The sequence below is a fragment of the Apteryx mantelli genome, chromosome 3 (assembly GCF_036417845.1).
Source record: "Apteryx mantelli isolate bAptMan1 chromosome 3, bAptMan1.hap1, whole genome shotgun sequence".
Lineage (NCBI taxonomy): Eukaryota > Metazoa > Chordata > Aves > Apterygiformes > Apterygidae > Apteryx > Apteryx mantelli.
In genome coordinates, this window is record NC_089980.1 from 123,877,767 (window position 1) to 124,017,228 (window position 139,462).

Here is a 139,462-nt window from a genome sequence, read left to right on the forward strand (position 1 = left end):
AATTGAGTTTCACTGTTTTCAGATAGACATCTAAATTTAAGTGGTTGAGCTGAATAGATAATATTAGATAGTTTGGACTGGCTTTAAAACAAGCACTCTAGATCCCATCATTTGCATTATTAATAATGAATGTTTTCATTTTTAAAATGTTATGTATGCTTTCTTTATTAGTTGTATTATCACTGATATGTCATTTACTTATAAATTAAGAGGAAAATCTGCAGTGTAGAAAAAGATTTGTATGAATGCCAGTTTGAAAAAACATTCAGAGCAAAACAGGTTACCACGTGGGCATAGATTTCGAAATTAATGTTTATTTAGAAGAGTGTAAACTGCGAAATCCATCCAATTTTGGACCAGACTTTGTCCTTATTCCCACCAATAGAACTTCATGGCAGGATGACATTTTGGGAATGTGTTATAAAGGTAGTTGTCAAAGTGCAAGAGCCAGAATGTAGACACTTCTGTGGCTGAACTCCTCCAAATTTGTACATATGTATTGATCTGCAATAATTTTGTCTTGTTAAAATTATTACTCACATATGTGATTTGATTTACATATGTAGACTGGGTTTTCAGCAGGGCTTCCCATAAAAATGAAGGAGGGGAAGGACTTTTCTCTAGGTGTTTGTCCCCCTGAGATTGTGTAGAAAATGTTATTTCAATGCTGCAGGGAATGTATTGTGTTGTTAAACATGCTAGGGAACTTCCAGTTTTTTGGCTAGACATATAGTATTTCTATTTGACCATTTTGTTCAATTTTAATCCCTCAAAAAGGAGGAAAATACAACTGTTTGATTAAAAGTACCCATGATCATGACTGATAGCTTTGTGGAAAATGTTTCCTCTAAATATTCTAGAAGACAATGGGAAAATGAACCTAATATCAATCGCACTGTATGTAGAGAGGAAAATAGTTTGAAAGTGATTAAAATTATACTTCCTGTTTACATCTACATAAACAAAAATAAGCATATACAAATTAATATTGATCCTTAAAATACAGCATGCATACCATCTAGAATTTATTGAGTGAAATTGTATTAGCAAGCTCATACATCTGTATGTTAAAACTGGAATTATATATGATACGTCTAGGTAGAAATGCTGTGGGTATGTCTGCACAGTGCAGTGCCATCCAGAAGCTTTAGTCAGGGTGGTTTGTGAAATAGAGTGGACGTTTGAGAATGCTTTCAAAAACAGAAAATTTAAGCAATTTTTTCTCATTGCCACTTTTCCTTCCCCTCTTTTTGTAAAATCTTAGCATTCCATCTGGTACATTAGGACACAAAGGAATTATGAAAAGCAAAAGAAATCCCTGGTTTATTGGCTAAATTTGGAAAGAATTTTTGACATGGGTGACCATTCTTCAAAAGAGATCTTTGTGCTGGAGTGCAGAGGTCAGGGTATAGAAGCCTTGGGATATCAAAAGGTGGTGAGAAGAAAGGCTGGGATTTCCAGCAGCCTAAGAGTGCTCTTTTGTCTCTAGTGGTCAGTTGTCGAGGATGATGCCTGTGGACATCAAAGAAATGTCTAAACAGTGTTATCTAGGCCTGTCCTTTGCCCCCTGCCATGTAATGGGCCTCTTTTCAGGAAAACATTGGGAAAACTGAGAAAGCAAGTTGGCCTATGCTAGTGCTATTAATTCTGCAAGAAAGCAGATCAATAACATTTGCACTAGCTGGTAAAACAATCTGTTAGTTTGTAAAAATGCAGATTAGTCAAGCCTATAAATTATACATTTCATGTGTGAGAATCAATTTTAATGTTTCATCATAATGGACATTTTATGAGACCATATTCTTTAAAGAATTCCACTTCTGCCTGCTCTGACATATTATGGAAATCTGTTCTGAGAAAAAAATATAACCTTTCTTTAACACTTACAAAAAAAGTTTTTTGTTTTTATTCATGGGATGTATTGAGATATTTTTGAAGTCAAAAAACAGGAGCTGATATTTGATGTAGTTCAGGCTTAAAACATTGACTTTGATGTCTGAAAGAGTTATGCCATCATTTTCAAGAAGAGCGTGCTTTCCTCATCAACAAATAAAAGTTACAGTACAAAAGCGTAGCCTATACTTAATATATTTCAACTCCGTATTGCCTATGCACCCTTCTCTTACACTGTTGAAGGAATAACCATTGTTAGTGGTTCTTTTGTGCCAAGTGCAATTAAAAAAATAATATTCTGAAAATGTTATAAGAAAAAAAAATGCCTGTTAAGAACGTTTCCTGTTTTTGCCCGTATGCGTAAGGCAAAATGTATTGTTCTCTTTGGATTTCTTTTTATAGACCAGAGTGCTTTAAAGCTTCAGTTTTGCGAAAACATACTGGTTACTGCTAGTTTTTGTGGTGAACAACCAGGGCAGTAATCCAGGGCTCCAGCCATGTGGGCGCTTACTAGACTAAGATAGGTATCAACAGAGAGGAAATCAGAATAGAAACGGACCTGTGCTTCGGTTTCTGCTTGTGCTTCCTCTGTTTCTGACTCTGGCTTTTTGCTCTTTGTTCATTCACAACAGCTGATAGTGTATCTATCATTATGCAATATCACTGTCATTTTTGAACTAAATAGATACAATGTAAAAAGCTAAGGCTTTGCAGGACTGAAGGCTAACTAAGTAGAATTTCTGGTTATGGATCAGTTTCTCAGAATATTTAATAAAAACAGCTTTTAGGAGTCAATGCTGCCCACATTTTGCTAATAGTATTTATTAAAATATACTTGAGAACTTTACTAATAAATTAGGCCAGATCAATACACATAATTGCATTATTGTCATAAGAATACTATATGAATTCAATACCAAGTACTTAAGCCAAATAGTAATATAAATATTAAAAATAAAAGCTGCAGTTGAATCAATGACACTTTCTTAAAAAGAGGAAACTGGAGTTGTGTTTTGTCAGTAAATAGTTTTTTGACATCTTTAACTATAACTAAAAATGCAAGTGCAATGTGTCTTATGTCTGAAAATCTGAACTTAAACTGTTTGGGGATGTATTTCTCTACCATATTTCGTCCCAGCGCAATTTAGGATTGAAGAAAAAACTGACATAAACATATGAGTTAACTTTAACTAAAATGTGTAATAGTATGACTGTTGCAGTTTGAATACTAAACTTAAAATAATAGCAAGTAACGTGCTGGGACAATTGTTATTTATTTGGATGGATATTGCACTTGAAAACTGATATTTTGGACTGCTAGATGACTCACCATTACTTACCTTCCTATATCCTCATCTACTAAAGAAGAAGAAGAGCTAGAGATTTGCTAACGTGCTTCAGTGATCCCAGAGAAGCTAGATGGTTGTATTTGTCTTCATTGCTACAGTAAGAGTCCAAATAATATACTTATTTTTAGAAAACTAGGGAGAACAAAGCATTGCACCTTATAATGCTATTTTATTTTGTCTTTTTCTTATGACACCTGCACTATATTTCTTGTCATAATTGTATCCTGATTTTGCAAATCTTTAGCTTTACACAAGAGGACAGTTCTAATGGGTGGAGAAGGATAAACACCACACAAAAGCGGAGTGCTTGCAGAAGTGAGATCCTGATCCTGTAGTTAAATCCTGATCCTAAATAGATAAAATTAGAATTCTTATCAGAAGTATTACATATCATATTTCAGCAATGGCTTAGCTAATAGACCTAGCTAATGAATAAGGCACTGTTGTTTGTTAGCACAAGGCATATTCTGTTATGTCATGAATGCATAGTTGGTAAGTAAGGATAAGAAGACAGAAGTCAAGGAAGCAAGAGAAAAATATAATTTCTCTCATAAAGATTCCTAGGCCATCTTTAAAGTTTACAGAATTGCCTATCTCTTTATTTATTTCGACTGGACACCAATTCAGAATTTTCTGCTTATATGAATTTATGAACAGTCCTTTTCCCACCACCATTTACAAAGGTATTTGAAAAAGAAAGTGTAAATGAATGTATGGAAGAAGCAGAAATTGTTCTGTGAGGATCATCTGCTTAAAACCTTCTCCCTAAACAAGAAACTTTTTTTTATAGGTTTGGGTTTACATTTTGTTTTGCCAGTTGCTGGAGAGGGACATGAGCATTACTCTGTGTGTGCAATGACAACTCCATTCTAATGTCAGGCTTGAGATACAGAGTGGTCTTATGGACAGGACTCTAATCACAAACACTTGTGTTCAGGGAGCAGGACAGTTCCCTTCTGCAGTCTGTTAGGAAGGCTAACTGCCCCAGCTCCTTTGCTGTCATGTCAATAGGCATATATTGCCCGAGTCTAGCCTGGTTGTATAAGTTGTCCCCATTACTTACACAACCTGACTCACATATGCACTTCCATCACAGCAGTGAATGCACACTGTTCTCTGATAGGGAACAGTTTTATTTTGTTCATATGATGGTTGTATTTTCAGTATATAAAGGCTGGTGGGTAAAGGGGCATTAGGGAACTGACTGCCAGAGGAATTCATGCTGAGTATTTCAGTTCTTGGAAAGGAAAAGTAGGTGGAGTACATATACATGATATATATGCATTTTTGTGAAGGGTATTTGGAGAGAACAGATATATAAAGACAGTGAATAGAAAGAAAATCGGAGAGAGTAGGATGAAGAAGTGAAAACAGAGACCAGGATGCACATAAATTTAAAGGCAGTGCCTGCAGTGATAAATAAAATGGGATGTGCAGTGAGCTTGAGCACTGGAACTTCTTAGAATGGTTCCTGGTACAGTTTTGGCCTGTGGCAGTTAGTATTCTTTGACAACACATGCACCAGGGACTGTTCCCAACAGGCAGTAGGGACAAGGCCTGCCTGGCCTCACATACCTTCCCAGCAGGCTCTTCATACTAAAACATTTCTGAAACTCTTCAGTTTCATGTTGTGAAAGCATCACTATGATGGGTTGCAACACAGCACTGGCATTATTTCAAACTCTTATCTCAAACCACACATAATAACTATGTCTTTAGAGCCATAGGGTGCAGCATATATCCCAGAAATGTGATGTGGATATGCCACAGAATGACCTGTGCCCTGTTTTATGTAGCTGTGTAGACATAGCAAAGAAATCACTTTCCTGTTTTGGACATAGCTGATAAATCGATGGGGTTGCTGTGAAACTGATTCCCCTCACATGAAAGGGAGTATGTGCTATATTAAGTAGTGCTAATGAAAGGGGCTTCATCTGTCTTGGTCTTCCAATAAATTCATCTGTACAGAAGGTACAACTAAGGAATGTTGAATGTGACAAATAATGAACAGAGAATTCTTCGGAATAACTAAATGTTATATTACTGCATAAGGGGCATATTTTGTCTTTGCCCTTTGTGCCCATTCTTAGGAGGTCATGAAACTAGGCAATGAATGTTAATTGATAAAACAAACCATCATATAAACAAACATCATGTTATGCATTGATATTTGAGCATCAGCCCCAGGACATGTAAGAGTGTGTGTGTGTGTGTGTGTACACTGATATGTGTACGTATAGGTAGTATGTACTTACCTGATTCACTTTCTCCATCACTGGGATATAGCTGTTGCTTAAATAAAGCTGCTTAATGGTGTACTAGAACACTGTTGTGTCTGGAACACTTAAGAGGACGATAAACAGAGTTTATTCAAAGAGTCCAAAGCTAAGAAATTGCTTATAAAGTAAAAACTTATTCATTAAGCTCTAGTTTGGTAGAGAATAAGCAGCTTAATGGGAAGATGCTGTTCATACAGTAGTATATAGACTGTTATTTGAATGGAGAACATGATTAGGGAAAGATAATTATATACTATTTCTTATAACCTATGGACTTATCAGCACTGAAAGAAATTATCAGTCAGAGTGTTGAAAGAAAAGGAAGGACTTTCCCAACATATAAATACATTGTGGAACTTGTTGACAAAGTATGTCAAAGAAGTCAAAAGCATGAAGAGATTCAAAAAGGAATTAAACACATTCATGGAAGAAATATTGGTGAGTACTTATTCACCGTTAGGATGTGGCAATAACCTCCATCAGTCCTGGTGGTTGCCAAAACAGGGAGATTATGTGGGGGAAAGAGTATGCTATACAGACCTAGTTTCTTACATTCCTTCCTAAAAGCTACTTGTGGCCACAGCTGGCAGCAGGATGGTGAGCTTGGCAGACCTTTTGTTTGATACACTATGGTGTTTCTGTGTTCAAATTTTAAATGACTGGCAGGGTTCTAGTAGTGGTAGGGTCTGCAGTTATGTGAACCAGTTATTTCTCCCTTTTCTTCTTTGTAGATTTTGGTGCAGGCAACAATCCGACTTGTTTTATGAAGAAAAGTAATCTCTCTGTTAAAAAAGTGACCTGGGGCCTTTGTGGGCTTGACTCATGCTCTTCTTTTGCCAGGGACCATGCTCCTGGATCTAAGATAGCTTGTAGTCAAATAACAGTTACACTCGTTATTCCTCAGGACTTACAGAGATGTTTTCCTACAGAGAACAAATTCTCTAGAATACTTCATATATGGTTCATCCCATTTTCTATTATACAACTATAGTTTGGGTACCTTTAATATAATGTCTTTTCTTCATCCTTCAGAAGTTAAGTTTTAATCTGGTGCTGTTTCCTGGAAGACGTGTAATAGTATTTACGGAATAGACAGTACTTTGGGAATCCAAGGCATTTTCAAGCAAATTCTCCCCTCTGTTTTCAGTAACCTGTCAGTAAGTAGTATTATCCATATTTTACAGTGAGAGAGATATATAGTGTTAGAGAACAAAAGCTCAAATTGTGACATTTATGTATAAAGATAGGTTATAATGTAACAAATTAGGACAATATTAAGCCTCTCAAAAACAGACACATGGGATAAAGTGGTGCTCTAGGGTGGGCAGGTGAAGCAACCTGCTCAGAATCAAGGAGAATTGCCATTTTCAGAGTTTGAATTAGAAGTCTAAATTTCTTGCCTGCTAATCTTATGATTACATTTCTGAATGCATCTTTTTCCTGCTTTCAAATTATACCATAAAGCTAAACTACATTTTTCTGAAAGAGTCTTTATAAAAGTCTAGAAAGAAGACAGTCCTTTAAGAAATTTTTACTGCTGTTGAACAAGTGATATGTGTGTGTAAAATATACAGCATGCATAATTACAGAATATACGGTTGCTGGCAGATGTGGAATAGTCACCCCTTTAAGCAAAGTATTTTGCTGTTATATAAAAGCTTGTTCCTAAAATGTCAATCGGTACAATATGCCCAGTTGTGGTATTTCAGACATACCATTCTGTGCTGTTCATGCTGTCTGTTTAGAGTGCTATTCCATTCTTTCATCTAGTCACATGAACTGTGTTCTTTTAAATCTTTCTTGATTATGAGAGACTGTTCTCTGCTGCAGGAGCAATGTACAATGGATGATGTTAAAATGCAAGAGCAATGCCCTGCTTACAGAATCACAGAATGGTTGAGGTTCGAAGGGACCTGTGGAGATCATCTAGTCCAACCCCCCCTGCTCAAGCAGGGTCATCTAGAGCACGTTGCCCAGGATCACGTCCAAACGGCTTTTGAATATCTCCAGAGAAGGAGACTCCACAACCTCTCTGAGCAACCTGTGCCAGTGCTCTGTCACCCTCACAGTGAAGAAGTTTTTCCTCATGTTCAGATGGAACTGTCTGTGTTTCAGTTTGTGCCCGTTGCCTCACGTCCTGTCGCTGGGCACCACTGAAAAGAGTCTGGTCCCATCCTCTTGACACCCTCCCTTCAGATACTTGTACACGTTGATAAGATCTCCTCTCAGCCTTCTCCAGGCTAAACAGGCCCGTCTCTCTCAGCCTTTCCTCATAAGAGAGATGCTCCAGTCCCCTAATCATCTTTGTAGCCCTCCGCTGGACTCTCTCCAGTAGTGCCACATCCCTCTTGTACTGGGGAGCCCAGAACTGGACGCAGTATTCCAGATGTGGCCTCCCCAGGGCTGAGTAGAGGGGGAGAATCACTTCCCTCGACCTGCTGGCAACACTCTTCCTGATGCAGCCCAGGATACCATTGGCCTTCCTGGCCACAAGGGCACATTGCTGCCTCATGGTTAACTTGGTGTCCACCAGCACTCCCAGGTCCTTCTCCGCAGAGCTGCCTTCCAGCAGGTCAACCCCCAACCTGTACTGGTGCATGGGGTTATTCCTCCCTAGGTGCAGGACCCTGCACTTGTCTTTGTTGAACTTCATGAGGTTCCTCTGTGCCCACTCTCCAACCTGTTGAGGTCTCTCTGAACAGCAGCACAGCCCTCTGGTGTATCGGCCACTCCTCCCAATTTTGTATCATCAGCAAACTTGCTGAGGGTGCACTCTGTGCCTTCATCCAGGTCATTGATGAATAAGTTGAACAATACTGGACCTGGTGTTGACTCCTGGGGGACACTGCTAGTCAGCTGTGCAGTCAGTTGTTTACTTGCAGTATCCACTTCTCCTTCTCCCATCCTTCCCCCTCACTGGCAGGATCGAGGAGAAAACGACCTGGGCCCCCACACCCCTGACCACCATCCCCAGAGCTCTGTAATCCCATTTGATACTTTCCAAGTTGCCCTTGCCAATATGATTGATGCCCACATGAAATAGCAGCAGGGGGTAATAGTCAGAGGGGTGGACAAACTTTGTCAGTCTTTCCATGGCATCTTGGATCTCAGTCCCTGGCAGGCAGCAAACCTTTCTATACAAGAGGTCAGGTCGGCGGATGGGTGCCTCTGTTCCCTGCAGCAGGGAGTCACCTGCTACAATCACTCGCCACTTCTTCCGTGTGTTTCTGCAGGGCACATGTTCTTTCAGCCCAGTTGCTTCACTTGAAGCCATGCCCAGCTCCTCCTCAGCTTGGAGGGCACTGAACCTGTTTATCAACTGCAAGTCTTCAGCAGGAGCAAGAGCCTTTCTCTTCATGTGGGAAGTGACCAGTTTCCAGCCTTCGTCTTCTACAGAGTTATGATTTACTTTTTCACATGGCACAGAGCCCACCTGCATCTCCACTGCTATGGGGGGTTGAGACTCTTGAAGCTGTAGGGTCTCTGAGAATATCCTATCTATCTCATGCTCATCTTCTCAGATGCTACGCAGCCTCCTTACTTCCTCTTGTAACTCCTTTATCTGGTGACACAACTCATCAACAACAGCACACCTTCTGTGGAAAAGTTGACTGTCAGCCCCAGCCTCACTGAGAGGCCCCAGGCACTCCCTGCAGCCTGAGACTGCAGAGCTGCATCCGCAGTGAGAAGGTCTGTCTGAGCGGAAGTCTCCGACACGGCAGATGCAGCAACTCCAATGGCTACTGGGGAATGCGCTCTGCAGCATGTCATAACCATATCTGAGGAAGTGTATGCTACTATGACTGGAGACGAAGGCCACTTCTTTGCGCCCTGCTGCACAAACTGCTGCCTCTGTTGGCTGCGCTTGTTTGAAAAGTATGAGGCACTATCCACCAACTGAAATAATGGGATGAAAAATAAGCTAAATGAGACAGTGTCCTAATTTTTGTACTGGAAGATACAGTGAACTATCTGTACTTATGCACCCTTGATGTGCCACTCATGATTCTGTAGACTTCTAGCATATCCCTTTAGGTCACCTCTTTTCCATTCTGAAGAATCCCAGCCAAACTGACAGTCCTGGATCCATTCCATTCCTTTGGTCATCTTTCTTGCCTTTATATGAACTGTTTCAAGTTCAGCTATGTCCCTTTTGACGGAGTGGACCCAAACAAAGTCCGCACAGTATTTCCAGTGTGAGCAGACTATGTATTTATATAGTGGTATAATGATGTTTTCTGTTTTGTTGTTAGTTCCTTTCCTCTTAGTTCTTAAAATCTGATTTGCTTTTTTGACTCCTATTGAATACATCACTCAATTCTTTATATCAGTTAAAAAAAAATCAAGGAAGTCACTTAATACACCACTGAGGCTGCTTTTCTCAACCAAGATATTGAAGTACTAGGTCACTTTACTGCAGCAGTATCTTGAGCAAATAATTTGAGATACAAAGAAATCATTCTTAACAGCCATTTCCTTTGAACACTAAAATGCAAATTTAAATATCGTAATATTAAGTTTATACAGCACATGTACTTTATATACTTTATATGCTTTATACAGAGTATATAACTGTCATTATACAGTATATAATTGTCATTGTGCTGTCTTAATTTTTTTAGGGTCAAAAAATTACTACTTGAAATTTGTATTTTTCTTAATAGAAATCTATGGATCTGGATTGCCTATCCTACTAATACTTTCATATATATGTCATATAAATTGCAATAATCATTTCTTTTCTAACCAGAACAGGACAAAATGTCAGTCAATCAGGGCAAAAATGTCAGTGTTATTCCTCTCCAGCTCCAGCTCTTTTTCTGTATTATGAAGTGTCAAAAGATAGTAAGAATAAGATAGCAAGAATTTTAATATTGTTATTAGGATAATGTCAGAAATCACACATATTCTGTCAAATTCAGTTTGAATTTTACTGAAAAATTCAGCATCATCCCAGTGATAGCCTGACAGACTTCAGCCAAGAATTGCTTTTTGATAAATTCTGAAGATAAAAGAGCAGATATTATACTTAATCAAGTCATATTATAATAAATATGTTTGCCTTTTTAAATTTTATCTTTTTTCCAAAAGTTAGGAGTGTCATATATAGTTGTCATGGTATTTCAGCATCAAATTTTGGATGTTCAGAATGTTAAGCTAAAAGAGATTTTGTAGGACCTTTCCCTTTGCAGTCTGATGCTCAATATTCTGTTAAAAGCTAAATTTCGAGGCCTTGAAAACTGCACTAAAATTTATATGATAAAATCATAATGAAAATATTTTCACATTGTGCATATTATTTTCACAGTTGATAATTTTTATGTACTTAATTGAAAACCATGTTGATATTAATATATGAGAAAACGATGCAGAAATCATTCTTTTGTATTTTTGATTGGGCTTGATTGATAGGCTAAACTTGTTTAAATGGCTATGCTGTTTTGAATTAGGTATAATAAAACCTACAGTAATGATGAACTGATTCTCAGGAAGAGAATGTGAGAAAAATGATCTAAAGTTCACAAAACAATGTCAAACACTCCTCCAAATAAGTGCCTCTGATTTTCATTTTTATATGATGCATGAGCAGAGGCAGCTGGATTCTCAGTCTACTAATGTCATTTTGTGCTGCTTGCAAATGTCAAACCTGTTTTTAATTATTTTTAAAATGGCAGAAAAATGTCTATGTACAAGCAACTTCAGTCAGCTTTCATAAATAATGAGATAGGTTCTGTAAAACTGGTTCAACCAACATGGAATTTAAAATAAATAAGGAATACTTTGTATTTGTCTTCTGGCTCTTCTGTCTTTAGCAAATGCTTCTTTAAAATGGACCATATCTGTGTCTTCTACACTTGTTCTAATTCTAGGCAAAAGGAAGAAGATGTTTCAGCGGAGCTAGAAAAAAAGTGTGGTCAGCCGAGTTCCACTTAACCTCCAGTTTTATTATAATTAGCATCAACAGGCAGGATTCCAGCTGTCTGAATTTGCTTTGCAACCAAAAAAGCTTCAAGTAAGCCATTTTCTCAACTTTTCTGGACTAACATGTAAAGATATTTCCTTCCAGGCCTGATTCTGATGGGTGCTATTCTGCTGTGCATTTACAGGCCGTACCAAAGGCAGCTGGTATTAGGATTGTTGAGAGCAGCCCTACTGATCATGAATTGAGAGGGAGTCAGCATTTGGATAGTCTAATTTATATCCTGTTTCTTCTTTTGGAACATATTCCATAGTCTTCCAGATGCAAGTAGAAGCCAGTTTAGCTGCTTACCAACCTTCCTTTGGGTGAATACAAGGATTTGTTCTGTAATTGTTTGATACTGACATTTTTAGTAGAGTCATAGAGTAATTTTTAAAGGGGTAGTATCCAAAGGAGTCTGTTGTTACCTTGTCTGCCTACTTGCATGTCTAAATCCAGCTGTGAGCTCATGATTGTAACATTTCATCATCTCTGAATTATTGGCCTCTTCATTTTTATTCCACAATTCCCTGTTATACAAGGTATTGAGAGGCTGAGATATATGGGTGATGAGAAGTTAATATGGGTACTATAGACACCGCAATGGTGAGTAATGCAGTGTAGTATCAATTAGAATAGTTCTGTACTGACACTCAGTTCAGCAATGCCTATCTGTACTACCCCCAGCAGAGGAATAGACCTGGAAGATTATAGTGTAGTTGCGGTTATATGGCATACATTTAAGCTAATAAGTCTCATTGGACCTGAGCTGGCTTTGCTTGGACCTGCACTGAGAATCTCTGTCCCTATGGCATAGCTAACACACAAACCAGATGACACATGCATGGGTATTTGAGAGTTGCTAATTTTTTGGCACTGTGTTTTGTGTTGTTTTGGCATTACATTGTTCTAGTACTGTTAACATTTGTAGATGTGAGTAATTTTCAGCATAAAAATTTGCAGGATCCGTTCTTCTATTTGCTAGTGGAGCAATGTGGCTGAGAGAGTCTGGCAAAGCAGAGGAATAAGATACTAGCTGTGTAACTAGCTAAATAGATTATATGGGAGAAGCTTGTCTTCAGTTTCCATGACACTTATGGAAAGTCTGATATGATGATGAATTTTCACTGGAACATACAATACTTTATTTTAATGAATGAAAATCAGCAGAAATTCTGCTAACATCTAAGATCATTCATAAGACAGTCAAAAAGAATATCAGGTTTGACCCAAAGCTTGTTGATCTCACTGCGTTTTGATCTTAATTATTCTTATTGCAGATTAATTAAGAAATTGTAGAGGAAGATGACAGGAGAAGAGAAAGCTGTATAATTTTTTCTTATCTATAGCTTACTATAATTTAGAAGTATTATTTAGAAATTTAGAAGTCTGGCACCATTTACCTTAATAGTGAAGAAAGTCCACTTTTTATCAAAAAACTTCTTTCAAAGATTATTTTTAAGTGGCTCTACCTATCTTTGTTTCTCCCAAGTAGAATGAGAGAGAACTGAAAGATTAACTCCTCCCAACCTCCAAACTCCACACAACTACCAGCATTTAAACTAAATAGGTAAATATTTAATAAGATGCAAGAACATGTGGTGATCCAGTACAAGGAGGTAGCCCAGGAAAGCTGCATTCAGATCTGAACTTTGTCACGCAGTTCTTGGATGACTTTGATTGAAAGAGTTGAACTCACACTCTTAAAATATTTAGATAAAATTACCTGACATGAGTTCCAGTTGTAATTAGGGAGCCAGATGCCTATGGAAACTATACTAAGATCACTTTAGACCTTAATTCTCCAACAGTAAAATGGAGAAACAGCATATCCTTACTTGGTTCTCCAAGGATGAAGTCATTAAATGCTGAAGCATTCAGGAATTATGATACATAAAGCAGGATCTGAAGAAAGAGAAATCTGAGATTTCTGGTGCTTCTCAAAATTAAGAAAGCACAGTTTTTATTTCAGTGAGACTGAAAACCTGGTCTTTTGGTGACTTTCTCCATTTATGCATCTGAAATGCAGCAGTAAGTTCTTCAGTATCAGTTTGGAGTACAAGTGACCGGAAGAGAGAATTCTTAAGAAAAATGTATTTCAACCAAGTTAAACTAAAGAGATTAAAACTCTGATGACTCCCAGTAATTAAAATAAGTATGTGTGATAGCAAGTCATGCTAAACATTTGTTTTAATTAGAAACAAAGATATGTACTAATTCACTGAGTATGGAAAAAAAAACCATCTGTAGAAATGGACATGATACCTTCCTAAGTATATAGAGGGATTGGGAACATGAATAAATAGCAGGTTTGGAAATAGGCACAAAGCATGGAAATAGCAGTGGAAATTGCGTATCTTTAATAGATTGCAGTGGAATTGTATCATCACTGTCTTTGAAGTTGAAACTAGGTAGTGGGTTACAAAAACGTATCAAATCACAAACACTGAGCCACTGAGCACAAGATCTGCGCAATCAGTTTCACTTCACATTCGTGACAGAACGTAATGTGCCTGTTCCCCAGCTATAAGATGCTGCCTCATCTTGTCTCCTGACCCAATGTACTATACAGAGTCCTGCATCACATGGCTTGGTATATGAGGTCTTTTGCGTTGAGATTGAAGAAAGTTGAGAGTTCTTAAGAGCTGTTCCTCTAAGCCCTCAAATGGATGTTACTCAGCCTGGAGGTTCTAAGTTTTTTTGCCAGTACAACAATTACTAGAGATGAAGGAACACTCTTAAGGAAGTGTTTGGAACAATCAGAGCTGTTAATAGTTATAGAAGTATCAGTAAGGCTGTAGCTTTTAAGTTTTTAAAAAAAGGCCTTTGAACATTCATTTAAGATTTAACACAGATTTTTTTATAGCATGACTGAACAAATAACTGGTGCCTTTGTGCAGTGCACAATTAAAAAACCCACAGATGTGAAATGTGAGTGAGATATGGAAGCAACAACAGCTTCTGTTACCGTAACAGTAGTGAGGAAACAGTTGAGATACTCTGAAATGTTCCTTTTGTGCACTTACAAAAGTGAAGCTTTCTCTGGCATAAGTTGTACCAGTTGTAAAACAATGTGTCTGATTAATAATACATTCTATTGAAAAGGAATGGGAGGTTTGCTTAGGTATGATTCATCATTGTCTGGTATAGTAATTAAGTCTGTTACTTGCTTTGAGGTCAGAATGACCCTGTTTATTTTAATTTTTTCAGTCTTGAAATTCTGTGCAGTGGCCGTTTAAGGAGGAATCAGCAAGAGATAGCAATTTATTGGCTTCTGTAGTTTTTTGCAAGTATGTTTTCACTTTCATTATTTTTCTTGCTTTCTTCTCATTCATTATTGAAGCATGTGTTTATTCTATAAAACTTAATTGACCTTTTCTTACTTTTTAATAACATTTTTTCTCAGAGATTTTAACAACCATACACTATCTTGATAAAGTTATTTGTAAATTCAATGGTATGAAGAACAGAAGTACTTGTATGATTTTAAATCCAAGGCAGTATTTAAGAAGTTTCTTATGTGCCTTTAAAACAGTTCCATAGGAAAGAAAATCCTATTTCAGATATACCGTTACTTTATAAATAGCAATTCACTACACTTACTCCCTCAGTTTCCTTCACATTTTACAGAATTTCATAATAGATGCCTGCACATTTCCTTTTTTTCATTTTTTAAAACTCCTGTTTTTTTAATATCTGCAAAAATTGAAGAGTAGTCTCCTGACTTGTTTTTATTTTTTTTGCCAGCACTATCGAGATAGCTCATAATTTTCACAGAATCACAGAATGGTTGAGGTTCGAAGGGACCTCTGGAGATCGTCTAAATCCAACCCCCCTGCTCAAGCAGCGTCACCTAGAGCACGTTGCCCAGGGTCACGTCCAAACGGCTTTTGAATATCTCCAGAGAAGGAGACTCCACAACCTCTCTGAGCAACCTGTGCCAGTGCTCTGTCACCCTCACAGTGAAGAAGTTTTTCCTCATGTTCAGATGGAACTGTCTGTGTTTCAGTTTGTGCCCGTTGCCTCACGTCCTGTCGCTGGGCACCACTGAAAAGAGTCTGGTCCCATCCTCTTGACACCCTCCCTTCAGATACTTGTACACGTTAATAAGATCTCCTCTCAGCCTTCTCCAGGCTAAACAGGCCCAGCTCTCTCAGTCTTTCCTCATAAGAGAGATGCTCCAGTCCCCTAATCATCTTTGTAGCCCTCCGCTGGACTTGCTCCAGTAGTGCCACATCCCTCTTGTACTGGGGAGCCCAGAACTGGACGCAGTATTCCAGATGGGGCCTCACCAGGGCTGAGTAGAGGGGGAGAATCACCTCCCTCGACCTGCTGGCAACACTCTTCCTGATGCGGCCCAGGATACCATTGGCCTTCCTGGCCACAAGGGCACATTGCTGCCTCATGCTTAACTTGGTGTCCACCAGCACTCCCAGGTCCTTCTCCGCAGAGCTGCCTTCCAGCAGGTCAACCCCCAACCTGTACTGGTGCATGGGGTTATTCCTCCCCAGGTGCAGGACCCTGCACTTGCCTTTGAACTTCATGAGTTTCCTCTCTGCCCACCTCTCCAGCCTGTCCAGGTCTCTCTGAACAGCAGCACAGCCCTCTGGTGTATCGGCCACTCCTCCTAGTTTTGTATCATCAACAAACTTGGAGGCTGAGGGTGCACTCTGTCCCTTCATCTAGGTCATTGATGAAGAAGGTGAACAAGACTGGACCCAGTACTGACCCCTGGGGGACACTGCTAGCTACAGGCCTCCAACTAGACTCTGCGCCTCTGATCACAACTCTCTGAGCTCTGCCATTCAGCCAGTTCTCAATCCACCTCACTGTCCACTCATCTAACCCACATTTCCTGAGCTTACCTATGAGGCTGTTATGGGAGACAGTGTCAAAAGCCTTGCTGAAGTCAAGGGAGACAACATCCACTGCTTTCCTCTTGTCTACACAGCCAGTCATTCCATCAGAGAAGGCTATCAGATTGGTTAAGCATGATTTCCCCTTGGTGAAGCCATGCTGACTACTCCTGATCACTTTCTTGTCCTCCACGTGCTTGGAGATGGCCTCCAGGATGAGCTGCTGCATCACCTTTCCAGGGATGGAGGTGAGGCTGACTGGCCTGTAGTTCCCTGGTTCCTCCTTCTTGCCCTTTTTGAAGACTGCGGTGACCTTGGCTTTCTTCCAGTCTTCAGGCACCCTCCTGTTCTCCATAACCTTTCAAAGATGATGGAGAGTGGCCTAGCAATAACATCCGCCAGCTCCCTCAGCACTTGTGGGTGCATCCCATCGGGGCCCATGGATTTGTTGCTGTCAAGTTTGCTTAAATGATCTCTAACCCACTCCTCCTCCACCAAGGGAAAGTCTTCCTTTCTCCAGACTTTCTCTCTTGCCTCCAGGGTCTGGGGTTCCTGAGGGCTGGCCTGAGCAGTAAAGACTGAAGCAAAGAAGGCATTCAGTAGCTCTGCCTTCTCTGCATCCTTCGTCACCAGGGCACCCACCCCATTCAGCAGCAGCCCCACATTTTCCCTAGTCTTCCTCTTGCTACTGATGTATTTGAAGAAGCCCTTCTTGTTGTCCTTGACATCCCTTGCCAGATTCAACTCCAAATGGGCCTTAGCCTTCCTCGTTGCATCCCTGCATACTCTGACAACGTTCCTATATTCCTCCCAAGTGTCCTCTCCCCCTTTCCACTTTCTGTATACTTCCTTCTTCTGCTTGAGTTTTGCCAGGAGCTCCTTGCTCATCCATGCAGGTCTCCTGCCTCCTTTGCTTGACTTCCTACTCATAGGGATGCACTGCTCTTGAGCCTGGAGGAAGTGATGTTTGAATATTAACCAGCCCTCTTGAACACCCCTTCCTTCTAGGGCCCTAACCCATGGGATTCCTCCAAGTAGGTCCCTGAAGAGGCCAAAGTTTGCTCTCCTAAACTCCAGCGTTGCGATCCTACTTAGTGCCCTGCCTCCTCCTCGCAGGATCCTGAACTCCACAATCTCATGGTCACTGCAGCCAAGGCTGCCCCCGACCTTCACATCTTCAACCAGTCCTTCTTTGTTTGTTAGTACGAGGTCCAGCAGCACACCTCTCCTTGTTGGCTCCTGCACCACCTGTGTCAAGAAGTTGTCACCAATGCTCTGCAGGAACCTCTGGAACTGTTTGTGCCTAGCTGTGTTGTCTTTCCAGCAGATATGAGGGTGGTTGAAGTCCCCCATGAGAACCAGGGCCTGGGATTGTGAGGCTACTTCCAGCTGTCTGTAGAAGGCCTCATCGACTTCCTCTTCCTGATCAGGTGGCCTGTAGTAAACACCCACAACAGTGTCACCCATGCTAGCCTGCCCTTTGATCCTTACCCATAAGCTCTCGACTCGCTCTTCATCCACCCCTAGGCACAGCTCAATACATTCCAGTTGCTCTCTCACATAAAGAGCAACTCCACCACCTCGCTTTCCTGGCCTGTCTTTCCTAAAAAGCACGTAGCCATCCATGACAGCACTCCGGTCATGTGAGCTATCCCACCATGTCTCTGTAATGGCAATGAGATCACGGCCCTGCGACTGTACACAGATCTCTAATTCTTCCTGTTTGTTCCCCATGCTGCGTGCATTGGTGTACAGGCATTTCAGAGAGGTGATCGAGCATGCAGGTTTCCCAGGAGGGATAGAAGAGGATCCTCCATAGCCATGTCCCGTGCTCACTTCCCCGGCTGCCTGCACCTGCTGGAGGCATCCCGACTTGAGCCGTGTTTTGCCAACTACCCTGTCACTATAACTCTCCCCTTCCCCCATCTTTCCTAGTTTAAAGCCCTCCTTACCAGGTTGGCCAACCTGTTGGCAAAGACACGCATGCCCCGCTTAGTGAGGTGGATCCCATCTCTCCCCATCAGTTGTCAATCTTCAAACAGGGTCCCATGGTTGTAGAAACCAAAACCCTGTTGCCAACACCAGCGGCGCAGTCAGTTGTTAACTTGGAAAATCTGTCTCCTCCTCCTCCCATCCATCTCCCTCACTGGCAGGATTGAGGAGAGTATAACTGTTCTCTGCAACTTATAGAAGTGGTATTAATCCCCAATTTACAGCCAGACAGTGGAAGGACATTGAGGCCACAGAACAAATATGAAAGAAAAAGAAAAGATGCAGGCAATGGACTTAGCAGAATTTGCACAGAAAGTCCAAAACTGAAATCCTGAGAACCTTGATCAGCTATTGCTATCCTAGGAGAACCCAGCTCCACCTCTGTGGACATGCAGCTGCCCCAGGGAGAGATCCCTGGCCCACAAGCCATATTCTGTGGTGGTTCTTACCTACACTGTTCACAGTAACATTTTTCAGAGTGGACTAGCTGCATCTGTAGTGCACATCACCTGAGCTAGGTGCCTCTGAGACATTATTTTTGCATGGATGTGGGATGTGGATGGTGCTTCGGTTCAAATGACTAAAATACTGTGAAGTATGTGTTGCAGCTAGCCAGAATGGCTAGCTCATGACCTCATGGCACGGCATGTGTGGTGTGTGTTGGAGCCTGGAGTGAGAGCAGGTGGGTGATGCTACCAGGTCTGCTGGGAAACTGTTGGAGGACTGTGTAGAGTGGTGGGAGCATGATCTTGTCCATGCTGTATAGAGAAAGGGGAACCTTTTGTTAACTATTCGCAGAACCGAAGCTGAGTTTAGAATGCCTGGAAGTAAACTAATGTGTATGCAGTGTAGGCACTCAGGAGACAGGAGCCAGAAGCAAACTGGAAGCCAAGTTATTTGACAATGTAAATGTATCCATAGACATGCCATTTCTTGACTTCGAGGGTGGGCTTGAGAATGGGGTCTGCTTTGAGATTAAGGACTTGATTCAGTTGTAGCATGCTTTTTGTGACATTTCAGATGCACTTGGGTTTTCTGCCTGGCTTCCTGCTGCTGCTGCTTTGATCCCCCAAAGGTCTTGTATTGTATTTGTAGGACCTATACAGATACTCTAGAGCATATCAAAGACCACTAAACACCTCTGTGTAGGCAACTGAACTGAGCCCTAAGACTCCTAAATTTAGGGTTATACATGTAGACATCTACAGCTGCAACTCCTATTAGTCAATGGAAATATAGTTAATATGGCCAGTGGAGCTAAGTGAGCAATTCAGCCAGTGCTAAAGTAGATAAGCATTAGTGACTGGTCAGCTGAATCACTCTCTCAGCTGTGTTGATTTTATTGATAATAATGGAAGTTGCTGCCTAATGAACCAGCGGACACCTGCAATTTGATTCAGTTACCTAAATATAGATGCCTAGTGCCATTTGATATTCTGTGGTTTACTAGAGATGCCCATAAAGAACTGACAGATATGACAGAAAAGCTACAGCAGAGACTTCTGCTTCTTTGGAGCACCAACTAGAATCCAGATGGGATATTACAGGACATCTCAAAACTAGAAGATGCCTGTGGTTAGGCAGCTGCATTGTACTATGTATGTATAGAAGATCTAGAGAATTTTAAAGGTCTCCTTTTGTATATGTCCAAAAGTACCCTGAAAAGCTCAATCTGGTAGATATTTTCAGCGTATATATATAAGATTTCATACACATTTCAATATTTCTGCCTAAGCACAAAAGGCAGTTGTGGCTGCAGCCATTTAAAAAAAAAAATTTCTAGAAGAAAAGTAGGTATCTTATAATTAGAGCACTCAATCTGCATGGCAGAACCCAGTTTTAGTTCTTTTAGACACAGTCTGCCCGCAGAATGTTTCAAATACTAAGTTGGAGGGACAATCTGCATTTCTCCCTGCTAAAGCTTCTGTACAAATCAGTCATTTGTTCACAAATAACTTTTGCTTGTCCTTCTGGCAAAAGGAGCATTAAACTTACGATCATCTATTAGTTTTTCTTTCTGTTTGCACAGTGAACCAACTCTTGTTCCTTGTTCTTCCTTATTACCTATTATACTGGTAAAACATTTTTCTGATGCTCTTTATCATTTTTCTACTTGTATCTTGGTTTGTGCTGTGAACTTCTGAAAGTCTTATTAGCCTCAGGTTATGTCCCTTGTTTCATTTCTATCCCAGTATTCTCAAATTTTGGACAATGTGCCCTGTAAATTCCTGTAAAAAATATTTTTTTCTGTAGTTGCCTGGGGTACAAGGTATGTATTTTATATACTGTTTGTTGGGATAATTACATAGTCTGCTTTCCCCTAACAACTGTTCCATCCATTGATCACTTATATTGCTGACTTATACTACGTGGATTCAGCTACTTATTTCAGCAGGTGGACAAATGCTTTCCTGATAGGCACATCAGCAGCTACATGCTGACCAACTCCCACTGGTTCTATATACAAGATTGCATAAATATAATTTTCTTGCCCATCACCCATTCCTGGCATTCCGGGTATTAATCAAACAATTTGCCTGGCTTTGGGCACTAACATTCCTGGTCTGGGTACTAATCAAATGCAATAGGCTCTTCTATGCCTGCTTGTCCTTCCTCTTCCTCCTTCAGAACTCCTGCTGCATGCCTATATCTGAAGCAGACAGGTCCCTTTTACTTTCTTCATTCCACCACTGAACATCAGGTTAACATTTTTTTCTGTGGACCTACCCTCTACTGATCTTCTTTAAGATCGGTGTCATGCTTCCCAACCCTAAAGTAAAGTTAGAAACAGGCAGTACAGCATCCTAGATGTCATTGCAGACAGCATCCAACACAGCATCATAAAGACATTTAGTTCATGAATGTACTGCAGTTGCTGGGCAGGTATGTTTGGCACATATCAGTCAGGTTATACCTCTTTTAAATGTGAATTTTCTGGCTTGCATTGTTGACCTGGTAAATTATTAGAAGTGATTCTTTCAAAAATCGCATACATGCACACACATACACATGTATTTCTTTCAGTGTTTGTTTTTGTTTTGGGTTTCTCTAAACTTTGGATATCAACACAGACTTCTAAGTGTCATCATTTCAGCCTAATATGCTTATGGTACGCAACTGTACATTGCTAATAGCAAACCAGAGAGTGATGTCTGTGTTTCTCACCTGAATGACTTGGTACTCTGCTTGAAAATGGCATAACTGAAGTCTCACATATTTGGTGTAAGTATGGAATAATTCTCAAGCTTCCAGTTCACTTCCATAGTGGTAGAAAAACATACTCGCTGCTTTGCCAGATCATCTTATTACCTTTATACAGTTTCCTTTTCACAATCCTTCATACTTTGCTTGTGTCTAAAATCTAATTTTAGAGTATATAATTTTAAAATACCAAATAAACAATGAAAGTTTTCCATTTTTGTTTAAATTAATGTGAAATTTTTTTTAAGTGAAAATGCTAAGTCACCTAAGTTTCCAAGGGGTTCCTCACATGGGCCTTAAAATTCAAATATTTCCTTCCTCTTTATGTTACAGAAGGACAATCTGAGTGTGCAGTTTTATGTTTTAAATATTGTTATTTAAAGTATTTTTATATTGCCTCTGGAAAAAAAGTTCTCCCACCATCATCCATAGCCCATCTGGGCCTTTTCTTTTGCATGTATTAGTGTTCATGTACTATATGTGGAGCTAGATGAGGAAGCTGATATAGCTGAACATAACCCTACAGAAATGACTAGTTTTCTACCAGATTGGTCTGATCCATGCCACTGAACAACAGAGAGGAAATATATGGCCAAGAGTGAGAGACATCCCTTTTCAGCCATAACATAAGTTTAGAGCAGCTTGAGCCAGTCATGAAACCGCACTCTGAGCACAGAGCTATATTCAGGCTGAAAAGAAAACAAATGAAAATAAATAATCTGTTTTCATAGTTCAGTGCATCGTGCATACAAAGTTTATATAGAACCGTAATTCAACCAAGCCCTTAGATATTTGCTTAATTTTACTGATTTCATTGATATTTGATTAAATTTAAGAACAAGTACATATATGAATGTTTCATGACTCGAAGCCATAGGAAAAAGAAAATTCAATTTTCAAAACAGTTTCTTTCATCATCTGAAATGATATGCTGCAATCTGTGACTTAAGGAAGTGTTTGAGAAATATATATTTTCCAGAAATAAACCTTCCCTGTGCATGTACTATAGCTGTATATTTAAAAGATGCAGTGTTTCTTTATATATGGTATAATAGATTTTTGGTCTTTGTGTATCCAGCCAGCATATTGAACATAAACTCTCAGATAGTTTTGATTTCCTATTCTTTTTATACAGAAGATACATGAATAGTATGCCAGCACAATGCTAATGTTGCTGCATATCTAATTTCTGTTCTGTTAATCTTCCCTTCTGTTAGCAAAATAAAGTACTCAAAGTATACACCTTATGCTTTATTTATTTTGTTACCTGTATAATGCAAAAGAACTCTCCTATTTCTTAAAAAAAAGCCCCACTTTCAATCCTTCCAAAAACCAGCAACAAAACTGTTGACATTAATAATGCTTCAGACTGATAGATTGATATGTACCCGACCAGGAGCATCATGACCCAGCACAACACTTCTGTACTAATAAGACATAAAGTCATACCATTTATCATCTACTATAGCAGGCACACAAATTAGAGAACAGCTTGCCAGGTAATACTGTGGTCTTATTACTTTGTTTTTGCTGTAGCTGCAGAACAGATAGCTTTGAAACCTTCCTGTGTTCTACTGTGCCAGGAGAGTGTTCATGTCACGGCGACCTGACTGAGTTGTTCAGTTGCGAACAGTGCTGACTCAGGAGCCTTAAGTGTCCTAACCAATTCCGCCAGCAGCAGACCCTTCTCAATCAAAAGAAGGAAATCTCCATAAAGATATGATCACTAGCAGTTACCACAGGTGTAAGATGCCCAGCAGTACAATCAAAATGTGAAACTTTAGCTGTGACTTACTGGATGTAATTGAGGAGCATGTGCTTTCAATACGGTACAGTATATTTTTTGTTATATAAGTAGGATTCCTTGCTGAAAAATATTGTTATGTTTAATGAAAATATTAATGTATCAGGTACAGGTTCTCACACTGCCTTATATTAGTTACTGTCCAATTCTTTAACTGAGAGACATTTTTTAATAACTAATTTTCATGTTTTAAGTATGTGCATTTGTCTGCATTTTGTGTAACTTCTGTATAGTTGGTCACTTGCTCTTTTTGGGGTGAGTGATCTTCTCTCAGGGAAACTTTGAGATATTTTATAAAATACAGAAAACTTTAATTTTTAAAACCATAAAATGATAGCTCAGATCCCAGATCTCAAATTATGTTAAATTCATTTCTTTAAATGGGTGAAATTTGAGCTTTATACTGGTTCTTTAACTAAAATTGCTTGTTTCAGGCTTCATGGTTGCATATTTATGTTTATAGATTTTTTCTTATTTAATTTATTTTCAAAGTATAATACATATGGAACAGATCTCCTGACTGAGTGAATACCTTGATGCTGAGTTTTATTCTTCAATGAAATAAAAGTATCTAGAGATGTATTTGCTATCCTTTGTTATAATTCCACAGCAGTTTAGTCCAAGATAGTAAGAAAATATTTTAGACTGCTCCCACTGTATTTTTGTCTGCTCTTTGTTCGTTATATAGAAAATATGATCAAGTTTTAGCATAGTAGGCTCTGTCAGAAGAAATTAGTGAGAATCTCTCTTTGAATCAGGGCCTTCTCTGTGAATGAGCTAACGCCTCTGAACCTGTGCAGTCCATGGATATCCATGGAGAGCAACCACAGAGACCATCTGGCTATGCCTCTGCTGCTCTGAAAGAGCAGGCTCCAAAATGTCTTTAAGCTACACATCCTACTCTCCTTGTGTGCATGTGGCTGCCCCATGGACAGCTGCTGCACTGCCTCCATGAATCAGTCTAGAGGGGTAGGCTTATATTAAGGAAAGAGAAAAGTCAGGTTTTGAGGATGGCTCAAAAGCTAACCTTTACAATCAGTTTAGAATTACCTTCTGTGTAATAGCTCTTGGATTCTGAAGAGATTCCCAAAACTGGTCTCTAGCACCAGTAACCTGAAGAAACAGTAATATAATGTGGTGATTTCTTAAAAATTTCCTCTGAAAAACATGCATTTCTGGATAATCCCTTTCTTTCTGGCTTGCCAGTCTCCTTCCTACTGCTTTATTAAGATCTCAAGTTGGCTGTACACAAAGGTGCAGAGCAGATGTGTGAGAGGATTCTTGAAAAGAGAGTTGTATCTCTCTCCCAAGTAATAGAGACAAAGCCTTTGCACTTACGGAGCTGGGAAAGAGAATGACCTACACCTGTACAACTTAGGGAACATTTTTTACTAATTTTCCACTTGCCACTTTGATCATCATTTCCTCGTGTTGATTTGTGGCACCCCCTTCCCTCCCTTTCTCCTCCCTCTACTTGGCTTCTTCCTGCTGCTTAACAAGCTCAATTGGTTTTATGTATGTAATTCTTTTTTTTAAGAGAGTTTGAAGGTGGTCTCTAAAAGAATTGCTTTCATCCAAAGCCAGGAACCGATCAAAGCAACACACAAAAGCCGAATGGGAGCCAAGGCAGAGCTGCCTGACCAGCTGTAGGGTCAGGATTCTGGGCTGGAGAAATAGTAAAGTGTAGCAGTTGAACTACAGGGGAAACTGCTGATAAGGGATTTTCTCTCCAGTAACACCTGCAAAGTTTATGAGATCTTGCAGGAAAATCAAAGAAATCTACATCAGAATACATTGTTTCCTGCAGAGAGGCATGTGAAAGCATTTACAGGATGCAGTGCCATTGCCTAAATGTATTTATTGCCATATCATATATTAGGCTTAGTCTGCTGTATTATTACAATGCCGGACTATCACCCAGCTCCACATGTACTTTTCAAGAAATGGCTCCTTAGCCCAATTTGCAGGGTATTAAGGAATGACATGTATGATTGACTGTGGAAAGAAGGCACACCCTAAACCAAAAAAGCAAGTAAATGAAAATCAATGTTATCATTTAGGCTGAAAATAGATTTCCAGTGAAAAATATAATTAAGAAACAAGCTAATAATAGATTTTCAGTTACCTCTGAAAAGTCCAGTTAAGTTTTCTCCCCAATTCTTTTTGCTGATATGCATGTTTATGAGGCATCTGATCCCAACATTGATTGTGATTACGATTCTCTTGAAATTTGATTAGCAACAGGAAGTACAGCTTCAGCGAGGACTTTTTATTATGACCAATTTGAACTTTGTCTGGCATTGTTTCTTCTATATTAAGATAAGCTAAAATAGATAGACTACCATTTTTAAACAAATCATTATTTTAAAATTTTCACAAAAATTCAACTCTGATTTGATTGTAAGCATGAACATTTTAAGGCAAAGGAAGCTGAAGTTTTCTGTATTCTTAAAGACAGACTAAACTATGTCTTAAAATCAAAGCAACCTTTCATCCTTAGATAATTAAAGGAATCTGGTTGCAATTGGAGTTTTCTGTTTCCCCAGAAAACTACAATGTGGGCTGTCACAGCTTAGATTCCTTCTCACTAAATTGCCAACATACCTTAGCCCAGATCTCCAAACCTAATACATAGCTATATCTTTTAATGGGTTTATGGCAAGTTAGATTGCTTTGAACTTAGTTGAGCTTTATGTGTTGGTTCAAACTGAAGTTGAATTTGCTTGAGAAATTTAAAATACTTTTTTTTGTTCTTGTAGAGATAGTCTGGAAGTTTTTTTTTCCATTACCTGTAGAAAATAATCATTTGTTCTTTTTGCTACTATTCCTCACAGGAATTACAGGCTTTTCATTGAAAAATGAACACTTTCTCCTCAAAAGTAGTGCTAGTTGTTTTACAGTTGAAAAATTACATCAAAAAAAGAAAATATTTGGTTTTATCTGAAGTTTCACTTCCCAATGGCCAAAAATGGTTGTGAAATAATTACATGTTAAGGGTTATTCATTAAATAGTTGGAATTACTGTTTATTTGAAGAAAAAAAAACAGTAACTTTTTAATAGTGTTTTTACTGAGATTGTTGAACATTTACTTCATCAAATCTGTTTTTCATTCCTTTGATATGGATCTGTGGGAATTTTTCCAAGGGCACAGAGGGCAGTTAACAAATGGGCTTGATTTTTCAGTAGATGGGGAAAATTACATATATTTCATTTCATTGCAAAGGTGTCTGTATTAGTCTCTGCAGCAACCTCCTGATAAGAAACACATCTCATTATTTACTTATGAAGTGAGTGAGAGAACTGATTTCAGTGATTACAATAAAAGCAATTTGATTTGGAATCTAAAGTTGCCCAAAAGCATGGTGATTACTTCCCACTTCTGAGCTTGTCTTCCTAGTGCACTTGAAAGCTTGGCCTCTCTCAATCTGAACTCTCGTTCCAAGAACCTGTTGCTTGGAAACATGAGGCAGTGGAGGAAATCGTCTCGCTATTAGTGCAGGAGAAATCCTGTGACTACAGCCACGCTAATTTTCCAAATCAAAATAAGGTGTGAGATGAAAATTAAAAGCAAGAGCAAAAGGAAAAGAGAGCAGTGGTAGAGATCTGAGTAGTCTTCTTGCAGTATATGGAAACAGTAGCAGAATTGTTCTTGGCTGTATAGAGATGGTAGGATTATGTTGTCTATGACCTGTCATCAACCTTAATCAGAGTGTCTGTGTTTAATCATGAACTACTTTCCAAAATGGCATTATTAGGAAACCATTAAGTTTAATTTGATCTGGTTTGTAGATAACATTTCTAATATAATTTAACAGGAGATATATGAGTTCTAAGATCTGGTAACAGAAAAGGAGCTGGAATTCCTGGCGGAGACAGCTGTGGTTGAAGTTAAAGCTTTAATGTTGCTTTTAAAATGTAATGGCCAAATGTGGCCTAGTGAACTGCTATAACCTTATTCATATGTGAAACACAAATTGAATATAGACTTTTAAATGACTTGACAGCTTTATTCCTGTGGAACAAATTGCTTCACTAGGGAAGTGGATTTCAACCAGCAGATTTATAAATGACTACTGATACTAATTTTATTAGCGCTATAGAGCTGAGCTAAGCAGAGGGTCATCCTTTTATTTCTCAGCAACTTTTGAAGTGTCAAAATTTTTCATTCTGGGTAAGACTAACAGCAAAAAGTCAAACCCTTTTTGAAAATTTTAATGAAAATCATAAAAATAATAAAAAAATTGGTCTGGAAGTGATCTCAAATGAAAAAAGTATGTTTTAAATGTTTCCCATATTTCAGTATTATATCATACCATCTCTCTTCTTTGCCCTTTTTTCTCCCAAGGCATTTTGAATGGCATTTTGGCACCTTTTTTTGAGGCTATTAGGCTCCCATATGAGGCTATCCATTATAATATTATGGATGTGGCCTGTGGGCCTCAGGAACATAGAATGGTCTCTAGCCCATTTTATTTATTTGTGAAGATGTAAACTGTGTGTTACTTGCTCCTAAAACAGGCTGTGAGTCTTAGTAAGGAAGCATTCTGCTGTGTCTTGGATACTGCTGAGTCTTTGGGAGGGGGATGATTAGCAGTTAAAGAATCTTTTAGTTCCCCTGAATTAAGTCTCTGATATAAACCATGGGAATGGGTTTACCACACAACATCACCTTTACACTAGACAATGTTAATGTAGAAGCTACAAAGTAGTTTATTCTTACAAATACAAAGATTAAGAAAGCAGTGACGATATTCAGAGACAGCTTTACAGAAATAAAAGAATAAAACGCAAGTCATTTCCAAAATCTTCTCTGTCTATGTTGTCTAGCCAACAAGCTATGATTACATAGCCTTTTGGCTGAATTTAATCCATACAGAAGTTCTTATACTGTTTATCAAGACCATTGGAGGGGATCAGTTTTCTTTTGTCTCCATATGTACTTTTCTTTTTTATATACATTTAAATACAAGTCTCTGCCCTCGGATTTCTTGTATACCATAACTTAATCAGATTGTTATTTTAAATATATTTTTCAAAGATTATTAGGGATTTTTCCTAACTTTAGAAATATTGATGGACTTTGAATGTTGCTAGATTGATCTAACTCAGGTTCGGAGAGCACAAAGAACATACTAACAACTTGTCCAACACTGGACTGTGAAAAAAATATTAACCTGCAGTATAGAATGCCTTCTCTTCTCATTCAAATTTTAATACATAATCTTTTAGATACTTAAGCCCATAATTTATACAAACAAACTGATAACCTCATTTTATACAAGTGAAGAACTGCCTCGTGACTGAAATGGGACATAGTGGTGTCAAATTACTTTGGAATAATAGTGGGCTTGGACACCTCTTACCATTCTTCCCTAAAAAAATGATAATGGTAGAAATTATTCTATTAGTCCATTTCAAAAGTATCAAAGCTGGCTGCTCAAACTGAGAAAATGTATCCATTGCTATGCTCAGTTTTGCTGAACAGCAAAACAGCTGAACAGCTTCCGTATTGTAAATATCTAAAATAGCTAGAAATATCCCAGGAATCTAGAATTTATTCATGTTGTCTGAGAAGAGCAAATGATTACAGTTAGGATTCTGAATTTAAAATTAAACAAAATAGTAGTGCTTCAGCTATTGATAGCCCCTATCATGACATTACTTTCCATTTTCTATCACAGAATACTTCTCATCACACAAGATTAATATCTTGAAGTAATGCCAATGAAATATTACAATGCAAAAAATTTACAGATTAAGATAAAATTGTTCCTGTAATAATTTGCAAGTCCTATGTAAGACTGAATTTGCTATTTGGACATCCTCTTTAAAAGCTGGGGATATATTTCCTGCTTCTTCCTCTCAAACCCCTCAACTAAAGTAGTTAACCATGGCTTCCTAATTTCACACTTAGATCCTTTGACTACTTTTCAAGCTTTCTTTTCTTAACAGAGCCCTCATATATTCTTTGAATTTTTCTTAGTTTCTGCTGAAGACAGACTTTCTTTAGCAGTCTATTTCAATGGGAATTACCAAAATCCTTGGGTTAAGCTCCATGCTCTAAAGTCCATGGCTTTCCTGAGGATACATGATCTGTCCTAGGTGTATGGTAATTTTTGTGCAGAGTTGCTGTGCTAGGTCTTCAGTCTTCACAAAATCTTAATGCTCAGTAACGATCCTTCTTGCAGACAACTACTCTGAAGAGTCAGCAGTGCGTTACACTCTTCCGTTAACCAAAAGAGCTTTCCCCAAGCACCCCTCTCTGGGTACCAGGACTGTATGTCCTGTTGCTTCTGGCAATCCCCTTGCGTTAACATGACCATATGCCGTTGTGGCTCTTGTGGTAGGTATTCTCCTCATAGCTGAGATTGAACTCCTTTTCTAAATCACAGCAGCTGCAGTACGGGACCACAGCAGAATAGTGCAGGTAGTTTGCTTCTTCCTCAAAATCTGAGTAAGGAGAGACTAAATGCAGTTGGACTTGAATTTGAGTCTATTTCTGACAGACAGAAACGTTAACCCATAATCAGATCCCTGCTTTTCCTCATCATGTAATCACTGTTTACCAGCAGGGATCCTAACTGCTCCTTGTTGGGAAGTTGAGGGCCGTTCTCTTTAGACTAACACAGACCTTTTACTCTCATTTTTGGAGGCCTGGGCTTGGCATCTCTGTTTAGCAGCATTATCCATGAGTTTCCACTACATTGCCCTGAGCTGCTTCATTTGTATCTTTAATTGTTTCTCAGGTACTGTGTGTTTTAATTCTTCTTTTTATCATGGTTTTAAGCAGTTCTTCCAGGCCTTCCTTCTTTTCCTTTGTAGTGGATGGTATTTTCCCCTGCATGCTCTCCATGGAAACTGACTGTGTGATAAGGAGGTGCTCTTTGATTTATCTGTAGTTGAGGTCGAGGGCTATCCTGCTGTTGCACTGTTTTTTTTTTAAATAAATCTGGTCACTGTCTATGTTCATGGCTTGAAATTTCACAAGCATTTGAAACCTTACCCTGTGCCACCCACTTGTATCCAAGAGAGACATAAATCTGGGCTGGGAATGCTGAGTTCATTGAGGCAGGAAAATAGGGCTCAAAGCCTTTGCTTCTTAGTGCCAAGGAGTCAGCAATTTACAATTCAGGTAGCACAGTCTGAGCAGCTTTAAAGAAAAGAGGGAATGTCAACCATCTTAGAACTAGTGAGAAACAGCTTCTCCCTTTCTTGCTTGATAGAAGTCATCTCTTCTGCAGCTGGGAGAATTAATGGGGATCTGAATGGCAAGGGCTGACACTGGCAAAAAAGCTCCTGCAATACACATTTTCTGGTTCCAGTGGTGTCTGACAATGTAAAATGGCTCTAAAACATTCATCACATCTCCCAATGCATGTTCCTGATTTTATGACTGTGACCAGGTTGTTTTCTAAGGTATTTCAATGGTGTATGATTGTAAGATCCCACAGATATCATACATAAACAAAAGCTAACCACGGTATACAAATCCAGAAAGTATATTTTTGTTTCATTGTACAAACCCTTTCAGGTAATTAAATTAGCATTATAATGGAAAAACAAAAATGCTTATGTTGCACAGGATTCGAGGATCTGCACCTTGCACAGCTAACTCAGTCTTCACTGATTACTTATTTGTTATGTCATGTCAGACTATATGATGCTGGTTTCTGGAATACTCAGTGTTAGAAGCAGGATTTCTGTTTTGCCCACCAGTGGGCTCTAGAAATCCTGAGGTGTATGTTAGTTGCCAGTAAATGGTATGTCTATTCTATTTATTCCTCACTGCATAAAGCAGTTGTGGGTGCATATGTATGTAATAATGCTTTTGAATTGTCTCAAAATGTGGCTTGCTCTTGATTAATAGTAGCTTTATAATGAATTCAGTAAAGAAATTTCACATGAATTTAAAATCTTTACATTTTTCATGTGCTTTAATTAAGCTTTTCAAGAAGTAAATAAGTTTGAAAATCATCCATCCATCCATCCATCCATCCATCCATTCCGTGCATAATTTGTAATCAGGTATACCAGTTTCCTTGGCACGGTCCTGTTGAAAATAGGCAAAATCCAACCCTGAGTAAGGCAGGCTTTTGCCGCTTCAGTCAAAGTTTTTGGATATTCTCTGAAACCTGCGTCAGTGTTTTTTTAAAGTGCAAAAAGGCTTTTGGATGTTTTGCATTTTTTCTTGTTTTGACTCTGTGTTTGAATAAAGTAGACTCTGTAAAAAAGTTTGTGAAATGGATGATAGCTGAAAGCTGTTTCCATACCTGAAGGTGTGCCTTTGAATGTTACCATGCTGAGAGCATGTTCATGTATTTTTATTTATCTCTTTAGCGCAGAATTTCAAGACTGTGACGAACAGTCATACAGAACCATGTTGCTAAGGACAATACTGATGTCAGGCTTTCCCCATGGTCTTCAGCTGTGTTTGGTGTAAGTCAAGAAGTAGTTAAAATAGTTCAAAGCAAGAAGATCCAGAGAGTGTTCTTATCAATAAGGAAAGGTAACTGTCATCTGCTCTGAGAGTGGATTAAGATGGATCTTCGCTTCCATGTTAGCACTGGAGGTAGCTAACCTGCTTCGCAGCTTCCCATTTACCCTTCAGCAAACTGATACATTATTAATTTCATCAGTGCTACCCCTTATGATTTTGTGTTTCCTTTTGTGTACATGCTTAGATGTTTTGTCAGTATTGCCTGTTTCTTCTCTAGATAATGTTCTTAGATGCTACCTGCACTGTTTTCTGATTCTTATTTTGCTTCCATTAATACTGTATCCAATCTTAATGAGATACACAAAATTATACAAAGATATGTTATAGATGTAAAATATGCTTTGTAAAGTCATAAAAAGATATCCACATTAGGCAAGTTTGTATGTTGTTCCTTTCAAACTCCTTTTCCTGTCAAGAGTGGTATGTGGCTTAGTTTGTTCAAAGTAGCTTTTCTTTTGCTTGAGTGATTCCTACAGGATGCTTCCCAACAGGCTCATTTCCCAAGCAGTATCCAGTGCTGAGGAGGGGCTGTTCAGTGTTTAGGAATTACTGCTACAAACAGGAAGCGTTTCATGCTTTCTATTCACAGTTACTTGAGGAGGGAAAGGACATGGGGCCCAGGGCAAGAGCTACTTTGTAATAGAAAAAGAAAGCTGACATGGCTTTTGGTTATACCAGTTCATTGTATTCGCTGTGGAAAGCAGGCGGCGGTTAAGTACGTGGGAAGTAAACTATGGGGATATTCAGCTGGATCAGACTGACTCCTCAGTGACAGAATGAGTAAATTATGCAGTTTCACTAACAATGAAAGCCTCATAATTAATTGGAAAATCAAATAGATAATGGATATGTCTCATTCTGAAAAAACCGCTTGCTTACAGGAAAAAGTATTGTTTAAGGTGGGAAGGAAAAAGCCATTATCTTTCACAAGATGTGAGTTATAGCAATGCTATATTATTTATGAAACAACACCTCTAAAAGATATCTGCTTTAGCCATGAGTTTTCAGCATGATGGGCCATACAGAGATAAATACACAAAACTGTGCTATCCCCAAAATCCTTTTTTTTTTTTCCTGTTCAAGTAATGTGAAACAAAAATGCTGTTTTACAGATGAGATTTCTGGCTATTGAAAATGCCTCTCCTCAATTGCTATATAAGACAAGGAATTACTAGAAGCAGATTTCTAGCCACATCTTTAAGAAGGTGTCAAAGCTTGCTGCCTTTCTACTGAATTACAGAAAGCTGTTACTTTTAGATAACTTCCTGTAATTTACCAGCAGGATCTGCTCCGTGACTGCTGCAGTCAATGTTCTTTTCCTTTGCCTTTCTTTGTGGACAATGAAGCTTCTCCCTTTCATGAGAAATGTTGTATTCTCACATCAACATGCAGTGACCGAATTCTGAGCACTAAAATTGAAATCTGTTTTTTTTTTCCTTCTTATCTTTTTTTGAGAAGATGGGAAATTCTTACGCTGGTCAGCTCAAGACTACGAGATTTGAAGAAGTGTTGCATAATTCTATTGAGGCCTCTCTCCGCTCAAACAATTTAGTTCCCAGGCCAATCTTTTCTCAGTTGTATTTGGAAGCTGAGCAGCAACTTTCTTCACTAGAAGGTAGGACATTGTGGAATTTATGTTTCTGCTCCAAAACAATCCTGCTCTTTGCTTTCTCAAAAGTCAGCATGAATATTTCAAATTAGAATGCAGAAAAACTAAAGTATTCAAAGTTTTTCTGTGAACACTTTATGATCTACAGATATTTACTTATTCTCTTACTTATTTGTTCATTAGAATTTGATTAAATTCACAAACTATGCATTGTCTTTTATTTTGATAAAATTAAGTCATTTGCTTGTTCAGACTTATTGACATGTAAATTGAAGTACTATGAATTATTATGTGAAATGTGTGGAGATTTGGAACATAAATCTGTTGTCCTATAATTTGCCATACATTACTGAAAGTTACACCATAAATGATGGTAAAAAAAACACGAGAGATTTATAAATGAAAAATGCTAAGAGTAATTTTCATTGTGAAGAAATACAGCAGAAATATTTGTAGCCTTCTTACTGAGAAGGTTTATAATTACTTTGGGCATGTTATTTTTAATTACTTTGTGGTTGCAAAGGTAAAAATTTAGGCTGTGTTCTCCAGTAAACCCTGCTCAAGTTGGTGTTTAGCACAGAGGTTTTCTCAGTGAATTTTTGTGTGTGTTTAGAGAAGCCTGCTTTCTGAGTTTCACTTGCTCATTTTGTTTTTCTTGAAAGCAGTATAGTTTAGATGAACTGTGCAAATCTGACAAGTAAACCCATGATATAATTTGGTGTTTTGGTATGCTCTTAGATGTAGGAATCTGGAGGTAAAACATGAGGTTGTAAGTGAGTTTACTGGTGCGTGCAGAAAACTGGCCTGCTGGTGCAAGGGTATGTTTAATAATTTAACTGGTTATTTACCCATTTCTGTCATCAGGGTGGTGTTTCATTTCTTTTACCTAGGTCTACATATCCTTTCACAGCTTGCTAAAGATGGTTTAGACAAATATGTAATGAAAACTGCATAATGGGTAATAATCCATGGTAACAGAACGAAACAATCAATCAACCCAAGAAATGATAGGCGATAAAAGAATTTTGCAAAGATCAGACTCTTTACTAGTACTTCATTTTAAATGCTGAGAAATTTCCCTGAAGAAAGAGATCTGCTCACAGCTCACACATCATTAATCCTATCTTCTTTCTTTCTGCTAACATAGGACATAAAAATAAATATACATTTATTGTTTAAATATATATCTGTTTCTGCTGCTTTTTCCCTGCATGAGGTGATTATCTTCTATGAGGATTTCATAAACTTTTTCCATGGCAACCAACTGTGATGTCACAAAATGGGTTATGACATCAGCTGGGAAAGATGCTACAGGAGTAGGTGCATTGTTCGGGAACAAAAGTGCAATTTCGCACTTCTGTAACTCCTTTCACCCAAAGCTTTCAAAGAGCTTTCCATAACATTAGGGGCTGATTCTGTTTTCTTTGCAGTTAATGGAAACAGAATTGAACTGTAATTAATTAAAAGTCTCACAACAGCTTAGTGAAAAACATTCCTTTCATGAAAGTTTTAGTCTGGAGGAACTCTGAAAGAAAATTTAATGGAGTTTTTCCTAGGCTGTTCCTCAGGTGGGAGAGGTCTGCATACTGGCATCATTTTTCCACTTCTAGATACATGAATCCCTGTGACCTGAGGGTCAGGAGGCAATTGAAGCAGAGTGCTATCCTTGGGATCTTGTATAAGCTCTTGTCCTCCCCTCTCATTTTTATCTTTCCTTGACCCTGGCATTCTGACATGCGAATATATTACTTGTACTATCGTTGGTCATAGCTGCCTTGGTCCTCAGTACAGCAAGAGTCTTCCTGTAGTGGGGCAGCCATGGTATAAATGATTTAGGAAAGTAATGCAGAGGATCAGTGCAACACAAATGTTTTGACTTTCCGTTTTGTGGACTGATAACATGTTATAAATGTACAATGGGTAGATAGACACATAGACACAGAATTGTTTCTAAGATAATGGCTTTTCCTATAGAACACTAACAGCCATTAAATCTATAACCACCAATGTTGCTGTACCATATATGAGGTTTTGCAAATTATAATCTTTATTTTTAAGAGGATAAGTTTCTGCACTAACATCAATTTATCCTGTTCATCCTAATATTTGGAAAGAAAAAAACAACCACTTGTAAATGAGGCTGATATTATAGATTTTTGTTGCTGATGATGTTAAAATATCGAAATTGCTAGAGAGCCTGAAAATTGATTATATAGTCAGTTCAAGAAAAAGGTCAATTGGAAATAATTTCAGAAGCTTTATCAATCTTCAGTTGTAACTTGTCATTATTTCTAGTCTTATAATAATTCTTTGTCTAAAAATGTTTTTCTGTCTCCTTTTGAAACTAGCCTAATATAATTACATATCTGTCATACCTAAAATAATTTATTTGTGCAAAAGAGACTGTAATGTGTCTGGAGACAAGTTAAATGAACATATTGGTCCCTCCTGGCCTAGATTTTACATTTTTGCAATGAATTTATGAACACGTTTTGCAGTGAGTATGACTTTCCAATCTACACATTCTAGATTTGAAAAAAGCATACTTATTGTAAACCTATGCCTTTATATAATTACATTTGTCTATAAAATTAATTGTAACTATGTACATTAAAAATACCACCTTCATCTAAAATAGGTTAGTCATAATGTTACAGAATCACAGAATCACAGAATCACTGAGGTTGGAAGGGACCTCTGGAGATCATCTAGTCCAACCCCCCTGCTCAAGCAGGGTCACCTAGAGCACATTGCACAGGATTGCATCCAGGCGCATTTTGAATATCTCCAGAGAAGGAGACTCCACCACCTCTCGGGGCAACCTGTTCCAGTGCTCTGTCACCCTCACAGTGAAAAAGTTTTTCCTCATGTTAAGATGGAAGTGTCTGTGTTTCAGTTTGTGCCCATTGCCTCGCGTCCTGTCGCTCGTCACCACTGAAAAGAGTCTGGCCCCATCCTCTCGACACCCTCCCTTCAGATACTTGTACACATTGATAAGATCTCCTCTCAGCCTTCTCTTCTCCAAGCTAAACAGGCCCAGCTCTCTCAGCCTTTCCTCATAAGAGAGATGCTCCAGTCCCCTAATCATCTTTGTGGCCCTTCGCTGGACTTGCTCCAGTAGTGCCACATCCCTCTTGTACTGGGGAGCCCAGAACTGGACGCAGTACTCTAGATGTGGCCTCACCAGGGATGAGTAGAGGGGGAGAATCACCTCCCTCGACCTGCTGGCAACACTCTTCCTGATGCAGCCCAGGATACCATTGGCCTTCTTGGCCACAAGGGCACATTGCTGCCTCATGCTTAACTTGGTGTCCACCAGCACTCCCAGGTCCTTCTCAGCAGAGCTGCTTTCCAGCAGGTCAACCCCCAACCTGTACTGCTGCATGGGGTTATTCCTCCCCAGGTGCAGGACCCTGCACTTCCCTTTGTTGAATTTCATGAGGTTCCTCTCTGCCCACCTCTCCAGCCTGTCCAAGTCTCTTTGAATGGCAGCACAGCCCTCTGGTGTATCAGCCACTCCTCCCAGTTTGGTATCGTCAGCAAACTTGCTGAGGGTGCACTCTGTGCCTTCATCCAGGTCATTGATGAAGAAGTTGAACAAGACTGGACCCAGTACTGACCCCTGGGGGACACCGCTAGCTACAGGCCTCCAACTAGACTCTGTGCCACTGATCACAACTCTCTGAGCTCTGCCATTCAGCCAGTTCTCAATCCACCTCACTGTCCACTCATCTAACCCACACTTCCTGAGCTTGTCTATGAGGATTCTATGGGAGACAGTGTCAAAAGCCTTGCTGAAGTCTAGGTAGACAACATCCACTGCTCTCCCCTCATCTACCCAGCCAGTCATTCAATGTTGAATCTCCTTGGCTCCAAAACCAGTATTTTATTGTGTTTTTTTTCCTCTGTTTCTTTTATTGACACATTTTCTCTGTTCTCCAGCACTGGCAGATTCACATGACTCTTAAAGCAGTCCAAACCCATTATTTTAACAGTCCTCTTGCTAGATTTTTAATTTTATCAAAAAGGCTACAGTCTGCTGTGATGTCACTCTTCTTACATTTCTTATGAGGGTCTTCTAAAGCTTTTCTAATTTTTGTAGCTTTCAGAACTGAAGAGAAAATCTGCAAATGCCTATTAATTATCAGGATGTTCAGGAACCTTCTAGGCATGTATATTAAAAAACTCTTTACAATAGACAGCAAAGTTATTTGGCTGTAGCAGGTTTAGATTTTTTCCATATCTCTGTTTGCCTAGTTATTACCATATAAACTGCAAATTAAATCTGCCATCTATTAGAAGCCAGCAGCTGGAAATCAGAGAGGTTATGCAAGTGTGTAGTCACTGACCTTGCCACTCAGCCTTATTTATTTTTCTCATCTCAGTCTTCTGGGGGAAGTTGACTCATCATTATGCAGCCCATAGAAAATTGAGGATTTTCCATAGTGTCTAAATCAAGTAGCCCCACATTACAGAATGCATTTTTATTCATGTCTTCTGTACAACTAAGAAACTGACTTGACAGCTGATATAAGTTGATAAAGCTCCATTGCCCTACAATGGTTTGCCACAGCTGAACATGTGGCATTTTGAAGAGGAAACATTAAGATAAGTGCACAGTGGAACACTCCCTTAAAAACAGTTAAATTTTCAGGAGCAGCCTTAGCTCTGCCTCCCCATGTGTGCTCATTGAATTACAGGATCTAATTCTTCACTTCTGAAATGAAAATCACATTCAAATCATAATCACATTCGCAGTCTTTGATTTTCTAATCACATCTTATTTCTCAAATGCAAAAGATATTCAATTGATTTTCCTCTCATTCACCTAGGGGCAGATGGGTGCCATCTGAGAGGTGCGAATGTAAAGTTGATTTCAAAAATTAATGACAAACATTTTTGTGTATTATTTTATGTTTTAGCCTCCAAATCCTATACCACCGATATCACTGGGTCTTCAGTGTGAGTAGGATGGGAAGTGGCTTCACAAAACAATGCAGAGCAATAGTGTGGCAATTGGATCCGCTGCACTGAGATTGTTCCTTCCTTGATCTGTGTTTAGGGGAGGTTGTATGTTCATGGATGCAGTATATTTTATGGCGGTTGATTTAAGCCCGATCCTGCAATCAGTTTGGGAATAATATTAGTCCTATGAATGGTTCCAGTAAGAGAAGATTGTGTGTACATTGAAATGTTTGCAGGACTTAATTTATATTTTGCATTATACCTTAGGGAGAGAAGCATATTACATGTGAAATTTCTTAATCAAGGTACCACAATGATAATTACAATTGTATAAGTTTACAGGTCCAATAAATCCTTTATGAAAACTGAGAAGTATTTCTTTAAAGAAAGATAATGGTGTGCTATTGTATCTATGAATAGATTTAAATTCAATAAAACTACGGACAAAATCTTCACAATATGTCTGTTGGTTTAATGGCACTATATCAAGTTACATCAGCTGACTGCCTAGTTCTATAAGATAAAAAAGAAGAGCTATGATTGTGAGTTTGCTTTTATCATTGTCTTGTCTCTGATTTTCAGTGCTTGATTGTGTGCTCTTTTTGGACTGCTTAAGAAAAGAAGATGCAGAACAGAAACATGCAAATATACAGTTCTTTGAAGGGGCCTTGCTTTAAAAATAAAAGGAAAGCAGTTTCTAAAATATTCACTGAAATGTGAGTTTTGATATCTAACCAGAAACTGTAGATCTATTTTAAAACAAGCAGCAGAAGCCATAGTGATGGCCATTAAAGGTGACAGCAGCTATTTCTTTTGTATTTGCTCTTGTACTCTCTTTTCATTCTTGATCTGAAAGAGGTGTAGCTCTCCTATTCCTTAATCTCTGCTTCCAGTTCTTATCTCTGTCCCTCTTTTGATGTGAAATTAACTGTTATGGCTGAACCAACCCAACAGTTTACTACTGCTCAAAGGGGGGAAATCCCACCTCTGCTTCCTCCACTTCTAGCCATGTGTTCCCATCTTCTCCTTTTGCATCAGTTTTGGCATTTGTTGAATCTTGCACTGAACTAATTCAATAAATAAATTCAGAAAAAAACTATTCACTTTTGTTTGATGCTGGCTTTGATGCTTTTGTTTCTGCTGGGTTAGCAAGCTGAAATAGCTCAGCACCGACTCCAGAAAGTGTCAGAGCTGGCACAGACAGAAAAGAAGGAACTTCATGGCTGGAAGCATGGAGAAAGAGAGGAGACCCAAACTTGCCCCTTTTTGGTTGCACCTAGATATTAATTGTGCTTAAGTCATAACACATAACTTTTCCCTGACTTAAATAGTAAAGACTGAGAGCTTCACTTTTCCCTTTGTTCACTTTCGGCTTTTTTGTCTTTGGACTACTCCCATAAAGTAGTATTGTTTAGCATTCTGCCCTTATCTGTGTGCACCAGAGCTCAAGCTTGCTGTTGAGATACTTAAAAGTAAACATGCCCTTCAAATGTTCTTCTAGATTGGGGTGGAAGTCTTAGTAACCTTCAGAGGCAAGCTTCCAAACTCCAGATTTTCTTTCTTCAGCCTCCTTCCTTACTACTCATTTATTCTGAAGTATTTGTTTAGCTGATTCTACATTCATTTCTCAATAAAAGCTATTTTAAGAAGGATCATGGAAAAAAAAAATCCTTGATGAATATCCTATTCTGAGTGCCTGATTCAAAGTAAGTTGAAGCAATGAGAGTATGTCCAGTTGACACTGAGCTTTGGAGGATGACTACAGTGTGCTTCATTGTCTTTCTGTTCAAAGACTAAAAGCTGGAACCACAGAAGACTGTAGGAGCCTAACTGCTATTTTAGTTGCACAGATCCAGACAGTTATTCAGCTTCTGTCCTATCCTCAAGTATCTGGAGCCCCTCATCACCAAACTCTGTCAGTGAAGTCTCTCTGTTTGCTGCAGGCATGTCCCTATAGTAGTACCAAGAAGCTAGAATCCTAGGACAGAAGCCCCACTGGTATTCGCTACGTACTTTTCTCCTGTCTCTGTCATATGTGATGCTGGATCTGGTCTGAAATTTTTATAGTCCTGTCCACAGAGGTGTTCTTCCCATTTACCATTTAGCTGCACTCTTCAGCTTGCCAGAGTTTTCCCATTTGCCAGGAATGTCCTAGCCAAAGAGAGGATGGAGTCATTGCTCAGTGTGTTCTGCTGGAGCTGTTCTATTACACATGAAAAAGTAACTGTCCAATGAGTACAGAGAGAGAAAGAAGTAGTCTTTAGCTGAGAGACTGAAACATGCACTGAGAGTATGCACTACCTGAATGGTCTGCTTTGCTGTCTGTTGAGTTAGAGGAAGGATTTGAACATGGGATTCTCATATCCCAGGTGAATTCTCTAACAAGCAAGCTATCAGGTAAAAAAGTTGACTTAGGCAACCAGCACTCCAGAAAGGTGGTTACAGCAGAAGAGATATAGCTCAGGCCCTCTGAAAGATGAAGCCTTAATCATGCATTCTCCTCAGCATTCAGTACTGGTTTTCTCCTAGACTAGCACAGTCCATGCACAAGCTTCTATGAATCATGTTCCTGGGCATCTAACTTTCCTTGACATTGTACAGGGAGCTGCAGTGCCTTACTCAGAGCTCTGGGTTCTGGTAGGAGACAAACTGCCTGAGAATTAGATGTCCTTATCTTGGTGTCATTTGTGGCGAACCCAGTTTTCAAGCAGGAACCATTTCTTCAGTTTCCTGTGCAACATCAAGGACATGGTCACTTGAGTCATGTTTTTGAAGCTTTTTTGCACAAGGGCGAAAAGCTTTATTTTTTATGAAAGACAGGTTCTACTGTAAGCATAAACCTGCAAGTTGGAACTTTAAGGAAAGAGCAAATATCTTAAGAGTTGGTAAGACTGAAGTCATTGTCAAGAGGAGAGAATCCAGTTTTCTATAACACTTTCTGTAACTGGGTCACCCTGTTTATCCATTAGTTTGATTGTTGCCAGCATTATCTGTTTTCAAAGAGTCATTTATGCTATGATAATTTGCAGCAGGCAGCAGAGCAGATAATGAGGAAGAGGAAGAAGAGGAGGAGGAAGAAGGTTCAGAATCAAGTAGTCCTCCTATTTCTTACCAGATGAAGCCTCCTCCAGAAGGTTGTTGCACTACTGATGGTAAGAAACGTATTAAGCATTTTATCAGAGGGCATTTTGCCCTACCAAAAAGGGTAGGATCGGGGCCCTCTCCAGTAGAACTCATCAGAACTAAATGATTTATGTTATGTAGAGATCCTAAAAATGTCAGTGTTCATTATCTGCTAGACAAAGCTGGAAACTTTGATTGCTCTTATATTTCACAGGGTGTTTGCTGAGTGAGTCAGATAAGCATTTGTGTTAGAACACTTGGCATGAGGACAGAACTTTTGTTCGTTATGCAACCTGACCTTTAAAAAGTTGAGTATGCAGGCCTAAGATTTGCTAAAATGAATGTTGTAATTCTTATGGCTTTATCGTCACATTTTACTACTTAAAGTGTACCTCCTCCCATACTGCTGTAAAAAAAAAACCAACCCCAAACAGGAAAAGTCAGTGCAATTCACCAGATTTTGAGAACCATTATCTTTGTTTTTAAATGTATGACCTAAATTGTGATTATGTTGGTAAATATTTCCATAAATATTTAGACCGTGCAACATCATCATGGGAAACTTCATTGTAGATTTTCAGGTTTGTGTTTTTTTGTTGTATTGTTGGCATTTGTTTATAGCTGACCAAAAAGCATGGAAGAAAATTCTCTTAGTTTGCCCTTGAATTCAGAGGATATAACTTTGCATTTCATTACAAAAAATTTGGAAATCCTTTAATGAAGACAAATGCGAGTATTTAAACAAAAAATCTTCTCATCTTAAAATACATTGAATTTATTTTTTTTCTAGGTTTCTGCCAGGCTGGTAAAGATTTGAGACTGGTTTCAATTTCCAATGAGCATATTGAGGTACCGTCAGGGTTTTTACTTGTTGGTGCAAAGTCACCAAATTTACCTGATCATCTTTTAGTGTGTGCCGTGGATAAAAGATTCCTGCCAGATGACAATGGGCGCAATGCCCTGTTGGGTAAGTGTCTGTGGTTGCATTAGTGGATGCTTCTTTGGACTACCTTAATAGTTAGTCTTTTTTTGCAGGGTGAGTTCAGCAGATCTCGTTTCCATTGTGTGTATACAATAACTCCCACTGGTGATACGCAAGAAGATAAGAACTCAGAGGTGGCAATGCTAGTTGGCCAGTTCATTAAAATGCTTCATCATTTTCTATCTGTTAGCCCAACAGAAAAGTCATTGTCTGATCAGTTTATGTCCTAGTTGCTGGAACTATACATCTGGTAACTGGACTAATTGAAATACTGCCTGTCTCTTTATTTTAGCTTTCAAAATACTGACATATTTGGACAGACAATAGATGGACTTTTCTGGGTACTATATACAAATAAACAGTTTGTTGATAGTTTGGGCTACAGAATTTTATGGCTTTCTTTGAATTATGACAGGGATCATATTCTCCACTGCGCTTAAGCAGTAGGGTGGATTCTGTATCCTCACCTATGGCTTTTTGGTATTATTCTAATATAAATAGATATGAATTATTATAAGCTGAAAATTTTTCTTGATGTGTTAGCAGGTAATACTCTGTGTTTGAATTCAATCTTATGTTACACATTATTTTAAGATGAGAATTGTGGAGAATAATTAAAATTTTATTATTTTTCATCTATTTAAACATCTAGCTGCTGAAGTAAAACTAGGTTTTGCTATGTATTTTTATTATAGCCCTTCTGCTAGTCATTAGCATTATCCAAAATCTGATAATTAGGGTTGATCTGCAATCATGTGAATGAATGAACTAAATAGGAATGTTATTAAAATGGAGTAGTTTTTATATTGGAGAAAATGGCATATAATCTAAGGCAGAACTCTGTTTACAGTCAGGCATTCTCAGGTTGTTATATATCAGTTTCAAAATGCTGCATAGTCTGTCTATATACTGCTCTGAGCTTTAAACAGCAACAAAGAAACATATGTCATTGTGTTTTTTAACCATTCTCTTTCACAAACAGTAAGGGACGCTATGTGAACTCAGCTGTTATCTCAGCTGAGTAACTCTTCAAGGCATTTGGGATGACAGCGTAGTGTGAAGGTGCATAACGTAATTCTGTGTACAGTAACTTATTTCCTCATGTTATCTTGCAGAGCTGGATTGGTCACAGTACATTTTACCAGTGATTGTAAAGGAATTAAGAGGATTGTAAATCACCAACTTGTTGTCATTTTAAAGATAAAGACAGGAATGTTGTACCACTCAAGTCATTCAGTGCTGCACTATTAACAGCTTAACCTCCTTAGGCTGTTAGCAGAGAGGAAGTAGTGTATTTGTTAATTGCATGCGAAACAAGAACAGAAAAAGGCAACAGGAACATAACTGACAGGTTTTTATGCTACTTGTATCCTAAGCTTGCTTATTTAATACTATTTTAGTTTCCTGAAGCCATTTATATGCTTATTCTTGGCTGTCGTTTTACATTTGAAAACCAGTGAATCACATTCTTTTGTAAAGAATTTTAGTAATGCTGTAGGATAACTTTTACATATTCTATAACAAGCTTCAGTCTGAAAGAATTTACATACTTTAAGATCCAAAATCTTAAAAATTCCAAAATCTGGAAATAAAATAAAATTTCTGGTCTGTATAAGCTGATAAAAAAAATGATATATCTTATTGACATCAAGATAACATATTATTGGTACAATACACTGTACTGTAGGTAGAAATGATTGTTTGATTTTGGTTTTCATACACTGATGTAGGTTAGGATGAACTCAGTGGAGTTATACTTAAGGCACATTATGGTAAGTAAAATTAGAACCAGACATGCACAGTCTCACATTTTCGGACACATAGTAACATAAAAGAGAACCATTCTTGTTTTAAATTCTTTGCCTATTAGAATAACACAGTTATTTCTCTGTGGTGTGCTAAATTTAAGCTGAGAACTTTCCATAGACAGTTACTATAGAGAGGCAAAGTTCTCTTTATTATTGTGCTCTCTAAAGATGGGATAGAAGGCTTATTTTTGGTATTCTAGGCTTAGGCCATTCTTCTTCAAACATGTTGGCTTTTTGAAAGAACACAGAAAGTGGTCCCTAAAACCTTAGTGAAGGGGAAGAGATTCATTTTGAATTAAAATGAGCTGTCACTGTGAGTCAGAACTCACAGTGAGCTACACTTTTGGCAAGGCTTATTAGTAAATCACCCACATTACTTGTAACCCTTGAACCACGTTGCTTTTTCTTGATTTCATTTTTTTTTCTTTTAATTGACTGCTTTTGTAAGGCAGCTCTTAATCACTATTGTAGTTTTTTTCCAAAAGAATTTATTACACTAATGCAATACCCAGTAGTTTCCTGATTTCTCATGGTCTGCCTGTGTACGTTTGTGCAGATGCTTGTGAAGCATATAAAAATTCCAGAAGAAAACAGGAAATGTCTTGGTAGTTTCCTGACCAGCTTTTGACTTACAGGCTTGTCTCCATTAGAGGCTGTTGATATGCCTCTGGGGCTTGTGGCAATTTATTGATTATGCTAATAGCTTGTCCCACCATCAAGGCAAATGTGCTTGTGATTTGAAAGTCACTTCTGTTGAAGGGTTAGGTTGTTTTGTTTGTCTGTTTTTACAGTTGATGTATTATACCATGGGAAAATCCCATTTTCTTGAAAAGGCTATGTTTTTGTTCAGCAAAAGTTCTTCATGTTTGAGGAACCTGAGCATGTACCTTGTGTATTTATGTTATTCAAGTTAGATCACAAGTTTTACTAATCTGCAGAATAGACTCATTTTTCTGCCTTTGGGAAGCTATTTCTTGTTGCTTTGTGACCTGAAGGAATGCGTAGATGGAGGAAGCACTTCTGTCATTGTGCAGTGTTTAGTATTTCCTAATAAATGCAGCTAACTTCTAGTAGTCCCAAAGGCTTTTCTCTTTTGGGTTTTTTCCCCTCTTCTCCCTCTCAAGGAGAGTCTCTCATGGTAAACAAAGCAGCTATTCACCCATCATTTTTCTTCCCAAAAGACCAAACAGCTGCCCACTTCCCTAGCAGGGAATAAGAAATCCTTTTTTTCAGTGGGTCCCCGAGGTCGGAATGACAGAGGAAAAGACTAGTTTGCTTGCATTGTAAGCTGTGTGTAAGAAAACATTGTAATATAAAATACTGTGGCTGTTTCTGTTAAAATGTACAACATTCTATTAGGCCGTTGTAATAGCAGTGAGTTACTGCTACAATGGAGCTTTTTAGGTTGACCATATTGATTTCATTTATTTTTCAAATGCAGGACTTCAGTCTTTAAATGGAGTGGTACTGAATGGGAGGGAAAAATGTGGAACATTGTTAGTGTTTGTGTGCTTTTTGCTTGTGTGTAGAACTGAACAGAAAAAATATTTTTGTTGAAAAATGATCGTTCTTTGTCTTAAGGAGTTACATAACCTTCCATAAAAATATTAACATTAATTAAAACCCCATTATTAATTTAAAAGAGAAACAAGAAGACACCTGCCAATTCATGAAAGATTAGATTATGCCCATATTAGATGGATATTCTTCCAGTCTGAAGTCCTCTGTTTATCCGTAGCATGAGCTCAATGTTGATCCAAAGGAATCATTTCCCCAATGAGAAGGTAGGTCAGTTTTCATACCCTTTTAGTCCAAGGTGCCTCTGACCACAGGGTCCCTATTGTGGAAGTGCTTTTAAAATTGTGGGTAATTGATCACTGTGATGTGGCAAATTCAAGCAAATGCACGTGATACAATATCCGATACAATTGAATAACCTCTGATTAAACAATCTACAGAGAGTTACAGCCTTAAGTCACTACTGAACTGAGTTGGATTTGAACTGGTGACCTAAAGGTGAAAGGCTTTTAGCCTCTAAACTCCAGGCATTGATTTCTAATTCTCTTGTGAAATCAATCCCATGACATAGATATATTGAGCCACCTTATGGCTGCCCTGACTCCCCTGACCTTTGTCCTTTCTATAATGTATGGAAGAATATTTAATGCAGCTTGTTTATGAAATAAGCTGTCCTCTCTATCAGCTGTTACCTTGGCCCATGGCAAGTAAACAGGGCAGGCAGAGAAGAGGGAGTTATGAAATGTTTGGGTTCTTGGTGTTGCTCAATCCCTTCTGCTAAACATAGTGTTATGGGTAAGGTTGGCATCAGATGCTTCAGTCTGAGAGTTAGCCTTGCAATTTGGAATGACTTAACAGCACTTTTATAGCATTGAAATGATAAAATCATGCTATATTGTATCTGTGATGTCAGAGCTGAGCTGTATTAACAAAGCAATGAGTGGCTTTAGCAGGCATCAAACCAGGATGAATGGACTTGCATGAAAGGAGTCTTGGTTGAATTCACAGAAGCTAGGGCAAGCTTCAGGTGAAAGATGACAGTTTGATTTAAAAAGAAGATTAAAGAATAAACTTCTAAAATGTTCTCCATGTACTTTTCAAAGCAAGGGGGCATTCTAGATCTGTTGAATTCTTATTAGGTCTCACCTATATACTGTACTAAGTGTGTACTAATTTTCCAGTAGGCCTCAAAGAGGTCAAAGTAGATGACCAGGGCAAAAGGTTGCTTCAGGTTGAAGTTATTGTTTGTTAAACCTAGCTTAGGCTGATGGTGATTTACAAGAGTTACTGTTAGTGGCTGATCTGAAGGCCACATGAAAAGATTTTATGTCCCCTATCCAACTTTCTGCTGGACAGATATTTCTACCTGTGGCTTTGGCAGCCTGCTGATTACTCTGAGCAAAAGGATGAAACAGGATACAGGTACTTCTGTTTTGCTTTTGGGAATGGTCCCTTTGTGCTTACATTTGACAACAAACAATGGTTTGGAAGTGGCCACCGGGCAAAACTTGCACTGCTGCTGGTCATGCTCAGAATGCTGCCAAGATACACAGGAAGTCTTCATTTCCCAACAGAAGCATTTTTGTGATTTCTTAATCTGTTTAAAATGCTTTCAAACACTACAGCTTTTAACACATCCATTTTATTTTTGCTTCCTTTTGCTGTTGCCTTTATTGCAGCAACTGAAGGTGCTGTGCTGTTAGACAGATGCTTTTGTGCTGATTTAATACAGAGGATTATGCAGAGTCCTGACTTGTCCTGGTTTTAGGAGTCATAGTGACCTTTATCATCCTGCCTACCAGGATCAGAGCTATAATAGGCATCTTTCAACAGTTGTTAAATACTTGTTCCCGTAGATACCAGAGCAATTGCCACATGAACTTAGATTTTTAATAAATTCTTCTGAGACATTTGAAAACTAATGAAAGTGATCAGGTTGTAAATCAAGCTAAAACCACTTTTTTCTATATATATCTTAGCAACAGGTGTTTACAAAGTATTATATTTCAGTGGTTATGATTTCAGTTCACTTCTGTTATGGAAGAAAGAAAGTATTGAACGTTAGTTTGAAAACATAATTTCATTGAAAGTATATGACTGAATTTATCATTCTCATAAATGACTCTTAATCTATCTACCATATTATTGGCCCAGTTATATTATTTATTTCCAAAGTTGTTCTCCATATGTTATGTGAAATCCTTTATTTTATTTTTACCATCTTTCAGTTCATTGAACACACCCTAATTCTTGCATCATTAGACAAGGAGCAAAACCTCCCAATTTTCATTCTTTAAACATTCATCATTGTATATAATTTAAAAAAAATCCTCTATTATTTACTTCTTTTCTGAAGTAAGTTATTTCAGTCTTTTCTATTTCACTTTCTGTGAATTTTTCTTATCTTATTATTTCTTATCTTATCTTATTATTAGAATTCAGAAGCAGAGCTTTTTATGGGTGATAGAACATCAAATGTGCATTAGGTCTGATTAAAGTTAAAGAAACCTAAATGCTTCAGGGCATGAGTAGGGAATAGAAAGTAAGTGTCCTTGGGGCAGATTATCTTCTAATTGCACACTGTAGGGTTTCTTTGTGGTAATTAGCATTTTCAGAGAGTTTCATTGGTCTGATACAATGTGAAAATTTTGCATGAAAATACTTTGGAAAATGAAAAAATAAAGTTGTTTAAGAAAAAAAAATGCTGCTTCTGTACAGGGAAAAGTCCTGTTTGGATGTTATTAACAGTGACCCACCTATTTCATAAGATTATATGTATTGTTTATTTTATCAGGCTTCTCTGGCAATTGTGTTGGCTGTGGCAAGAAGGGTTTCTGCTACTTTACGGAATTCTCCAATCACATTAATCTTAAACTGACCACTCAGCCCAAGAAACAGAAACACTTAAAGTATTATCTGGTCAGGAATGCACAGGGAGCTCTGACCAAAGGATCTGTAATCTGCTGGAAAGGGGCAGGTAAGATAATGAAGCTGTCTTGCTCAAGCTCTGGTTTTCATCCTCCAAGCTTAGATATCACAGGGACTGGCGTCTGTGTAAAACCTAAGACAGACCAGTTGAAGAAAGAATCTTTAAAGCTAGGTGATTACTAGAACAGCTGTAGAAAGCAATTAATTGACCTAATATGAGGACAGCATGTTTGATGGCATCAGTTCCTCCCTTACAAGTGCTGTGGCCTCTAAGTAATTCATGTCTGAAATTATCAAATCAAATATGCAAAGAAAAAGCAAATGTCACTGTTGTCAGTGCATAGGAATATTCTTGTTTTCTAAAGAGTTCAGAAGCCGACAGTCTTCATCCAGCACCTGTTCGAGCACATTGTTCCAGCTGCCAGAAAGTTCAGGCCCCTCTGGAAGCCTCTCAAATGAGCCTCTCCCAGCAACAAACCCAAATGCTCCAGCTGGGACTCAACAAACAGGTACTGCTTAGAAGGAAAACACTTTGGGTTACCAAGTAGTCTCACTCACTACTTTGTGTATGCATATTTGTGTGTATTTGTATGAACGGAAAGACAAACAAGTGAACACACTATTTCATAAAAAAAGCCCAAATTGAATAATTTAGGATATATTACAAATAAAGAAAGGAATCATACTTTGGAGTCTTCTTGCTGGCATCTTTTTTCTCCAGAGTAATGTATAAAAAGTTAGGAAATAATTAAATGGTCAGGTGTTCTGGAGCTTGCTCATACCTAAGGCAAACCAAATCTTTAAGAGCCATTAATTTTAATGTTGCTGAGAATAGGTATTACCATTTGGCAGCTATTGCTTGTCTGGTCACAGATGACAAGTGTTACAGGAACCAGTGTCACCTCAGCTCGTTCCTCTGATCCAGTCTATTTTATGTTATGATGAGAATCCTCTTTTCTGTAGATTATATGGATATCAGCTTAAAAGTGTCTGAGTTTTTTCTTCTGCTAGAAAAAGTTGTTTTAATATTAAAAAATAAACTAATGATTAATATTTGTAACTTTTACACTAAAAATGGTTATTGAACCATTTGCTTTTCCATTACCCTGACATAAATAAAAGATGATGGATGATAGAGGCTAAAGTGATCTATCTGAGCTTCTTTATAATGAAAACAGCTCTCTAGTGTCCTGTAACTGTTACAGAGATTCACATATGAGAACTGAAGAACATCTGTTGGTGGTTATATTCTCTCCAGGAGATAGAAACCTGTTAAATCGTTGTGATTTGGAATGCTGGTACCCCTCCAGAACAAATACCTAATCTCTCTACAACAGCAGTATTGGCCTTCATTTGTCACAGTTTAAATAGATAAAAAGAGCTACATTAATTACAAGCATATTAGGCTTGAGAAAACCTGTCTGTTTTTTAATGCAGCACACTCAAGAAACTAAAAAATGCTTGGAAACAGGACAACAAATCTGAATCGAGGCTGAGGGGATTTTTAGTTAATTTAAGCAACCAGGATTGATTCTCTTCATTATCTTCACTGGTTCTTCAGTGAACATCATATAAGAGCTAGGGTCCACCTGCAAAGGGTCTAAAGGATCTGACACATGTATTTGATTGCAGAATGGGATTTTACCTAGTCACTTAATCAGGAGTTAGACAGCAATAATCTGGTATAAGATTTTGTATATATATATATAAAAGTGGGTTTATTTTATTCAGCATTGCATTCACTCTGAGCAGATCCTGATTGCTCTGTTTAAGCAAATGATCAAATGATCAGTTTATTTTATCAAGTGGGGATCTTGATCCTGGAACATATATTGTAAATACTTTCTTTTTTCTTACCAGCTGCAGCCACAGATCATATCCCTTCAACAGCAGCATTCAGCTCAGTGGTTTATAATGGCAAGGAATCTCCTAAACAACAGTTGGTGAAAAATAACCTGTCAGGTTTGACAAGACCTTCAGTGTTAGGTATTACATGGATTTGTTGTTTAATCACTCTAAACTCTATATTCCATGATTGTAATAGAAGAATTAAATAAATGACATAATTGTTATCATTTCCTGTATGAACAGAAGTGACTATTCCAAGTCTTTTGTGACCATAACACTTCTTTTTTCCATGTTAATTTTCAGAGAAATTTTGTTTATATGTTTTCATCCGTGATTTTATTACAGTTCAGATTATTAATTGGAAGTTTATCATTACATTTTACAGTTGATTTCATTTAAGAGAAGTACAAGCTATATACTGATATCTAGATTCTTTGAGAATGTTGATACATTCTCATCAATCTCACCCAAACGATTTTGCAGAGGGAAATAAGAAAGCTTTATAAGTAACTACTCATGGGATACTTCCTAAGCTGCAGTTCACCATGGGGCAGAGCATGAGAATTTGGTGGCTAGTTCCAAATTTAAGACATTGTGCTCACTGAACCATTATTATCCAGCAAGATTTGCGTTTTCTGTTACAAACTGTGTTCTGTGTCACTGACCTGCTTAAGCAAGAAAGTTATTGTTAGTCTTTGTTATGGCTAGAAACATGTTATAGCTCTACTTTAGAATAAGCTTTCCCAAGTTGTTCTGTGAACATCAAAGCCAAATTCTGTATTCTGCCTGTTCAATTCTTGATCTCTTTCTTCCATGCAGTAACACATTCTCAGTAGACAATAGACTGATCTTCCCAGTTCATTTCAGAAGGATTACCTTCACATGTCAGTATATTAGATAATCCTGTAGGAAGGAGTAAGGCATTTCCAAATAAAAAGTACATTATGTTGCTCTGATTATCTTGAAACTACACTTCTGCCACAACATTATGCCAAGGAACTAAATGAAAGCATGAGTAGAACAAATGACTATATACTGCCCTCACGTGGTAAAAGTTTAAAAGTCAAAGTGATTTTTGAAAAACCTATGTATCATAAGTGGTTCTACATTTGAACAATCTTATTCTAGATCTAAAGACCTCAGGTTTATTTAGAATTGTAATCTCTTTTGAAAAAAAATTCTAACTCTGTCTTGAATTTTATGTGGGACTAACTATTCTGTCAGGAGATATAGCCCTACCAGTGTGAAATTGTTATGGCTTTGCATAGTCATGTCCAGAAATAGAAAGAGAGAAGTCCTGCAAGTTGCTGAGCAGTTCCTGGAGGACCTTTGACTCTCAATAAATAGAAATACTTCATGTTAGTGGAAGTTCATCATTCTGGGAATTTGCAGGAGTGCACAAGAAGATGAAAGAAATGAATGACCTGGACCTCCCAGAAAAACTGTGAGAAAGGTAGTTACTGTTATACAAACAAGGGTGTTGGAGCTAAAAGTGGGCAGGAGGAAAGTGCAGCAGTCATTTTCTAGGAATTAATATGGAATATCATGAAAACAGAGATGATAACCAGCAGGTAGTGGCAAAAATCCTGACAAGAAAAGTGTTGAAAAGGGCTCAGATCTTTATTAATATGACCCTGAAACCCTTGAAAATTTTGTTCAGCAGTATGTCACCTGGAACACTGTGTTGTGTGTTCAGAGATAAAAGGAACAAAATGCTGATAGTGTTGACTTCAAAATAACACATGAAGTATTCTCAGTACACGTCTCTCAGAATAAACAGTGCTGTAAAATGAGTGGAGTCTACCAAGATGATTAAGAGGTATTTGCACCAGAAAGTTTCCAGATACTTAAGCAGGACATAGCAAAGTAAAATAAAAGCCACAAAAAAATATTATATATGTGAAACTGACACTGTCTACCACAGTACTTAATGTACATGTCCAATACATCCAAACATAATGAATTATCATGCACAAAACTGAATACATTATATTCTAATACTTTTCTGAAATATTACTGTTATTCAGGCACTTTAACAAATTCAGGGCCTCCAAAAAAGCGTCATAAAGGTTGGTCACCAGAATCTCCATCATCTACAGAAACTTGGAACTTGCAGCTCAACCCACATGTTCCAAATAGAATTAAAAATGGTAAGCTATACCCAAGATAGTGATGATATTGGTTTTATTATTCAGCAAATAATGGGGAAAAAGAAGCAATATTTTAAAGGTGCATGCAGATTCCTAGTAGAGTTTTGAAAGATGTTGGATACCTACTTTCTCAAAATTGTTTAGGTACATTATTTCCATTGGTTTTGCTTTGAGGCTCCGAGCCTACCTCTCATTAATATCCAGTCATCCAATCATTATTAATAAATCCCAGCAGGTGCCTGTGTCCATCTTTAGACAACTAAACACCTTTGGGACACTAAAATTAGTGTCGTAAGTCAGGTCAAGTTCACTTATTTTCCACAGTGTTCTTGGCACTTACTTGGATTTTATAGTCCAGATATAGATGAGTTGCATGCAGTGAAACAAACCAGCTTTCCCAAAAACATTTTCTTTTACTGTACTATTGTTTAAAATAAAATTTCCATAAAGAAATCAGGATTGAACAACTTTTAAAGTTTGTCAAATCTAATTTTTTCTCTGTTACTATGTATAGCAGGAAAACCTGCTTAGAATCAAAGAAACTAAATATATCATACAAATAAACACATTGTAATTATTTGTGCATTAATATCACATACATCTCTGTATTCTTGCATTCATACCAGGAATTGTTTGTTTATACCCATTTCAATATCTTTAGATGCATATGTGATGTTTATGGCCTCAGCAATACAATTAATCCTCCAGGGAATTTAACATAGTAATATGGGTTGTAGTAACAGTTCATGAAATGTATGATGTAACCGTAAAAAGTATGTAAAACTGATATTAAATGTGGATGTAAGATGATGTTTAATAACTTTTCATTGAGGAAATCAATATTGTTGGTATTAGACCTGACAGTAATATTATGCATGAAATTTTAGATGGAGGAAGCCAATCATCTTTACCACATTCTGCTTTGGTGGGACCAGCTTCATCTCCAATGGTGGGCTCAGGAGAACCTGTCTCAGTTCCTGACAACTTGCTGAAAATCTGTAAGGCAAAGCCAGTTATTTTTAAAGGTAACAAAACCTTTTACTTTTTTTGTGAGAGATATGTAAAGACCTGTCCTACTGCTAAGGACTGCTAAAGCTGTCATTTTTTAAAGGTTTGCTCTTAAAAATTTTTAATACCTACATGGGAAGTTATGAAATTGATGTGTACAAACATTGTGTATTTTATAGGTCATGGAAACTTCCCCTATCTTTGCGGAAACCTTAATGATATCATAGTGAGCCCTTTGCTGTACACCTGCTACAGAAATTCACAGTCTTTATCTAGAGCATATGAACAATACGGTGCCTCCACAATACAGCCTATTTCAGAGGAAATGCAGCTTTTATTGACAGTCTACTACCTTGTTCAACTAGGTAAGATTATTCTTCATTCAGGTAGACTACAATGGATACATTACATTCTGGCAAATGAGAGAGGGAGTATTAGGGCAGGACAGTATTGCTAGTAGATCTTAAGTATTAGTCTTAGGACCTTTTGTATTGAACAACTTTGTTCATGGTACTGAAACAAAACTAAATAATTGATTGTTCTTGAAGATCAGACACACATTGAAGTCTAATCATGCAAAGTTCAGTTTCTTTTATAATCTGGGAGCTCAGCCATTAAAAACTAAAAATAAAAACAGCTGTATTTCATTGCCCTTGCATACAGTGCCATTCTTTGAAGTAGTATTAAGCTGGCATAGACAGTACTCAACCTCTTCAGTATTCCTAATTGCTCATACTCAGGTTCCAATTAGGGCAGCTTTACCTGAGTATCATAAAGGGACTTTAAACTGTAGAATTTGGTTCCACTCCATATAAATCTGAAACATGATCATCTCTAAAAAATATTTATTTTGAAAGAAGAACTGATTTTTTTTTCAACATCTTTGTTTAATCGTTTTGTGATATGAACACTTTCCTCTTAATTTTTTAAGCCTCAGACCAGGTCCCTTTGATTGAGGATTTGGAACAAATATTCATGCGCTCATGGCGGGAATCACACCTCTCTGAAATCCGTCAGTACCAACAGGCTATTCCACAGACCTTTTCTCAGGTGCCCAGCCAGATTGCACCAGTGACTTCAGCCCAGCTTCCCTGGCTGGCAGGCCTGGCAGCTAGTTCCTGTAATGACAGTGTCCATATCATTGAGTGCAGCTACTCTCTGGCTGAAGGGCTTTCAGAAATGTTTAAGCTGCTCATTGAAGGAAAATTAATAAAGACAAACTACGTGGTGATCATATGTGCTAGTAGAAATCGAGCCATTGATTCCTGCATTGTGATAACAGGTGAGATCCCAAGGGTGTATCTCCAAACAAACCTGAATAATACCATATTCTCTGTTACAAGGAGTTAGGTTGGAGTTTCAGTAAGCTGCCTCAGATAGTAGAGCTTTGACCAAGAAATAATGAGCTTTGATGAATCCAAGGTGATACTACACAGCTGCTTGTTTGTCCCCAGCAGATCACATGCTGCCTTCATTATCTGTTTTCTTACCAAGGAATCCCATACAATACAATCACAAATAAATAATGGAGAGTTATAGCGGACACAGAATGCTGTCCTGCTCTTTGTGACTGGAATATTACTTTGAGCAGAGGACTGAACATTTCCTTAGTTTCTGAAAGATGGTCTTTTAACCTTATTCCCTTCAATAATCTGTCAAGGGCTATGCTGATAGTTAAATAAATGATGCGAATAGCCACACAAAGATTCGTTATGAGAGTAAGGTAAATGACAAGTCCTTTGACTATCTATATGCTCTTTTTATATACTGTATTAACACATATTTCCTAAAATGGGAGAGAAATACAGAGAATTATAAATCATGAATCTATCCTACAGACGTGTGTGCGTACATATACATTAGAGAGAAAAGAGGCTCATTTGTGCTATTTGTGTGTATGTGGTATTCATTTAGCTGGATGGTATTTTTATTATCATTTAGAACATTTTTACTTCAGCTTGAAATGCTTTCAAATGGACTTTTTTGTCTTTTAGGGAAATATCAGGCAAGAGTTCTGTCTGAGAGCATGCTCAGTCCTTCAGACTACCAAAAGGAAGTTAACTATCAGCTGGTCACAGGCAAAGTCGAAACTCTGGGATCCTTCTTTAGCACCCTCTGCCCAGGTACATAGTATGTTATAAATAGATGTTTCCAAGTCCCTGCCTGAACCTTTTAAATCAGTGAAAATTGCAGTGCTCATGACCTTTCAGAAGCAAGATATTATTAGAAATATATAAAAATATATGAGAAAGTTCTGTGAAAGTAGATTTGAATTGAATTTCCTCCTAAAAGTGTAAGTTTCTAAAATCTCTCTGTTTCATAAAAATCTTCAAGCAAGTCATTGAGCATACAGTTCTTCACTGTGGAAGTCAGGCATATGAATGGATAAATTCTTTTGCCCTAAGCACATAGTTCATTTTGACCATGATAGAACACAGTTCTTTTATCAAAGGAAGGATTTGTCCTTTGAACTTGGCCATACTGTCGACTTGATCATGATGCATGGCAAACAGAGGAGAATTGCAGAGATCCAGGGTTACTGAATTGTTTTTTAATTGAATAGACTGAGGATTACTGCAGGCAGGACTGTCCAGAGCTAGTTACAGCCACATGGTAAATGTAATTATATCACACAACTAGAGCAAATGCAGTGCACTTGACAGTGTTAATGGGACGTCACAGTTCCCTCTGGCATTCATACCACCCCAGTAATTAGATCACAAGAACACTTTCTGGATATGTCATGATATTTTGACTGGTCATTTTAGAGAAATCCTGTTTTCTTGGAACAGTCATGTCTGTATTGTGTTAGTGTTTCTGCTCTTAGTTTCTTCAAAGAATGGTTTTCAAAATCCCTTGCTTTTGCTATTGTTTGGGCAGAACAAGTAACTGAAAATTTTAAAAATAGCTGCTATCCACATCCACTGGACTGCTGTTTGCAGGGCAGACACTGCCATTCTAAGCTCAGTTCAGGCATGTTCAGACATCTTTCCAAATGCTGAGAAAATACTAAGTACTCGGGACAGGCACGCTGTATTCTGTGTATAGCTTTCATCTGTAAGCAGGGCCCCCACCGAATTTAATAGGGTATGTTTGCAGATGCACATAGTTCAGTAAAACGTATCTTGCTTGCTTCAGCATTGTGTGTAGCCACAAAACTCATATTTCTTTCAGCTTTATAAGCAATTTTTTTGTCTGTCTCTCAAAAATGTTAAAGATTTAAAAATATTTATGCTCTATATCAGATTTTTCAAAGCTTCTTGTAATCCTTATTAGTGAACAGTAAAGCTCAATGGTTAGGGCATATACTAACCCAGTTTCAGATCTTTGCAGTTTCTGATTTGAAGCAGGGCCTTGAAGCAGGTTTTCTACAATCCTCTATAAAAGTCCTTAGCAGTCCTATATAGAGTTGGTCTGTCATTCTCTGGCCTTTTAATTAGTGATATGGTGTAGAAACAGACACAATAGAAAATAATGAAAGAGTTCCTGTACAAAAGAACCAGTAAGCTAAGGGCAGGACAACTAGCTAGCATTCAGAAAGCTCTTTAAAATCTACTACACAAAATCAGTATGAATTGCACCTATTATTAACATGGATGTCTATACCACTATCCTTTCAATTTGATAGAGGGTGACATTGATTTTTTACTGGAGAAATTTTATCAAGAAAACCAAGGGCACATTTCTTCATCTCTTTCTGCTTCAGTAAATAAACCAACGATGCTGAATGGAACTGGAGCAGCTGTATGTACAAGTAAGTAAGGAGGATTTTCTAAAGAGGTGAGAGAGAGGGTGCTTCAGACTAGGTCTGTGAGTCTGCAGTTAGATGCATATGGACAGAGCCTTAGACTCTTGAATTCTGTCTGAGTTTAACAGAAACTCATGTTTTGGGTTATCCATATTTACAGTGGTGGATGCTCTGCTTCATTCCACTGAATATTGTAGTCTCTGACGCTCTAAGCCTTACCTCTGCAATAGCAGAACACTGTTGTGTGAGTTCAACTTCAGCCCTGTGAGGCATTTAAGAGACTAAAATGCCCAAATGCAGAAAGATTTCTTTGCATATTCCATTTAGATTTTCATGGAGCATAATTCTTACTCACAAGCAAACTACTTTGAAAAGCAGATAAATCATCCATTGCCAGACATAAGATTTTGCATGAGGTTAGGCTTTGGGCATTTTTCTAAACAAAATTTTGCCTCTTTACAGGTTATGACATTGAGCGACATCAGATTCGTCCATTCCAGCTAGCAGTGGCTCAGAAATTGCTGTCTCATATTTGCTCAATTGCTGACTCCAGCACTCAAAATCTTGATTTGGGTTCCTTTGAGAAAATTGATTTCTTGATTTGTGTTCCACCCTCCGAAGTGACTTATCAGCAGACTTTGTTTCACCTCTGGCACTCAGGTGCTTGCTAGTTATCTTTATTTTAGATATACAGAAACTTGTTAAATTTGTATGTGTAAATACTGATATTTGTTTCATTTCTTTAGGCATTTTATTAGAACTGGGATTAGAAAAGGAGCATCTCACAAAGCAGAGGGCGGAACAGTATGTTATGAAGCTAGATGTAGAGGCCCAGATTAAGTTCAAAGTCTTCTTACAAAACTCTATTCAGAATCCACACACACTGTTTGTCCTAATCCATGATCACGCACACTGGGATCTAATGAGGTAAGAGAACTGTAACTTGTTTTTAGAGAAATTATTGTTATTTGTATTAGCTCTCAGGATCAGCTTTTTGGCTTATCCCTTCCTTCATCTTGTTTACAGCTTTCTGCTGACATCATCTGCCCATGAAGTGAATAAACATTTTCTTTTAAGGTCCTTCACTTATCCCTATCCTGCTTATTATATTATGCCTCAGTGGAACATTTCAACTTTCCTTGCTCACTGTTCTTATCTTCTTTCAGCCACCACCATTGTTTTTTTGGCTACCTGTCATTTGTTCAACAGAAGACTTCCTGTGAAAGTACACAGAGCTCATTACCCTCTGTCAGCGTCCTCTGGGCTGTAAAACATGCAAAAACTCTCCACAGTGACTAGACAACTAATGAGCCAACACTGCTGCTTATTTCTTTAACTGATGGGAAGTTTTCCAGGACAATGTTTTTCTGTCTACAATCATTGATTTGTAAGAATTGAAAACTTCTGTGGAAATGTAGTGATTTCAGTTAAACTTCGGACTGAATCAGAGGTTTCTGACAGATGCTTACTGGGCTTCGTGTCAGCTTTGCATAGCTCGTTGCTCCCCCACAGTGCCATATTTCCTTGGCTTCTTGACGCTCGGCCTGCTGAGAAGTTGGGCTGCTTTTGCTTCACAGCTCCTGAGGCACTGGGGAGCTTGGGGACTTACTGAGTTCCAGAGACACCAGCATGTTCCAACTGTAGGAACATGGTAGTGTTTCTGAAACCAAACACTATGGCATTTCACTTGCAAATGAAATGACAAGGTCTTGGCTTTCACATTGGTTAAGAATGATCATTTTCCCCAAACTTTCATTTTTGCGTATATGAGGGTTTCCTCTTCAGCTCTCCTCTATCTTAGGAGCTTATATGACCTATGTTACAGCTGTCACAGCCTTTGAAGTATTTATTCATATAGCATCCATGAGTGGTAGGCAAGTACTTTTATTGGTGCTTAACACTGGTATTTTTTCCTCTTATCTAATAAAGATATGTAAGTGACAGATATTTAAGTGACTACCTTGCAGAGCAGGATTCATGGCATCTAACTGAATTCAATTAACTGAGACGCCTAAATGAGGAGTGTAATTGCCCTGGATTGCCTACACAATCACAACAGACACAGGCATCTCCAAAGGCTGACTTAGATCATGGGTGGACTCAGTTTCTAGAGTTACTTATCACTCTTCACTGATAACAGATGAAGACTGGAGTGAGTAGGCCTGTAACTTAGTCATTGCAGGTAAATACCAAAAATTAGATAGCATGAATTTGGACTGAAGATTACACTGGAGCAAGGAACTGAATATATGTGTTCCATGATACTGGCATTTGTCTAACAGTAACTACTCCCTTTCATAATACCTCTATCACAGGTAGTCTTCTTCTGTATTTCTGTCATATTGACTTACTGTCTGTCATTTTCTGCATTGATTTTTGTAGGTAAGAATTATATTTTCTTAAGGGCAACACTAACAATCTGGCCATAATTACTAGAGGACCGTGTGGCTATTGGTAACTGCCATAATGTCGACTTCTTTTCATCCTTTCTCTCTCATATTCTGGAGGCTGTTAGAGCCTGGTAATTTGCTAGCTAGGGAGTTTACCAGACTTAGAAATTTTCAGCTGCAGTGAAATAACTTGAATTTCTCTTCTCATCCTTTCTATGCAACAAAAGCAGGGCACAGAATAAAGTCCTAAATTTCTTGTACGTGTTTAACTTCAATTTCACATGCAGGTAAAGCTATTCCGCTGACACAAATGTTCCCTTGTGACAATCACTTTGGAGAGTTTTGGATTTCTTTTTTGCAGTGCTATGCATAGCCTTTATCCTCAGACAGAACTGTCTACAGGACTTGTTGATAGACTGTTGAACTGCAGGGAGGTGAAAGAGGCGCCAAATATTGTGACCCTCCATGTGACTTCTTTCCCCTATGCGCTGCAGACACAGCATACTCATATCAGCCCTTACAATGAGATCCACTGGCCTTCTTCATACAGCAATGTAAGATTTGAGGTGCTTTTGTGAGATTTTCATAAGTTATGTCACATTTACATGTTTGGCAAGACGTTGGAGGACCCATGATTTTTGTGAACAAGAATGAAGTTTGCATGGCATCTTTTTCTTGTTTAGTTTGTGGCAGACTTTTTCGCTTTGCTTATCCTTTCATTTCTTGCTGTCTTCTTCATTCCCTTCATATCTTTTATAAACTGTAGTAGCTCTGCTAAAAATCTTTGAGCTACATAACTGGAAACCATCTGAAAATCTCACTCTAGTGCATTACTGTATTAGTATATGTACATACCTGGATTTTCTTCATATGTATACATATGTGTGCATATTTATACCTATATAGGTGTTCTGTGTATATATATGCATCTATGGGGAGCGAGAAGAAGAGAGAAAGAAACAGGAAAAAATTGAGTCTTCTTCTTTCTCTCACAAAAATTAATTCTGTTTCTTTCTCTCTGTTTTGATATATGTCTGAATATATATATATTTATTAGAGAAAGGGATTGCAAATATATCAAATATCAATGATTAATCAATTATAAAGTAATAATTGAGAGAATTTACTTTTAAATTGTTGTTTCTTCATTTGTTCTAGGGTGTAGATTTATACCATGAAAACAAGAAATACTTTGGACTGTCAGAATTCATTGAGTCCACCCTCTCTGGACATAGTATTCCACTGCTTCGATATGACAGCTCTTTTGAAGCAATGGTCATGGCTTTGGGAAAAAGGTACAATACACTTTTTGGTTTAATAAGGAAGTTATTTGTCTAGTGACTTGAGTTATTGGACTGCAAGCTGGAAACCTGTTTTTTTTTTTTTATTGCTGACCTATGGACAAAATGTATATTCAAGAGCATCTCACAAGCTCTTATTTTCTCCTTTTCTCTCTTATTTTTTGTATATATTTGGTTTGTGATCTAATCAGTCTAGGCTGTCTCTTACTGTCAACATTGTTTAGCCCAATGTGATGTTAGTTGGAACAAGTAGATACTTCTAGATTATAATCATCTCAGATTGCATCATCATGTAATCTCAAATGCATTCTTACTTTTGTCCAATATTATCTCTTTCTGACCTAGGCTGATTTTGATGTATATAATTTGTGTATGCCGTAGTTGGACCACAAAGAGAAAGTGAGATATCACTATAATTTGTGCACATCAATCAGTGGTAAAAACTGCAGAGTATCATCAGAGCTTGCAAATACATCATCAGTTAGTTTTTCTTGCTCCCTGTGGAGGGAGTCAGAAAGTCTAAAATCACTGGAAGAGAATAGTGACACATTATGTGCATGCATGCAACTGTGGATGAGCTTTTGGGGGTCTTTAAGAATAGACAGAACAAATAATAGAACCTTGTATATTTGTATTGCTAACTGGGAAACTGAGCACATCCACACTTAGCTGCTGGGGCTTGCTGCAGCATGCTGAGGAGTTCTGATCCCGCATATCAGGCTCTTTTTTGAGCGAGTGATATCTCCTATTTGTACTGTGCACCTGGATTTAACTTCTGTGGAAAACAGAGGACAGGAAGCTATTGCATATCCATCTCTCTCCCTTCTATGGACTGGGGATTCAAACAGCATATATACCTGGACTTGGGAACTTGTAGCTCTCCTGGGATGGTGCCTATATTTTTGGTCCCCTTGGAAACAAAAATGAATTGGTTTAGGATTTTAGTAAGAAAACATGAGAGAAAAAGCTCAGAAAAACATATCATGAAGAGTACTGTACCCATCGACAAGTGTATTCATTTTGAACGGTGGTATTACTAAGTGCATTAGCAAATTCTGATTGCTTGGTAACTTGACATAATGTAACTTTACTGGACTTCTTGCTTATTAAATCTTTTTTGAGAAATGGAGAGACATGCTCAGTTCTGGTTATGAAATGATACTTTGCAAAGACTATCTGTCTGCAGTTTGGTGAGATTTTGTTCTGTTGAATAGTAGATATCATTTTTAACAGGCTAAAATCCTGAGTCTGCTGTATTTTGTAAAACATTAGCTTTCTCACTTTGGCACTTTAATATTTCACTATTTAATTCACCATTTATTTCAGGTTTCCCAGGTTACACAGTGCGGTGATAAGGACTTTTGTCCTCATACAACACTACTCTGCAGCTATGATGGCAGTGTGTGGTCTTTCTCAGATGAAGAATTACACCTCAGTTGAAACTCTGGAAATCACCCAAAACCTAATAAACTCGTCAAGACAATGTCCTAGTGGTCATGGCCTCATGGTAATGTTGAGAATTCCATGTACTCCGCTGGCTGCAGTGGCATATGAACGTCTGTATAATGTAAGGGAAAGACTAGCCCTTGAAGATAACTTTGAAATAATCTTGGGAAATCCTAATTCCGGAATCACAATAGGGAAGCACTTTGTGGAGCAACTAAAGGTAACTTGTAGAATGACATATGCTGGGAAGCACACACTTCATTAGATGGGTAGGTGGGAGACTTTATTGGTGAGAGTTATGAATGTAAGCTGAAGGGCAGGTCTCACCAGTAAAAATTAAAAGCTATCATAAGGAGCATGATTATTATCTTTCAGACTCATGTTCTGTGATTCCTGTACTATCCTTATGTTATGTTCTAGTTGCTCAGTTTGGTATTAACTAATATGGGTAAAACTTCACTTCCATCAGCGACCATCCCAAACAGCTGAACTGCTTTTATATATACAGACCATGAACAACAGGGAAAAAAAGCCAACTAAAAATTGTCATAATTTTGTCACAGTTTTGTCACAGAATCGTCATAGTCATAGCACAGCAAAAGATTTTTATCATGGACCAGTTGAGAGTTATGTTATTCTTGTCACCAGCAGATGGCATGAAGGCACCAAATCCCAGTATGCTAGTTAGGGGTCCTAGAACAGCCCAGTATTCACATCTCAGTATCTGATGTTGTCTGGACCAGGGGTTGATTCATAGATTCATGGATTCACTACTTTAGGTCCAGGGTCTAGGCTCGTTTATATAACAAAAGGCCTCTGACACTGCCTATCACTTGATCACCAAAATAAAAATGTATTTACATTCTAGGATGGTGTATATACAATATACATGTTGTACAATATACAGTACATTCTGCATTGTGTTTGATTTGATATACATTAGAAAAAGTTATTTGAGATCCAGGGCCTAATACTGATCTCATTCTGCTATAGATTAGGAGTGATTTATCCTGAAAAATCAGTATTAGTTCAGAATCACATCCTGGTTATTTTCTCCAACATGCACAACACAGTGTTAAATGAACAAATGTCAGAGGCTGAATCATCATACTGTTACTTCTACTGCTCATTCCTTATTTGTAGATCAATGCCACAGCACAATGTACTAATTTTGGTGTGAGTAAAGCAGTACAGCCTGATGCTAAACAGTCAAACAATAGATCTAGTTATCAAACATCTCTTGAAGTTATCAGGAAAATTAACAGCTTTGGGGAGGTGGGGGACTGCAGGAGGCTTCAGAAGATAGCAAGTGAGGACAGCGGTATGTGTATGTGTTTGACACTTTCAGGTTCCCCTAATTCCTCCAAGGTGCAAAAGTCTCACTCCTAGCTCATTTCCTTTCTTAGACTCACAGATACATACTTTAACTGCCATGAGAAGCAATCCTCTATGCTCTTCTCTCCCCAGAAGCTCCTACTCATCCTTGTTGTCTCCTTGTGTGCTGAGGAGAGAAAGAAAATGCCAGAGCAGAGCCAGGGAATGGGGAAATAAAGGAGAAATTGCAAGATATGGGTGCTCCTTCCATGGTATCCCCAGGAGAAGGAAGGAATGCAGCTCCTTGTTGCAGTATCTACTCTTGTACATTCTCACCTCTGTGCTACACACCTGGGAGGCAGGGAGGCTTTTCAGGCCAGAACACACTGTCCCAAACTCCTCAGCCTTGCAGCAGGCAAGATGGCTACCCAGTAATGTGCTAGGAAGTTGTGCAATCTACCTACTTAGAAACTGGCTCTGCTCTGTAGCTTCCCTTGGTAGAACATCCATTCACTGTACAAATGGATCCATATAAAGGACCATAAAGTATTTTTTCTGTATTTCTATTTGTGCCTTATGTATATGTCCAACACTGTCTCTTATCTTAATCAGGTCTGGCAGAAAATTGAAGATGTAGACTGGAGGCCACAGACCTATTTGGAACTGGAAGGTCTGCCTTGTATATTGATATTCAGTGGTATGGATCCACAAGGGGAGTCTTTGCCACGGTAAGAAGATCCTGACAATACTGTATTTTCTCAGTGGCAGTTTTTTATCCATTGCTTATCAGATGGCTAACTATTAACTGTGTCATTGTTTGTGGGAGCCCCAAACTGAGATTTCAGTAGCAAGGCCTTTCTTTTTCATTTTTGGCAGTTTTTGTATCATGAATCCAAAAAACATGGGAGCTGAAAATGGCAGTTGGTGTGTCTGGGGCAGTGAAAATTAATGAGGGTTAGAATTGAGACTTCTGCTACAAGTTTCAAACCTTTTGAGGTTTGTGAGATTATTTCTGTTTTACAGGTGGGTAAGGTAGATTGCTGGTGTAAGCATGTAGAATTCCCCTCAAGTTCAGCTTGGCCCTTGCCATAAACAGGATAGAACTAGCTCAAAAAATGTTGTGAGATATGTCACAGTTAAGGGGAGAGAGTAAAGGTGCCTAAAAAAAGGTATCTAGAGCTAATACCCCAGGGTATCTGAGACATCTGCAAGATGCTGGCATATGTGACACAGGACCTGTGGGGAGATCCATGCCTTCTGGAGTGGTACCTGGAAGCCAGGCCTGATACCCTAGAGCCATTAAAATGGCACCAGATGCTTTCGTATATTCAACTGATTCCTATTTTATATGTTAGGCTTAGAACCCACATGACTATTCTGCTTCTTATGCTGATGCTAATTTTCAGTGCACTAGATTAAGCTACTTAAATAGATTAAGGATAATAAAATTATATATGCCACAGTGATAAATTTATCAAGCATAAAAGGTATACTGTGTTCTATTTCATTCATAATTTAAGCGGATCATGACAAAATTCCTCTTTGGCTGCATGTGTAAAACAAATAAAGGAGTAGATTACAGTGAGTTTTCATACTACCCCTCTGTTTCTCTCCAGATCATTGAGATACTGTGATCTACGTTTAATAAATTCATCCTCCTTGGTAAGGACAACCTTGGAGCAAGAGCTTGGCTTGGCAGCGTACTTTGTGAGCTCAGAAATTCATACAGAGAAAGCAGTTGTGAATGATGTGTTAGAGAGCGACCCAGAGAAACTAAGCAGCACTGATAATGAAGATGAAGAAATAGCGACAGAAGGTATTAGTAGAAACAATAAAAGAAGCTGTAAAATGACTGAGCTGTATTAGAAAAAGCAGGATTGCATGGGCATCTAGTCAATGAGGCTTTCTGAAGTTAGCCTTACTGAGTCAGCTCTGCTCCGCTCCTCTGTTTCCCTTCATCTCACTGAATCTCTGTTTCCTCACCCTTCCCTGCTCCCTGCCCAGGGACCACTGCTGCTGCTGCCTTTTAATCTGTGGCAGTCCTGCTGCTGCATTTCTGCTCTCTTGGCTTTCTCGTCTCCCTCCTATAGTGCTATTTTTTCTTTGCCCTATACATTCTAGCAGCTATCACATGGAGCTCAAGTGAATACACCTGGTAAAGCTCACTGTTAGGAGGTCTGTGCTGTGCTGCACTCCCCCTCAGCAGGGAGGTACGCACTTTACTGTTTCGGAAGCAGTGACCCAATCCCCTTCCTCACAGCAGAGGCAACTCCACCTAAACTATCCCTGACAAATGCTGCCTAACCATATGCTTACATACTGCCAATGATGAAGACTCTTCCTGGGGGAACTGTATATAGTCAAGCTGAAAAATCTCCAGTTTTGTAAAATTAGATAGTATGGCTGGAGAATATATTGGAGTATACTAACTTTTGAGTACTGCTTGAAAATGTCCATGAATTCAAATGGAAAGTGTGAAGTTGCTGAGTTTACTATTCTTTAGTGTAAAGGAGAACATATAAAAGTGAAAATATGCAACAATAATTTACTCAGGAACTGGATTTTTGTTTTGAGTGGTAGATGATGGACATTATCAGGCATCATTAGGTTCTTAACACTTTTTCTTTACTGTCTATTGTGCCTTGCAACTGTGGAAAACAAGGAATTTTTAACCCCCTAGGTTAGTTAAATCTCATGCTGTGTGCTGTCATTTCTTTTTCTGTACTGTGAGAAGGAGGGTAATTGATTAATGTTCATCTATTAAGCTCCTACTTATTAATAATAAGGATAGCAGATCAGGGTAAGGAAATAATCAACTATTTACTTTAATAAAATATATACCTTTGATATAAGAATGAAATACCTAAGGTCATCCTCAGACTGTCAACAATAGCCAACTACTTTTTCGTGATGGCTACTTCTCTCCATTTAGTGTAAAGTAAGACAAGACTGTATGTGATTGGAGTCTAGTTAGGCATCTAAGTTATGAGACTACTCTTCTAGTCCATGAAATATGGTAAGCTCCTCCAGAGTCCAATTCAGAACACTAAGAAAGACCCATGGTCCAAGATGTCTGCTGGAGGTGCTTACATCTCTCTTTGTTATAGTAAAACTCTACAGAAACAAGCATTTTAACTTAGAAGCCTAAGCGAGGAACCGCAAGTGTATATCCTTGGTGGCTGTCTAAGTATGGCCTGTCATCACCAAATTCTGAGATATAATCTGGCCACAAAGCTGTGGTATATGGGGTAGGAGGTAATTTCATAACATACTGACAAAATAGGGCTTGTTGTCAGTTGGTTTCCCTGACAGTGGATTAGAGTGGAAAGTAAGGCATGGGTAGGAAAGAGATAACGTGACTGAGACATGGCTAGTAATTGCCAGCTCTTGGCTGCAGCATTGACTTTGTGAGGCCATTGCAGCTCAGCATAATTAGATCAGTCCATAGGCTGATCCAACATTGCATGATACAAACAAATACTCTCCACACTGAGAACAGTGTCAGAATGCAATCAGAACCCAGACAAACTCTTACCTGCTTTTCCTCACCCTTTGATTTTGACAATGTAGCTGTCACTTCTTAGAGGCTTGCTTAAAATGCATTTTGTTTTCATTTTCCCCTGTCACCATTCATGAAACAGGCTCTACTTCAGAAAAGAGAAGTCCTATGAAAAGAGAAAGATCTCGTTCCCATGACTCTGCATCTTCATCTCTCTCTTCAAAAGCTTCCAGTAAGACCTTAAGATCATTTATATTAAGTTATATTTAGGACATAAAAGAGCCCTTTTATTCAAATTGCTAGATGAAGAATAAAAGGCATAAATCATTAAGCTTTTGTCAATGCCTACTTTAATGGGGTCACTGTAAGACACCTTTAAGAATCAGTCATTTAAGAATCACACTCCTCAAATACATGAAATAGGATCTTTTCTAGCTTGAATGAAATAAGATCTTTTCTATCTTGAAAAATAATTGTAAGGTGGGTTTGTTCTATAACAGGCAATCCTCTAATATGTGACACTGAATTATGAATCCTCACTTAGTACTGTCATGCCTGAGTGTGTTCACTGAAGCTATAACAATTTACCAAAAGCTGTATGAATGTATTAATGCATTACGCAGCACCAGAGAGTTGAGAGCCAGGTTATATTGCATCAGATGAAGTGTTGCAGTAATGCAGACACATGATTGTCAGATAAGAGCTGACTCAGAGCTGAGGGCTATCTCTAGATGTCAGCCTGTGTAGACATCTCTGTAGTCTATGAAGAAATAGCCTGTGAACAGGCTAGATGAGCAGACAGTGAGGTGGATTGGAAACTGGCTGAATGGCAGAGCTCAGAGGGTTGTGACTGGTGATGCAAAGTCTAGTTGGAGGCCTGTAGCTAGCGGTGTCCCCCAGGGTCCAGTCTTGAGGCCTTCTACAGACAGCTGGAAGTAGCCTCATGATCCCAGGCCCTGGTTCTCATGGGGGACTTCAACCACCCTCATATCTGCTGGAAAGACAAGACAGCTAGGCACAAACAGTTCCAGAGGTTCTTCCTGCAGAGCGTTGGTGACAACTTCTTGACACAGGTGGTGGAGGAGCCAACAAGGAGAGGTGTGCTGCTGGACCTCGTACTAACAAACAAAGAAGCACTGGTTGGAGATGTGAAGGTCGGAGGCAGCCTTGGCTGCAGTGACCATGAGATGGTGGAGTTCAGGATCCTGCGAGGAGGAGGCAGGGCACTGAGTAGGATCACAACGCTGGGCTTGAGGAGAGCAAATTTTGGCCTCTTCAGGGACCTACTTGGAGGAATCCTATGGGTTAAGGCCCTAGAAAAAAGGGGCGTTCAAGAGAGCTGGTTAATATTCAAACATCACTTCCTCCAGGCTCAAGAGTGGTGCATCCCTATGAGTAGGAAGTCAAGCAAAGGAGGCAGGAGACCTGCATGGATGAACAAGGAGCTCCTGGCAAAACTCAAGCAGAAGAAGGAAGTATACAGAAAGTGGAAAGGGGGAGAGGACACTTGGGAGGAATACAGGAACGTTGTCAGAGTATGCAGGGATGCAACGAGGAAGGCTAAGGCCCATTTGGAATTAAATTGGGCGAGAGATGTCAAGGACAACAAGAAGGGCTTCTTCAAATACATCAGTAGCAAGAGGAAGACTAGGGAAAATGTGGGGCTGCTGCTGAATGGGGTGGGTGCCCTGGTGACGAAGGATGCAGAGAAGGCAGAGCTACTGAATGCCTTCTTTGCTTCAGTCTTTACTGCTCAGGCCAGCCCTCAGGACCCCCAGACCCTGGAGGCAAGAGAGAAAGTCTGGAGAAAGGAAGACTTTCCCTTGGTGGAGGAGGAGTGGGTTAGAGATCATTTAAGCAAACTTGACAGCAACAAATCCATGGGCCCCGATGGGATGCACCCACAAGTGCTGAGGGAGCTGGCGGACGTTATTGCTAAGCCACTCTCCATCATCTTTGAAAGGTTATGGAGAACAGGAGAGGTGCCTGAAGACTGGAAGAAAGCCAAGGTCACCGCAGTCTTCAAAAAGGGCAAGAAGGAGGACCCAGGGAACTACAGGCCAGTCAGCCTCACCTCCATCCCTGGAAAGGTGATGCAGCAGCTCATCCTGGAGGCCATCTCCAAGCATGTGGAGGACAAGAAAGTGATCAGGAGTAGTCAGCATGGCTTCACCAAGGGGAAATCATGCTTAACCAATCTGATAGCCTTCTCTGGTGGAATGACTGGCTGCGTAGACAAGAGGAAAGCAGTGGATGTTGTCTCCCTTGACTTCAGCAAGGCTTTTGACACTGTCTCCCATAACAGCCTCATAGGCAAGCTCAGGAAGTGTGGGCTGGATGAGTGGACAGTGAGGTGGATTGAGAACTGGCTGAATGGCAGAGCTCAGAGGGTTGTGATCAGCGGTGCAGAGTCTAGTTGGAGGCCTGTAGCTAGCGGTGTCCCCCAGGGGTCAGTACTGGGTCCAGTCTTGTTCACCTTCTTCATCAATGACCTGGATGAAGGGACAGAGTGCACCCTCAGCAAGTTTGCTGATGATACAAAACTGGGAGGAGTGGCGGATACACCAGAGGGCTGTGCTGCCATTCAGAGAGACCTGGACAGGCTGGAGAACTGAGTGGAGAGGAACCTCATGAAGTTCAACAAAGGCAAGTGCAGGGTCCTGCACCTGGGGAGGAATAACCCCATGCACCAGGACAGGTTGGGGGTTGACCTGCTGGAAAGCAGCTCTGCGGAGAAGGACCTGGGAGCGCTGGTGGACACCAAGTTAACCATGAGGCAGCAATGTGCCCTTGTGGCCAAGAAGGCCAATGGTATCCTGGGGTGCATCAGGAAGAGTGTTGCCAGCAGGTCGAGGGAGGTGAACCTCCCCCTCTACTCAGCCCTGGTGAGGCCCCATCTGGAGTACTGTGTCCAGTTCTGGGCTCCTCAGTACAAGAGGGATGTGGCACTACTGGAGCAAGTCCAGCGGAGGGCTACAAAGATATTTAGGGGACTGGAACATATCTCTTATGAGGAAAGGCTGAAAGAGATGGGACTCTTCAGCCTGGGAAAAAGAAGACTGTGAGGGTTATCTTATCAATGTGTATAAAGTATCTGAAGGGAGGGTGTCAAGAGGATGGGGCCAGATTCTTTTCAGTGGTGCTGAAATATTTGCAGGACAAGAGGTGATGGGTACAAACTGAAAAACAAGAAGTTCTGTCTGAACATGAGGAAAAAATTCTTCACTGTGAGGGTGACTGAGCACTGGCACAGGTTGCTCAGAGTGGTTGTGGAGTCTCCTTCCTTGGGGATATTCAAAAGCCATCTGGACATGATCCTGGGCAATGTGCTCTAGACGACCCTGCTTGAGCAGGGGGGTTGGACTGGATGATCTCCTGAGGTCCCTTCCAACCTCAACCATTCTGTGATTCTGTGATTCTGTGATTCTGTGAATGCTTATTTTCTTACACTCTTTTAAACAACAGTTTCAGTAATTTTGTATTTATTTGTCTTGAGTGATGAAAGTATCTGAAGAACACTTGATTCAGTTAAGCAAGGAATCAATAAGGGGAAGAGATGACAGGGCAATCACTGACAACTTTCCTGTGCACTTCAATACTTTGGAAGCCACTTGTCATGTTCAGCAAATACTCCCAAGTAGTCCCATTAAGACTTCCTGCATGTGTAAAATTAAAGATAGCAGGAGCTGGTGTGGGTTTGCATTATTTGATGGATACTCTATATAAATGATTTCTTTGTGTTTAACTGTGGCTGTTGACCAGCAGAGATAGTTGCACTGTGTTGAAATAGAATTTTTCTTTTAGTTACAGCATTCTGCAGTGAGTCATCTCCTCCTTTAATAACAACAGGGGATACAACAAAATCCTCCCACCAAGTCTTAAGCAGCAGTACTGAAGAAACTACAAATAACTACGAAAGGCAGAAGCAGAAAGTAGACAAGGGGGCACAAACAATGATCAGCAAACACTTGCCACCTGTATCTGAACAACTGGATACAAAACAAAATATAAAACGTGCCCAAATTTCCATCACCTCTTCATCCTCTTCACCTTTCTCCTCTTCTTCCTCCTCCGCATCTACTCATAACTCCTTCATCCTACAGACCTCTCAATGCTCCATGACCAAAACATCAAAACAGCCTCCCATAGTTTTCCTGCCCAAGCTGGTGTATGATGTTATTACCTCTACTGACAGCAGTGGGCTTCCAAAGTCATCTTCACTCTTGCCTTATCATTCTGTGATGTGGGCAAGTTCTTTCCGTCCTCTTATGAGTAAAATGATGACCTGCACGGAGCAGTCTCTATACTACCGCCAATGGACGGTTCCCAAGCCAATCCATATGGACTACAATAACAGAAATGAGGGCAGACTGGACACCTTTCACCCAAGGAGGCTGCTGCTGAGTGGGCCACCACAGGTGTGTAATAAGAACAAGGTACTCTCATTGATTTATTTTATTTAATTTTATCATCATCTCAGTAAGATTAGATTAATGATATTATTCAGACTTACCTGAAGTTTTTTTATTGGAGAATAAGTTGCGTATATTTTATTTCCTAATTCTCTTCTAATAAATAATCTTCCTTTCTTTACTGTTAAGATGAGTTCAAGGACAATGAAATTGTAGCAATGTTCTTTCTCTGTCAGTCTCTCTGTGTTAGATCAATGTTTTAAAATATAGTAGGCTCAGAAGATAATTTCATGTACCATTTCAATTTGTTAAAGGTGAATAAGCATTTACATTTTAAATAAGGATTAAAGATCTGCAAAAAGAACATTTTCTTATGATCAATCTGAAGACAGTTGGCAGTTTGTAATTAAGGCATTTCGTCTATTTCCTCCATGTGGCAGACAGAAATAGAAGCTGTTGTGAATAACACATACAAGAGGCCTGATCTGCATTTGCAGTGCCATATTCACAAGATAAGGAGCTGATTGAAGAGTTTTTAAATTATCCTGAAATGATACATAGAAATGGATATATAGCAATTATGTCTGAGCAAGGTATCTCCTAGTTCAATGCACGTTACACGCTAAAGGTCTGATGTTTTGCTGAAGTATCAAGCAGTGAGCTAGGTAGAGGAGAGATACCATGCCTATAGAGAGCATATACATAGCATATGAAACTCAGAAGTGAGAGGGGACAAATCCAAACCAAGACGAAGACTCATGTTTCCAGTTATTGTAACATCAACCCAAAGAATTCATCTAAACATGGTCACTATTTAAGTTGCCCCATGATCCCCTCTTCTATGCTCATCCATTGCAAAAGGAAACTACATTTTGTTATTAAATGATTTTATTCCTTTGTATACTCAAATTATGGTGCAATAGAGTAAGAACAGCACAAATTGGCTTTTCGTGTTGTGACTACTTGCAAATGTTGCAATCCATAAAGGATTCTGAAAAATACTTTGATGAGCAGTTCTTCACTACTGTCCCTGTCCATTCCTTTCATCTAAATTGTCCATATTTGCTGAAGATTAAGGTATTACATGAACAAGAAAATGCATGTCATATTGAGCTGTGGGGCAGAAACAAATACATTCTGGAACAGACATATTGTATATTTCTATCTCTAAGAAAAACACAGGCTGAGACAATTTTTGATAGAATTTTATATACATATCAAGAAATCCAAAGATACTATTCCCAAAGCTACTCTAAATATCAAAATTAGCCCATAAGTAAATATGGTAAATATGGTAATTAATTTTATTGTAAAGTATTTGTTTTCGGGTCCTAAATGCATATCTGTGGTTCTCAGAAGAGCCATTCAGAGACATCTTGAGAGCATACTCTACACCTGTAAGCAGGATTTGGTGTTTAACACACATGGTACTTGCCATTTACCTAGTTGTAATTAGACAGACAGCTTATTTATTCATTGGCTCCCTTCCAGAGTGTGACATTCACCACTTTTCAATATCAAGTGAAACCCTTCTTTGAAATATTGAATAGGACTCCTTTTGGCCCTTGGTATGGCAGTGAATTTTACCCTCAATTTCACTTCCTTTATTTGAAACTCCATCCTTTCTCCAGCTCTCTCCAAAATGCAGGTTATTTCCTTGTCTTGTATTGGGTCACACAGTTGGATCAATTCCTAAAAGATACCCTTCACATGTTTATTCATTTTATATTCCCCTGTTCTTTCTGATGAATATACCTGTTTCACACAAAACAGATTTTTGGATTAAATTAGGAATAACATGCCTTCTCCCTAAGTGTCCCAATTTAAGGGTATGTGTTCATTTCAATATGTGGGAAAAGATAGTAGTTTTGCTTCCTTTAGCATTTTGACCTGACAAAGTATTAAAAACTGCTGTAAAAGAAAAAAAAAGAGCTATAAAAATATGTTGGTTGTTTATTGGGTTAAGGTTTGTCAATATAATGTCTGTTCTAGGTAAAGGTCTCTTATAGGAATAGGTAAAATAAAACATAGACAAAATAGAATTCCCCTTCTCACTTTCGTAATAAATCATTTTCCTTCCAGAAATAGGTTTTTGCTCACATGTTTGTTTGATAATATCTACATTGTACCTGGAATTGTGCTGCATACTGCATGAAGAGATATAAGCAGAAGATTGTGGCATTTTCTCAATAGAAGTCAATTATTAGACAGTACCAATTTGAATGTGAATAACATGTCAGCCAGAGTATCAGACAGTGAGAGTATTGTCTTTCTCAAAAATTAGGAAGTACTTTTTTTTTTTTTTTTAATCAGGCAGTACTATACTAAACTTCAAATTAGGAAGCAATTTATTGGTTAAAATGAAAAATATGAAATCAACATTGGAGGAAAATAAGCATGCTTGTGAATCAAAATTATAATTTTCACTGTCTATGTAATTGGTAATAAAGTATGTGCACCCTTCTCTCACAGAGACATTTTACCCTCTAGACTGGTCAAAATGTTTTGCCATAAGGCTGCTTTTCATCAATCCATACACTCCAGTGCAAGTGACTCTCATCCTGTTATATGCCTCTCAACACTAACTGAACATACTAATAAAAGCATTGGGTTAAGAAATTAAGCAATGGTCTGAGTGTATCCTTTGGAATGAAAGGACAAAGTAGACTTTTCATTACATAATTCCAGTATTTTCTTTTCCTTTTTTATAGTTTCATATAGAAAGGAAGTTTGGTATATTGAACCCCTTCTGAATGTTTAGAGTTCCTTCATTATATCCAGATAAGTCCTGAGAAAGAGGATCTTCAGGTTTTGATTCCTCTAAAAACTTAACTGCATTTCAGTAAAGGCACTGGACAGTTAGTTTAACTGATCTGCGTGGTATCATTGTGGTACTTCATTCAGTTCCCCGAAAAGTTCCTCACCTCACTTTGGATTCCATACCTACAGCACCCAAAGAAACTTGCAAAAGATTTACTATCTTAATACATCCTCTTCCACCATTACTATAAAACAATTTTACAGGTGTTCTGGAAAAAATCTCTCTTGTTTTCTATAAAATAAGCCATTAAACTTGATGCATTTGTCAGTGGACAAGTATGTACATTAAAAGACAATACATTTATTATTTTTAAAGGAGGCTTTGGGAGATGCAGCTGAATAGGTATAAAGAAGACCAATATATTTATGTCTAAGTTAGCCCACATTATCTATGTTAAGACATTGGTTAGTGAGTATGAATAAACATGCACCACCATAAACAAAGTAGTATCACTTCTATGGACAGAAATATAGTCTCTAGTGCACCCAAGAAAATGCTCACCAGGATGCTTAAATTGACTGAAATATATTTTTCTTGGAAAAGAAACATTTATCTTAAAACTGCAAATCAGAGTTTTGTGCTATTGGTTTTTAACTGGGTATTAGCCCCTAGAACTAGCATTTTCCATAAGCGTGGAAGCTGCTCATGGTGTGAAGGTAGCTAACTGCTCAGTCCTATGGCATAGGAATTCTTTCACACTTCTTTCTAAGGAAGAAAACTGCTGCCCATATTATTTGGATTTCCTCTGCTTCTATTAAAATCTTATGACAATGGGCTTATTTACCATGTTGCTTATGTAAGAAAATAATATCAGGGAAATATTTAATATATCTATTGTTAGCTGTCTTTTAGCAGAACATAGGAAGTGGAAACAAGGAGAAGAGCCAGCACCATTTGACCAGCTGTCTGTGGACCATCAGCATATTTTCAATGAATCACCACTGGTTTGCAGACCACAATTTGAAAACCACTCCTGTGGTATGTTAAGAACTATCTCACCTGGAAATTAAAATAGAAAAGCCTTATGCAATTCCCCCTTTTGCCATATTTATCCAAATGTAAAGACTGAAAGCAGATGGTACTTTTTAGCAACATATAAGAATAATAAAAGACTTGTTGTGGTCCTGATGTCCAGTGTCTGGAATAAGTTAAAAAAGGAAACTCATTACTGTTAGACCTGCTACAACAGCACTTTTAGATATCACTTCTACAAATAAGCATGGAGGCATGTACATAATTTCTCTGACTGGAATATCTCTCCCTGATTCTTAGACAGACAAACAATTTGTTTTCAGTTTATCATAGATATCTATGGAAAGTACAATTCAACGGTCAAACTCTTCGGATAACTTTCACTCATGCGGGTACTGTGTGTCTTTGTCAAAGACCTTCAGACCACTTGAATTCTCTGCAGGAAAAATCTGAATGCATATTCCTTCTTCTTGCTCACATACAGCTACATTCTTTGTGAATGAAGAGCTATAGGGTAAATATAGTCTTAGTTTTTGATTGGCCAAATCATGCACTGCACCAACGATGAAAATAGAAATCAAACTGGTAAATCTTTGCAAGCCCCACATTCCTCGGTTTTCAAATGCAATCCACAAGACTGAGATTTTGCTCTCTTCTAGGATTTTCTTTTTCCGAGACTAATTGCATCAGACTTCTTTCTTCCAACTTCAGATAGACAGAAGCAAATTAGAGTAATACTTCCATATCACAAACTTTTTAAGAATGTCTGGACCCCATGTGCCAGATCTATTAAGGCACTGGGTACTACCATACATTTGAGGAACCTCTTTCTGGGAAGAAGTAGAGCTGTCTGTCGTAACAGCACCTCTCATGTACTTTTTTTTCAGGAATTGCAAGAATTCAACACAGTTCCAGGTTCCATCACTCTTTTAATTTGTTTGCAGAAGGATATTGCAGGATATTGAGAAAAATACCCTGCTCAGAGTCCTTTCTTACCAGTCCGTGTCATTATTAATAAATTATATCATGGTTATGCCCAGAGTCACTAATTAGAATCAACACTACATTGTTCTAGGCCTTTCTAAAGACATGCAGTTACAGTCCAGTCATGTATCCAGTTTAAAATTTCTTTGCAAATCTTCTATTTTGTTGCAGTTGGGAGATGGACGATGGGCAAATATGGGGTTTTACGCTTCAAAATTGTGCGTATCCTGCTTGCATGATCTCTTTGCTTCTGCCTAACAATGTCCAAACAAACTGACTCAAAAGAGGTGTGGTAGCAGTTAGGACAAGGACGCTCTGCAGAGATGTGGAAGCTCTGATTATTGACTTCTACTCAGTACTTTCAAACAAGTGAAGATACTCTCTGCAGTTCCATTTAGTCTAGAGATGTTACACACAGAAAACTATTATGAAAGTTAAAGGTGCGCTTACTTATTTGGGCATGTTACAAAATCATTTTTTCAAATTTTTTCCTTTCTGGAGTAAAAATTGTTTAGTAAATGAGAAGTCCTTCTTCTTTTTGAAAATGTTGTTCTCAAAATGAACTGAGAAAGATGTTCTAAAAGACCTGGAAATAAGAGGCTCTTTTTTCAACTTGTCTGTCTGTATTTCAGCAATTCATTCCTTCAGCAGAAAATGCAGGCAAATGTGCAAGTCAATGGAGTCAAAATATGAATATTGTCCTGTGTTCAGCGTGATCATTCTATTTGCAGAGAAACATTCTGAAAATGTGGAGACGTTCCTGCCAATTCCCACCAGAATTTTGTATACAGTATTGCTAATATCTAACAGTTCATAAAGCTCATAGTACTCTATTGGACACTTTTTTATGTGACAGATAATGAAGTTGGATAAGATATGATGCGTGAAATATCAAAAGTACATATGTTTTAGTTTAATGGTTAGGAACTATTATCCATCATCCCGTGGTTTTCAACATTTTCCATTTGATTTATGAGTGTCCAGTGGAGGTGTTTGAGTCAACAGACAAGTCATACCTTTCATGGACCACTTGGTAGTAGCCCACTGACCACCCAGATATACTATTGAAAACCATTGATAAAGACCAGTCTCCCAAGGGAAAGAAAAATATTCTTGATTTTGATAGAAGTTTTAAAAGGATACCAGAAAGAAAACCATAAAGAAAAACAGATTGTCTGTTGATGATTCTAAATATATATTTTAAACAGTTTAGGAATTACAGTGTTTCAGATAGATACCTGATATCAAGGGAACAGGATGAGTACTCTTGACAAATTCTCTCTAATTTGTTTGGAACTGTTAATCTGTCAGGCCATACAATGTTTAACAAATAGATGATCAGAGGCACTTTAAAAGAATATGTTCATAAGGGCATATAAAAGTAATCCCAGACTTGAGAGACAACATGGAAATTACATTCTTATAGAACAAAGTGTGATCAAGTTTGCCTTAAATGTGGGAAGGTATAACATTTTTGTTTAGCTTACCAATAAATGGATCTATGGAATTGCAAAGTAGCCATTTGAGCCAACTTTAGGACCTTGTTCCAAAGTCAGCAGAAAGATTTTCATCAGTCTTAATGGGTTTTACATCAGACCCTACACTGGGAGTCAAGAACATCTCATCTGTAGGCAGACTATGGCCCATGCTATAATTTCCTCTATGCACAGTCACTTTTTTTCTGTGTAATTCCTGGATAGCATAGTGTGTGCTAACACATGATCTACCATGTATATCTGAAAGGCTTATTTGACTCTGAACAGGGAAAATGGTCTCCTTTTTCACCCTTGGTAAGCAACTTTCAAATGCAATCATCTGATTTAAGAATGACAGATACTGAACTTTGACAAAAACAAATGTTTACCTACTCTTGCTTCAGCTTCAAAGCCTCCCCTTCAAAGCACAAAACTGTTGAGTCTTTAAACATGTCATTTATGCTTAGGAATATACAAATATAGGAATATACATGCACTGAATATTAATGTACAGCTTTGATCTATATTTCTATAAAGTTATATTACATTAGTTATTGCAGTTCCAGTTTCCAAATATGTGGAAAAGTAACATGTTGAGAAAAGAAAGCTTACTTTTTTATTTTCTAATTTATATATTTACAGATAGGGAAAACAGGTGCCTACCTGCAATTTCTCAGTATTTTGTCCAGAATGCTGATTAGACTGACAGAAGTGGATGTTTATGATGAGGAAGAGATCAACATTAGTAAGTTCTTGATATAAAAATATTTGCTTCTGGAGACTGTAGAAGATTGCTATGTTAATTTGAACAATAGTTTGCCTATATATTCTGTGCTTTTCACCTTTGACTGCAACTAATTTACTTTACTGAAATATTTTTAGAAAAGTTTAGTGTCATCTTTAACTGACACTTGAGAATATTTTATTATTTTACTCGTCATTTAGAGTTTAGTCTTCCTCTCAGTCAAAAAAACCACATACTTCTTTTTCTTGGAAAGTCATCATCAGCATTTATGCATATTGTGTTATTCAGCCATTATTTTTGAGTTTAGAATTGGAATAAATTTTTGTGGTAAACCGTATAAAAAAATCAGTGAAATTTTGACTGATTTAGACTATGAGGAGCAGTTTCATCATATAATCTAAGTACCCAAGATCACATAAACAGGAAAATTATTCCTGCTCTCTAATAGCTGGTTTTAATCTAAACCTCTTTTATTTACAGTGTATTACTTACTCCCCTTTGTTTCCAGATGTATTGCTGAGGCTCAGCCTGAGTAATTAAGGGCTGATTTACATTAAAAAAAAAAAAAGTCCAGAGCAATATTTTATGGGATATATGTAATTCAGCACTGGGTCATGGTCCTGGGCAACCTGCTCCAGGCAGACCTGATTGACAAGGGGGTTGGACCAGATGATCTCCAGGGCTGTGGAGAGTCCCAGGTGGATGCTACCTGCATGCTATCTGGCTCAGTCACCTTCTGGCTGGAAGCTGTTTAGCTATTTCACTGTGGTGCTGTGCCTCAGCTGCTGTCTATGAGGACTTTTTTAGGCAGTAGCCAGGAGTCTTCCTCCACACTGAGCTGTTCTTGAGAAAGAGGCAACAGTTCCCCAAGGTTTATCACAAAACCTGTGGTAAAGGTGACCAGTCTGTGAGTGGAGAGGTTTGTGTAAGCAATCATCTGTGTGCTTTGGGCAGAATTTTAGGGATAACTCACATTCAGGGCATGAGGATGAGTAGAAGGAATCAGTGACCTTGTCACTGATGTAGCTTGATTTGGAGAGGATATCTCTGTATTGCCTTCAGCCTCTTGGTAGGACTTACTTGTTTGTGCCCAATCTCCTGCTGCCTGAGTGGCTTTGGTATCAGCTATAACTTAATCTCTGTCACTTAGGTGTATGTGTGTGGAAGGATTCCTAATGCCTGGATGCAGATAGATCAGCCTTACCAGGACTGTGACACTGTTTGCATCATCATTCTACCAGCTGCTCAAGGCAGATTCTGGAGGTCCTAATTTTTTAGCAAAGGTTTAAAAGTCAGAATTGCATTGAGGTATGGGGTACATTTGTTCAAAGGTGCATTTCTTTATCCATAATAATATTGCTGCCTCAGAATTATAGAATAAAAAATGATGCAAAGCAATAGGCATGGGAAAACTATGTATAACAATGTGGACAGATTTTTAAATTGTAATTCCATGAATTTTTGTTTTTCAATAATATCATAGACATAAAAGAAGAATCTGATCAATACTACCATCAGCCTGGAGATGTGTGGCCAGATTTGGAAACACTTAAGAAGATCCCTTTTGACTACACTATCCATGATCCGAAATACGAAGATGCAAGTCTGATTTGTACAAAACTTCAGACTATAAACAGTGAAGGTTAGAATTCGAAATATCTGGAGTGATACACATATATGTATTTATTTATTTGTTTTTAATATGAGAATCCCATTGACTTGAAGGATCAGAGTGCAACTATCAGAATTACACTTGACTAAGGCATATTAAGAAAGGATTTGAAGTTTGCTAGATGACACATCAGAGTATGAGCCTTACAATTGTTTTATGGACTACTAAATAATTTGTCTTTCATTAAAAAGCTGTGATTTGACAAAAATGTGTGTATTTGAATGTTTTTATGTCGTGGCATTGTCCTGTTTTGTAGCAATGAAATGACTTAAGTGGGTAAGGGTATTTTTGTACCTAAAATTGTTTTTAGGTTTGGATTATAAGGGTGAGGTTCATCTGCACAGATTTGGATTTCAGCAGTATCAAGGTGTGATTTAGGCCTCTTGACTCCCTTAACAGTTCTTAATGAGAAATAAGCACTTCTAAAGCATAATTTATCTCTTTCTACAGTAGATGTTTAAAATAGTTCAGGTTAACTGCAGACTAGATGTGTCTGTTTCTTTCTGTGGAATATAAAAGGCATCTAGCTTATAGGCAGATTGATAAGTGAAAGTGTCTACAGTGAAATAGATCTCTGAATATGTTCCTATACATAAGCCAGCTGGACATACGCAAGTCCATGGGACTGAATAGGATGTATCCAAGCATGTTGAGGGAGCTGGCCAACATCATTGTGAGGTTGCAGTCTTTAAAATGTGATGGCAATTGGGGGAGGTTCCTGATGGCTGTAAAAAGGCAAATATCATGCCCCTTTTCAAGAGGACAAGAAGGAGGATCGATGAAGCTACAGCCTAGTCAGCCTACCCTCAGTCCCCAGAATAATTATGGAAAATATCCTCCTGTAAAACATGTCCAGGCACATGAAGGACAAGAAAGTGATTGGGAACAGCTAGCTTGGATCTATCACAGGCAAATCGTGTTCAATCAACTGGATTGCCTTTTATGATGAGGTGACTGGCACTATGGACAAAGGAAGAGCAGTGGTTTTACCTTGATTTCTGCAAGACTTTTGACCCAGTCTTTTATAATGTCCTTATAGCTTAAAATGGAGGCATATGGTTTAGACAGGTGGATTATAAGATGGGTGGGAAATCAGCTGGACCACAGAACTCAAAGTGTGATAATAAGCTGTACAAGATTCAACTGACAGCTGTTTAATCATGACACTCCTCAGGGGCTGATAGTGGGGCAAATGCTGTTTTAGACTGTCATTATTGAGAGAACAGTTGATCCACTGGAAGGTAGCACTGACATTCAGAGCCTTGACAGGCTGGAGAAATGGGCTGATGGGTTTCTCATGAAGTTCAACAAAGTCAAATGAAAAGTCCTGCACTTGGGTTGGAATAACCTTTTGCAGCTTACAGGCTGGGGCCAACCATTTAGAAAGCAGCTTTGAGGAAGATGACCTGCTGATTTTGGTGGACAATCTGAACATGACTGATCAGTTCTCCCTTGGGCTAATGGCTTACTGGACTGAGTAAAAGTGTAGCCAGCAGCTGAAGAGAAGTGATTATTCTTCTATACTTGGCACTTGCAAGAGCACATCTGGAGTACTGTGTCAAGTTTGGGTTTTGCAGTGCAAGACAGACATTGACATATGGGAGTGAGTCCAGTGGAGGGCCACCAAGATGGATAGAGGCCTGAAGCGCACGATGCGTGTAGAAAAGCGGAGAGAATTAGGTTTGTTCAGCCTGGAGAAAACTAGGGGGGGAGACATCTGATTGCACAGTGTAATGACAAGAGGCAACAGACACAGGTTGCAAAATGGGAAATTACAATTAGATAGTAGGAAAGATATTTCCAGAATAAGAGTGGTCAAACCCTGGAGCAGGTTATTCAGAGAGGCTGTGAAAACTTCATCCTTGGTGATTTTTGAAACTTGATAGGACAAGGCCATGAAAAACCTGATCTAATGCTGAAGTTGGCCTTGCTTTTGAGTGCAGCATTGACCAGATGACATACAAAAGTCCTTTCCAACTGAAATTATTCAGTTCTGATGTAAAGGCTACGTGGCATCTATGAGAATGAGTTAGCAGTCTCAGGTCACTTCTGCATAGGTGGGTGTCCTCATCAGAGGTTGCCATTAAACCTCATCTTCTTTCAGTCTGCTGCAAAGGAGAGACTTTTTTTTTTTTTTTTAATGTGGATTTCTGCTAAATAACAGCAACACTAGACTTGCCAAGTTCATTTCACATAATCTACGGTGACATCCATCACAGGATAGCAAATGTCTTGCATGGCAAAATACAGTCGGATTTAAGCCTGTGAGCTGGGGCTGAAGACTCTTTTTTATGTTTTATTGCCTTTGCAAGCATTCAACCAGTAACAGCAGCAGCGACAGTGACAGTTATACTAATCTGGCTTTGCTTACACCTCAGCTTTATCTGAAATCCCTACAGAATTATCATAACTGTGGACTTACAGATGTTTCTTTGTATTCTCCTTTGCTGTACAAAGCAATTTATAAAACATACTATGCTCAGAATGAATTCATAGTTTGTTTTGCAAGTATTTAATCCTGCCGCTGTTCCTAGAAGTTTATTACAGTGACAGAAATGGTTCATCACAAGGGAATATATTCTACTCTTGAATATATTTTACATTTATGTTGCTTCTTTTTTAATAGACAGATCAATGAGCAGGAGACAGGAGGATATGTATACACGACGTCAAACAACTAGGATGAGGTTATCCAAGTATGCAGCGTATAACACCTATCATCATTGTGAACAGTGTCATCTGTATATGGGTTTCAATCCCAGGTACCAGGTAAAGTCTTCCAAATCATTACTTTTCAGGTCAGAAACCTAAGCACACACAACCCAAACCCAGTTTGTGTGCACTCACACTATCTGAATTGGTTTACAAGTTGTATGTATGTAATCTACAGTTCCACAAAGAGCTGATTTACAGATTTTGATACTTTTTGAGATTTGCCTTCCATTATTAGACCACAGATTTGAGGACTTCAGAGGACTGTTTCTTGCCTCACTTACTTACAGTAACTTATTCAGTGCTGTAATCACCATTCTACATGTATACTACCAGTGAAAACTGATTTCCCAATAAGCTTTTCTCACTGGGACTTGCTAACATTTTGATCTGAGTAATTGCAAGAGTTGCTAATTCTGATAATGGAGCAGTGCAGCATAGGGAGTTCTATATATAGTGTATAGATTGGTACTATTCAGAGTAATCCTGCGCTTTCCTGCCTTAATAGGAATGTGAGGAAGATGCATTAGTAAGGCAAATACTGTGGCTTTTATGTGTGAAATAGTATTTCTAAAAGCAGAGTGGTCTACAAGTCTTGGTACCATCAGCAAGACAAAACTGTACTAATTGTTTCAAAAGAAAGAACAAATTTTTTTTTTCTTTAATATGTTCTAGCCCGGGGGGGCTCACTTAACACTTAGTGAACTGTGAGGTAAAATATACTGCAATACAGTGAGTGATTGTTTTAGTAATGTTATGAATGTGTTTGAACTACGCTGAGACCTTTCAGGAAGTAAGTTTGACTATAACCACTGGAATTACTTTTTTTTTTTTTTTCTGTCTTCAGCTTTATGAGTCCACTCTTCATGCATTTGCCTTTTCCTATTCCATGCTGGGAGAAGAGATTCAGCTGCATTTTATCATTCCAAAGTCAAAAGAACATCATTTTGTCTTTAGCCAACCAGGAAGACAGTTGGAAAGCATGAGGCTACCACTAGTCACAGATAAGGTGGATGGATAATTATATTTTCTGTCATACATGGGAGAGACACAAGACCTGTTTTAAAATTTATTAAAGTTTACACCTCTGAGCCTGCTGTCAGGACATCATGAGGCACTAAGTTTGTATTTTCTCACAGAAAGGGAGACATCAAGCAAAACCATCAAGCCGCCAATAATGTTTCTTTTGCTCATTATCCAGAATGGACAATTTATACATTCTTATCTGGGGTAAAACTTCTTTGGATATGGGTTTAAGATTCTAAAGTGAGAATGATTTCAGCAATGAGCCTCAGAGATATGGTTGTGCTTATCAAATAGTTTGATAGTTTGTGATAGTTTACTAAGAGGAAGCAATTTTTCACTGTAGAGGAAGGTGCCAGAGTATCCCATCTTATTCTGCACAAATGTTCAAATGCTTTCATATAAAAATAAGGCTTTCACAGAAACTTTGTCATGGATTTAAGACTGTCTGAAGAATCACATGGCACTTGTAGAAAACAGTTTGTAAGATCATTCGTCCGAGCAGGCTATGCAATCTCTGATGTTGGCCTTTACAGTGACTCCTAATATCCATGACCAAGCTGTGCCTGGTTCAGGTTACACTGCCTGAATTATTGGAGAAATCAGTGGAACAGTAGCAAGCAGTGGCAGTTCTATCCTGGAGAAAATAAGCTTACGAAAAACAAGTACTGTCAATACAACCCTCCAGTTTTATGTCCAGCTCAAGCCTGAAATGGGAGAACCTAGATAGCCACACAGCTGCAACTGTGCCATGTGACGATGGAACCTCCTGCTCATCCTCACCCAATAAACTTGTGCTCAGCTACATAATTGGAGCTGTGCCCCAGGTCCTTGTGGATTCTTTTCCTGCTTCTGCTAATGTCCTGCTATGAGGCTTTGCCAAATCCATTTTTTCTTCCTTTGCTTTGCTGTCTGTAAAAAACCAAATGTTTATCTACTATAAAAAGGTGCTTGCAATATTGCTGCAAGTTTGAAAGGTGCTATGAGATATAAACATAGAATATAAAGCTCTTATAAAATATTTTTCTCCATGCACACTAAGTTACCCTTCAAAGGACTCCACTGGAATCAAAACCACCATGTTTTTCTTTGGCAGTTTTAAATCTGCTTAACTGTGAGGGCCTTAGAGAAATTCTGTAGAGCAGCACATCTCCATCCTGGATCCTTAAAGGCCTTACTAGGAACCAGGCTGACAGCACTTGCCCAGACTGGAACAGTCCTGAACATGTGTAGAAACAGGGTTCTGAGGAGCAACTAGGAGGCACCTAGTGAGTTTAAATGCATTCAATGCATGGTCTTACTTCATATAGACCTAAATCCTTTACAAGATCTAGCCTTGAGGTGCATGTGTACTTGGCAGGTCAGAGTTAGCAGTCCTATCCAGTCCACTACATTCTTACCAGTCAATTAAGCTTAGTGACAGAACTTGCTTTTTTACAAGTCTTATAAAAGTTACTTTTTTTTCCTATTAAGCTGATTTAAAATGATGAAGTTTCTCCAGTGTCAGGGAATCTGATTTCTGCTGAAGGACTTTGTCTGCTTTGTTTAAACATCATGCAGCTTAATATGAAAACTCACATTTTTGTTTCTTTATTTACAGAGTGAAGATTACATAAAAAGTCCTACTTTTACTCCCACTACTGGGCGTCATGAACACGGGCTTTTCAATTTATATCATGCAATGGACGGGGCCAGTCATTTGCATGTTTTAGTTGTCAAGGAATATGAAATGGCCATATATAAGAAGTACTGGCCCAACCATATCATGCTTGTTCTACCAAGCATTTTCAACAGTGCAGGAGTAGGTAAGTGTAACAAAAAGTTCTTTACAAATGTAGACACACAACTTGGGCCCTTGAGGTGTTATTCATCAGTGAGAGGTAGATGTACACTTTGTAGCTAGCATACCTGATCTGGTGATTTGGACTTCCTTTGAAAAGTCAGAGAGTCACAGTCTAAAATGCAATTACTTAATCCAGAAGCAGTCATCTAAAACAAACTAGATGAATCGCACCCTAGAAATACTTACTCTCCTCTATTGACTATAAAGGAAATGGAGGGTGATTAACTCAGACAGAGTTACGTACTCTATTTCCTTGTGGAAATAGTTATGTAGTATTTTCAGAATATCTATACTTCAGAAACGGCAATTTTTTCCTTTTAACAAAGATGAGATGATGACTATGCTGTGAACCTTAAATATGCCATAATACATCAAAATCACATCATAGCCATGAAGTTATTGGTGCTTAGTACTATGGCCCATTAATCACCATGATGAATGGAAGGACTCTTTCTCCCAGACACAGTGTGTAGACATGGGTCTTCCACAGGTCACGTGTCACAGCTGCTAACTTTATGGGGATATCTCAGGTGCCTCAAATGGCACTAGATACTTCTGTTTAGTCAACTGAGTTATGCTCAGGCTTTTTGCTAGAGGAGGGACCTACAGCATCTCATGGAAATGGAACATCTGCATTTGTGAGGCTGGAAGCTCACTAATGCAGTCTCAAATGTGTGTGTGGGTGAATAGAGATGGGAAGAGATTAATGGGTATAGGCAGTGATGCACTGATTAAGTGCATCTCTTGCGTAGTTTCTGGTAATATGATCTCTGTGAAATATTCAGCACCCTGCTTTCACTGATGGAACAGTTTGTAGACAGCAGTAGTGCCAAACATTCAGTGTAGACAAACAGGGGAAATTGATCCCATGCTATTTGGTTGGTCAATCAACATCTGTACATGTTTGCACTGAGAGATGCCAGTAGGGGCAAATATTTGTCAATTTTAAAAAATCAGTCACTAAACTCTTAAGACACTATAAATCTTTACCACAGAAGTCAAGCTTCGTTTTGCATGTTTCCCAGTGGGGTCCTCTAAGTCACTTGTTTGGCAATTGACAGAATAAATTGGCTCTGGGCAGTGTTACGGTATTAATAAAATCTTCAGAGTCATGAGCTCCTGAATATTCCCTTCAAAAGGCTTCCAAGTTAGAAACAAATAATTTCTGCCCCCACTTTTCATCTTACGGTTTATGTTCTTGGTTTCAGGTGCTGCACACTTCCTGATAAAAGAGTTGTCTTACCATAACTTGGAGCTAGAACGAAATCGGCAGGAGGAGCTGGGGATTAAACCCCAGGATATTTGGCCCTTTATTGTCATTTCAGATGACTCCTGTGTTATGTGGAATGCGGTAGAAGTTGATTGTTCAGGAGACATGAAGAGGTAAAACAGTGCAATTGAGGAACATATGCTTTTTCAGCTGATCTCTTTTAAGCTTTCACTGCATATCAGTTTTGAAATGCCATGTTTGAAATACTACAACTTTTAGCCTGTACAAGCAGAGAATAGTATTTGCCTAATGAGATAAATAGTTTCTTTAGATATCTGCCTTTGCATAACATAGTTTAGTACCTGCTGTTCATTCCTGTCCCCTTAGGATTTAAGTGCCTTACAGCCTTTGCTGTATAGCTTGACTCTGGTTATGTAGACAATCCCTGATATACTGGGCAAACACTGGCACTCACATGTACATTTTTAACAGGATTTTTCAAAGGAAGCTAAAAGACATATCTTAGCAGACTGGGCTGCTAACTTCCTCCGGCTCTTTTGTCACTTCTGGTCTGTATGCCTCCTTTATTAGGTCTCCAAACCCCCAAACAAGTGTTATTTTCATTACCTTATTACATTATTTATACTAGATATTTTTATGCGTTCCCAGAACAGTGCTGAGCTCAGCAATGTTGCTATGAAGGATTTATAGTAAACCTTCAAAGACAGCTAAGCTCAATGAAAACTTTTAAATTTATGGAGTTTTAAGGTGGGTTGGGAGGGTGTTATACTTTGCACTCAAGTTATGACACAAAGTCAGCAACTGCCCCTGAGGCATTTGGAATATTACCCAACTAACTTTAAAAGTTGACAAACCTGAGTGACTGTCTGGAAAGATCCAGACTGAGTTTTGAATCTGTCATTTCAGTCCCCACTATATGAACGCCAGTCGATTTTTGGTTTTGATTAGAATGAGAGGTGAGAAGTTGCAGTAGAGTAGAATGGCACTGACGTTACCTTACTGATATTCATGACTACTTTGGACTGTTGAGAACTCCTGTTCAGTTGAGTAGATTCTGATTATTCCCTATATACTTTAAATTTAAAATATTTTCCTAATTATTATAGTGATTATACATGGACTGAAAGGAATGTTTCTTTGAAGCAAATTCTGCAACATATTGAAGCAACTCCCAATGTCACTCACTATGCCTTAATTGGTATGAGGAAATGGGCCAGTAAAACAAACAGTGCAGAGATCAAGGAACCATTCTCCTGTTGCCACGTGCATGATTTCGTCATGCTGAATGTTGATCTGACACAGAACGTTCAGTACAATCAGAACAGGTAAGTGAATCACTAGCATCCTCCTATAGAAATAATGGACCAAAAAAAGTTAGGTTTACAGCAGGTCTTGTTGGATTTTTCAGGAGGTTGTTAATGTGATGCAGACAGATTTTGTTTTTTTACTGATGACTCAAATTCTTCCCTAATCGCCAGCAGCTGAAAGAAGACATTGATCTCCATACTTCCAAATAAATCAGTCATATTTGAATTGCAGGGTAGACACACTCTGCAACATGCCCTGAAGTCCTGGTCCACCAACTGTCTAGACTAATAGACCAAATGGCCTTTGCATAAACACTGTGCTTTCCTTCCTGCACACTAACCTGGACTTCCTTCCAAATGAAACCAGGGTGCATGGGTGAATGGTGCATAACCAAGTCTTGTTCTGATATGGAACTGAGCTATAGCTGGGTTTCCACCTGAGGAGCAGAACACTGGGGCATACTGCTTGTGTGCTTCTCAGCATGGACAAAACCAATCAGAAGAAAGGAATAAGTGAACCCTGTTAACATTGATGATCTTTTCTCACATTCAACTGTCTTGGAATTCCCAATTTTTCATTTATTGTGCCACATAGGATATTTCAGATTATAATATTACCACGCACCGGATCACCGCAGTTACCAAGACTGTATTCACTAGGTACATCATCTCACAGAAGTTCACAGACCTATGTGAAATAAACTGTGGTTTTGGTCCCATTTCTGAGGGACAAGCAATTACTGCAACAGAATGAGGTAGATGTCACTAGAGGTGGGATTCAGTTGTCTAAAGCCAGCCAGGTAGTGACACTTTAAACATCTTAGGATATGCAGTACATCCACCTGGGACTGACAGGTATGATCTAAAGGAGATCTAAAGGAGACCCATGTTTTTCTGTCTATCGTAGGGGATACCCTAGGACATCTAAAATGGCCCTACACACCTAGACTTAGAAAATTGAATCCCACTGTACTTTTCAGAAGAACTCTCCTGTCTCAGGAAGATGTCCTTTAAAGTCTGAGTTTGCTTATAGTTGTGAGGAAGCACTTCTGCTTTCATTATCCTGTGTATAAACAGATGACCTAAATCTCTATAGCAACCAGTCTGACACTTTTAGAGAGCATTTTAAACTTGCTCCCATACATCTTGTACAGAACTGTGCTCCCAGGCTGTCTAACTGTATTATCTTGTGAAGCATTATGAGGGACTAATGAAGAGAATGACAGTGTAATAAAGCAAAGTGATATGAGTACAGTCAGTGATGCTAAAATGTCAAGAATGCCAGACCACACCACCCATTTCCTGTCCATGGGTTTAAATCATCAGCGGCTCACCATAATCCTGCAGGTGGGTTGCTCTTGAGCTTGGAAGTATTATATGACATTCCAAGCTTTAGCTGGTAAGGGAAAAAGTACATTTAAAAAAAACACAGAGAAACTGACAGTCAGGGATGAGAAAAATCCATGTAAATAATACTGAGACCAAGGACGAAGTTTTCAAAACAGATAATTACATTTCAGGTATCTCATTGATGTCCATTGCTGCAGTAATTGGTAAACTCTCTAAAGTACAAACCCTGGATCTTAACCCCATGGTTCTACAGTATCATCCAATTCACTATGTAATATCTACATTCAAAATAGAGAATTGAATCTGAATTTACCAAAGGCCAGAGTGTTTGAATGTAGCCAGCTTTACAAGTTTAAGTTTTGTTCTGTTCCATCTTATTTTTAAAATGAGTCAAGTTTAGCTCAGGCATGTTTTGCCTCATTCTGCTGTGTTTATTCCTATGTCTCAGCAATTCTGTTGTAATAAGAAATGATTCTTTGTCTTCAAAAAGTTTTGTCTCTGATGTAATCTGAAATTATTTCTGTAGAGAAATATTGAAAAGGTTCCTGGAGATTTGTATTCTAAGAGAAAAGTGAGTAGTCAGAGACTTCTGTGCATTTGACAGATCAAATGTAGGGCCTCATACATTTCCTTCTAAGTCAAAGGAATTAATTTCCTTGACCTTATTTGGGGAAGCCAGATGACTAGCTATGTGGTGGCAGCTGGTTGGCGGGCAGTATATTTTGACACCTGACCATCCCTCTGTCCTTTCTCTGGTGCTGATCAAAGATTCTGAGTGTTTGTATTTGTCAGTGTATAATAAGAAACATTGCTCTGAATTGCTATGATTTTATTCTTCCAGATTTACATGTGATGATGTTGACTTCAACTTGCGTGTCCACAGTGCTGGCCTTCTCATCTGTCGGTTCAATCACTTCAGTGTCATGAAAAAGCAAATTGCAGTAGGAGGACAGAGATCCTTCCACGTTAAGTCTAAGGTGGGAAATGAGAATTCTGCTTCATTGTTAAATTTCTGTTTGCCTCTTTGAACTCTGTAACACGGAGAGCTGAGGTATTATGGTGCATCTCCAGTTGCCAGTAACGGGGTACATCTGCCATGTTTTTTTTTTTTTCCTGAAATCTACAATATTCTTGGTATAAAGATTCATTTAACTTTAATAATTTTCCTGTAAAATTTTTAAAACCATATAATGGTTTTTTTTTGCAAGCTGGGTAACCATTCACTATGAGCTTTTATCTATAGCTAGTGAATTGATCATCTTTATGCCATTTCATATTCAGGAGAACTTTGTGTTCAAAGCAGAAACCCCAAACACTCTATAAATACCAATATAATTCCATGAACATCTGAAACTTTTTTGATAGTAGATATTTGGCTGAGTAATTTTGCTTTTTATATAGATCTTGGATTTGTAGTATAGAGACATATTTTGTACAAACCAAAATTCAGATAATTAGGACTTGATGGATCAGGATTGATCTGTACCACAAATATTTTTTCCTCATAGGTATCTGACACTCCAGTTTCAATCTCACCTGCTCAGTACATTTGCGCTCCTGACAGCAAGCATACCTTCTTGGCAGCACCTGCTCAATTGCTCCTTGAAAAATACCTCCAGTATCACAGCCATCGATTCTTCCCTCTCTCACTGAAGAATTATAGCCATCCAGTGCTATCTGTGGACTGTTACCTTAACTTAGGACCACAGGTACTGAACAAAATAATCTTCAAGCAGCTCCAGGAAACACATAGCCTACATTTTGGATGAGTTTTCTGATGCATTCCTTCACAATAGTTACATAGCCTTCAAAAAAGCAAATATTAGATCACTATAATGTTGAAATCAATTTCCAAGTCCCATACAGATATTGATTATTAGAGGCTACAAATAAAGTACACAGAGAATGATACCACAGTTGTCATAAATACTAATATAATCTGGGAGTGGTATTAGATTCTGAATTAACAATGCATTAGAAGAACACATTTTTCTTTAAGAAGTGTTTCCTTAGTCTGTTATAATTTGGCCCTTTCTAGAGCAAATTTCTTCCACAAATTGTTTTACAAATACTAGCTAGTCCTTAGAAAGCACTTTACAATACAAATGTCTTAATTTGCTTTTGGCTAATAAACTGAAGCAGAGAAGCTGAGATTAGAATTTAAGAGCTCTTGGCTCTCACTAATCCTTTCAGATCTAAACCCAGGGTCATATTTAAATTCAAGTGCAGGCTGGATAGAAGTGTGACACTAAGGGGGTGGTGTTTGAGAAAGAGGAATTTTTTTCCCCTTCTCACCAAAATTGAATATTAAATGAAATTCAAACTCATTGGATTTATTGATTAACTTAACTTCTTTACCAAAACAGTTGTGTAATGGCCTTCCCATCTCTGCTGTTCCCAGAATATTTTGAACTATATCTTTTAATTTCCTTTCTATCTGAGCTCTTATAGGCCTAAGTTCCCATCATGATTAGATAAACAAACTCTGTGGAGGGGGCATCATTCTGTTACTCTCTTCATCCATTGCATCCTTTCAGCTCTAATCCATTCAGAACATGAAATGAGTTCAATTCAGTTCTTTAATTGTTACCTGAGTTGGAATATGGTAAAACAGGATTGGAGGAATATGCATCCTGGACCAGAATCTCAACTGCTGTGAGTCAGCCTTGCTCTATTGAATCATGATGACTTATGCTAGCTGGGGCCTCAACTCTGTAGTACAATGGCACTTTGGAAACAAAGCCTTGTGTGGAAGTGGAAGACTGCTTAATCTGAGACTTACTTATAAACCCTTAAAAGAGTGCTATAAATATTCCTGGTTCCTAGCGGGTTTGAGGAGTAGCCACAGGAACAAAGTAAGTAGACTACAGGAAACCCCACACAATCATGCATATGCACAACTACTGACTTGAGTAATCCTACTGTGATGTAAATGAAATTAGAGATTTTTAAAAGGTTCTTCTTATGTAAGACTTCACAGTTACTTTGTTTACTCATGTGTATATAAACTCTTGTGCTAGGCATGTCACAGAGTTATGGCTGTAGGGAGCTATTGTTATTGCAGATTTCAAACCTTATCGTATCTAAACTTGATAACAGTAATGAATAATGATGACTAATAAATAGTTATGAACACTGGTCTTCTAATTAGTAGAGGGATATTTAGAAAGGAACAGTAAAGATCACAACAGCTGGAGCTGCAAAGCTGAATTTGAATCAGGTGCAAATACTGAGAGCTTGATGTGAAGCCCCAGCTAGTAACTTTGTATAGAAGCCTGAAGATAATTAATTTTTTTTTCCTTTACCAACCAGATTGCAGTTTGCTACGTGAGTTCCCGGCCTCACTCTCTGAACATCAGTTCCTCTGGTTTGACATTCAGTGGTCTCCTGCTGTACCTCTGTGACTCCTTCGTTGTAGCTAGCTTTTTGAAGAAGTTTCATTTTCTTAAAGGTGAGCTACAGTTTTATTACACGGAATTGACTTGATCTGTGGCAGCCAGCAACCTGAGGAAAGGACTTTTTTGCTTTTTATGTGTGTATAAATAAATAAATAAATAAATGTGTGTGCGTGTGTGTGTGTATTTGTATTTGTTTTTGTATGTTCCACACTCCTTTGATGTTGGCTTATGCTGGGTCTGCCCTGTTGTAAATTGCTATATAATAGTGCTCTAAGTTCTGCAGATTTCCAAGTGGCTAGGCAACGTTGAGTCATTATGCCTGGTGTATACGCCTAACTCCTTACCTTATGTTTGCAAACTGGTATTTAGCTTTATGCATGAAGCATTGCCCGTTGTGTTCTTGCAGGTAATGTTTTCTAATTTTCAAAGAAAATGCATGATGGACAACATCCCATCAAAATCTTTTTACTATCTCTGGAAATAAAAACTCAATATTTATTCCCAATAACTAGTTTCTCCAGGTAGTCCTGAGGTAGGGTGGATGGGCAGCCCTGGAAACTGCTTCTGCATAGCAGGCGGTTGCATTGAAAGCTTCTTTCAAATTGTTCTCCCCTTATCCTGGTCCTGTGCTACTCTAAGGATTTGTTTTAGTCACAGCTATAAATGTCACTGGGGTAGGTACATCTTTGCACATGCCTTATTCAAACAGGCAGAATTGTTATAAACTGCTATTTTCTTTGTTGAAGTTAATATAGTTTCATGCAGGTATGTGTAGCAAAGTGCAAATTGGGATTTGAAGTGATTTTACCTGCACATGCTAGTGGAGCCACTAGGGTGCCAAGGTCTATTCTCATTCTGGAGCAATTTACATTTTTTAGCCAGCCTATGGCTTCTCAGACAAGGCTATCAGAGTAATTGCAAATGAAAGCAGTGCTTTTGTGCTGCATTTTTTCCTCAAAGTGATCAGAGGCCATCAGTTTCATTTTGCATAAACGAGCAGATTTTTATAGTGTGTAACACAAAGTGTTTTCAGGATTTGTCCTTCTCCCTTTGTAGTCTACTTGACCTTCTAACCAGCCAGCTGAGCATTAAACAAGCACAATGTGACCATCTCTCTTGTTTCTTTTTATTATATTCTGAGCTCTTTCTGTCTTGGGCATTTCCTCCTACCTCACCATCTCTCTTTCAGAGTATTGAATGATGGCAAGTTAATTATTTCACCAAATTAAGCACTTTTTTCACAAGCCAGGAAATCATGCAGGCAAGTTAAAATGTTATCAACATGCCATTCACATGAAACAGTTACATGTTTCAGATATTGCTTATTAAAACATGATATTACTTACTTCACCGTTCTGGACTCAACTGCGTCCGTGTTCATACAGATGTGATTCTTCTTTGGTAGCACATTAGCTTACCAATCACAAAAGTGCTTAAGTATGTGACTGGTTTTAAGGACATGTTTAGACCATTTCTGGTCAGCAAAGCACATAGAGCTCTATCAGCCGTCCTGGTGATTGGCTTGTAGTTTGAGTGCTTTGTTGAGTGAAGGTTTAATTCAACTATGTGATGATCAGTATGGTTATAACTGTAATGGAGGTAGGGCTTTATCTTGTTTTCTGTTAAGACCCATCACGACCTCCTTAGATCTACCAAACAGATTTACCTTTCCTTACTCCACAAGTTGGGGAATGTGTTGTTAATCTTGCTTACTAAATAAATACTAGATACCTGAGGTTATGCAAGAAGACCCTGGTAAATAAGGAGTTGGATATAGCTCTCCTAAGTCACATGTGAGTGTCTTAATTTTCTCTCAAGCATAGCTGTAACTCCTGTTTTGATCTGGTGGAAGTTCTACAAGCTAAGGGCTGGGGGGATCTGGTCGATTTGGAGAACAAAGGTGATACTCACACAGGTTTCTTTTTTACTGTTTGCTTAGGTGCCACCCTGTGTGTTATTTGTCAAGATCGCAATTCTCTTCGCCAGACTGTTGTCCGGCTAGAGCTGGAAGATGAATGGCAGTTCCGACTGAGGGATGAATTCCAGACTGCCAATGCCAAAGAGGACAGACCACTTTTCTTCCTGACTGGACGACATATTTAACAGAAAGCAGACACATTTCCTGAGAAACTAGAAAAGAGGAGTGTCACAAGAATCTAATTGTCACCAGCTCAAAAAATGACCTTTGAGAGGTTCTGCTTTCTGAACAGAAACAGGACAGCTTTCCATGGTTTATTAGAATGATATTTAATCAGTCAGTTTTTGCTTATATTTCCAAACACTGGAAGTGACTTTTCTATTTAATTGTCTGAAGGAAGTAATTCCTGATTCCTGGGAGAGAGGCAGAAACTTACTGGAAATTATTTTGGATCAGAAGAGAGGTCAATGAACACATTTCTCTTGTGAAAACAAAGAGCACACACAAGTTCATAAGTAGAAGTTTTAGAAAAATTTTTGTATATTCCAGAAATAGTAAATGTAAATTTAGGAGCAGATTTTGTTTTATACAAGTCTTATTTATCTAACAGTTGGCACAAGGTGACAGAAATTATTACAGTCTAGCAGTATACTGCTACTGATTGATCCAGTTAGGCTTTTTATATGAAGATATGTAAAGTATATTTCTTATATGGTGAGAACTGAGTTGGAACCTTAAGTTTTGGAACAGGTGCCACACTGCATAATTTTACCATACAGGAATCTTGGGAGGGAAGTTTATTTATATGTCTGGTTTCCTTAGCATAAGGAAGAAAGTCAAGAAAGTAGACATAAAAGTGAGATCTGAACATTTAAACCTGAAAAAGAAAATTTCTGGGACAAATTAAGAAACTAAATGGTGAGACTGACCTTCAAGTGACCTATTACATCTAATACACTGGTGTTTTTGGGTGCTGATTAAATAGTTGCACTGGCTGCAAACCTCAACCTGGGCCCATGCAGTCGAGACAGCAGATGAGATGGTTCTGAAGCCCTCCCAAAATATGCCTTCTGGGGCTGTTTTCTTGCCAAGGTGCTTCAATAAAGCAAGAAGTTGAGACTACAACTCTGAGGAATATAGGTAGAAATCTAAAAACATGTTCTAGAAATGCACCAGGCAGCACAGTATTTTGTACAGTGAGCTGTTAAATGTAGAGTTTGTCCCTGTTTAGGTTTATGGAATTATTCTCTGAGTTGCAAACTTCATGTTTGTCTTTATAGAATCAGTGTTACTTTCAGCCAGAGATGGCCACTCTACCCAGGTGCAGGAGGATGGTTCAAGATATTGCCAGAAAGCTTCTAATATATGGGCAGTCCTTTCTGGCTGGATACACCAATGAGAGGACCATATTTTGTGCTGGTGAGATGCCATTAGGTGGCTAAAACCATTACAATATTGGCTTTGTGATGGAAACATGAATATGACTGTGTCAAAGAGCTGATTTAGGTTCATTTTCAGGGAAAAAGTAAGTTCAGTAAGTATGAGAGACTTAGATTGCTATTTTCAAAATTACTTTGCTATAAATCAGTGTGTTTGTATAGTTCATTGTTCTTGTTTCAGAGTGAGAATTCTCTGTGTTTAAGTTTTGGGAAGGAAGGAGGTAGTTGTCCTGTGTAAATAATATCACCTGTGCAGTTTTCACCAGCTGATTAGCTAATTTAAGCTTTTTTAAAGGAGTGTAACATTCATGTTTAATCCATCCTTTATAAATAAAGTTCATACTGCATGGACATCTGTCTTGGTGACATACAGCAAAGTCGAGCACACTTTGGTAGGGGAAAAAGGGTTGGATGAAAGGAGCAAGTATGATTAAGCAATACCCTGAACTGATCAAGGGGAAATACAGTACTGCTTAATGGCATGATGTATAATGCAGTCTCAAAGTTATAAGACTTTTTAGAAGAATTCAGGATTAAAGACATAGGGATGAAATCTCCCTTCCTGTTACCGAATAGTCAAACAATTTTAACCAAGAATTTTAGCTCTGTCTTTAGACATGCATTTTCTTCAGGAATTATCCTGTAAACTGAAAAAACACCAAAAGTATTTGTTGCATTGAAACAAGAACCCATTCAGTTCTGTTTTCATAAATGCTGGCTTTGCACAGTGATATTTCCTTGACTGTTAACCATAATTTTTAGAATTTCCTTCAGTGGAAATATAGGGCAGATTTTTAGACAAGGAAGTGGTAGAGAAAAGGAGTACTGTTCAGCATGTTCATAAGTAATTTCATTATTTTCTATCAGTGTTTTAAAATATCTAGTTTGACTGCTGGGATACTAGCAAAACAGACAGAAATAACCACAACTCACATGAGGCAACATGTGTTTCCTAGTAATGTTTCAAACACAGCACTGTGTTGGGAAAATCAATTTGTCTTCCTTTTCAGCCTCAGCTTGCATATGTCCCCATAAACTCACAGACCAGTATGTGTTAGAATACTTCTCCAGGCAGTACTCTGATAAAATTCACCAGTGTGGCTACCAAGGTTCTTCTGCCCTTGCAGCCCTGCCTGATGCTGCGCAGGCTTCCTACCATTTCATGGGGTTGCTCCACTATGCAGTCTTCTGTATCCCATGTATCATAATTGTGCTCAGCTCTACTAGCAATGCAATGGGCAGATCTTTTGGAATGATCGCAAGCTCAAAGCTTTCTGCTAAATGTCTGTGAGATGAAAAAAACGCATTTAATCTTCATGTTAGAACAATTTTTTTTTTTTATGAGAACAATTCGTTGTACTTGTTAGCATGGTTGCTGGTATTCAGGCAGTCTAGAGTCTACAGCTAGGTGTGAACAGATCATTTATTGTCAGAAACACAGAGGTAACAGTTAAACTATTTTGCAAGAAAATTTTGAAACTTATTTATTAAAAATACTTGTAAAAGGCTTTGACATGCACAGGCAGAAGTATTATGAAAATGCAAAATACTTTAACTTTAAAAGTTTCCTGTCTGGACAGGATCACATCTCCTGTAATTAAATCATTACAAAATTTTGGAGTTTCAGCAGCTAAAGAAAATGGCCTACTTAAAACATACAGTAACTTGAATTGCTTCATATTCAGAATAAATGACCTGGGAATACCTTAAGTAATTATAGCAAGACATATTTAGTTTATTGCTACTATGAGGCTATGCTTTAGCATTCTTCATTCAAAACTGTTCTCATATGTCAAATTAAACCATATCACTAGATTAGATGGAAATAATAAATCCTCATTTGAAGGATCACTAGATGACATCTGCTTCAACATATTCATTATAGCAGTTCACCTCTATGTCTCTTAGTTGTTATCCTAAAAACTGAGGCCAAAGAATATCATAATTTTAAAGAACAGCTTTATGCTTTCCTTGCTCACATAAAATTGTAGCTTTTCTGCAGAAAGTGAGTGGATGAATTCTATAGCAATGCCTGATATTAACAGGACTTTTTTTTTTTTTAATGTGTGCTATTAAGTGATACACTAAATGTAATAAAAATGATTGCAATAGTTATATTTAAGTAAATGAAGATAAATTCATTTTTGGGGAACTGCCCTGCATTTAAGGATGCTTTAGTATTTATATGCTAACAACAGAGGCCTGGGAATTCATAAGTCTTTGTTCTGCTGCAGTTTGGACAGGAGACAGTATTTGCATGTAACACAGAGGCCCTCTCATGGTACTTATTTTGAGAACAAACTTAGTACCAGCTGCAGGTTATGACTGGGTGCTGCTGCGTACGGTCTGCTTGGCCTAGAACAGTCTGTTTGGTACAGCCAAAGGCCGGCTAAGCAGCAGTCTGTGCTTAGCCTGCAGCCCTTGTGCTTCAGTCACGTCTTTGGGATTCAGAGCATACAGGGCTTCCTCCTCCAGGAGCTGTATTTCTCTTGAAATTCCAGTAAACCACCCTACCATCCATTACATTCATCTGTCTATTTACTGTTTCTCCCTTTTTTTCCCCATCAATTATAATATTCTTCCCTTCTCCCTCCCCATTTCCAGGCTTTTTTTTACCTCACCTTTCCTATCTTTCTCATGTGGATTAAGAGACCAATACACACTTCAGATCACCCCTTCTTGGTAGTAGTCTACTTGCCATTTTATTGAACATGCACTACATATTTTCTCTTGGGTTTACCCTCATGCTAGTCAGGAGCTTGTTACATATCTTCGCAAAGCCACATCTCTATTCCCAATCACTTCCTTTCTTAGCATTCCCTTTTGCCATGAAACCTACAAAATTTTGACAAAATCCAGCTGCTGGTGGGTTGAAGCCGGTGCTGTCTCACTGTTCCCTTTAGTTCTGTGTTACCTACCCGCTGCATCCTATCTACAGGATAGGGTCTCAAGACCTGGCCTGAGATGTGTGTCTGTCATGTGACCGAGGTTCAATTATTGCACTTTGTATGTACATACGTATATATTCAATCATGTGCTGGAACTTGCTTGCACAGCCCATTGTCTGATGGAGCATATCCTGTCGTAAGACCAGATGTCTATTTCTCGTGTGACAAAAACGCAGTTACTCCCCACCACAGGACCAGCTATGCACCTGACATATGTTAGAAAAATCTGGCATTTTGTTCCTGTGATGTTCTCAGATAGGTAATGGTCGGCAAGTCAGGGAGAGGAGCTCTACAGAGCTCCATCCAAAACTGTTGTCATCCTTGACTTAGTTTACAAGATAAGCTCCCCTAGACTGTAAGCTTTCAGGGACAGTGACAACTTAGGATTTGTGTCCAAATGGGACTCTGAGGTGATACAGTAATACAGATAAATAATCATGATAAATAAAAAGAAATCTGTTCAGGGGATTCTGGGTGGACTGGCATCTTGTTATGTACACAGGGCAGCAACTTCTTTGTGCTGTAGTTTTTTACCATGTGTGTATGTGGAGAGCTGGGAACCCAGGTCCAAGCTACATCCTTCTCTTCTGTTGCCCTTTGTTGGAAGGAATTATTGGCTTTTAGTCACAGTGACCTTTGCAAGAAAAATTGGCACATGCCCACTGTGCAAACAGATCCTTTTGTGCGGCCACTGGCCTTGGAACACCCATTATTATTCATGCCCAGGTCCGAAATCTTTTAGTCTTTCCTTTCTGACTTTGGACAGGGCAAGAGGATAGAGCTCTCCATCACATGGATTGGCTCAATAACATAGTAGCAAACAAAATAAAAGGCTAAAGGGCATTGCCTGCATGTTGTTATGGACTTTTATCTAGGCGCTACCTTCTTCTCTAGTGCCTTCCGTGCTTGCTGATTTAGTCATCCACTATTATCACCTGCAGATAGTATTGTTAGCATGTTCTGTATTGTGTGTCAGAGGGTGAAGTATTTTATGATTCAGCTTCTGCAAAAGACAGTATCCAAATATAGAGAAGGTTACTGGGAAGGTGACATTATTTTCCTTCTTACTATCCTCTCTACACTATCAAACCACTCTTCACAAGCACTTAAGCACTAATGTCTGGTATTTGAATAGCATGGGGATTACAGATGATCTGAATGCTAGAGGATGGGAGGGATTTCATCCTTCTTCCCTCGTAAGTGCCTCCTGTTGCGATAGGGAATGTACAGATCTCAGCTCCCACTCTCTGGGTCTAAAAGCAGCTGCTAAACATTGCTTCACAGAGGGCTGCTTTTAACTCACAGTTATCTGCAATACTCCATGGCGAGTGGTATGCACCCATCACACAGAAAGAGAGAGGTACAGGTAAGAGTCAGACAAGCAGCCCAAAGGAAGGGTCGGGGGAGAGATACATAGGGTGGAAAACGGGGAGCAGAGGAAGTGGGGGGCTATGAAGGCAAACAGCAGCACAGGGAAGTCGGGAGGCAAGCGGGGCTCCTGGCTGCAGTGGGAAGAGCTTGCTGGAGCGTGAGGCCCCTGGGCAGGGACTGTGCCAGGGCGACAGCACCAGGCTCCCCGGCGGGGAGGACGTAGGCGATGGCGTGAGTGCCCTTCTGAACAGGTCCTGGCCATCTGCCACAGGGCCTTGGCCGCTGGGCTGGCTCTGCTGGCTGCGGGCCTGGGGACCGGGGCTGAAAAACACCCCTCCTTCCCGGGGCCTGGGCACAGTGTTCCCCCGCCGCAGCCGTGGGGCCTGCAGCAGAAACGACTGCGCTGGAGCTGTGTCTCAGAGCGGTCGTGGACTGCAGCAACCTTAAAGACCGACCTCCCGCTTGCGTCCGCACACCATGCCACCGCTCGCCCAGTGAGCGCGGTCCCAGGCGCGGACGGGTGCCCAGACGCCCACTGCACAGCCTGTCACCACCCCATGCACAGCCCACCCTTGTTCTGCCACCCCAGAGTCGTCCCCTCACACGCCCCCTCAGCAAACCGCCCTTCCTTCCTCCCACGCAGCCCCCAGACCCTGCCCGCGGGCGCTGGGGCCGCTGGCACTGCCAATGTAGCAGAGAAAAACAAAGGACTTGCTCATGTGTTTCACCTTTTTATACCTCGTCTTCCTAGTTCATCAACTCTCACTGAAATATGGTGGTTATGCGGTGTTAAATGAAATCTGTATTATTATTTCCTTTTTCCTATTTGCTTAAGGACCCAGCTCTTTGATGAAAAGTAAAATTAGTCATGTACGTCCTCTCCCTGTTGACTTGCTTCCACCCCTTGTCCCTGATCTGGTGTTCACCTGAAGAAATACTCAGTGGTCCTTAGTCATTTGCAAATGCTTTTATAACATTTCCAGTCCTATTTTGGGAGGAAATAGCCACAGGTGGTCCTGAAGGACACAACTCAGGGAGGTTTTAGGCATTAGGCCAGTTTCTGGGACTGTCCATTGCTGACGTATTATTCAGGAACAGAGTGATGGTACGTCGTTTGTCGTATCACTCAGATATGACAGTGGGACCTCCGCTTAGCGAGGAAAAAGTCTGAAATCTACTACCACAATTTTAAGAAAGGCGTCATAAAGCTGCTTCAACTGCAAATGTTGTGTTGATGAAAATTCACAAACTGAAATATTTGATTTAGATTTATATAATAATATACGCAGAGGGAAATTTCTTTACATTTGTTACATCATCTCAGAGCTAACACAGGTTACATTACTTCTGAGGTGTGGATTATGCACTTAAACTTTAAACATAATAAGAGGACCATTCTGACAAAGTGTGTGCTTTAAGAGCCTCTAAAATACAAACAAGTGAAAAAAGCTGAGAAGATATAGAAAATAAATGTTTTAGTGGCTTTGTTAACACTAACTTATAGTTTTATTTTTGCTTAGAAACAACAGGACTGATATGAAAGTGGGTTTTTACTTGTTCCTACCTACTGGGATCCAGTAACAGTTTGGAGAGCAGCTATTGGATCACAGGGTATTGCAATAACCATTGGATTAATTCTGTGCCGTATGATGCCTACGCAGGAGGTGGTTTTGCTGGGTAAACAGTCACACAGTTTAGAACCTCTTTTTGGTGATGGGGCATTTTTTTTCTATTTGAACTTAGATTATTGTTGTAAATACTGTTGGTTTATCAGCCATAAATCAGCTGTGGCTGGGCAGAAACTGCAAGCATCAGCGCTGCCTGGCAGCCTGGGCGGTACCGCATGGCTCAGCACAGTGCCAGGGCTCTTCTGCTCTGTGCCCAAAGCCACCAGGCAGAGATCAAGGTGCCTCTTCCTGTTCCCTCTGGTGTTCAAGGTCTCTGAGCTGGAGAAAGGCCATGACATCCACTAGCACATAAGAAACCTCCCTAGCTGAAGGGGATGATGGACAGAAAACCAATTTATCTGTCGGCTGTGTGTTGTGTCTGCAGTGACCAGCGTCAGAAACACTGGTCTGGAGACCCTGTCATGCCTTGCATCTGTGGGAAGATGCAAATTGTGTAGATGCAAAGCAGGAGGGTTACAACTTGGCAGCTGTGTAAGATCGATTTTATTCCTGCTTTCTTAACACAGCCCTGTTTCGTGTGCCAAGATGCTATAAGTGCTAAGGGTGTTTATAAGACAGAAGCCTCTTCAGAAAGGAAATAGAGAAAAGCAGTTCCACAGGCTTTATCCACAGCAACTCTGGTAACGTGAAAAGGCTGGTGAAAGTTAAACTGTTTTAAGTGGCTGACTCTGTCTCAGTGCAGTAGACTGGTGATTGTATTTAAAAATATCTTAAATTAATGTTTAAGTTGAACAATTATTCTATTATTAATAAGAAGACATAATCTTATCAGCTCAGAGACTAAAGTTCATACCAAGGCTACCATGAGCTAATATTGCTATTTTTAAATATTCTGAGATGATTACAAATGTTTTTCTCCCTGTCATAATAGAGCATTTACAAATGTTGTTTGTAAAAAGAAATTGGCACCTATTTACCCTCTGTCATCATGCAATGAAATCATTAGGCATTATTTAAAACCGATATAAAGATTTTTGTATACACTGCATAACTATCCAGTGAGACTCATTACTACAAGATCTCACACTGGCTAAGAGCTGAGTAGGAGTCCAAAAAAAGGTGGTTAAGCTTATATGAATAATAAATCTGGTTCAAACCCTCCTGATGATACTTAGAATATCTTCTGTGAATTTTGGAACAGCTCCAGTGTTCCATGTGTGTATTTGGTTAAAAAGAGTAACTCTGGAAGTAGCAACAAAGTCATAAAATCCTGGGAATGGAGAAACGGGAAGGGAGTGAGGAAAAAGCAGGTGGGAGGCAGGGCTGAGAGGGACCACTGCGGGAGACTTTCAGGGGCGAAGGGACAGGGGCTCTGTGGCAGGGGAGTGGGGAAGAGGAGCAGGTGGTGGGAATGGGAAACCTGGGAAAAGCCTGGGTCCTAATTATGAAAATTATAGAGAAAGTTCTCTTTACATCTGTTTTTTATTCCATTCTTGGATGTCCTGACTGGAGGTGTCTGGTGTTGGCCACCCTTGGACACTGAGAGACACCAGACTGTCAGAGCAGTGGTCTGGGTATACCAATTGCTGGCTTTGTATGTGAGGCAGCAGACATGCTCCTAGTTGGTAGGTACTTCCTGGTGAAAGCAGAAAGGTCCCAAGGTTGAAATAAAGAAATACAATGTGCTGGCAAAGATGTACAACCACTTCACAGAATCACAGAATCGCTGAGGTTGGAAGGGACCTCTGGAGATCATCTAGTCCAACCCCCCTGCTCAAGCAGGCTTTTGAATATCTCCAGAGAAGGAGACTCCACAACCTCTCTGGGCAACCTGTGCCAGTGCTCTGTCACCCTCACAGTGAAGAAGTTTGTCCTCATGTTCAGATGGAATTGTCTGTGTTTCAGTTTGTGCCCGTTGCCTCGCGTCCTGTCGCTCGGCACCACTGAAAAGAGTCTGGTCCCATCCTCTCGACACCCTCCCTTCAGATACTTGTACACGTTGATAAGATCTCCTCTCAGCCTTCTCTTCTCCAGGCTAAACAGGCCCAGCTCTCTCAGCCTTTCCTCATAAGAGAGATGCTCCAGTCCCCTAATCATCTTTGTAGCCCTTCGCTGGACTTGCTCCAGTAGTGCCACATCCCTCTTGTACTGGGGAGCCCAGAACTGGACGCAGTACTCCAGATGTGGCCTCACCAGGGCTGAGTAGAGGGGGAGAATCACCTCCCCCGACCTGCTGGCAACACTCTTCCTGATGCAGCCCAGGATACCATTGGCCTTCTTGGCCACAAGGGCACATTGCTGCCTCATGCTTAACTTGGTGTCCACCAGCACTCCCAGGTCCTTCTCCGCAGAGCTGCTTTCCAGCAGGTCAACCCCCAGCCTGTCCTGGTGCATGGGGTTATTCCTCCCCAGGTGCAGGACCCTGCACTTGCCTTTGTTGAACTTCAGGAGGTTCCTCTCCGCCCACCTCTCCAGCCTGTCCAGGTCTCTCTGAATGGCAGCACAGCCCTCTGGTGCATCGGCCACTCCTCCCAGTTTTGTATTGTCAGCAAACTTGGAGGCTGAGGGTGCACTCTGTCCCTTCATCCAGGTCATTGATGAAGAAGGTGAACAAGACTGGACCCAGTACTGACCCCTGGGGGACACCGCTAGCTACAGGCCTCCAACTAGACTCTGTCCTGCTGATCACAGCCCTCTGAGTTCTGCCATTCTTGAAGAAGTTTATAAATAAACATTAGGTAAAGTATTGCGATGGTTTAACCATGATTTCTGAAAGATTACTATGCTTATCCATCGCTACATGAAAGCAAATTTAACAGAAGCAATTGGGTGGTACAATGGAAAATTACTCCAACAAACAGCGGTTCATATCTTTTAAGTTTAGTGAATAGGCCTTTCAGCAGAAGCAGGAATGCCATTGAAATGCAGTAGGTGTGTCATTTCCCTGTTTAACAGCAGAGGAGAATTGTATTGAATTTCCTTCCCTGAGTTTGTTCCAGGAAGAAAGCATGATGTTTCAGATAACTAATAAATGGGTTTCTGTGTTTACAGTCTTAACATTTTCTGTACAGCAAAAACAAGTAACTTGAGCATCTTCATTCTGGGTAACTTAAGTGCTGTGCTGTTGTCTTTTGGAAGTGTTAGCCTGCAATTTTAAAGTGACTTGGCTATTTGGCCATTGCAGAGTCTGAGTTTCTAATGTGAAAGAGTCCGAGTAAGCAGCAATATTTCTGAAAAGTTGGCCTCTTCTGCATGCCTTCCAAGTCAATACCCTGCGATAGGTTATCCATCAGGTGGGAAGTCCAGCAGGGACTGGGATCAGTTGGCTAGAGTAAAAGCATTTGAGGAGCCCAGAGTGGTGTGGAGCTGGCACCACGAGCCCGCCTGCCCCAGCGGCGGGGGCTGAGGGAGCCGCGGCCCCGCTGCCCCAGCCCAGCTCTGCAACGCTGCTGCTCACAGCCCATGTGCGCTCTGTAACACGGGCTGACGTTTCCTTTACCATGCTAGAGATTTGTTTCCAAAATTTTATTTTCCACAGTTTAATTATTTTCCTACTTAATTTGCATATAAGTTAATGTTAAATAGCAAACATAGTTGTGCATACTTGTTCATTTGATAATCATTATCAGTCCATAGCTAATGCTGGAAGCCTTCTGCAACAGCTTGCTATAAATAGCCCATTTCGTTATACAACTCAGTGGAAAGATTTAGCAGGCTTTGCCTGAAGCAGTAGATGCATCAGCAGGGTTCAGTTTTTTGATCACAATTTTATTTCACCAGCCTACTGTACCTGGTTGCCTCACATGCAGAGAAATTAATAAAATTCAAGCCAGCGGGTATCACCCTTGCCAGTCTGAAAGCATAACACAGCTGTGAATTGCTGCTCAGTTCAACAGCAGAGCCTCCTCTAGGCCTGGTCTGGGGCACAAAACTTTCATTCATTTCAGTTGCTGGAAGTGATTTTGAAACTGTCCCCCTTTACAGAAGCAGAAGTCTCTCAGGTAGCAGGGACAAGTTTGTCTGAAGCTATATAGGATGAGATTTATGATGACTGCATTCTACCTTCTGCTACATAACTATAAAGAAACATAAGACCAAAAGAAACAAATGAAAAAGAAAATGGCCTTCTTTCAGGCTCTTTGTGGTAAAGAGCAGAAAAGTGGTGCTGCCTTCCCATGCGCAGTCCTGTGGCTGGGCAGAAAGGCAATATTTAGATTGTGACATTAAGAACCTCTCTTGAAACAAAATTAACACATTAAAGTCCATACTAAATATGATTAGTGACAGTAATAAAATGTTGACAGAATGAAAATTCATTAAATTCTGTTCATAGCACTTGTAGCTAAGCAAATTGTCTGACCATAAAAACCCCATCTGAAAATAAGAAGGAAACCAACTGCTTGGAAGTTAATTTGTGTTTGTTAACCTCTAATTTTTCACTGAAGCTTATGACTTAAGGAGGATACTTGAGGAGTCAGTTGCAAGGAAAGTGTGCACTGCTTTTCTGAGCTCATGTTTCTTGCTCTGACTGTGGTTCCAAGAACTTCAGCAGGTAAAATTAGCAGGCAAACACGATCACTGGCAAATTATATTCTCTGGAGCTTTGTTGTCAACAGCTAAAACCTGAAGGCAGCATTTTTTTATATGGTCCAAACCAAGACCGCTTTCAGTAGCATATGCAAAGAATGGGGGAAAATGATCAACTCAGGATGTCATCTGAGGATGAAGAACAGCCAGACACTCCTACTGGCTCCCCTTGGTCCTGGGTAAGATCTCTGAGGTTGCATAAATAACATTTTAAAGTTTTGGAAGAGAATAACCAGCTGTGCTTTATGAACCTAGGTAGAACTGAGTATAAACAGTTTTTTTTTTAATTCTCCTGTTGCTGTTTGTGTTTTTCAATTCTATTTTTACCTACAGACATTTAAAAAAAATGAATGGGGAAAACCTTCTATTGCTTCTACTCCATATGTTCAGTGCTGCAGGAAAAGCATGGCTGTGTCTGTACTGTTTGCTTTGCTGTCTTATTGGCTGTGTAAAACAACACTGTTGAAAGATACCTTTTAGGTATAACAGAAGAAAAATGATTTAAACAATAATGTAAAAGTCTGCTACAAAGACCTGCCTTTAGAAAAGAGCCAGTAAGACCCCCTAATATATAGAAACGTCTTGCCATAGTTTTTTAATGAGACAGCCTTGATGAAAGACACTCGGCATTGATGGTCCACTAACAGTAGGTCTCTGGTCCTGTGTTTTTAGATCTGGGCTTGATGCCTAATGCTGCTAGAGGATGTGGGTCAGTATGGTTGTCTGTAACGAATACTTTCATTCCAAGAGGGCTTCAAACAGGAATAGGAACGTGATAAATTTTCTGGAAATTCTGCAAGTTTGAGAAAAAGAGGCAGAGGTAGAGCCAAGGCTTTCAACTGCTTTTTAAAAAATGTATTAAAAATATTAAAATAATTGAAAGTCTTGTAATAAGTATCCATGGTTTCACAAGAAACCTTAAATTTCTTTATCTTTTTATAAACATTCACATCTATGATCTGTCTGGAAACATCAGTGTTTGAAATGTTGAAATGTTAACAGCAATGCAGTCTCTAAGTATTTGTGGCAGGCATGAACATGTGTGTATGCATGGACTTGGTATTTCCAGCAGATACCCAAGGAGCTGTCAGAAACAATTGCTTTTTGAAGGCAAATGGCATGGAATAAGTTGTTCCAGCTGATAGAGTTTAATGTAGCCTCCTCTGGAAGAATGTGCGTGGAGGATGAAAAGGAGTGCCAGTTGTTCTCACTATCAGCATAAGGGATTCGTGATCAGCCACAGGATTTGTGTGTTGGTGAAGGTCTATTTTTGATGGGTAGGGAGACATTTTATGGATGTTTGTTTCTTAATAATTCTATTGCTTAAGTAAGTGGTAACTTTCCATTTTCAGTGAAAATCTATTACAGACTGCGCAGGATGGAGGCTGGGTGCAAAGAGGTAATTATTGAGTAGTTAGCAGACGGTCAGAGCACTGAGGAACATCTCAACTATTTTCAGTAAAAACCAAACTCTGTGTATAAACAAAGAAGGCAGGGATGGTTTTTAAACTTTATACTTCAATGGATTTCTTACAAAAAACAACTTTATCGTTAGTACTGGGCTGGGGTTGGGACTGGCAATCCCCTTTGAGCAAAGGCTCTGCGTGGCCACAGCCAGGAAAATGTCCTGTCGCGTCCCCCACCCCACTGTGTACGGGCAGGATGGAGGGTGCTGGCCGGGAACCGCTGCCTCGACTGCCCGGGAGACTGCTATCCCCGACCGGCACTGCTGAGGCTTCACCTGGAAATTCCTTTGAGGACTCCTGCAAAACCCACCGTGCTCCTCTTCCCCAAAACATGAAGAAATGGTGAAATCTCTGCAGGGAACTGATACCACGCGGCACGGTGTGCTGCTGACCATGGTGTGCCGGTGGCCCCTGCGCCCTGAGCCACTGTCTCCCTGTGGGGCCAAGGAGGCGCAAGCCAAGTCCGGGTGGTGGCACCATCTGGGGAAGCTCAGCCAGTTGCAGATGACTCCCCAGGGTTGGTGGCAAAGTCGGGGCATTTCCCTTCACCCAGTCCCTCTGGGGGTTGGGTGCCAGATGCCGCCTCAAAGCTTTGCTAATCCCTGGCCCCAGCGGGTTGATTCCGTGTCGTGTTGCCCTGTATGTACAGCTCTGCTGGGACGATCCAATGAGATGGTGGAACTGTGATGTCTCATGCCCACACAACACCAAAAATTTGAGTCAGGCCATCTAGAATAATTGCAGTTGAGGGGTTCTGGTGGGCAAGAAGGATGCGTGCTGGGCAAGGAAGTTTCATTTCTGATTTTTTGAGCAGGAAATGCCCATGTTGGGTGTGCGGTGGAGGCTGGGCTTGTGTCACTTGCTCTTGTTGGCAGCAAGCCTCGAGGGTGATGTGCAAGGCAGAGGTCTGACTTGGAGAAAGGCCCTTTATTCTGGCGATTGAATTGTTTGAATTCCAGCTTTTTTATTGTTCAGCCAGTACAGTTGAAGGGTATTTATTGTTTTCAAGAGTGTGCTTGAGACTGCTGTGTTCCAAAGCAAGCAGCTCTCTTGTCGAGTAAAGAATGGCGTGCAACTATTTTGGGTGAGAAATGCCAGGGGTGTACTGCTGCTTGCTTTCTAGCGAAAGCCACTCTAGAAACCAGGCCACCAGCCTGGGTCAACGAGTCCCAGAGTGGCTGAGGAGCTTCTCTTCCAACCCTTACCCCACAGGGCCATAGCTAGGCCATGTATGGAGAATGTTTCTGCTGCTCTGTCTTCGGGGAGAGAGGGGGGGGTCACATCTGGACTGGTGATGGGATGGAGACTGAATGCAGAAGCGGTGCCTGGCCCTGGCATGCCTTGGCTGCCACGTCCCCGGGCATTGCTGCCCCTCCTGCCGGTCCCTCCAGCAGCCCCGGCGAGGGCTGCACCAGGCTGTGCCGGGCTGAGCCCTGCTCGCCAAGTGACACTGCCCACCTTCCCCAGTTAGGCCAGTGAAAAACTAGCCTATTAAAAAAAAAAAAGTTAAAACTCTCTGCAAGGTAACTGAGCTGAATCAGCTCACAGGGGGCTCATAGGAGCAGCATAGCCAGTACAAAGCAGGAGACAAAACTCCTGGCTGGGAAGAGGAGTGAGGGAACGGGGGGATGGAGCGAGCCCGACCACCCACTTTGCAGCCATGAGCTGCCAGAGTGACTCGGCTACTCAGCTAATTGCATCCCTAATGCAGCCAAAAATGCCAGTGTAATGGATTAAGCCCTGGGCTGTGTGTTTGTGTTTTCTTGCTGAAGTTTCTCGGGAAATAAAGCAGTCCTTCAGCTTTCTTCTCAATGCAGACTGTCACTTTCTGAGTTACACTTTGCAGTGGGTATTGAAAACCAGCAATGTATTTGGCAAAAAAAAAAAAAAAAAGGAGGAAAGAGAGGATTATTAAAATGTCCCTAGGCTCTCTGCTTGGTATTGTTTCTTTCAGTTTGACTCCATAAAGATGTTTTTTTTCTGATAGTTAATAAAGTAGTGCAGGGTGTATATTAGCTAACAGATGCTATCACTGCTGTTCACATTTAATTATAGAAATATCTGGGAAGGACACTGAAAGTACTCACCTACCTCCATTACCATTGAATTTTAGAGCAGGACTGGGCCTTTCAAAGCACACAGGACACAAGATCTGTGCAAATTCCCAGATCAAATACAAACTTCCCATACAACCCTGGGCAAATGTTGGGTTTTATTTTTCAGTGTTTCCACTTATTGCAGGTAGTTCTGCTCTGAGATCCCAGCTTGAGACCTTAATGTTCAGAATTTCTAAAAACTTCAACTTAGCTGCAAGCACAGAGAAAAATCTACTCTGTCATTACTGGGTACCCAAAATAAATGGGCATATTTGAAAACAGTGATCTTAATTTCCCCTTCTCACTTCCTCCTGCCACTTTTTAGGTTTATTTAACTTGATGCTTATAATGTATTTTGAGATCCTCTGGGAGAACTCTTCTAGAAATGCAAAGCATTTTTGCAATTAAATTGCCATCTGCTACCGATGCTACAGCTGTAGTTGGTCCTGCCTTGGGATAGGGCCTGGCTGACTTCTCAAGGGCAAGTTTCTTTGACTCTCTTACTAACCCCACACCAAGCTCCTGAGTCACTGACAAAACGCCCTTGTTTCTCCAGGACTGTTGGCAGTCCTGGATGTACCACATTCCAAGCAGGTAAAAATTTAATTATTACAGGTTCCCTTGGAAAGCAAAAACATGTTTGTCTCTCACTGTGAGACTTTTACGGTAAGAAAACTGTTAAATCTGCATAAATGAGGAGGAGTGGGCTAATGCTGGAGGCTACCCTCACCCCACTGCGCCAGCTCAGAGCCCAAGACGCTTCGAGGCAGTGTGTCCCCAAGCCTTGTCCAAATGCACAGTCTTGCTCCCGGCTTTGGAGCAAGGCTGGGTGTAGAATGGTGACAGGATTTATCAGAGAGAGACAGCAAAGGGAAAAGGACAGCCTGCAAATAAGGAAATTTATTTGCTTTTCAATATGTTAATAATTCCATTGCTTTTCCTGCACTGGAGCTATAGGAGCGTTACTGTATCCAAAGGCTAAAATAAAGCCCATGGCCTTTTTGGCCCTGAGCAGACCTCAGGCCCTTCAGAGGCAGGGCAGTCTCTCCTCCAGGCTCTCCTTGCCCCGTCCTGCCAGGCAGATCTGCCGCAGCTGCAGCCCCTTGCTCCATTTCAGCGACAGGAGCGCCCGGCGCTCCTGCTGACCTCGCAGGCCTGTGGGGCTGGGGGGGATGTATTTTTGCAAGGGTAGATAAGTCTCAAATGTATTCACTGCAGATCTGCTTTCCTTCAGCATCAAGCACACGCGCTGTCTTCATTGACTGAAAAACAAACAATAAATTGAATCCAGACAGTGACCCTTTCTCTGTGGTTCACCCCACGCTCCCAGAGCTCCTCTCTGGGGAGCTGCCTGAAGACTGAGTCCTTCTACGTTTTCTTTTCAGCTGCTTGCTAGAGGTCAGTGATCCATCTGTATCTGGAGATCAGGTCTCAGTAGAGTCTGCCGTGTCTTAATATAGATTTGAAAGTTCAGCTTGGTCCACCAAGTCCAAAGGATGTGAAGGCAGTAACTGGTGGGCGAATAGTATCAAGGCCATCAGCTGCCTTGCCCTCCAGTTCCTGTCGCCTACACAGCGATCAGGCTTCTTTACTTACATCATGAGTAATGTTTTAATAATACTTCTTTATCTTACATCACCATAAATGCAAATGCAGCATTAACCTCTCTGTTTCTGATTTTCCTGCTCCCTGTGCTGGTCTGTGACACCCGGAGTCAGGAATTTATATCACGGCAAGGCCATGACCTGAGGACCTGTCAGCCCAAGGCCGAGTTTCTGTAGACGTGACCAAACACTTGAGCAAAACTTACACTGATGTCTGGGCTGCAAGCGCAAAACACACCTAAAAGTGGAGCACATGAGGAAAACCCAATCCAAAGAGACAGAAACCATAAGCATGGGCAAGACCCATGGCTGCCTTAAAATCGAAGATTTTCAAAAAAGCAGTGATCCATCCTTGGTTCTTAGCACTGATTTTCAGACTGCTGCATTTAAGAATTGACAAGCTTTTACCACTCATGGTGAAGGCTAACACTTTTTCCACGTAAAATCACCTGTCTCTGAGAGATAAGGATTTAAGAAAAAACTTCCTGAAAAAAAATAGAAATTTGGCTCTTGCATTGCAGAGTCCCGAAGAGCTCCTACTCTAAATCACTGTGCAGATAAGGGTGGGCTGTCATCAGCTCAGCATTTCCCACCGCCACTTACCCAGGGAAGCACGAAGCAGGAGGCGCCGTGATGGGGCGTGCAGGGAAAAGGCTGGTTTTGTTTGCGCCGTGGGAGCATGCTGCCCCTGGTTTCATGGGCACAAACCGGGGAGATATCTGAGATGAGCACTCACGGCAAAACGGTTCAGGAAGTGCAGAGCTGTCTTTTACATTGCTCCGAAGGAGATGTGTGTATGTGTGTTTGTGTGTGTGTGTGCACATGGTAAGGAAATGGGAGCAAGTGGTCTTGTGGGTGTCATAGCTTTTACAGAGCTACAAGTAATCCAGAATTTGCAAATGGATTCAGAGAGCTTCAGACAGGCGTGGAAGTGAGACTGGAGCAGAAGGGAAACCTGTGATTGCCTCTGGAAGAAAGCAGCAGAGAGAGCAGAAGGAAGTGTTTTCCCGACAGGGTCTGGGTATGCCCATCTGGAGTGGGACACCCAGTTCAAGCCCCCCCACTCTCAGCTGTGTTCTCCAAATTCGCCATGTATTAGGGATGAGACACATCCAACCTGGAATTATAGTTCACGAACTAAGGAGGGAAAGTGACCCTCAGACTCTCCCTCAGAATTTGTTTTTTCTCTTTTTTTCCCTCTTTCTCTCCTTCTTATTTTTCTTTCACTGCCAGCCCTGAGATCTGCTCTGTGACTTGTGAAATTCCTGCGCTGGGGGAAGGGGAAGGCAGGCAAAGGTCCTGAACCTACTGGGCTGATGTTCAGAGGGTCCTGTGTAATCACTTAGCAAGCAAAAACGAGAACAGGCAAAATACACGATGTGGCTGAAAAACCAGCACTTGAACTAGAGAACAAAGCATTTCCAGGGAGCACAGTTTATCTGGCATCCTCTTGCAAATGCATTGTCTTAATTTGGGCAATTTTAGAGGTAGATGGGGTCCTTTTGCAAAGCACAATTTTAACCTGCACTGTCAGAGAAACATGATCCACCCAGCCAGCTTCAGGGACAAATGAAAGGCATGAACACCCACAATATTTGATCATTTGATTAAAAAGAGGAGACATTAAAAACTTGGATTCATCAAAGGAATTTTGGTACCAATAGCCGCCCATCACGGGAAAAAGACTGCTGCTATCAACATACAGTCATATATATGAGTGTGGAAAGAAAAAGAAGCTCCTGAAGCCATTTCTCAGTCATTTAGCCTGTGATCTGTATTGTTCGAACTAAAGGCAGTACCTTCCGTTTCATCTTCACTGCAGTCCTCTGGCTCTGTACTCCTGCACTGCTGCCCGTCACTGCTGCATCTGGTTTCCCTGCAAAGCTAATGGCAAAGGAAAGTCTCTGATCAACTTTGCAGTGTGTCCTCTAGGGGCTCAATACTCTCCTTTTGTGTGCGTGCATGTGACTTTTGCTTAGGTTTTAGCAACTGAAGTAATAACTAAATAAGCCAAATTAAAAAAATATATATTTTTTTAATGAGGCCTTTGGGGACATGAGGTTTCAGTATCATAAAAACTTCTACAGCACTGTCATAGCACTTAGGAACAGAGGTCAGGAGTCTGTTCATCCTTCAGCAGTGCCGCTTAGAAGTTATAGCACTTCAAATCTTCAGTGTGTGGCAAGCTTTTTATCTTTACAGTCTCCCAGGAAGTTCATCATCAAAACCACAGACCACAGCACAAAAGAGCAGTCTTTTACCTGAACAGAGCAAAAGATTACAGGCACCATTACCAGGCAATGGTAATATGACCCTTCACAATAAACTCACCATCCTTCCTTCTGTGAGGCCAGGAAGAAAACACTCGATGGAGGCATTTATTTAGTTTCTGTATTCTCTTGCTCTCTCTCCCTTTTTTCCTTTTTGTCTTCTGAACTTCACTATGAGCCTTGGCCTAATCTTGGGTTCCCAGTTCTGCCCACAGAAGTTAATAGGGATTTTGTGTGTGCAAAGAACATAGGCTCACTTCTGTATAAACAAAATAAACCCTCCCAACCCTAAACTCAAGCTCACAGATCACTGTATGCTGTGAACTACAGGAATCATTATCACCATACAAAAGACTAAGAGTAAAGCAGGGTGTGATTAAGCTATCATCTTTACTGCATCATTCAGGCCAAATCTGAAGTCAAATGTGCTAATCATCTAAGAATGACCTCCCTCTCCCACAGGAGCAAGATTTTGCAGGATTAATCTAGTAATTAATTCAGTGCACAGAGTATCGCTACTTTACCTTGTTCCTTCTTTGCTTCTTTGGAGGCAACAGCTAGAAACGGAGCTTTTGAGCTAAGATGTGTGCGATATTTGATCTGCAGATCAGGTGAACAGTTGTAGCGTTCTGCATAGTTACAAAGGCAGAAAATACATTCTTGTTCATTCTAACCCAATCCTATAGCTGCATTTATTTATTTATGTCAGTGGCCTTCAGGCAAAATATTTGCAATGCAAATCTCTGAAATCTGGAAATTTTTTAGTGAAAACAGCTGTTTCATGAAAGTAATTCCCTAGAAACAACACTTCTGGGCTACAAAATATCCTAAAGTGAAAATTCTTTGGAAAATATTTATTTCATGAATGAATTTGCAAACTTATACAAAACAATCAAATGCTTCTTTTTTCCCAGTTACATTTCCCCTCTTTTTTTTGCTTACTTTTCCTGTCTACATGTTGTATTTTACTCTTGTTTTGATGATCCTAAAATAAATGTTGAGTTAAAAAAATAAGTCGAGTGGGCTCCTTTCTTCTTTGGCAAAGGTTGTATTGCTACTAAAGGACTCCAAGGCTGAGGATTTCTAGACCAAAAGTGACCTCCAGTGGTCACACACATTATTTATGGCTGATGCCCAGTTATTTGTTTTCCTTTTGTTAGAAAAGAGGCAATGGGATAACTAACAGCCTACAACCCTGCAGCTCTGCCTCCCTTGCAAATGTGGTCAGTTAAATCTTTCCGTACATACTTTGTATGTATATCAGGGGACTTGCTAACTGTCATGAAAATTTTTCATTTATTTACATCTCAAGTTTTCATCTCTGGAGCAGCTTTTCTGCACTATGTTTGGGTGCATCTGCGCCAGTCTCTTTGCTCACGCTCTGTACGTAGTAGAGCTTTGTGCTGCTGACATTCTCCAAAGAGCAACCTACCACAGGGTGAATGTGACCTTTTAGAAAGCAAATTATGAGAGATTATACTGTCAGGAATCAATTTTTAGGCACTTGCACAGCAACTAGGAGTTCTGCATAGCTTTGCTAACAAAATAACAACATTTCCTTTCAAATCTGGAAAGCATGATGAATTTCCCTATCTTCTACTTACTTCAGGACCCAATGGGCCCATCAGTTCTTGGGTGTTTGAAGGTACAGAAACGTGAGGCAGAGGTATAAGCTGCGATGTTCAAAACGGTCTAAGCAGGGTAAGGCCCTGGGTCAAACAAATCCATGGAAAAGGCAAAGGAAGATTGGAAAAGAACTCAGGAAAATTAATTAAAATTAGCAACAATGTGAAGTTAAAGTGCCTTATTTTAATCTCTTTGGGGGCACTGACACTCAGAGCTTAAGTGTATAATTGACCTGATCAGTTGGGATCGGTGCTCAGTCCAGCTGCCAAAGTGCCCTGGAAATCTGTCCCTAAGTCTCTGTACATCAGTTTTGCAGTTACTAAAGTGAGATGAAATAATCCCCCTTGCCCCCCCGAGCCTTGTAGAGATGAATACAGTGAAGGTTAAGAATTGCTCAGGTGCTACTAGCAAGTATCTATCCCAGTGAATACCTCTGAGAAATCGCTAGAGTTCAGAGCTCTCGTTTCAGTATAAACGTTTGAAGCACCTTCACTCTGCCAGCTGTTACTTAGGTGTTTTTATGAGTCAAAGACAACCGCAAGGGGGATTTTCTGTAGAGGGACACTTAGAAAAGTCAATATAAACATACTCTTTAATAAATAAATTACAAGAAATCTTTGTCTAAGAACTCTCTTGAAAAATGACAGCTTCCTTAATTTGTATTAGCCTGGTATGAAATAAAACAGATTAAATTTGAAGGAGCATTTTCCCATAGGAATTTAAATGTGCTTCATCTTCATACCCTTAGTTTAATTGGATTCACTGGCCAAGCCCCAGCATTTTTGGAAGGTCAATGGGAGTGAAACAGTCATTGCCATTTGAACTGATTTAAATAAATAGAGACATTATCTTTGGTAAAAATGTTTGGCTACTCATAAATCCCTTCTCTTGAGGGTTTTATTTTGTAGGGCCAACAGAGGGAATGACTTGAATACTCTTCACGTAAGCCTGAGAAATAAGCTGCAGCCGTTGGCCTGAGACAGGATGACAAAGCTATTTGCCCTTGTGCTGCTGGATGAGCTTCAATAATCCACTGCAACTTTCCCGGTTGCTCCATCTGTTAAATGGGATTATGCTAATAACAGCTTTTGTAATATGCTTTGAGATTCACAGAGGCTGCGCTGTATATAGGCGAGGGATAATTGTTTGAATAAATAGATTATATATAGAGTAATACATTTTTTTCCTCCTATGTAAAAGGTAACACTATGTGAAGAGAGTTAAAAGGATGTAAGAAGGCAGTTTGCTTTATTTTTCATGATGTCTGTTTTCATGATACCCTTCTGCTTCCCTCCAGCAGCTGTACTGGATTTGTAAAGCGGGAGCACACGAAGATGTCCACAGAATATTTCTGTGGTGACACATCTAGATATAAACCATGCCATAAAGCTCAAGTTTTGCTTATACGAAATTAAAATTCTTTCCCTCTCTCCTTTTCTCTTTTTTCCCCCTAGGGTTACAGGCTGTGCATAGATAGGCCTTAATGGTATTGTTAAGGACAAGCAGGTTCCTGTAACTGTTGCGTATGTGACTAGGCCTCTCATTTTGATATTCTTCCTCCTCTTACGAGTGCTGCGCAAATTGCAGTAGATTAGATAATGGCATAGAAAAGAAAGCTGTGTTAGAATCAGTCCCTGGGTATCTGGGAAACATGAAGAAGGCGGTGGTAGAAGGGAAATGGCATTTTATCTTGGCATAATCCCGCGATAGACAGAAAGGTGGTTTATTAATAGCGGTTTGGCAGACATACTATACCAACACTTAATGATTGCAAAAACAAGGCTGAAGCAGGTTTCTAATTTCCTGCTGGCAGTATGTGCCTAATGGGCGATAGGTTAGTGCACAGCGAGAGGGAATGGCCAAGTTTCCCGACCCCGTTTTCTTGGCTGTTCTGGGCAGCTTTGTAGGAGAGGAAGATTTTTACAATAGATGAGGCACTTTGGAAATGTTATGGACTCAGGACTAAGTATTAAGCCAGTGCTGAGTACAGTACCCGGCTGTTTAGCTTTTATATGGGCCGGGGACTTTCCCTGCGTGTGGTCTGTAGGAAAGGGCTGCTAGAGAGACGGCTGGTGGGAGAGTCCGTTCGGAAGAAAGGGTGGGCAGAGGCGGAAGGGTGAAGTGAGCATGAATCTGGAGCTGGCGGCGGGAGAGGGATGACGGATTCGGCGAGATGGGGCAGGGGCTGGTAGGGGAAAGGCTTCCCTTCCGCAGAGCACCCGTATGCAATGTATGCAACGGCTGGGCGGCATCCAGCCCGGCAGCGCTCTCCTTCAGGCTGGTTTTGGCAGAAGCTGGAGAGAGCCGTGGCCCACCAGCTCCAGAGGGCTGCCAAAGGTCAGCGGCGCGAGCCTCGCGCCCTGCTCCCGCAGCGGCTCAGGGCGGAAGAAGCCTCCGTCCCCACCGTGATTGCTCCCGCCTGCTTTCCCACGCACCCAGCTCGACTCCAGCCGTGCCAGAGGGAGCCAGATACGGAGCTACACAGCTTTCTTACCGCATTTGCATTCAGCGGAGAGAAAGGGACGCTGCCACAGAAGGGTTTATTTCGATAATCTATCGCGACAATCTCATGTTGGAATAAATCATTGCCTTGAAATTGTCTCTGCCTCTCGGCTGCCTGCAGAGGGAAGTGTAACCCAGCTCAGGCTCAGCCTAGGTTAGGGAGGGTGTTAACTCACGGGGAATCTGCAAGATATTTCCACGTCTGAGAGGTAGTTTCTCACTTTAACATGCTTGTGTCAGTTCATAGATATTAAAAAACGGCAGCCCTATTTGCTTAGTAATGCTGGTGGTTTATTTTCTGCTCTGTAAACTGCCTTTTAAAGTCCTCGGATAAGTGTCACTGAAACCAGAAGCCAGTGAGCGCTGGCCAAGCCATGTCTCGTGACGGCTTCCCTGACTCACTGCTGCGGGTTGGGACACTCCAGACGCTAGCGCAGGGATCAGGTGAACTTTTCAGGTCATCCTAGACTACGTACATGAATGACTTCTTGTTTCTTATTATATTAATAAAACTGGTGACAAGCAGCAGCTAATGAACAATTGACCAGAGTCTGTTGAATGCTAGTATTTGGAAATACCCCAATTTCTTTTTAAATTAGTGAGGATTGCATGAAAGAGAGATCCTGGGACTAACTTTTTGTTTTGTTCCTGTACAACATGTAGCAAAGTGTCCACAATTAGTGCTTCTAACTGCTGCTGAATGCAAGCAAACAATAATATAAATACAATAAATATAAATACAAAGCAATAATATAAAATGTGAGCCCTAGTGCATGTTCTTTTCCTTGTAAACCCTGGGATAATATAATACTGATAAAAGTGAAACTAACATTATTTTGACTAAAATTTTGACTATTGTGCTGATCTTCAGGATGTATTTGTATTCATTTTGTATTGCCCATAAGAGGTTTGCTGAAGAAAAGTTGACTTTGTATCACGGAGCTACAACACCTGATTGAAGCAGTATGTTTTGGGCAAGGTGCAAAAGCAGATGGATGCTGTACGGGGAAAAGGGTGCAAAAATGTAAAGAAAAAGAGAGTAGTGCGCTGTTATGGGAAATGGTTTTCCCAAGAAAGGCCAGAGGTCCCTCTGCAGTAAACAGGCTGTGTTCAAGTGCTGCTTGTCATACCACCTTAAGGTAGACTTCTAAAATAGGTCAAATGGATCACGTTGCAGCAATACTACTTTTTCCTGTTGGCTAGAAAGGGAATCCAGAGGTAACATCTTCTTTATGGATGGTCCCAGGATTTGATCCCACTCTAGGTAAAGAGGCCTTGAAGTCAGGGGGACTATTTTGTGTCCTTCAAGTCAGATATGTACAACTGGGCTGAATATAGGGGAGCTCCTACGTTAACAGTCATTGCACTGAATACAACGGGCACTCTGAATTGAATGCTAGCTTGTTCAAATAGTAATAAACTAACCCAAAGGCAGGAAATCTTTCTACTGTACTGATGCCACATAAAGAAATCTCTGACCTCGGTGAGAAAGGCTTTGAAAAGAGATAGTCCTGTGTTGCCATCTGGAGCATCTTGATCTGTGTGCTTGCTCTCTGCAGGAATTCCTTTGCATGAGAATAATTACATATAGGCGTTCTGCAACAGAAAGACAACGAGTAAATATGCTAGTCTGCTACAATGAACAGATTATTTCTGCAGTGGCTCTCTCGCTACTCTATTGACTTCTTAATCTGTGAAGCTGATTTAAAAATAGATCATATTAGCTTATCAGCTTATTAGCACATTAGTATCAGGAGGTGTTCATTTTCCACAGAGCTCTTAATATGCCTTGATCCATCTGAATGCAGGAGTATCTTTAGAGCCCAAAAGATGATTCACAAAATGGAGCTTTGGATGGTCCCTTGATTTTATTTCTGGGGAAAAATAGACTTTTGTAGGTAGTAGAAATACCTGTCAGGATCCTCTATTGATTGTTCTTAAACCGCAAATCTTGCAAAACAGAGGGCTCAAAGCATTCCTAAGGGCAGGTATTTGTTGCTGTTTTAATCCTGCACTGCTTCAAAACCAGAGCAGCAGCAATGGCATCTTCATGAGCGTAAACAAGGGACCTGTAACTAACGTTAGGTCCTGGTGTTTTAATCTCGGGTCAGCCAGCCCTGCTTGGCGCATCTGCTACAAGCTCTGCAGCCAGGTCTTCCATGAAGCTTTGCCTGCGGCATCGCACTGCTGGGAGAAAAATTACATGACGCTTGTCAAAACAGAGTGATACCAGTCCATTGAGACTGTCTTAGGCAAAATACTGAGGGAGCTAAGAGGAGAGGCCAGGAACCTCTAAAGCTCTGATTTTATCACATGGTGGAACAATTTGAAAGCAAATCCAATTATTTTAATATTAATTAAAGCCCAATTAAGCCCAAAGGATTATTAACACGTTTTAAAACATTTCAAAAGGTGTTTAAAAGCTTTCTATATGAGCAAGTACTAAACTTGTATCACAAAAGCAATATAAGCTGCAATGTTTCTGCCTAATAAGTTCAGCCAAAAATTTCCTCTTGTTTTGCATGTGCTGTTTTTCTGCTGGTCAGCAAAGCTGTAGTGTACTTTGATTGGGCTTCACGACCACTTCCTTCTTCCTAGAAATAGTTCTGAACAGTGTGTAGCATTAGTGAGAAAAACAAATCACATCCAATGAAAAGGCACACTTAGCTTTCCCATTTTCTGACCTCCTGGATAAAATCCAGTAGAGAGCTGCTTCCAAGGTCTATTTATGAACATTTATTGACTCTTATATATACATAGTCTTTACTACATATGATCCTATGTACTGATTCAAGGAACTCAGAACCTTTGCAAACATTAAGAAATATAGTTTCATAACAGTGGTCTGAGGTTGATATTATTTTTTCCATTTTATATTTAATAAACAGAAGCAGATTGAGGTTAGCTGAGTTGCACTGTGAAGCACAGAAAGTCTGTGGTAGTGCCAGCAGAGATGACAGTTTCCAAATTTCCTGACCTACCCCTTAACTGTGTGATTGTCTTTCCTCTCCTGTTGTTTCCCCTCTAGATATCTAATCTGGGGACACAAATTCTGTTCTCCCCGTATTATGAACATACCCATGTTCCACTAAACAGCCTAAATTTACTCCCTAAAAAGCTGTGTCTAGCAAATCCCTTTTAAAAACTATGAAGATTACACATAACACAATTACACATTTTTTCTGCAGTTAGTAATGTGCATGTGAGTTTTTAGGATTTGATTCCATGAAAGGTTTGAAAGAATCATAACAAACCTGGATTTTTGCCAGATGTACAGAGAAAAATGAAAAAAAAATCAGATTAATTTTAATGTAATTGTACACTCTTTTAAACCTGTTACGAAGTCAGATCTTGAAATGTGATGTGCACGTTACTCTGGTAGCATACTTACTGACTCTGTAACTTACTTACTTACTTACATGTAAGTACTTACACAGAACTACTGACTCTAAGCCACCATCTTCTCCATCCTGCCCAGAAGAGGTTCTTCCATCCGTGGCAAAATGCAGTCTGCTCTGAATAAATTGCAGTCTAATGGGACACTTACCACAAGTGAATGGGCATGGGGACGGGAAGGATCACCTGCAGTCTAAAATAACTATGACAGCCACTGGAAAGATCTCTGAGTAAAAGTCTACAAGCAAATAAAGCGAGTAAACAGAGTGAATAAAAAGTGCAGTTGATTCTTAAAGATACATCCCAGATGTGACCACCACCACCTACTTGTCTCCACAGTGTTCATGCCACATTACAGAAGCAGTTGCATTAGACAAATTGACAAAGAGTCCAATTCATAAAATGAAAGGCTTGTTCAGCTTTTCAGTGTGTGGCACCAAGTTTTGTGTCTGACTTTTTCCTCTTCCCACACACAGCCACAGTGAGTCCCAAAACTCATGCCCAGATTTACATGAGAAACAAATGGGATCAGAGAAATGCTCCTTTTCTTACAGCCTTTCGAAAGCTCCTCACAAGCTTTTATAAAGCATTTGTATGTGGTCTATGGCAAAATTTACTAGTGAGTGAAAATAAAACAAATTATACTGCAGCAAAAGTTATAGCAACCTTTTATTCCTGCTTACTTCTGGGTGCTGTGGAGCCTAGAGAGTCAGTGTGTGTTACAAACACAGTTTCTCAAGCTTGCAAACAAGACTTTGGGTTTAGCTCAGCTATCTTACCTGTTTGACCAGAATACATCTGACCTAAGTCAATAGCTTCTTAATAACGCTTTTTTTTTTTTTTTTCATTCCTGAGGGTCTTATGTGTATATGACTAAACATGTATCTGGTGTCACAGTACAAGAAAACAACGGGGCAGGCATAAAATTGGTCCATTTTCTATTTATCATGCAAAAGTTCCCAGATTCTTCCTGGGTGTAAATCCCAACGTTGTGCTGATTTTCAGATCTAGATCAGAACTCTGGTGACTTGTATTCAATAGCAAGGGCCCTGACGACCCACAGTTCACCACAAGTCTAAGACCAGGGCACACCAACATGCAAGGGCCATCACCATAGCTGTGCGGCTCCACCACTTGCTCTAACAGTGAGGATGAGGCAGTCACACTCTGCTCCTGGTTATAACCCTTCTCAGGTGGAAGCCACGTATGGGCTTCCTCGGCAGTTTGGTGGTGAGCTGCACCTGGCAGCCCCTATTTCCAGGTGTGATGGTGGGGCTGTCCTGCAAATTAGAAGGTTGGGAGACCACAGAGTCTGGAAAGACGCGTGGCATGAGTGAGGGTGTGATGATCGGATGATGTGGATTATACCTCATGAAACACCTTTGGGTAGCCTGGGGTCGTTCCTAACAGGAACATTCCTAGGTGTAGTGTTATTTACAGTGATTAAAATATCAGCTGAAAGCAGGCAGAAGGCGTGACAGTGGGGCCATCATGTGAGCCAATGGAGACACCTTTTAAAAACACTCCTTAAGCAGAATGATTTGGTGAAGATGAGGAAATGGTCTTTATCATCTGTCAATAGATGTGTCATAAGATTTTAGATAAACAACTGATAATTTTCTATGCAAATGACTAATGCAGGGTTAAGAAATGGGAGGGAGCTTGGGAGAAAGAATTCAAATCTGATGTAATGCAGGAAATTATTATTGGCAGGTATATTTCAAAGAACTGGTATTGGAATCCATTATTTTAATCCAATGTACAGATGTATTAAATGAGGTGCCTGGCTAAATAATTTACCTGATGTGTAGCATTCTTCCACCAGTCCTTATTTTTACCTTTACTCAAACTCACTTTCAAATGTGGTTAGAAAACCACTATGCCTGGACTTTGCTGAATCCTCAGATGAGAGTAGTCTAACAGTTCTTCCTCTCCCATTCATGCTTAGAAAGAAGATTGGAGCTCTAGGCCAGATACGCCATGGTTATTCTTGCCTTTTTAATTTAGACTGGGTTATTATAATGCATTCAGCAGAGATCTAGATTTTAAAATCATTTAGGAACTTGATGTAGTGCAAAATGCAAGTATCTATATCTTCAGTAGTGACGGGGCAGGGAGTACATTATACTTGTGCTGCATGAGCTGCCCTGGCTCCCACGCTGCTCCTGGTGCAACACAGCCTATAAGGGTTAGGCAAGCAAGGATATAAGTCATTTGGGATCGTCCCAGTCTATCCCCATACCTCTCTGTTCATGTGATGCCTTGAGACCTTGCAGCTAATGAAATGCTTGAACGCAATGGCTCTTTTGACTGGAAACGATAAGGTAGGCCGGGTTTGAGTGAGGTGATAGAATAAATTTGTTTCTTGTTGGGCCCCCTCCACTTCATACAATAAAGTGTCTGACTACAACTTTCATGTTGCAAAGTACTTTAATTGTGCTATGCTGATCTCCACGTGCCATAGCCCCAAATGTTACCTCCTACAGAACAGTATTTATATTTTTGTAGCCTTCTTATAGAAAGGAATTCTTTGGCTTAATGGGTTAAGAAGTTATGCCTTTTGAGTATGAACTCATTATTGTAGTTTCAGAGTTTCTGACAGAGCTCTGTAGTTACATTTCTGATATGTTCTGAAATATTAATCCGTTCTTTGACATTATTTTCTGATGTCCCAAGCTTCAACTGACTCTAGCTACACCACTCCAGGAAAACCAACATTGCCATTCAAACCTGACTATTCCAGATACCAGGAAATGGTTTTCTTTCAGTAGGTCATTTAGAAGGTGATTTAGCCATGAGCTGAATTTAGAAATGTCATCTTGTCTTACAAGAAGGCCTTCCTTCTTCTCTGTTGCTTAAAAGATAATCTGTAGTAGAGATAGCATCCTCTTATCAAAAGGTATTGGCTCTGTATCTGTGAGAGAACAGATCACCCAGCCTGCATTTTGCGCCCACACTACAGAAAAAATGCTCCGTGGTCCAGAGGTGGGTCTTATAATTGTTTTTTAATCTGATACCCCTCAGGGTAAGAAATATTTCTACCTGGTGTTACTAGGAAAGCAAAGAAGCATATGTACTATGTGCATTTAACTACATTTGGAGGCATTATTACCACAGGAACCAGATTTAAGTTACTTGAGTAATTCACAGATGAGTAATTTTGTTTACGACATCTGTTGCAATCAGCACAATGAATTAATCAATGGTCAGGTGATGTCATGCAATTGACTCAGAAATTTGAGACTGAAGAACCTCTTGGTCATCCAGTTTGTCCCTTTGCTAGAATGGGATGGTTCCCTGAAGCTCATTTTTCAGTATTTTCTTAGTCAGATTCAAAACAGCTCATGTGTCAGGGCTTTCACCACCAGTTTTTGAATTTTCTTCTACTGTGAGATTTTATTGCTAGGAAAGGGCTCCTGAAAATGCTGCCTCATCCTACTGTTTCAAATTTCCACAGAACAATAGAATAAAAGACTGGAAGAGACTCAGGAGATCATCTAGTCCATTTCTTTGCCTAAAGGCAAATTCAGCTATAATTAAAACACTTCTGACAAATGTTTGTTTAGCCTGCTCTGAAATATCTCAACGTCTTCAGGCAATCCATTCCATATCTTCTCTGCTCCTGATAGTATAAGTCTTCCTAGTGCCTAAATGCTCCCTGTTGCATTATCTGCCCACTGTATCGCCATGTCTCTCCCGAGGAGACATGGTTTACAGTATGTCACCTTTTCATTTTTCTTACAGATTTTTATAGCAGATATTATATTTTTCACTCCAGTAAGGGTATAAAAACCAGACTGACTAATCTGTTCTCCTGCAGATACCATGTTATAGTATATGTTATCTCTGAGTCTTCTCTTATTTTAATTCATCTTCTATCAGCTATAAGAAATCTTCACCCTCTGATTCTTAAACCTGTCATATATAGCTGGGAAAAGTACAGCTTGACTTAATACTGCCACATTGGCCAAGCTGGGGTTATAAAGCCTATCTTTAAGGGTTAAAAAGCAAATTTTGCTTTGTGAAACAAGTTACAGTTTCCTTATGAATACTAATGAATTTACCCTGGCAGCTGAGGAGGTTATTATTCCTCTTAAACATAAGGAGAACTTAGAATCAATACTTATAATATGTCCACACTCTTGGAAAAAAGCGCAGGCAGCTTCAGAGGAGCTTGTGGCTACATCAGCGTTAGTGAATGAAACAGTGTCAGGGCCCAGTCTCTGACTTGGAAGCCACCTGGCATGATTTAGCGACCTCCATGCTATTGGAAAAGATCTGTGCTAATTCCCAAACTCTGCCGGGAGACTCTGGGAGACTGTTAGCTGGCGAGGACTGCAGCCACACCAAGTGCTGTTCTACCAATTGAATGGTACAGATGATTGTGTTCCAGTGCCTAGGCCTGTGCCTTGACTCTGTTTAGTTTGGAAGTACAGGAATAGCCCTTTGTGTCCTATTTCACTGGCTTAAGCACGAGGTCATTTTTCGCCTAAGTTAGCTTTGTCCTCTAAGGTCAACAGAGTGACTACAGATACTAGCATAGTTGAAGGCAAGATATGATGCATTGCATCTTCTCTAAATTAATTTTTACTCATGTCATTTTTCATTTTCCAGCCTACTAAATAGGAAAGCTAGATAGTGGATTTATAACGGTCACCTTGGAAAAGAGGGTGCTCAAAACAAAGGACAAAATATAATTCAGTAAATACTTAATTTTCCCATTGGCTGCAGGACTGAATGAAAGCTCCTTAGGATTGCTTTTCAAATGCAAGAGGGATATGAGATTAGACAACTCTAAAGACCAAATTCTTAACTGCAACATTAGCTGTACTTTTAAACTGCTGGCAGGGATCCTGGAGAGTCGCGTGGTTGTTACAGCAGTACACAAAGAATGTTTACAAGACCATCTCTGGTCAATGTTTTTCAGAGGAACTGCATGCAAAGGCAGCAGTACTATTGTACAGTTACTAACTTTATTGCAACGTACTGTTGACTTCTCTGCTAATGAAACATACTGTTTTCCTGTGGCAGTTCCCATTATTGTGTTCTTGATGTGTATTTACTTAATCATGGATGTGATTTATCAGGAACGTTATTTTTAAGAAATAAAGAAGGGGAAGGAGAGAGGGAGAGAAAGAAAGAGAAAGACAGAGGGAGAGAGAGAGAGAGTAAGAAAGAAAAAGAAAAAAGAAAAAAAGACAAAAAGAAAGAGCAAAAGAAAAAGGACAAAAGAAAGAACAAAAGAAAGAGAAAGAGAGAAAGAAAAAGGAAGGAAAGAAAGCATGAAAGAGAAAGAAAGAAGGAAAGAAAAGAAAGAAAAAGGAAGGGAAGGAAGGAGGGAAAGGGGGAAGGAAAGGAGGGAGGGTCGATCTAACCCTTCCATGAATGTAGATATTTGAAAATAAATCTACTCAGCTGAACTGTGTTTTCTAGCTGGGTGGGATCCAGACTAGCCTGCAAACGTAGAGGAAGGAGGAAGAAGGATGAATTAATACAGAATACCCTTGATCTATTCTGCATGTCCCTGACGTTGGGAATAAGGAAAAAGGCATACTGCCCGCCTTCACTCCCTGTTTCCAGCACAGCTGATCATTCCAGCCCATCATCGAAGTAGCTCTTCCAGACTCAGCGGTGTGCACAGGTGGCAGCTTGCTACCTCATGTATTTCTGCTTTTGCACAACTGATTTCCTTTGGGAAATCCTGAGGTTACAGCCAAAATGTGGGTCAGGCATTTTCTGGGGAATGACTCACAGTTGTGGTCTCCCAAACATCTAGCCTGTACTATATCTAGCCTGTCCTTCTTAGGCAGCCAGGACATGGATGGACTGGCACCACTCCCTGGGAGATGGAAGTCCTCCCTGAACTTGAAGAGTGACAAAGTCGCATGCTGAGACACACCCTTCAGGCTGCATAAAAGGGGATGAAACTTGTTCTAGCAAAATCATGGAACACATACACCATATGCATTTTATATATACTAGAAATCATTAAATATATAAAAACTTACTGTGAATTTGATTTGATATTTGATGCTCCAGATACTCAGGGCTAACACTGAGTAGTCACCTGCTATGATACTTTCAAGACATCATCTTGGTCACCAAAGAAACAAGATACATCTTGAACTCAAACAGACACATACAACTGGAAAACCTAATTACATTAAATCCAACATTTGCACACAGCACACATCTGCATTTCAGTTAATAATTTAGCCTGCAAATGTATTTCTGTTCATTTATTCATTGGTATAGTAATACCAGTATTTTTTGTTTTGCTCCTGAGAAGAGAAAGGCTAGTCTTGTTGTTAAAGTAATGGGCCATATGGAAAGAGATCTGTTTCTAATTCTGATGCTAAACTTCCTTTGTAACCCAGAGTAAGTCATTTATTCAGGGTGTATCTCAGTTTATTCATCTGGAAAATGGAATTAATAATACTTCTTGGCCCATAAGGTTGTTGAGAGACACAGTAAATTGGTGTTTGAATAGCATGGTGAAATCCTTAATGGAAGGCTCTGAGTGCGAGGTATTGTTATGCACAGTGAAGGGCTACGTGCCAGACCTCTACTGTCTCCTCCGGATGGTGCCACCCCAAACTTACTTTTCATGTCACCCACAAGAAATGTTATTCTAATTACATATATAGTGTGTTTGTGAGTGTAACGAACATTAATGGAACCTTTAAGAAGGTTCACCAGAACTGGGTGAACTTATTTCTGTAATGCTTGTTTTTCTATTTCTCATTCCTCCTTATCTGTTATTCTTATTTTGTTAGCCGTATTTACGTGAGACATAGTTCAGAAAAAGGGTAATTTCATGCCTTTTCTATTTGCTATTTAAAATCCAAGGAGTATTCTGGGTGTCATATAACTTTAAAATGGTAAGGAGTAAATGAGTTTTGTTTTGCTTTTCTGGTGAGCATTCACGCTTGAAAAATTTTGAGATTTGAATGTGTGTGAATCTGGAATGTTTTCAGAACACATACCACCACCAAACCTGGCCAAATCTGAATGTTATTTTTACTAAACATCAAAGGGAAATCTTTCAAAGGATTTGTTCATATCACCGTGTTTATGGATCCTATAGAATTACAGTGGCATTCCCTTTGGTATAGAATTTCAGTATGGAATAACAGTGTAGAAGACAGTTTAGAATTTTTCTTCAATAACTTTTTCTTTTATTTATGTACCCCATCATCTCCTGCAATACTGGAAGCTTTACACTTCTTATTACATATTAATTTATTTCAGTGCATCTTGCAACTGTGGCTTCTTTAAAAATAAAGTCATCATTACTTTCATTCATTCATTACTTCAAAAATTCTGTGTATTCAGAAAGAGGTTGTTACAGCAGCCATTTGTCACCTAACCTTGGTGTTCTGACTCAGAAAGTATAGTCACTCAATTTAGGCTTCTGTGCTGTTTGTCAGCAGAAGCCTACCCAGAGGATAAAGTCCTGGCTCTGCTGCGACAGTGCAGCCTCTGAATCTCAAGTTGCCCTTCTTGTCCTATAGAATTATTTCCTTCATTGTGTTGGTTATTAGTGATCTTCCTATACCATGAACAAGTACCAGGGATGATGAAACATGATAAGATCATTTTGCTATGTAGAAAGCCAAGCCAGGTGGAATTACAGGTCTGCCTCTCTCCTTTGCATAGGGCATCCACATCCTGCAAAAGAGTAAATAGAGCTTGTTGTGGTCCATGCTCCTTCGGTGCTCACAGAGATATCCTACTTCCAAGCTCTCTCCAGCAGATGATATGGCTCCATTAAATCCTATTGCAAAATAACCCTGAAAACAGATGGTGGAAAGAGAGAGATCTGAGACCATCTCTCAGTATAGATAAAAAGTGAGGATGACACAGGGCAGTGTGGCTTACAAAGGAATCACAGGAGATGTATGCATTAGCACAGTTGGGTTTCAAGGACAGTAATTGAGGACTGGATACATTAACTTCTGTGTATAGTTAATTAACTGTATTATTCCCCATTATTCTTTGTTTCTTTCAGATTCCATTGATGAAAGATCCCGGTTGGATCCGAAATGTCTGGACTCGCAATCTGAATGTAGGAAGCTAATTATTCTGTTTGCTTTTTAATTCCAGTGCCTAGGGCAGGCCAAGCTTGATGCCTTGTGGGCCTCTCGGAAAATAGGATAAGTAAGGCAGTGGTTAACTCTTGTCCAACTTCCAGTACCCCAGGGCAACACGTCCAAGTGTTGCCCTTTGGACACTGTGCTACCATATGTCCTCTGTGGTTTTATTATCTCTCTGTAATGTTGGAAGGCTCTGTGAAACTTGTGGCCCTCATATGTGGCTGCTACTAACAGGATGAGGATGGAAGCAGCAAGAAAGTCTGGGACTTGACCTGAGCAGTAAGAATAGAATCTGCAAAGCTGTGGCAAACATGAAATAAGAGGCACGTCCCAAGCAAGGGAAATGCGCCCCAAAGCTCTTGCTGCTGTCCAGGAAGGAGGAGTGCACATTTGTGAGGCTGTGGTCTTGGGACACATCCAATAATTGGACTAAAGAACCACTCAGGAGAAATAATGAGAGAGGGAAAAATCCACTTCCTGCCCTGGTTAGAGAACTGTCATTGCTGCAAGGTTTGTGAAGGACGGAAGTGAGGCAGATCCAGACAACCTGGTGATTTCCTAATGTCTCTGGACTGTATCTCTCAGCAGTAACCTAGACTCACAGTGATGGGGGGGCAGAATATTTGGAGGCAGAAGTGCTTGAAATCTGCTGTAGGATCCAGCACCAAGTGGTGCCATGTAGACACATTTGCCTAGCTAAAGTATTGGAGTCACTGTAAAGCTCCATGTAGGTTTCACAGGAGATACATTAGGCTGGGTGGAGTATCACGTTGACATAGCTGTATTGCTATCTCACTTAGATCCTGCTCAGGTATTTCCACACAGCCTACACTGTGCAGTGTAGGATATACTTGGTGATTTATGGAGGAAAACCTTCCTGATCCAGGAGTCTGTGGCTGACTCGTACGTAGCTCCTCTGTGTGCTAGCTGGTTGGTAAAGCCTGGCAGCTTTTTAGTTTAGGTCTGACAGATGTAGGTCAAGATTTCCATGGAGATATGCCAACTTATACAAACTGAGAATCTAACCTATATGATGAGTTTGGTATTAGCAATGCCATGTAAGCTGGACAGGTGGATGAGTCAAACAGGCAGTCTAAAATAAGGGCTGGGAGGGTTTGTCAGGGATTGGGTTTGGACATTCATTTCCGTAGCTGAGCTCTGTAGACAGACACAAAGGCACCTGGGAATTAAAAACTCCAGTAAGATAACAGAGAAGAGCTCCAATTTAGCAAGGGATAGAGTAACACCTGGAAATCAGATGGGTGTAAAGCAGTACTATGGATGTGATCTTTCCATGCCAAACCTGGGAAACACTTGGATCTGCATGCAGGTGAGATTCTGAACTTTACGACAAAATCTCCTGGGCAATAAAAATGTCACATGAATTTGTGTTGAAAGAACTGAGGATAATGTGTTCTTGAAGTAAGATTATACTTTAAGAAGTATCAATTCATGTTTTATTTGAGCAAAATTTTGAATTCATTTTTATAGATCATTATTATGCTATTTGTCCTGGATTACTATCAAAATGTAGTACAGAAATGACTGGAGAAGGAGAAAGAATTTTGTAAGGAGAACATGATGTATTTAAAACATGCTACACAGAAGGAAGATCATGGGAAATTAGTGAACTACTAAAGATAAAAAAATCCAAAGAATGTTGCAGACAAAAGATGTGTTCACACTAAACTGTATCTATGTCTGCGCAGACAGGTTACCTGTTTTGTAGGCCACAATCTGAAACAGAAAGTGAGAAAACTGTATCAGACAGAATCTGCCACCAGAAACAGAATTACACAGGATGAATTGCATCTGACCTTGACAAGGTAGATGAGCAATAAGCATGATCCCATCTGCACGCAAGCAAGATGCAACACATACACTGTGAATGAGCTGGGCTGTCACTTAGGCTTGCAGGGGAGGGCCATCTGATAGCACCAGGATGACTACACTGGGAGGCCTTTTTGTTTGTGCCCAAATTGCAGAGTGTGGAGGTGGTCATGGGGAAAAACAGGGTATCTGAAGAGTTCAGATCAGAAGCAGACATGTACCTCGACATGACTCGGAACTACCTGTGGGTATGACTTTGTTTTTTATTCTATTAAATAGAATTCTTTTCTATATTTTCTGACCAGGCCTTTGTTCTCTTCTTGTACTATGGCAGAGCTAAATACAAAGGCCTATCTGTTGACCTGTTCCTAGACCTGTTTTAAAGAAAAAAATAAAAAAGCTTCACCTGTTTCAAACAATGAGCAAGATCCTTTGCGTGATGTAAATCTACAGATTTCACTGACTTCAGTGAAATTGTGTTGCTTTATGTGAACTGAGTATGTGGCCTGATTGTTTTCAGACTCTAAACTCACTGGGACGAGAACTCTCTTTGTGCCTGATATGCTGAGCACAATGTCGCTAGTGTGCAAATAATAATAAAAAAAGCTTATGTTGCTTTTGTAGGCAGAAGCTGCTAGGTTTGAGAGATTGTTCATGGTATGTAAATTTGTCTGCAGGAGATTTTACTATAAAAAAGATAGCAGGAAGGGGGAAAAGTCTCTGATGAATTCTCGAATTTGCATAACAGAATATGTAAAACACACAGCCTGACAGAACAAAAGGTCTGTAGTCCAAAACATGTTAGACCTCATGAAATGCACTTCACTAATTTCATTGAAGTAAATGATTTCCATGGACTTTATTCAAAACACTTGTATGTAAGAAACACTGATGCCAAACTTATGGACCAGGGATAAATGTTTTTGGCAGTGTGGTGACTCCTGAATGCAGTCATTTTCTCAAAACAACCCTGAAATATAATTTTTAAAAAGTTCTTGTATGTATATGCAAGTGCTTGTAAGTTATTTTCAAATTGTTAGCTGAACTACATGAGTTGACCTTCTCTGCCTTTTATGTAAGGGAAGAGCCTAGAGAATGATGAGTAGAGCAGGCAGAGTTGATCACATTCATTTACAGTATTTTAATACTGGACCAACTAAAATTGTTTCCACTTAGTTCAGCATTGAATTAGATTTACTTATAATGCATTATTGTCTCCTCAGAGCTGCTCAAATATGTCCTACTTTTTGGCCAGATTACATATCCATAATAACCCCCCTTTAAGACAGGTTTTTGATGTACCGCTTCCAAAAACTTTCTGTGCATTTTATTGGTAAAGACATGTTTATATTTTAGACTTTTTGTTCAAATATCAATGTTAAAATACTGACATTTCCTACTAGGCAAAAATTCTAATTTTTGCTCAGCTTTCAGCACAATGGTAGAAATGAGAAACAGGAAACACTTCCTTTAATTCTACAGACTGTACCTCCTCCATTAAATACTGCATTTTCCAAATCCAGATTGGTTGATCTATTTTTTGCCACAGCAAACTTAAATCTAGTTTTCCCAATAATTATTTTCAGACTGGATGGAAAGGAACTGCTTTTGAATTGCATTTATAAAATAACATTAATTAGCATATTCAGGGATTGTGGTGCTACAACACTTTTGGAGAGACTACACTCATTTCAACACCAAGAATATTTTGAGGGAAGGATTTATTATTGAGTTATCAAGGACACTTCTCCCTTTCATAGAAATTTGAACACAAAGCTGAAACAAGAATAAAATGATATTTTCATCATTTTGCAAAGCCAATCACATCTATTAACTACGTAACTACTCCAGATGCAGAAATCAGAAAATGAATCCAGTACCTCAGTCAAGTACACACGCATTTCCTCACAGAGGAAATAAAGATAACATGTAAAACTGAAATAAATTATGGTGTTCCTGCTTAAAATCCATGATTTAAGGGCAACAGTGAGAGCTTTACATAAGCTTTCACTCTAAATTTGGAGAGGGAACGTTTTGGACTAAACAAGAGCTAGAGACCTTATTTACTGATTAATTGCTCAGAACTGATGCAAATAATTAAAGAGCATTGATTGCTCTGTGACTGCATCTGCAGGATTTAATTCTGTGCCTGAACTTGTTTCTAGGATTTCGGTGAAATTTTGATCATTATCTTTATCAGTAATGGTATGTTTTTGAAAACAAATCATCCCAGAAGCAATAAGATTAAGTTAGTTCTGACATCAGGCAAGACTGAGAAGATCAGTTGTTTAAGCCAAAGATATTTTTAAACATAATTGTGTTTCCATACAACTCAAATTTTGACTGAAGATATTATCACAAGCATTCAAAAGATAACTGTACTTTAAATCCAGAACAAGCACAGTCCTTGCTATAAACCGTAATCACTAAAATCCCCAGGCATGGAATTGGAAAGGAAATGCCTGTAAGACAGGTTATCCCAAAACAGTATCTCACCTTTGGCTCTGAATCATCTGATACTGATTCAGAGGCTGAAGATCAGTGAGATCTATAACCTGTGCTGCCAAACAGTGCTGCCAGATTAATGCCTCCTCATAGCTCTGCAGCTGGCAATGGATGAGAAGACAGTGTGCAAAGACCTGAGGGCCAAAGGTCCTGAACAGACTTGCATCCTAGTGAGTCTCGCTGTTACAGAAAGCCTTGCTGAAGGGCCCTTCAGCTGTGCAGGCTCCACACCTCCCGCACAGGCTGAGTTGGGAAAAGTGAAAAAGCATCTTTTTACAATATACAGATGTTTAAGAAAAATGCTGGATACATTCTATCATTTCAAATATTCAAGAAGGTTGAGCCTTACCAAGCGTAAGAAAAACTAGCAAGGGGCTGAATTATCTCAGTTCTTCGGCAAAATCTGTAAGACAGGGTTGAAGAGGAGAACTCTATAAAGTCATCTTGCAGAGGTCCTCCACAATCATTTCACTGGTGGGGGTAAGAGCAGCTAGCATCTGTGTTTCCTCTTGAGCCTGCTCATACTGCTGGGAGTCTGCAGAAAGCCCATTGCTCTAAGTGCCTCTTCCTCGAGGGGATTAAAACCCTCTTCATCCAGTTTATATAACAGCTTTTGCTAATGACATTAGCTGAGATACTGCAGAGATTTCTGACTTCAAAGCCAAGTAAACCTGCTTCTGATAACCACAGGCAAGCAACAGGCAGAATTAAGTCATTCTCCAGGAAGCAAAAATATAGAATAAACACTTCTATATATTGGGCCGCACAGAAGTTAAGGATTCTTCTGCCCCAGTGAGAAACAACAAATATTGGTACTTTTATTATAAAACTTATTTTAGTCACTTTACTCTCCCAGTGGGGTTACAGAATTAACTTCAGTCTGAGGTCTATTAGCATTTAATGCATAGCTTAGTATAAGAAAAGGTTTTATATAAAATATTTATGTATCTTTCTTTTATCTTAGGTTGGTTATAGCTGTTACATTTTTGCTAGCTACAGGAAAGAGGGACAGGTTTGCATAGTGATGAATTAACAATACAGTGAATCATGACGTGCTGGAAACTACTTCACAGCCTCCGAGCACTAACTTTTGAAACTGGCTAGCTAAGGATAATATTGGTACGCAGTCTGATGTAGAAGTTATAGACATGAGATTGAGAAGAAAGCAACGATGTTCCCAGCAGAAAGAGTTGCTTTTCAAATGTCATTAGCTCTTCAGGATTAAGATCACTAATTTAGAGTTTGCAAGAGATACAGGAATACTAAAGAAAAGATTATACCCTGGGAAGTACTGCAGCTTTGTTTACAGTTCTCTAAGCATGTTTTATACTATTTCCTTTCAAATGCACAGCACTGATCATCTTAGTTTTGATTTGCTGTGCTTTGGAAACAATATTTGGGGCAAAAGCTTTGCTAGTCATGCATGGAGTTACTGGATTTATGAAGAGCTAGCTTTTGGGCTGGAAAGCATTTCAGTCCAAAGCAGGATGTTTTCCATAGAGGTGTACATGATCTTGAATTTCTTAAATGTGTGTAGATTTAAACACTGGTGCATATTTTGTCTGAGCAGAGTACAGGTCTGTGTTTGAACATCTACTCAGGAATTCTGGGCTTGGGTTGAAGAAAGAACATGCTGATGACTTCACTGTTACATCCACAATGTCATATATTGTGATCGTTTTGACTTATCAGGGCTCAGTATTTTCTAAGCTTTCTAAGGTTTTATTTAGATAGCTCAAGCTTGATTATTCACAGATTTGGAGATAAATTACTTTCTGATGAGATTCCACTGGTACAAGTGGACCTCCAACAGGGCTGATATATTAAGCCTCTTTTTTGGTAATTTATATATTCCTACGTTCTTTTGCTTTGGCCATGTCTGGATCATAGGAGTCAACACATCCCTCCTTTTTTAGCAGCCAAATATTTTGTAGCAGAGTAAGTTGAGTTTTGACTGTGGAAAGCTCTTAGGATATAAAGGCAGCATTAAGGTTTTCATGGCTTTCCAAGCCTGGATGCAGATCTAAAGGAAAAAGAAATGCTCTTTTAGGGACTTTCATCTCCAAGACATGTTATATTCTGAGAAGGAAAAAAAACTTCTCCAGTGGTTCACTGACTAGAGATCCCCTTTTGGGGACTGTTTTTTTAGTGGGGGGAAGGAGGAGAAGGCAAAGCTGTCACAAAACGAAGTCCAAAAGCACTTGGTACAAAATCAAGTTATGCAATAGAAGCCCTGACAGCAATGCGAGCTGATACGTGTGTTATCGTCACGGACGGTCTGGTACATGATCAGTGCCTCCTACCCTGTCCCTAATTCCAGCCTTAACAGCTCCTGCAAAACTGCAGTCCTAAAATCGATCATTTGGCAAAGAAAGCCCCTCAGTTTCCCTTTTCACTTGTCACTTCCCCTCCTTGTTGATGATTTGAAGTTCATAGTACTTCTGATGATGTCATAATCCCTCTGAGCATGATGTCATCATCTCACCTCTTATCAGTGAGGCCGTAGAAGGAAGAGAAGAAGGGTGTCACCAGGGTATTGACTAACACACCCGCGACTGAAGGAGTTAGCAGCTAGCTACACTACTTGGGAACTGGGACCATATGGGAAGCAAAATCCAAAAGCTGAAACTGGCAAAGGGTGAGGAGCTCACGCCATAAGCATCTGCTTAAATGCGACGCTACCAAAACCGAGATGGTTTCATAAAGAATAACGTCACTCCTGTATTAAGAGGCTTTACATGGGGTAAGGATGCCATTCTATCTTTTTTTAAAGTTGTGAACTACTCAGTTCTTTAAACACGTGCCATTGAAGTCAGTGGGAACAGTCAATCACAGGAATAGGGACAAAGCAGGACAGACGAAATTGGCAACATGTTAAAAGAAAAAGGGGTCAAATGTTTTAGAAATCTGTCCAACTAAATAGCTTTTATTTACATGTTTTTTAAGAAGTTCTCAAATAAGACAAGCACTAAAAAGCTGATTAAATACCAGGATTTAGACACTACAATAACCAGCACTACTGTGACATAAATCAAGTGAAGGACAAAAGGTAGTATTAGACCATTCTACTTGAGGGGACAAAGAAAGGGAAATTTGAGCTAGACAGAGGAATTCAGCAGATCATCACAGATACTGTATAAAAATGTCTACTGACTTGAGTTAGGAGAACTATTCTTTTTTAGATGGTGGGATACTTAATCGGGTAATTGGAAAATCAGAGTCCAATTGTTTTCTAATGTTTACAGTGGAATGAAAATAGATCAACTTTTAATACCAGTTGAGCTACTCTGGGTTTCATAGGCTAATGCAGAGAATATCAGCACCAGATTCTAAAGCCATCTATGCTTATGAATTCACTATAAATTAAAAGCTCATCTTTTCTCTTTATTGAATCATTTTTACATGCACAGTGTGCATGCATTAGCAATTGCAATCATTCACAATCCAAGCACTCTGTGCCTGAGGATGAACTCCAGTTTTAGTGGGGAAAACGCCAGATATTATTGATAATGCATTAAATAATTAACTTTTTGGTTTGAGTAGACATTTTGCTCACTGGCAGAATACTTGCCAGGAAAATCTAGTGTTCCAGGTTGTAATCAAAGGCTTTCATTTTATTTTCTGTATGAGCGTATGTACTGCTCTGCAGGGAACTGTGCCTGAATTTTGATAAACTTTTCTGTTCTTTGTATTTTTTTAACCTAGTTTTACTATCAGAAAAGTACACAGCTCAACTTTGTTATTACTTGCATTTTCATGGTAGCTATGAACCCAGACCATAGACTGGAACTCCACTGTGCCAGAAATTGTACAAACACGAAGTGAATAGATAAACTACAAATTCTTGGGACAGGAATCAAGAATTAGGTGAGTGATAATGATTGGATACAAACAAACCAGTGAAAGAGTGCAAAGAAAAAAACTTCAATGAGCAGATCTTTTGAAAATTTATGGACAGTTTTAGATTCAAACCTTAGGAAACAAGCCAGTGTTGCCCAACACAATGCCTCCAGAAAGAAATCAGGCAAGGTAGGGGATATTACAGCAGGAAAACTGTACTAGTTCAGAATTTCATCAATAACGAGTGTCTTTTAGAAATGACACCACCAGGGACTGTTCTCTTGCAACAGCATGGCACACCTTGTGACCACACAGTGAAGCTCTCTTAGCCATCTAGTTTAGCAGGTAACTCCAAACTGCCTCTTAGGAATGGTCCCTGGCCGTGCTATCCTCCAAACTGTGCCCAGGCACTAGACTGAGCCAAAACTGCAGCCAGGACCATGCTAAGACTTGGATGGTATGGCAGATTATGTACTAGTGCTTGGTACTCTAGCTAGATGTAGCTGGTGAGAGTCGTTATGAGCTAAAGGACAGCACAACACAAGGAATTCAGAATCCATTGGTAGAGGGATTTTTCCAGAGAAGTAATCTGAGGAGTACTATCTCTCACTGTCGTCACCCTGTCAAAAAGAACAGAATATAAAAGAAGGATGAAAATAGTGTCCTGCTGTTAAGGAAGCTTACAGTTCTTGTACAAGCATTTGGCATTCTCCACAGCATCTTATGCGTACCATGGCTATACTTACACTGTAAAGTAGGAAGAGAAAACATGACCTAGCACATGGAACCATTAAAAATGCAGAGCGTTACTTTGTGGGTTATTTTATGTCAAGCAGCAGATGGTTGGACATGCTAAATAACTGAACACAATACAGAACTTTCTGAAGCTAAGAATCTAGTTTCTGGATTTCCTAAAGAAGCAGAGAA

At 39.5% G+C, this 139,462-nt stretch overlaps 1 protein-coding gene across 1 annotated transcript; it reads left to right on the top strand.

Moving 5' to 3' along the window:
* The first annotated feature begins 31,800 nt into the window (after nucleotides 1–31,800).
* GREB1 (growth regulating estrogen receptor binding 1) lies at nucleotides 31,801–97,421 on the top strand. Its single transcript, XM_013955040.2, has 33 exons — nucleotides 31,801–31,840; nucleotides 33,290–33,446; nucleotides 41,435–41,557; nucleotides 42,319–42,495; nucleotides 48,631–48,813; nucleotides 49,130–49,273; nucleotides 50,625–50,750; nucleotides 52,640–52,762; nucleotides 53,650–53,787; nucleotides 53,950–54,135; nucleotides 54,702–55,052; nucleotides 55,765–55,893; nucleotides 57,399–57,524; nucleotides 57,981–58,178; nucleotides 58,265–58,445; nucleotides 60,270–60,462; nucleotides 61,067–61,203; nucleotides 62,536–62,875; nucleotides 64,582–64,697; nucleotides 65,586–65,785; nucleotides 67,611–67,700; nucleotides 71,273–71,886; nucleotides 78,775–78,877; nucleotides 80,361–80,519; nucleotides 83,176–83,318; nucleotides 84,109–84,270; nucleotides 85,885–86,089; nucleotides 87,336–87,510; nucleotides 88,465–88,683; nucleotides 90,857–90,992; nucleotides 91,524–91,724; nucleotides 93,328–93,466; nucleotides 95,353–97,421. Exons 2-33 carry the CDS (start codon nucleotides 33,290–33,292, stop codon nucleotides 95,514–95,516), a joined length of 5,838 nt encoding a protein of 1,945 aa, XP_013810494.1. The 5' UTR covers nucleotides 31,801–31,840; the 3' UTR covers nucleotides 95,517–97,421.
* The last annotated feature ends 42,041 nt before the right edge of the window (nucleotides 97,422–139,462 follow it).

Excerpts from the sequence above, each read along its gene's own strand:
- GREB1 (XM_013955040.2), top strand. The coding sequence starts at position 33,290 with ATGGGAAATTCTTACGCTGGTCAGCTCAAGACTACGAGATTTGAAGAA. Across the intron at positions 65,786-67,610 it reads TGAAGAAATAGCGACAGAAG|GCTCTACTTCAGAAAAGAGA; the intron begins GTATTAGTAGAA and ends TTCATGAAACAG. Across the intron at positions 84,271-85,884 it reads TACCACTAGTCACAGATAAG|AGTGAAGATTACATAAAAAG; the intron begins GTGGATGGATAA and ends CTTTATTTACAG.